General features: G+C 40.0%; 1 protein-coding gene across 1 annotated transcript; it reads right to left on the reverse strand.

Moving 5' to 3' along the window:
• Positions 1-18,058: 18,058 nt before the first annotated feature.
• Positions 18,059-86,466, reverse strand: GAK (cyclin G associated kinase). The gene is made up of 28 exons (XM_059491881.1): positions 86,179-86,466; positions 80,198-80,259; positions 78,719-78,778; positions 76,796-76,910; positions 76,221-76,363; positions 73,814-73,939; positions 72,600-72,689; positions 66,549-66,684; positions 65,827-65,939; positions 65,176-65,287; positions 62,865-62,988; positions 55,153-55,202; positions 54,918-55,066; positions 51,062-51,184; positions 48,153-48,286; positions 46,976-47,170; positions 46,309-46,426; positions 43,832-43,911; positions 43,296-43,489; positions 41,279-41,437; positions 40,061-40,525; positions 37,925-38,095; positions 31,141-31,275; positions 30,699-30,818; positions 27,944-28,156; positions 26,418-26,566; positions 25,193-25,369; positions 18,059-23,614 (listed from the first exon to the last, which is right to left on the reverse strand). The coding sequence occupies exons 1-28, from the start codon at positions 86,318-86,320 to the stop codon at positions 23,513-23,515; spliced, it is 3,957 nt and encodes a 1,318-aa protein (XP_059347864.1). The 5' UTR covers positions 86,321-86,466; the 3' UTR covers positions 18,059-23,512.
• Positions 86,467-121,878: the final 35,412 nt, after the last annotated feature.

Consider the following 121,878-nt stretch of genomic DNA (forward strand, 5'->3'; position numbering starts at 1 on the left):
GCTTGCTTCTGCAATGGCAGAGTGGTGTGTTTTCTCAGGAGGGAAGCTGTCAGCTGTTGCCTGCCCTGTGAAGGAGCAAAGAGGATCAGAGGGAACTTGACCTGCCTGAATGGTCACAGGAGGCCAAGCCTGGTGCAGTGTCACCCAAGGGAAGTAAGATGCTGGGACAGACTATCTGCATTACCATATTGCAATTACCTGTGTTCACACCTGACCACTGCAGCCAGGCCAAGAAAACAGTGCCAGACAGAAAAACTGAACCATCTAGGTTTTCCAGAGTTTCCTTTCTTTATATGGCTGGATCTCTTGCTTCCCCCACCCAACTGAGCCAATTACGATGTCTCATGGATTTCTAAGGTCTAATAAGGTAGAATTTTGCTTTAGTGTTTCTCTTATGCCAACTGTGGTCTCCTTCAGTGTTGCGTAGCACCTACTCACACACCCAGGCGAGGTATTTCTACCTCTTATTCTGGTTTGTGCAAAGGAGGGAGCAGGGTGGTAGCCCACGAAAGACTGGCTCCCCAGTCATCAAAACTTTACACGATTTGTACATTTTAATAAACAAACATCAGCATTCATTGCTTACAGATTACGTGACTTTCATTAATTAGTGCTCAACCCCCTATTTGCCATGCTAATTAGTCTGCCGGTGCAGTTCTTCCCTCTGTCTGACTCCGGGGTCTGGTTGGAGTAGGTGGTCACTGAGTTGGTGGCCACTGCTGGAATTACCTCTCCCCCAGTTACTGCTCAGTCCTGAGCTTACTCCTGGTGGCTCTCATCCAGACAGGCCATTCATCTTGGGACTGCCTTTCCTTCTCCCTAAAACAAGCACTAGCCAAGCATATAATGTACACAATGCAATTGCTTAATCAGAGCTGTCTAGTTATGATCTACATCTACTGACTGACAACAACAACAAAAAATTGTGACATTTGATTCAGCTCTTGAGACGCCCAAATCTTGAGGGGCTCAATATCACTTCCAGCCTTTCATAGGTCCTCTCTACCTTACTCAGCCACCTGTCTGCTCAACTCATGCAACATTGTTGCCTCTCTGCATGCTTCTTTGTACTTGATAAGGGGAATAAAGTGTTAAGATGGACTGACAGTGCCGCACAGAGACATTATAAGCCTGTAAATCCTATTTCTAGAGGAAATAAGTCAAGAACTCCTTACATCTAATTGCAGGCTGTTAACCTTATCTGCACAAGTAAACTGAAAAAGTTTCCTTGTCTGAACTTTTTCATTTCCAAGACAGCTTCTGGCATATCCATCAAATGAGACAAAGCTTAAGCAGGATTTCTTTCTAACTTAGGCTGTTCTCAGTGCCTGTGTTCTCAAAATGTAGATAGAGAATGAGACTTGGGTCTGAGCAACACTGGAACCAGCTGAGCTTTTGGAAGATGTTCAAAGATAACCAGGGCTCCTGACAGTAGAAAAAGAAAAAAACCCAGTAGTTTTGTATTCATTTTAATAAACTTTGAAAGCTTTCAATGATCACAAGAATTACTATAACCAAGAATCAAAAACTGTCAAGAAGATGAGATTTCTTTCTATTCAGCCCTTAGTAAGAAAGGTTTTCCGCTCCTTGAATGCTTGTGTTATTAGGACAGGTGTCTGCGTATCCTCTTTTATTGAAGTAGGAGTCCTCCTTACACACTCTATTTTAAACTGCAGACTCTGCTGTGAGTTTAATTATCAACATAGGCAGAACACCAAAACCACACAGTGTAATAGGTACAATACCAGGTATAGATTTTTTTTTGGTTTTTTTCCCCCTTCTGGTTTGTTTTTGGAGGAGTCTTTTTGTATTATTTTGCTTGTGACAGTGATTAAGCTCAGTCCCAAAAACCCTACAAGAAAGAATGAACAATGAAAAATCACATCTCTTTTTTTCAAGAAAATGGCACAGGGAAATAGATGAAGGGGCCACATATCATTTTTGTATCGTCTTACATGCTGGCTTCCTTAAACCAGTCACAATCCATGTTGTTGTTATTTGGGCTTCTTAGGTTGTCCAAGAGGATGAATTACAATTACTAGGAAGCTGTGAATTTCCACTGTCAGCATATTGAGGATCCCTTGTTCACATACCAGAATGTCATGTCATCCAGCTTATCTCCTCTCACTCTCAGCAGGTTTTTCATCTCCCTGCACTGGTAACTTTGTCGAGAAAGCTGTCACCACACTTTGGCCCGTTTTGGCTGTGCTGCACCCACCTAGGTTATAGTTTCTCACACTGGCCCTCATTTCAATGTTGCAAGTGGCCAGCGCTGCCCGCAATGTTTGGAGAAGGCCTCAGTAGGTCCCAAGTGACCCTGAGAGTCTCTTTCCTCTCTGCTGGCAGTGGCCATGATATATCTGAAGATCTTCTCCCAGCTGTGCCCCACCAGTTCTCTGATCATTTTGTGACTGGCATGCTGTCATGCATTTTGTTCCACCACATGACCTCTGATGTATTTCCAGCTGAACACAAAGATTCTAAGTGCTGGTTCTCAGGACCATAATCTTATCACTTGGGATTACTGAAGCTCTTGTTGTATCATTGCTCTCATCTCCTTAAATGATCCAGTTCTAATTCTTGTGCCAAAAATCACTAGTAAAAATGTAAACAAGTTACTATCCACAGGACAGCACAGATCAGTCCTGTCTCTAAATGGGCTATTGCAGTCAGCACCTACCACCCCTGGCTTCTATTAATCAGCTATTCCTCAGAATCCCAAGAGGAGTACCTATAAATCTGTCTCCCTCATTTTGTTGTGTTAACACGACTTTACTGAATAGACACATTCTTTGCTTCTGACGCTCATCATTTTCCTTACTAAATGAGGAACTTAATTCTTTCCACCCAAGAACAGGTTTCACTGCCACTATGGATGGCATCCTTCCCCAGATATTTCTGTCCATTGTGCTACCCTGTTTTTATCTGGTTCTGGGTCCCCTTCCTGAGCACTGAATGCAACAAGAAAAATTATTCTTTAGCTTTTTGTCAAACCATAGCAGTAACAATCTTAGTAGTTATTAACAGTTTAAAAGTCCCTTACCAGCTTGAAATTCTGTCTGGAAAAAAATGTATCAAAGTCACCTTGGTTTTCCTATAAGTAGTTGAAGTGTGACTTAACAATGGAAGCAGTCATAAAAAAAGACATTAAAAAAAGGAAAAAAACATAAACACCCTTGACAGTATAAGTATGGGAATCTGGAGCTGCAAAGAAGGATGGCAGGCTATGAGTATGATGCTTTAGGATATGCCACCTAGCCAAGTAGAGCAGGGCCTTGCTGTCAGCTTCTGGCTGCCTGCAATACTTGAAGAACTTTCTAAGGCAAGAGAGGAGACCTGTCTAGGAAGAAGGGGCTCCTGGAGAGCAGAGAATTGTGGAACACTGACATTCAAAAAGAATGAAGCCATTTCTGAGGGGGAGACTGTAAAAGCAATAAGAAATAAATAATCCCATCATCAAGCTGTGGTTCCTAGGAAGCAGTCCCTTCCTTGTGTATGGAGAGAATCTGTAGCATTTCTTCAAGACTACATTGCATATGAACTTTATAAAAAGCAGACAAGAAATAATCATATTAAATGGCCAAACAGTGCCATCTGGGGACTACTCTCATAAGAATAGCATGAGTAAAAGGCAGTAAAGTTAATGAAGGACATGCTTTTTCACTCAGAATGAGCAGAACTTTATTCTGTGGGAAGTTCTGATTATTTGCATGGGGCCAGTCTTGGGGTCAGGCACTGAGTGGCACACAATGCTCTGTTAAGTCAGGACTGCTTGAGGAAAGGAACACCAACACATCTCTAAATTCAAGAGCTGTGGTCAAGCAGCAGCTTTCTTGTATGTTCTTGATAGAAAAAAATTCTTAATTTGAAGTTTGTAGGAAACAGGAGACTACGTGGAAATCAAGGAAAGGACAATATGCTGTAGCACCAATGGGGAAATGCTTTCAGAGCTTCTTGTTTTACTATGCTATACAACAGAAGTTTATTTCACAAAGACTCCAGGGCAGTGATCCCCCATTTAAGGCAGTTCTTTTCACATGAGTGCCTGAGATTTTGCTTAAGGATTGAAGTAAAAACACAGAATCATTTCATCAGAATGGTTTGGATTGAAAGAGACCAGAAAGATCATCTGGCTCCAGGACTGCCATGGGATGCAGTAAGCACTACCATATAGCTGTTTTTACAAGCAGTGGGAATATTTATGGCTTTCCAGGCTGGTGCAGATGATACAAATGGAAGCAGAGATCTCTTGTAAGGACAGCTGTGTCATTTCAGAAGTGGCATGAGGGAAAGTAGGCTGCGAGAACAAAGCACCTGCTGCTGCCTTCAGGCAGGCAGATTCAGTCTGGGCTCCTGCAGGAATGCAAGCTTGATGGTTGCCTAGAAAATGAGGATTTTCAGCAGAATATAGAAAACCCAGAGATGGACCAAATCTGCTGATTTGGGTGTTGTGCAAACAAAAACTAAGAGCAGCTGCTTTTAATCCCAAGCTGCATATACAAAAAGGGAAGTAGGAAAGTAGCAAAGGCAATAAATTTTTGCATTTCTTTCAGAGTCTTAGATTTCTTTGAAGGATTATGAGTATTATGTTAAGACCTTCAGTTTAAGCTGGATCAAAGAGGAAAGAGGAACCAGAGAATATGGTCTTCAGTAAGAAGCTATGGAAGTAATGCAGCCTTTTTTTTTGTTGTTGTTATTGCCCTCAAACTGCCTACAATCCAGACTAGCACTTGTAAAACCAAAGTAAAAAAAATTGAGCTGCATCAGAAGTCTCTGCAATGTTTGGCTACCCATCTGTGGTATTTTAACATTTTCAAGATTTCAAAATGTTCAGTACACAAGTATTCCCTTCTGTTATATTTATAGGATTTAAATCACATGCTATTTATTCTATTTATTATTTATAATGCATTCATTTCAGTTCACCTGCTGCAATGCACAGTTCATTTTTAATACATAGTTTCTAAGTTCAGTTTCTTTGCAAAGTCTGCCTTCTCTTGAGCTAACCCCTGGAACTGAGTTCTTATCCAGAGACCAGTGCCTGGGAAATCTGCTAAAACAGCAGCACATGATCTGCATCCTCATGAAACTGCCTGACATATAGGGTCACCACCATGTTGATATTAAGCCTGCTGAGACTGGAGCGGGAGCAGTAGGCACTAACCTCTCTCGTTCTTTCCTATGCAAGGGAAGCAGAGTAAGTCATCCAGCCACTAGGGTGGAGTGACCCGCATTTTTCCACCTTCCTGCTCAGCCTGAACAAACATAAGTGATGTTTTGACCATCTCTCTGTTGTGGCTACCCTCGCTATGGTGTGTGAAGATACCATGAACCTTGCTGGGGACAGATTTTTGTCGGAACAGGCACTGAACAACCTGCTCTGGAGGAAACTCATAATCAGATTAACAGAAATCAAGGCATAGTAAATGAATTCCCTCCAGCTTGTAGCAGTTTCCAGGCAGGATAGTTAGTTCTATGGCACACATGTCATACCAGCACTAACTCCATTCAGCCTCAGCCAGAGTCTCCAAAGGTCCTTAAGAAGGTTTCACTCAGCATCCTTTCTAAGGCACAGCTGTGGGTATGTTCACAGGGGCTCTCAAGCCCATGCTTGAGCCCTCTTGCACTCCCCACTGCTCCTCCTTCTTTCACCAACTCCTTGGACAGTTTGACACCCCTTCCCTCCAGCACAGTGATGCTACCTCCTCCTTTTCACAAAGGAGTGTTGTTTAAAAAGTGTGTTAACCATGGACAAAACAGATGCTATACACCAGTTGACAAAAGATGCTTTTTGCTGGTAGAACTTCTTTGCAGTTATGCCAGGGGAACTAGAATAACAAGAAAGTTTTAGATTGTCCCCAATATACAGTCTCAAAAATCACCCTCTGTTTTATTCAGTTCTTCAGATACAAAAGAAGTATGTATTCAGCTCCTTTAGGAATTGAACTATTGACCTTTCTGAATGCCAGAAAGCCTAGAAGTAGGGTAGAGAGAGAATGATTATCATATTGTTGAGACAGAAGAACTCCCATTCCTACTAACTGTTAGACCTGACACTACCTGAGAAAAAGGAGGAAGACAGGGTGCAGTTGTTAAAGCAGGATCTGTTGGGGGTTGCTTGCACAGATAATACAGGATGGCAAAGGTTTCTCTCATGTTTTGGAGGGCACTTGACTTGTTTCAGGTGGTACACACAAATAAGTCACATCCTTACAATAGTTGTTTGCAAGATGCAGAAAGCAGCATTGACCCAAATCAGGGAGGGTCTCTCCTCAGGGGAACCCTCAGAAATGTGTTTCTGGTAGAGGTGCTCAGGCGCATTTTCCTTCCAGGTGCTGAAAGTCCCTGTGACGGTGGGACAGTGGGAGGGGGACATGTACACTTTGTCTCAGGGGGTTGCCTCATCTCCAGGCCAGAGAGTGCATAGCCTCGCTCCAAAAAACCCCAAGTGTCACAGACATCTTTTCATAAAAATCCTTTCTTTAGGATTTTTCTCCCTTCTGAGAAGCTGTGGCCTCAGCAACAAATGTAAACAATGGTTAACTGCTGCTGTGGAATGCAACAGGTGGATCCGTGATTGGTCTCCCGTGGATGTTTGGATTTACTGACCACTCATGGCAGAGCTGTTCTTGCTTTCTGCCTGGACACAGAACTTTTTTATTCATTCCTTTTCTATTCTTAGCTTAGCTAGCCTTCTGAGAACTTTCCTTCTATTTCTTTTTAGTGTAGTTATAATGTAAAATATATCATAAACTAATAAATCAAGCCTTCTGAACATGAGGTCAACATTCTCGTCTCTCTCTTCACCCTGAAGACCTTTGCAAGCTCTGTAACACCCAAGAACCTGTGTTTATACCCAGTGAGGCAACCCAATTCCTTTAGCAGCAATGGTGGGATGTACATATATTTGAAAGAAACTAGAGTGCCTGAATACATTCTTGGCTGTTTCTGTGCTTCCAGGAAGCAGAATGCAGTGTTTTCACTGTGCTTCCTAGGACTTCTGTGAGCACAACTCCCTGTCCAAGCTGCAGCAGGTAATTTGACAGCAGGTGGATGTTCACAATAGGGAGCTGCATTGTCACACTCAAAGGGGCAGAGCTAAGGTTGAATAAATATTCAGACTCCCCCACGTCTGGTTTAACAACTGACTCTTGCTTTGAAAGGAGTTCTCTGAAATACCAGATCCCCTAGAGGAGTCCCTCCAGGTAACAGCTGCCGAATGCCAGGGTTCAAAATGCCTGAACCCCTGGTGTCCAGATTCATTGTCAAGCAGCTTCTCTCTTTCTGAAAGTTGCTTTGATTAGGATTCAGTGACTCTTGCAGTATCACATACACTAAGTGCTCAAACACCAACATAAAGCAGAGATCTGAGAATAGCTTTTGCACTCCTGGGAGAGTTTCTGTGAATCTACTGAGGAGCCACTGTGTCTCACAGCACTGCAATTTGTCTTTATCTCATCTTCTCATTGCCCTCTATTTCCAAGGGAAAAAAAACAAAACCAAGGTAAGTTTGTGATGCAGTCACAAGGGAGAGGTTATCCAGATAATCAGTAAGGTTGCATTTGGGTTGCCAAAGCTGAGGGAATGATGTTCCCACATCCCAGGGTTCATGCAAAAAGCACTCTGCATTTGAGAGCTGTGGTTCAGGCACTTCTGTACATTAACAGAGCAGCTTAAGGAAGGATTGGTGATTACCCTGAGAAGTCTGTTTCCTAAATGAATATCCCTCATTTCTGAGGTCCAGTGGCAGCAACAGCTGAGGGTAAACATCTACCAAGGCATGCTTCAAGGCAGGTTTATGTCTCTGTGCAGCTATAGTGCCTGAGGATGCCCAGGGAGCCTTTACACCTCCCTCCCTCCCTCCTTCCCTCCCTCCTTCCCTCCTCCCAGCTGCGTTTTGCTGAGCCACTCTGTGCTGCAGCTGCCCAGGGAGAGCGTGGGGCGGGTACTGCCTCCTACACCAAAATCAGGCCAGGAAATTGTGTAATTTTTGTTTCTGCACAACTAACTCCTACCCAGAAACCTGCTGAAAAGGGGGAAAAACAAATGCTCTTTATTCCCATCAGCAGAAAGGAGATTTTGTGAGCTAAGTAACAGGTGTGAGGGGATGGTAAGGGGTTACTACCTGCATACAATTATTCTTTTTACAGATGTGTGCTTGTGGCATTGCATAAAACAATCGAACGTGTATGAGCTCTGCCCACTGGGACTCTCAGTGGTTAATCCACAATACAGGGATCCAGAGCACTGCTAAAGATTTGAAGAATGACTTTAGGCTTTTCTTATATGAAGAACAGAACCTATTAGAAAATTCACCTCAGGGGCTACTATGCTACTGGTACAGCTCTAGACAATTTGAGACATGCAAACAGACCTCCACAGCAAGCATCAGAACACCAATTCTGCACACTGGGGGCTCAGAGGAAATGGGCCAAGCTGAGGAGGAACAAGCCTCAATGTTTGTTGGTACTGCTGTCCAGCTCTCCACTGTCCTCCTTTTAGGAATCCCTTCCCAAGAAGAACTGGGTTGTGTTTGATGGATGCAGCAGCTTCTCTTGCCTCAAGCACCATCTCAGATGCTGTGTTTGTGCAGGTCCTCTGCCATTCTGCAACAGCGTTTGAGGCGCGTGGAGAGAAGCTTGCTGCCTTAAGTTAGTCACAGGGAGCAGTCTCCTGTTTGGCTGTAAAGCAAACCCAGGTCCCTGGGACTAATCTTTCATCATACAAGGAAGAGGAGGAATCATTAGATCTCATTGGAGGTTTTTGCTCTGCAGCCTGAGCAGAAACTAGTTCCTAACAGTGCAGGAGCTGGGTCAGGTGCGCTTGAGAGAGAAACATTGCTCTGTAATGTTAATTAGCATAATACTAAAAAATTATACCCTGCCTTCCTTTCCAGCTGAGCTAGACTGAGATACAGCTGATGGAGAAGGGGTACACAGCTCCTAGTGAACCTCTCTGAATGACAGAGGCCCTAGCCCAAGTCATCCAAGGCCCATCATCTCCTTCTATGTACGTGGTGGGGCTGCAAGTGCCACAGATCCAGTGCAGAGGCTGACAGTGGAGCACTTTGAAGACTAGGCCAGGTGGGAGACCCCCTTTCATCACTCTGAGAGCATTTAGAAGAAGAGATTTGGCTCCCAGACTGGTGAGTTTTCAATTAAAGACTCTCACAGTGATGAACTTGGTTTCCTCACTTTCCCAGCCACCCCCCTGTTGTGTCATTTTTGTATGTTCTGTTTATCTGAGAGGGGATGGAGCTGTGAAAGGGAAGGACAAGGACAGCAAAGCAGAGGATCAAGTAACAGGATACTGAGCTATGCAGTCAGGGCTGTCCAAGGACAGCTTCCACACAGCTGCGCACCTAAGCACCACAGCCAAAACATAAAGCAAACCTGAGCAGAAAAATACACCAAGCTTTCTCTCTCATACCACTGTGACTGACTGCAGCCAAGAGGGTGAGGTGGAGTGCAGGGAGCAAGGGAGCCCTCAGGACAGACAGAACAATCATCACCAGACCCATTCCAGACCTGATGGCTTCAATATCTTCCTAATACCAAATAGAGTCCTAGTTTTATCATCTTAAATTTCCATTTTCTTGTGTGGGCACATCTGCAGAAATGCACACATGCTTTACACCTCCCCACAAACACAGAATCCCTTGGCAGCTTCAAATGCATCTGTAGGGAAGAAGGAAGGCCTTCACAGTGTGAGACACTCTTTAGAGATCTCTGGTTAGGTTGATCATGTCAAATGTTGCATTTAAAACCATTTGTCTCAGGTGTAACTTCAAACTGATACTCTAAAAGCAGGTTCAAAAACAAGCAGCCACTGTTATCAACCTCATCAGGAAAGCTGAAGCACAGAGAGGGGAGATTAGCTTGCATTAACCAGGAACAGAAAGAGCAGATGACCAAAAGGAGAGTCAAAACTAGTTGATGAGAGAGGAGAGTGATTATTAAGTCTTTCTTGGATCAAAATACAAGCTGAAACGTTAGCAGCAGCAAGCGCCTCTTTAAGTCAGTATGAAATGTTCCTATTTTCATACACAATTAGCCTCACTAGAGCAGTAAGAGCTGCCTCAAGTCTCCTTAATGTATTCATTGCTAGTGGAAAATTTCCTCTTGCATCTTTGTTACAGTTTCTCCCACAACATATCTCTCTGAATAGGTGATCATTTCAGTCAGAGTGTGAGGAAACATCTGGGCCCATCTGGCTCAATTAAAGTGCCTTGTTCTAAAAGCATAACCCGTCATTTTCTGCTCATCTTGTTGTATTTTTATTTTTGTCTGAAATTAGGACACACTTGGAAACGCTAATTATTTTATGAATCATCTAACATCAGACTCGATACATCTTTTTTTTGTTGTTGCTGTTATGCAGAGCCCTTACTTTCAGTTCTTTTGTCCACTGATACCAACACAACGCTGTCTGGCTTATCTCATTTCACAGGCTCTAAATAAAGCCTTCCTAGCGCTGAAGCTGGCCATGCGTATGGCAACGTGCTCTGCATCCCCAAGGCTTCCTGCTGCTCTCCGGCAGGCTGGGGCTGTGCCCTCTGGAGGAGGCAGAGCCCCGCGCTGTGCGATGGCAGGACCAGGACAGGCTGCGGCCGCCGCCTCCCCTGGCAGCGGCAGCGACCCGGGCTCGGCACCGCCTGCAGCCCGGCGAGCCTTGCGCACAGACACGCTCCAGGACCCCAAGGACACACGCCAAACCTGTCCCGGGGCCAGTGCGCAACCAGCGCTCACTGCTAGGCACAAACCCTGCGGCCAAAGCCCAGCGCCAGGGCAGCTCCTCAGCAGAGGGTGAGAAGCTGTAAGAGGTGTGGTGCCCGGCAGCTCAGCAAGGCTGTCACAGGCTAGGCAGCAGGAGGGAAGCCTGTGGGAAGTGCCTGTCCCTCTGTGGTACCAAGGAAAAAACAGGGTGAGCAGCAGGGCCTCTTATGCTGTTATTTGACACAGAGGGGGGTCTGTTGCAAAAGGTGTGTAGAAGACTTGAGAAGTGCAACTTTGGACTATAAGGAGAACATTGTGTCCCTTGCCTTGTAGCTGCTGTGACAGAAAGAAGAGCAGGGGCAGGCCTCTCCAAGGCATTTGGACAGGATTTCCTGTCCAGGACTGGAAAGGCAGGTTCCTTTGCCTCCTGGCCAAGCATGAAGTATATCAGGGGGAAACAGCGGGAGAGCATAGAGGGCTGGTTGAAGGCATCCAGTTCCTTTTATTCAGTTCATTGTCCCATGGTACAAAAGGGTTTGTTAGCATGACACCAGTCCCTGCAGAAGGACAGATACCCTCTCTGATGCTGGACTGTTAGACCTCCATTCAGCTGTTCCAATGCTTCAGGCTCCCAACACCACGGACACTGTATGAAGCTTTCCAGAAAATCCAGGATATGATAGCCCTGGAGCCAAAAGAATAACCATTCAAAGACTGACTTCCAGGGGTCTAGACCATATGAGGGAGGGTGGATCTCTTTCAGGATCCCTGAGGAAGCAGTGTGCAGATTCCCAGCTATCGTGTGCCTTGTTTCCAAAAGATTTGCTCTGAAGTCAGAGGTCCAAGACCACAGCAGGGGTATCCAGAACCCCGGAGCTGTCCTTCTTCCCGCAGCAGCCTCTGTTAGCCCTGGATGAAGCTCCTGCACACAGTTCCCCTGCAGCAATGCAGTGCCAGCTCCCTTGTCAGCTCCTGGTGTTGAGGCTGCAGCAGCAGGAGCAGCACCAGTTCTGCCTAGCGAGGTATTTCTGCCAGACGTCAGTCCCTGGCCTGGGTAGCTGCATGCTGCCCATGCAGAGCCTCAGGGCTCAACTGGCCAGCAGGGGCTCCCACTGCTCCTGGTCCTGGTGGCTTTGCAAACTACGATATTACAAGTCGAGGAGCAGGGAATGGCTTGTGCCATCTCATCCTCCATGTCCCCAGGGCTGAAATGTCCATATTAAAAGCAAGAAAGATTCTAACTGCATGTGTTATTTGCTAGAGATCAATTACACATCAGTGTAAACAGCTGATCTCCTACTGAAATCACTTCTTTATTGTACAATTTATTAGAGGATTATTCAGACAGCTCAGCTGGACCTTACTAGCATATCAATATTTATTCTGCCCTTTAGCAGGAAGCAGAAATGGAAAGCATAATTTTCTTACTAAACTCTCCTGCTGGGAAGGCTGCACTTTGCTAATGCCACAGAAATCCTCTGTGTCCTCGGTGAAGGCTTGTGGCCTCATGCAGACCCACTCCTGGGCCTGGCTTGGGAGCAGAGCCCAGGCAGCACCAGCAACATGGTGTCCACATGTCCCCAGAGACACCTCTGCCCAAACCAGGGATGCCACAGCACTGGCCAGTCGCTGCTGTGGAAACCTGAGTTAAAGCTAAAGAGATAAGTGGAGGCATGACTGCAGCAGTACTTAATGCTAGGGGAACACCTTCAGAATTCAAACAATTCCATTGTGAGAAAAATAGATAAATCAGCACTATTTTGGATTACTCTGACCCTGGAGTTGCAGAGATAGGTAAGCAGATAATTCTGCAAAAGCCACATACCTGAAAACAAAGCTCTGCCTCAGCACACATTTGCCTACAGTGCCAGGCTGCTTTCTTGTTCATGCTCACTGCTCCAAAAATAAATTGCTTCAGCATCGATAACTGGATGTGTAAAACAAGGGCAAACATTACTTCAGACACAGTCAAATATCAGGAAATATGAAATACATAGGCCCGTAGCACCTGTACTAAAAGGTACTAAAATCTGAAAACCTTGGATTTTTTAGAAGCTGCCTAAGTTATCAGAAGTACTGACCTCCCATTGCAAAGACCACAGTACCATAGGTTGTTTCAAGGACTTAACTCCTCATAACTCTTGGAAATTCCTTATAGAATGAAGCGTATGTTTGCTCTCCACAAACAAATCACTGAAAACAGAATTTCTGACATTTCATACCTTTCATATCAAAGAGGCCTTGGATTTGTCTTTTCTCACCTAGAAATTGTAACCTTGTAGTTCAGCCACACTAACAGCAGATCTTGAGCTTCAAAACATTGCTTTATTAGACCTCAAGTTGTCAGGCCTTAAATCTATCTTTGCTTGATTTTGGCCATCCGTGCAAAATGCACGTTGAGATGCATCATTTGTAATTTACCTTAGACACTTATTGCCTAGCTTGTCTTAGCTGCAACAGCAAAATTGTCTGATGGTCAGTGCCTGCTCTTGTCCTGTGGCTTAGGGCTTTTTTTTTTTTTGAGATATTGCCTCAAATGCCTTTTAGTGTAAGTTTTGTTTAGCTTGTGCTAATCGTGTTGTTCTTCCTTCCTAAGAAATTGTGCCTTTTACAAAGAAACAGCAGACCTGAATAATCATGGTATAATTAACCCTCTGGACCCAGAGCAGACAAGAACGTATAACCTACGAGTATGTGCAAGGTTGATATATACAAAGCCTCCTTGGAACTCACTCCCACAGGTCCATATCCTTATGCTGAGGGCTACAGAGATGGACTCAGTCCTACAGGTGCCATCCCAGGAGAGCAATATAGGGGGAAAACTCAAAAGGTAAGGAAAACTTGCTTGATTTTCTTTACCTTGAACTTGAGTGACTTCCTGGAAGAAAATGCAGGGTGGGTCTGGAGGACAAAGCTGGCACAGTAGGCAGGTGTGTGCCTTCTCCTGTGCATTGTCCAGTGGCAGACATTAAAACAGATGCAGCCTTTTTCCTGTTAGGGAATACAGAGGTACACCCCCGCTCTGCAGAACTGGAGCTGCATCTCACAATTCTGGATAAGAGCGTGGTCTTCTAACATCTCCTTCTGTGGATGCTTCTGCAGAAACTGCAAACACTGCCAGGAGACATGTCTTTGGGAAATGTATTTGCATTTCTGTCTGTCTTTGGAAAAGGACATGAAGTATTAAATGCCACCATGTTGCTGTTTCAGCAGATCTTTAGCACAGACTGGAATTCCTGTTGCTGTGACCCAGCCACAGGAATTCCAGTCTGTCCTAAAGATCTGCTGAATTTTTCAGCAGATTGTGATCTTCCAGCATCTGGAGTAATCTTCTAATACTATTTGCATAGCACTGAAACTAAAGAACAGCATTTATAATTTTTCATTTGAAGCAGACACATTACACTTCACAGCAATGGAATTAAAAGTTGAAACTCATCTGATATTATTTACCTTACACAAGATGCTTGATCATATTAAAGATGCAGTTTCCAGTCATTCATCCAGGTAAAACTCAAACTTTGTTTTTGAGGTCTTGTTGGTATTAAATCCTATTGAATTGCTGTCATTTGGGCTGAGTTTTATACCATCCTGCACTGGGATTAATAAATGCATGTAAATTTTCCTTTGAAGCTGTGAACATTTTTTTCAGACAGGAAATATTCCAGGCAGAACTTGATTCAGGAGCTGAGTTTGAGTATTCAAGATACTGACCAGATGAATTTTGTGGCATTCATGGTGGGGCACAGGAACACTGGTGAGAGATGGCCTTTCTATGAGAGCACTTGTTAAGGGTGCTAACCCTGGTCTAGTGCTGGGCCCTGCAGGCAGGTATCCTTTGAGTCACCTGGGAACCTCACACCCAGTCACCTCAACAACCTCCCCACGGGGGAAGCAGCCTGGGAGCTGTCAGGGCCTCATTTTACAGCCTCCTTTACTCAGAGCAGGTGTTAGGACAGTACAGCTGTTTGCACTGTCTAGAATCTTTGGGTTCTTCCTCCTCCCACTGCAGCTGTCTGAGTACCTGCACTCTAAAATACTGTGTGTCTGAGGTCACACCTACCCACCAGAGGCTGAGCACATGCAGGGCACAGCCCTGGGATCCACCTGGATGCTTACTGCCCAGCCCCTTGCTCTCCTACGCTGTTTCCAGTCTGTGTGTCCATCCCCACCTGAAGTTCCAAGACTCCTGTGGTGCATGTCTCCTCTTCATCATTCTCCAGCATGGATTACTTGTTTCTGTCCACTTAGTGGAGCATCTACTCTCATGGGTTGCGAGCTCTGCCCCCGGCATTGTCAGCCTGTGAATTCAGACATCCAAAAGCAGCTCTTTATTGCAACATGCACAAACTACACAAACACATTCAAAATGCTCAGTATTAAAAAAACCTCTGTGTGCCATGCGTGTGAAATGGTGATGAACACACCATTCTGCCAGCAGATGGCAATCAAAATAAAGAAACATGATTACTGGTGGTAAATAATTCCACATGAAATCAGGTGCATTTTACTCAGGGGAGCAATGCAGCTGCCACCCACCACAAGGCAGCTGGCAGAGAATTATGTCCCTTCTGCCTCTCCCCCTTGCATTAGTTCCTAGAAAGGTTTTATAAGAAACCCCCAAACATCCTTTTATACATCTGGAGATGGTAAGCAATTGCAGTTCAACCCTCCACAGGAGATGTAGTCTTCATTAAGTCCCACACATGGAAAAAGAAATAGAGATCTGACAGAGGCTCATACTTTGCACACGTAGGGCAGCAGCTGCAGCGTGTGCACAGAAGCAGGTGAGGAATTTCCAGGTCTAATAGGTGTTAGGCTCATGGTGGTAGGAGCAGCAGAAAAGCCTAGTGAGAAGTGAGTGAGGGGAGAAAAAGGGAGGGCAGCTCCCACAGTGAAGATAGCTGAGAAAAAACCCCAAATATTGGTAATAAAATGAAAACTAAAAAAACCTTGCATTCATCCCTGGTTCCATGATGAGTCAGTAAAGGCATGAGAGGCAAATTTAGCCACAGTATATAAAAATATCTCAGTGTGAAATGAGATAGAATATACACTGGGTTCAACAGCCTTAATTCAATCAATTGAAAAAACATGAAGGGGTCCAGTTATTGTGGTTCATACATCCCTAGAGCAGAACCTGGCACCTCATCTGCCTCTACGGTGAGCCACCACTAGGATGTGGATGGAGCAGGTGTGCAGCAAGAAAGGGAGAGCTAACTGCTGCAGGTCTGGTTTCTAGTTATAGAACAGTTTCTGGCTCTGCTTTGCTGGAGACCAGTTTCCACATGAAGTCTAGTGAATCCATTGCTTTAGAAACTCCAGAAAGATGACATTTTGGAGCTGTCAACAAGAGAGAAGTGTTCTTCTTTCTCTAACAGCTTCTAGGAATGCTGTCAGCAGTATTTTGGAACTTCATAATGAGACTGACAGTACTAGGCTAGCAGGGATCAGGAGAGGAGCAGACCCAGCAGGAGTACCAAATTCAACCCTTATGGAACACTCAGTGCTTCACAGCACACACAGCAACATCCCTGCAATGCAAACAAAGGCTTGTAATTTCAATCAGCTTCCTGAGCAAGCTGGATGAGCTTTCTTCACATTTCTTCTGGCACGTTAGAAGCACGCAGGACACATTGCATGTGGTCAGAGCTGCAGTGCACTGACAATCCCATCTCCTGCAGAGCAGTTGTGCTGTCCTGCTCCTCACCAGAGCCATGCACAAAGAAACAAGCATTGCAGTTCACCAGTTAATAATGGCTGGGTCTGCCAGCACCATTTTATCCCAGAAAACTTCACAGCCACTATTTTGTGTGTGTGTCCAGAGCTTTGACTAGGAGCTGAAGCCACTCCAGGAGAACAGCCAGCAGCTTTACCGATTAAGGATGAGGAGTTCCTTGTAAGTTTGTACTAGAAGGGATCCTTCTAGATCAAGTCTTCACCTACCTACAGGCTTCATTTTCCCATTTTCAGTGTTTTTGCCCAAAAATCTACCAGAAGTCTTTCTCTTAAGAGAGGCAGTGCTGAGGCAGGGCAAATCATATCCTCTCCAGCATTATAGTAACCAGGTGAGGTATCTACAATTGCAGACTTGGAAGGCTTTGATTGCTACAGGCTGCTCTGCACACTACAGTTCACAGAGCATTTCTGCTGCCTTCTTTTAATCCTCATTCACTTTCTTTTGTGTGCTTTGCTTGATATTGAATTTATGGCCATGCTAACTCTTTGTAATGCATTCTGCTTACCTAGTGTAATTACTGATGCTTGGTAGGTTGACTCTTCAGGATTTCTATTTGCTGGGTTCTCCCAACTCAAGTCTTTCTAAACTCGCATCAGAGTAGCCAGAAGCCTTGCATACGGCATAGAAAGATGCACTTGACTAAAATTATCCTCCTTTGCTGCAGAGGTGAATGACCAGAAGTAGGTATCAATACATTTTCAGCAACTTGCATGTTTGGAATAAACCGATTAGCAGCAGAAGTTGTAGCATGTTTTGTAAGTGATACAAAGAGAAAGGTCTTTAAGCATCTTGGCACTGAGTAATCTATCATAAAGTCTTGTAAACCCATCAGATTATTCAAAGTAGTAAGCAGAATATGAAAAACATTATCCAGTAGCAATGGCCTCTGCCTAAGAGGCCATTGCTACTGGATAATTTGGTCATGCCTGTCCATTCTCTTATTTCCTCCAGTGTTTACCCTTCTCCTTGGGGAGCACCAATGGTATTCCTATACTTTTATGGTTTTAACTTTTAAAGAAACTTTCTCAATGTCACCAAGTGGCTTGTTCCCACCTATGAAAGATCCTGCTGGCCCATTCTTGTTGCAGAGTATGAAGTCAAGATGCTTCTGGACACCTTGTCAGTATGCTCCCAGCAGAAGCTCACCCTTTGCCATGCCACATTCCCTCAGATTCCTGCCATCTGCAGTTCTTCATTACCAGATGTGTCCCTCCACCATCCCTACAGGCTGCTCATATTCCCCTCTCCTGCCCCAGTCGTGTCCATGTGCTCCTGTTCTTTTCCCTTTTGATCACTGCTACACACTTAGGCCAGCGCTTCCCTTGGGCAATGGAAAAGCACTGCAGCAGCTCCTGTGCAAGAACCCCCTCAACCCAACACTGCAACTGGAAAATGCAGCTGCCAAACCCCAGGGCACAGTGCAGCAACCCTCTCCAGCAGAAGAGACACTTCTCAAGAGCCACTCAGCTCCTAACACGTTCAGTCAACCTGAATACAACGAGAACCACTTCTCTAACATTTGCATACTGTTCTGGAAGACACAGTGGAAATACTTCAGGTGTTCAGGCCATTTCTCTCTCGGTAAAGAAGGAAATAGACAAAGTTATTTTGTTTGTTTTAATTGATCATTGGTTAAATTGTAATACATTTCAAAGCAAAATATTCTGTTCAAGGACACTGTACTAAACATTAAATCTACTTTTAAACAAGGCTTAATTTGACTATTTTACCTTATATACATACAGGTATAAGTTTCATTTCACTAGTAGCAAAATTACACATTACATTGCATTTCCTGAAAGATGGCAAAACCAGGAATTGAGTGTCTATTCTGTCCTTCCACACACTCCAAATCAGAAAAAAACACAGATATTGAAAGTACAATCACAACGACAGGTAGATACAATAAGGACCTCAGAGCAAGCCAAGACCTTATGAGAGATGACAATCACTTCTAGAAATCTACATTGCAAATATACAGTACATTCGACTAGAGTTTTGGGAGCTCCCACAATGCCTCTTAATCCCCTTTTGGTAATAAAAGCTTCTATGACAACACGAATCCTTCATAAAAAGTACTGAATTCGTATTTTTGGAGCATATGTTGGAAGCTTAATGCAGTCTAAGCTGCAGTCCACAATAAGCTCACCCAAAGAGAGAGTAAGCAAGCATTGCAAGATTCATCAAGTTCAGAACCAGAGCTCAGCTCCTCATCATCGAGCTTCTGGGTGCAAGAGCTGCTCTGCACCAGGGATAGGCTCAAAGGGTGGGAAATTATACACTCCTTTTACAGCTTTCGCAGGTCAATCATCTGCAAGTTCTTGACAGAAAATGTCAACTGAGTCATACAAGATTAATTTGAACTTATTTACAAAGCAGCTGTTACATTGCAATTGTTAGACAATTAAGGACACAGCTAAGGAGCAAAAAGGTTTCCACATTTATGTTATTCCTGAAAACACTTCTGTGAGCAGCAGTGAGTGCAGAGGCCAGCGAGTATGCAAACACACTGCCACTGCTGGGAAAACCACAGTCTGGCCTCGGGAAGTGGAATGGCGCACAGAACTCAGCAGCCCCAAAGGCCTGATGTGGTTTCTGTAATGCTCAAACTCCTTTGCTTTGGTTTGTGCAAAAAATTGACCTTGTGCATGTAGCTTTCACAAACCAACTGCTGCTCTGTGCTTGGCAAGATAAAATGGGAGGAATTGTCCAGAACTACCAATGAAGGTAAACGAGGCATTTTTCATGAGCACTAATTACCCTCACAAGTACAACACCAAAGACTCTGCCACCGTTCCAAGAAAATGTACTTCCTCAGCACTTCTGGAGGTTTTCTGTTCTGTACTTGATGGAGAAGCTACCACTAATTAGCAAAATAGCTGAACTTGACCCAACTAACAATGCTGAGGAAGTTTTCCTTCCAGGCTTTATGTCTAATTAACCACAAACACTCTTTGCTGCTCCTAAGGAACTCTGACAGCACTAGGAAACACCAAAAAGGCAAGCCTGAGGTTGAAGACACCAACTGACTTCGTTCCAGTTAAAATACATCACTTGCTTCTATTAGGCAGACTCCAGCCACACACTCTTAACACCAATTCTCCTTCACAGATCTCTGTTTTAAAAGTTATTTTGCTGGACTCCAGATCCAACAGCAATGTAACACAAGTAATTTGTAATTAAAAAAAAACTAGTGGAAACCTGCCCAAACATTTTAAAAACCTGCTTTATATGAACTTTGGGGGGGGGGTGGGGGGGTGTGGGGAAGCTAAGGACTTGGTACTCCAACTTGTTACAGTCAGTCAGCAGTGTTCTAAAAGGGATGGAAAGGAGGCTGCAAACCAGATTCTCTCTGCTAGTCTACACCTGTTTTTAGCAGAGGTAGGTAGCAATAGGTCAGTGGAGAGAGAATTAGAAAACAATATTTCAGAATTTCAGATGTACTTTAGAGCCCAGGTGTTTTTCTCTACTCTTCCTTTAATCTATCTTGTGCTGTTTTCTTTTTCTTGCACTAACCATCTCAGCCTACTTAGTTTTGTAAAGTGAGCCCTGGTAGGCTGCAAACAAGATATGACATTAGTCAGATGTTGCTACGAGACAGAAGAACAACCAACACAGGCCAGCAGGTGCCATCACTTGCTGCAAGAGTCAAGGAGGTGCTTCATAAGAGAACCTCAAGTGCCTCATGCATATCCTTGGAGCACATGCATGCATGCAGAGTATCAACCTGCAGGTAACACCTGGTGACCTCATCTTCAAGCTTCACAGCCAGCAGAAGCAGATATAAAATTCAGCTTTCAGATTGGGGTGTGGCTTCAACATTTCAAAACTTAACTGTGCAATGAACAATTAACATGAATGGAAAATAAACATTTTCAGCAAAGAGAGAATCCAGCTAAGTCTCTGATTAATCATTTTTTTCTGAAGCCTGCTCTATAAAAGCTTTTCAATTTGTGGACACTAAGAATACAACTACAGTGAAATATGTGTGTTCTCATTTCAGTGCACTCCTAGTTCATACAGCAGACAGACAATTAACAACCAAGTACAAATAAAAGGTTGAAAAGCCCTAATTCCCAGATTGTCTACCATTCTTTATTACTGTTTTAAGATGAATTCATAAAAGTGGTGGACTTTTTTCTTCCAAATTACCATCTCGTATAAAAGCAACATTAATACTCAATAACATTTATATGAAATATACTTTAACTTCTCTCTTCCCAGGTTCTTGTACTTAATATATACACCTTACACTAAGAAACACCTTTGGTGGTCATCATGCTGCTTTGTGTTGCACAGAAAACAAAACTTCCATTTATTATGTTCATATTCACCACTTGAATTTCTTTTAATTTCCAAATAACAGTTTGCTTACAGAATCTTAATGAAATCCCCATTGTTTGCACATTCTTGTACGTAACACAGAGAAATGACACAATTACAAAAAACAAAACCAAAATTGAAACATCCCACCCAAAATAGTTTCATTGTCAAGATTTATCAGTTTCCCAAACCAAGCTTCTCCCAGATTCTTAGCAGCAAAATTGAATTACATAGAAAGGAGCAGGGCAGATAAATCAGCCAGTTCCCCCACAGAACGAGAGCTGACTAAGCCATAAAATAAGCTGAGCAGCTCTGTCAACCCAACTGAAGTTTCAGTAATTATGTAATGGCTCTTGGAAGAATCCACAGCCAAACTTCTTGAATTTCCATAATTTTTAAAAGAGAGAGCTAATTTCAAGAGATCTTCAGTTCCAGGTAAAATACTTGCACTCATGTTTTCCCTGCTAACTTAAAATCACATCTAAGGTTCTTCTCTGGTGTTCCAAGAAAATTTTGCAAGCAAGAGTAGAGAAATTTTAAAAAGCTTAATGTAGACATCATCCAGAAAATGCTACCAGATACACAAAGCAGAGGAAGATATTTTCCTCCCAACTTTCGTGTTTTAATTTTTAAACATATATTTCGAGAAAAGAGCAATTAAAAATGTATGCTTTAAAATAAGTTGCCTATACATGCTGAATGAACATGGGTTTTTAAAGCAGTCCTTCCTTATTCTAAGCAGCCCCCTTAGAAATGCTTTATCTCTCAATTGTATATCGCACTACAGTCAAAGTCATATATATCTGTGTTTGTCTTTTGAAACCTATTCCTAGATAACATTTGCCCTAGAACTGTAAAAAGGTCTCCCACAAACCTATCCTACCAGCACAAGCCTTTAATTTCCATGGTTGCAGAACACATACACAAGGAATTAATGAAGTATCCAAAGGAAAAAAGATTAACTCTTACTTTAAATCAGACAGCAAGTTACATACATTTATGAAGAAATCTACTGAGATTTAAGACTGCTTCAAAGCAGTAACTGAAATACAACAGCAGCTATGAATAATATATAACCTTCCTGATTCATAACTGATCCCAGCTTCACCTTAACAAAAAAAAAAAAAAAAAGAAAAATCACAGCAGCTAAATATATATGCAAATATACACAAACAAAACCTTTGATCAGAGGTTAATAAGTAACTGTGTTATATCAGAGCTAGAGACTAGACATTGCAAGTGTTCAGCAGTCTCTAACCCACCAGCTCTTGGGCTGGTGCAGCAGTGGAAAATCTCATCCAATGCACCTTTCAGGTGGCATTAGAATCTCATGTTTCCTGTTCAGATGTTGCTCAGCTGAACAGTTACCTCTGCTAATAATACGGCTTCCCTCTCAGTTAAGCATGCAAAATGTATAAAAAGGCAAGTGGTCAAAATATCCCCTTGAATGCCCAACTGTCCGGTTTCAGGAGACTGCTGCTGAAGATTTAATAGCTAATTTTCAACATTTTCAAACTTGATATGAAAATTGCATTTTGTTATTTCACAGAGTATAACAGTCATTAGTTGTTTGCATCATCCACCCCAGCACTACTGAAAAAGTGCCTTCTGAACAGGGAATGAGAAAACATGGTAAGTTTTGTTACCAAGCTGTGTCTCTACTCATCTTGCACTAAGCAGCGCATGGAAATAGGTGAGCGGAAAATCAGCAGTATACCAAGACACACCATGTTTTCACATGCACTGATGCCACGCATATCTCAAAAATACACAAGTTCAAACATGCAACAAAATGTTTGTTAAAGCACTTTAAATGCTCACCAGATGAAAATGAGTGATTTAATACTCAGACAAATCAAAGTACAGTTAAAAGGTTTGTGTTTATGCTTCAAGTTTCAGAGTAAAATTGTTTCTATCAGAGTATTTGAAGTGCAATGAAAGGAACGTTCCACTGAACTCAGAAACAAAAGACACCATTTAAAGAACTAGGAAAATAAGCACAGGTCAGACTACTGCAATAAATAAACAAAACAGCAGGAACATGCAGACCTCAGAGTCAAAATTTCTTTTTAGATTCATGATATGTTAAAAAAAAAAGTGAAAAGAAAAAAAAATCAAGAACAACCCTGTCTGACTTTCTCACATGTGCTGTCTTTTTGGCTAAACAACTGTTACTCTATTGTAAAGATATTACCAGAAAACATTATTTACAGAATGATTATCAGATTGATTATATAAAATAAAGAAGAAAATATACACCCTTAGGTTTGAGATAAGCCAAGCAAACTCACTGCTGCTAACTAAAGCACTTTGAAGAAGGCGACAGGCACCAAATATCAAAATTGAATCACAAAACTACTCAAAGTAACAGACAAATTTGGGACGGTAGAGGTACAGCAAAGATCATTTAAGTTGGAATGATTTATAACTAATACTAGCCTATCACTTATTACTTAGCTTCATTCAAATTCTATTTTTCTTATACAAAACTGAAGAGAAATCTTTACTCCCTGTGATTTCTTCAATAGATTGTGATTTCTTCAGCAGCTTTTTTCTTAATGCATCTATGTAATGCTTTGTACTCTACATCTTACAAAATACATCCCCACATTTAAGTGCATAACTAGAAACTGTGCTGAAATTGTGGAAAAGCGCTTCATAAATCTCAGGCGCAATAAAGTCATAACAATGATCAGCTCCAGTTCCTGGAAGCAGTTCTGTGAAAGGTGAAGTTTCAGAAAAGGGACTTCGATCCCTGGTTTTCAAACTCTGACCATGCATCATTCAATTCCATGAAGATCATTTTGGCATATTGCTCGTAGGGCTGTCCTGTGGCCTGGAAACAAAGAGAATGCATCATAAGCATAAAAGCATTAGAAATTGGGTCTTTAGAAAAGATCCCATCCCTTTTATATTTGCTGTCTTATTCAACAGCTACAGACTGCTCTGTGAATATAATTTTACAGAGAACTCTCTCTAACCTTATCCATGAGTATTTTTTAAATAAATCCAAATCCTTGGTTTCCTTGTGTTACTTTCAAGCTTTCAGTTCAATTCATAAGTAATTAAAATTTAGCTAAAAACAATTTTCAAAGCTGTTCTTTTCATAAAAAGTTTCACGTACTATTATTTACTGATAAAATTAAGTCATTTTTGGAATTGCTTCCTGAAAGATCTTGCAGTAGTCTACAGGAATAAAATCTGAGTCCTCTTTAAGACAACTTCTTTTGAATGAAATTCCCTGGAAAAAAATCTGTTGCTGGTTGTGAATGGCACTAAGACTCAGCATGACTGGCATAGCTCTTCCTGTGTGTTTGCTTCCATACTCAAGGATACTCCTGATTCCCTGCCTGTTTCACAGCTGCCCTGACTCTGGGCCAACACAATCCAACCCTTGTGGTTAATAAAGTCCAAAAATCCAGTCCCAAAAGATGGTTGTCTCCAATAAAAAAGAGAAGCCCCAGAGCCCCCTCCAGGATTCTTCCCCTTCTCCTGCTGCTTAGCTTTGGCACCTGCAGTACTTTATCAACGCATAACAGGTAAGTGGCAAAATAAAAGAACAAGGAAGACAAATATGCCCTAAACAGAGCTGTGTTCTGACACTGATGCATTAAGGGCCTTACAGATAACACCTAAAATACCACCACAAAGGTGGAAGAAGTCACATACCCAAGAACCCTGAAGGAGAGGGGAAACTAAAAAACCAAAAATTGTCATGTTTGTTATGGACACAAGACAACATAGGATTTAGACTTGCTCCCTAAACCACCAGACAATGCAAACCTGAAAATTCAAACCAGGTATATCCAGTGCTTCTCTTTCTATCTAATACAAGAGCTCAGAACAAGAAGTTATCTTGATACATTGGGATGCATTAAGCATTTTAAAAAAGACAAATGCAATGTAATACTCATTACATATTTTTCATCTGATAACTTGTTTATTCTACTAAGTTTTCTTTTTTTAGTAAAAATGGTTTAGTAAATGGTTTAGTAAATGGTTCAGCAGGTTTTTCCTACCAGTTTTGCTGTGGCAGCCTCTGAGTCTCCACACTAGTTCTAAAAGACTTGAAGTACCAGATCACAGAAATGAAACAGATTCCACTAATCAGCATTAAATCTGCCATCTGTCAGTCAGAACCCAGCATGACTGACTCTGGTGCTCAGTACAGCCCTCACTGGATCTTTCATTTGTTAACCCTTCTCTGTTGAATTTTCTGCTGTGTCAGGACAACAAGAATAACCCTGTACTACCTGAATGCAGTAGGACACCATATCCAGAAGACAATGGAAGCACAGTGAAGAACATCTAGGGTGCTGATTGTGAAGCAAGGCATTTGACAGTAACCTGTATGGTATGGTAAAAGCAGTTTGCATTCCTCTTATAATAAAGAAGATCAGAGGAAAACACTCACCTTATCAGGATGAACCACAAGCACTGCTTTCCTGTAGTACTTCTTTACTTGTTCAGGAGTTACTAAATCTGCCATGCTGACTGGTTTCCACTTATTTTCCCCTTCCCAAAGCACTGTATGTAGAGTGGATATTAATGCTCTGATATTTCTCTCCTTTCCTTCAATCCATTCAAGAATCTGGGAAAATCAGAATACATAGAACTGAATGCAGCACTGTAAGCATTCTCAGCCTCCAGAGACACAATCTTCACTCCCTGCAAGACCATATAATCATGACTCAAGTGCAGCTGTCCTATTGCACTCAGTCTCCAAATTCAACTGCCTTAGCCACTCAAAAAGGGATACTTTGCATCTATCACTGGAGACTAGCTCATTGTTACTAGTTTACTGCAGAAATTCAGTCATTGCAAGAGAAATGGTTAAAAACATATGTTATATTAATCTTATCCCTGTCAGGGCCCACGGACAAATTATTATTTGATTTGTACAAAAGCGTAAATATATTTTAAAACTTCCATTACAAGCTTTGTACAACAGATAGTGTCTAATAGTAATTCACGTTTACTTAAGCAACCTGCAGAAGTGCATAGACAAAAGTGCTCTTTGAGATGTCCCCAAAGTCAATTGGGGGATGTTGCTCAGACTTTAACAGAAATATTCAAGCCATAACATAGGGATACAGTGTTTCCCTTGAACCCTTACTATCACCAGTGAGAATGGTAACTAAATATCTGTACTTGTTTCCATTTGTGGTAATTTCTGTTAAAATGTGCCGGGGCACTCTCTCTTCAGCAAGGGCACTTTGTGAAAACAAATTTCAGCATTCCTTCAAAGCTCATTTACTAACTTTTCTGAAGCACCATGAAGACTAAAGATCTGGAAGTGTATTAATATGTGAAGTTATCATTGACTAACGGGTCAAAAGAATCTGAACAACAAGGAACATATCCCAGACTAGTTATACATCCTGTCTCTGGAACTGCACCTTCTAGTAATTTCTTAGGACAGCAGCAGCACTTGTTAATCAGAAAATGAAAGTACATGATCACCCTGAAGACAGCTATTAATATTTAAGGTGTATTTTTGTATTATCAGCTACATCCATATTTTCTAAACCATGAGCCTTTAGTTTCTCTGTTGGTCATTGTATCCTTCTGCTCTGTTATCAGCAGTTCTAAGCATAAGATCAGATCTTCACTTGAATTAAAATCACTGTTAAACAAACCTTGAGTTTCAAGGGGTCCATATCTTTAGACATCTCTTGTTTTCTCATCTCAGCAATTGTCTTTGGTCCCTTTTTATCAGATTTTGCTGAAAATCCTTGATTAGATAAGAGATCCTCAAAGTCATTTTCTGAAACTTTTGGCTTTTGACCTATGAAAAGAGAAAAAACATTAAATGAGAAGTCTCACTGGAGAATACATTAACAGGGGAAATATACTGCCCTTAGATACACCTGGATGGCATTTATCACTGCCATGATAAATATCCTTCAGTGACACCAAAAGCCACAAAACTAAAAAGGATAAAAATAAAAGGGATCTCTAACAAACTTTCAGTCCAGCAGAGCAGAAAACCTAACATGCTAACCTCTGCCTAATACTTGCATGTCATCCTTTTTAGAAAAATGGAGTAGATTTGAGGGAACGCACATCTATCTACAATTTTGGAAATTACTCCATTTTTCCATTGTAAGTTAGTTTCAAATGCCACGCAGCAGTTTTTCAAATAACCATATACTCAACAGTATCACTGAAAGCACGTAGTCAACACCTAAGCATGTTGAAACTTATCCAGAATAATGACCTGATAAAATAGCAACATGAATATTCATTACATAACCAACAAATTTCAGAGAACTCTGAAGAGGCCTCTGGATGTTGTCTAGACCAATCCTCACTCAAAGCAGGGACAACCAGGTACATTTGTTAGGCCTCTGTCAGGCTGAAGTCCATCTGTTTTTAAGAGAGAGGAATTACATTTCATCATGCCAATTGATTTTTTTGCCTTGTTCTACAGATTTTCCTGTGCTGCAACCTACACTCATTGCCTCTGCATCCTGACACCTTTTTCCAGATATGGACCAACAGAATAATTCCAACTTTAAAAAGTACCTGCTGTTCACTTATATGTCAATTTAAGGGAAGAACAATCCTAATATCAACACACCAGAAAATAAAATTTTACAATAAAGTTCATACAAAAGAGACCAAGCCTAACCCTATAACTCCAGGTTTGCCTACTCAGTTGGAATACATTAAAGAACTGTATGATTCCACCTGGTCTGGTCCCCATGTCTCTTTCAAGCACAAGAATTTTCAGTAATTTTACCTTGTCTTTCTCAAGACAAGCTACTCTTCTTCAGTTAGGAAAAACAGTGTATCCCTTTATCTTTGTATCACAAACAGACTAACATGAAGCAACATTATCAACCATCTCTCCTCAGATGGATCAAATTTACCTTTCTAAACTCACTGATACTAAACCAGTTCCCATGTGGGTGAGTAATCACAGCCTTGAGACCTTATGCCCAAACTCATGTACACCTTTGCTATCATCAGCTTGTCTGTTATGTACTGGGATAGGTTTGGAAAGGCAGGATACCAGATTTGGCAAGTGTTTTTCTGTTTTCTATTAGACACAACTTAAATGTGAAGAAAAATATGAAGGTAGAAGAGCTTCTGCAGGTAACAGCACACCCAACTAATTTCACATGGGACATTATAAATAATACACATTCAAAAAACTTACCAAAGCTTGGGGCTCTGACTCCTCTTTCTTCTCGTCCCCCAATAACACTGAAGTTTACTGTGTAGTTGGGCTTAGCTGCTGTGCTGGACTTAGTCTGGGACTGCCATGAAGTAGTTTGTGGTTTGGAGGATTTCTGCCACTGATTTCCTAGCTTCTGAGATGGAGCAGTCTTCTGACTAAATCCACTACCCAAGAGTCCACCAGCAGATGAACCTAACAAAAAAAAATACTCACTTAGTTGCTCAGTTAAGTACCTGTCACCTGTTTAATACAAGTAAGACAGTTTGGTCCTGACATATAACCACACAGCTCACAGTGTAACAGGAAAGCGTGGGTAAAATGGAGTTAAGAGTCTCATTAAGAAGTAACTTGGATAGCAGGAGCTGGAGGCTTTACTGAAAGTCTTTTCTTACAACTCAAGATTTCAAATGTCAGTTTTAGCAAAAACATGCACCCTTATCTGAAGGGTCAGGCACATGTCAGGCTAGGAGATAATATGGCTGAGACAGTAGTTCTGCTTCCCACTTCCGCTAATATGCAGTGCATAATAAACAACTAATTACAAAAAATGGTAACAGACTGAGATGGTTTTCCAATGAATGCTTTCAAAGTCTCTAGTGGTTCCTTGCACTACTGTTTAAGGAAGATGAGGAGACCATTGTTCTATAGAAGCATTACCAGGGAATATACTGCACATGAGTAAGAAAAGCACTGCAGCCTGCAGGAGATCCTGTAACCAGCCTCCTGTGGCATAGGCCAAGCCTGTCTGGGTAAACATAGCAATGCAAACTTGATTTGCTCTTTCAAAAATGGCTCCTCACACTTCAGCTCTCCTGATGCCTCCCTTTGGAAGTGGCTGCTCAGACCTCTAACTCGCACAAGAGAATGTCTCCCCAGGGCTGTGACAGGATACCATACTATATCTTGAAATATCACACCTGATAAAACCCAGTAATGCAATATAACACCCAGTAAAATCTAGGAATGCACTGCTTTTTCATTAAATCACTCAACTGCAGTCAACTCAGTTTTCAGTCATTGACAACTTGTGAAATTTACAGAAAAAAAATTGTTACTAGTCAGAGCAAATCTGCATATTGAAAAATTATCTCTTTCACCTATTCTTTCAAAGCATTCCACGTTTACTATTGCAGTTTTCAAGGCCAACAAATTCTTCCTGTAGGACAAGTCAATGCCTCACTGCTCACAAAAACTTTTCAACACCACACTCCTACTTTCTGACAGAGGACCACTCCTAAAGAAGAGTGTGATAACACCAACCAGCACAGAAAACTATTGGTATCCTACCAGTATGCTAATACACTAGTATTCATTACTTTAGCTGCTATTTTGGGGGGTTTATATAGCATTCATATTTAAGCAGCTTGCACTCTCATAAATTGTCTTTCAGAACAGCATCTTGTATGTGAAAGCCAAAAAACTCCTATTAAAAATACAACAGAATGTGGTATTCCAGTTGTATTCCAGAACTGAATTCCAGTTCTTGTGATGCCTTGAAAATTCATTTCAAGCCTGGGAACATTAACTAGGACAGTGACATCTGGCTACTTCTTAATGCAGTCATTTTTCCTATTGAAAGAGTAATGAATTGACCCAAGTACTGCTAAAATTAGTTTGATTTCTTTAATCTGATTCAGTGTGGGCTATACCTACATCTTCAAGTCAAGAATAAAGTGACTTTTTTTACTGTCACATTATCTGTGCATTTAATAATCCGTGTTAACCTGAATTATTAAACTAGAAAATTTTTAACACTTTTTTTACATCAAAGCAGCCTCATTGGTACTGCTTCAACACCAGAATTTTGCAGTGCTTATGCCCAAGCAACATCAAGAAGTCAAACATTGCATGCTATCTGGTACTTCTACAAGAATTCCACTCAATTCAATACACAGTGCTAACTGCCAAGGCAACAGGGTAAAACCTCCATCAGCTCCAAGCTAAGGGAAAAGCAGGTTTGCTCAATTCAGTGACACTAGACTGTTCTGAATCATTCTGTGTACTCTGGGCAGCTGGTCACATTTGTTATGGCAGTGTGGGTTCTGAAATGCGAGGACTGCAGCTCTCTTGTGAGTGCTACAGGACTGAATTCCTGAGTTTCAGGCCAATAAAACACCTGGGAACAAAAGTTATTCTGCAATGTTTCTTATCTTCCAGAACTCCTTGTGCCCTTCACTGCAAACTGAATGCAAGCATTTATAGTGTTTTTGGTACTGGTTTGCAAAGTATGGCCCTTGATTTGTGCTTATCTTACAAACGGGGTAGATGTGAGTAGCAGAGCTATGAAAGTCTATTGAATTCAAAGGAAAGTACTGAATTAACTGTTACTTTGGAAATAAAAATAATTAACTAATTCAATCCTCCTTTCATTTTAAATCCTTCAAGAACAGTATTAATCAATGCTAGGTAAGAAACCTCATGCTCGGTTACTAAATCAGAGACTCCTGGTTTCTCTTACCATCTTGACTCTATTCTCAAGCATTAATTACTTTTACTGTTTTTATATCACAGCTGTAGTTATCTTCTGAAATACTACTCTGGATGTTTAAAAATATCTGGAAGATTCAATCTTTTCTTGTTACTCACCAGCTCTCAGCAAATATCTCAAGCTCGATGTTGACAATTAAAAAGAAACACTTCCTTTGATAGGCTGTCAAAACCATTTATAGGTACAAGAAGCAAATCAAACACTAGAGGCCCTAAAAAACATAGCCTATCAAAAGTAAGGTCTTACCTGGAAGACCAGATCCCAGATTGGCAAGATCAGCAAAAGGATCAAAGTTCTGAGCTTTCGCCTGGCTAAAAGACAGACCTGAAGACACACTGGACTGGCTTCCGGTGGTAAAAGCTTGGCCTGTATAATAAGAAGACACATCACATACCTAGTCTGTTTGGAAATTGAGTCAAAGAATAAAAATAGTATCGACACAACACCTCATGCAAACTTCCCCAAAACTCTACTTCACAACACCTTTTCCCATTACAAGAATCACCATTACTGTAGAGAACTGAAACAATTTAATTCCTGTGTCTTGAACTTTAATTACAAGTGTCTTACTAAAGGAGCATTTAAGCAGCAAAGCAAAAATGCACGAAGACACGTTCAGCAGTTTCAGGTGATTAAACTGACCCAGTCTGGAGTATTCCTCTAATGGAAAAAGTTAATATCATAATACCTTCACAAACAGGCTTCAGCTGTGGTGATGCTACACTGCTGGTTGTTGAGGAATCTGCCCAAGAATCCCACCCACTTAAGAGATCTGGGTGGCTTGTAGATGATGATATTTTAGGTGGTTCTGGTGTCAAATTGCCTACAGAAGAAAAAAGAAATGTTTTCATGTTTAAGAAAACCATAATAATAGTATATATATTTGCCAATACCAACAGAATGTGCATCACATTGTCAGCTACACAGCTTGCTTAAATCTCTTGGTAACAATCTCAAACAGGACTCAGAAGGGTTGTATCACTGGAATTCTTCCATTTCTATTTTAAAACATCCCACGCACTGCATAGATAAGATATTTTCATGCACAGGCAATGCTATGAATTCAACAGCTTAGGTCCCCTGACCGAAAGGACTAGCTCAGGTACAGATCTAAGGCATACTGCTGTTCCTGACAACACAGCTGGTAAGCAGAAAGCAGCAGTGCTCCATGAATGGTGCTCTTTATCACTCAGCAGTCTGGGTGCTACACAGGTGAAGCCAGGTCACTTCAAAATGCAGGTTTACCTAACTCAGCCTGCTTGTGACAAAGGGGCCTCTTGGCCAACTAATACACTCTTTGAGGTGTAACACACAAATGAATGCACACAATCGAAGAGCAGGATACAGGAAGAGTGATTTTTTTCTGGGAAGAGGTTAAGAATCTCTAGCTGCATGGATAAAAACCACTTTTCTATACACCATGACATCTAAATGAAATTGTCGTATTTAAAAGCATCCAAGAGTGCTGCCACCAACTCCTGGAAAATGTCATATCCCATTTAAAGGTATTATAACTGACATCCCTGACACTTGCGAATTATTCCCCACTTACACAATCACACAAACTATGAGGTGAGCTATCCTCAGAATGAGAAATGCTATGCATGGAACACTCAAAACTGCATGCCAGCTCGGAGCATTCTCCTTAGCAGAGCTTGTGGATACTCATAGTGAAGCAGGACAGCTTTTGAATGTAACTACTTTAATGCTATAACAACTGTCAGTGCAACAGGGAGAGGGGATATTTCAGTAAAGCACATTTAGTGGTGTTCTAAGACATTTCACAGACATAGGGTCGACCCAGCCATCCTTACAAAAGCAGTAACATTCTGAGGTTTTGAAAATCTCAGCTACTACAGGACAGCCTTTCACTTGTCTCAGCACCTCAGCTTTACATTCTAAATATTAGCATCAAATCCTCTTAATTAAGGAAATAATTAGAAGGAAATTAAACACCCCTATAGTACCTCAAGCTACTAATAAAATTTATAATTAGATCTTACAGCTGCAAAGTGAGCACATCAAATACTGTGCAACAAATATCTGCTGAAAGCCTGTATTACAGCACTACTCTCTGCTGCATGTGAGGGAAAACATCAGAATACAACACAAGAAGTACCCACCATTTCCAGCCCTTTCTCCACACCCAAGCTTCATCTCCCTGCCTCTGAAACCATGGAAGAAACAATACATATTGGTGGCAATACTCGGGACCCCAGCTATCCACTAAACCACAGTGTCGCTGGCTACAAATCAACACCTGTTCATCGGCTTAGAACTTTGTTGTATCATATTCCACTCCCAAAAGTTAAGCGGGCCTTCAATTACTACCAATATTGATTTTTAGGCCAGAAATTATTTTGTTCTACAGTCTCTGCTATTAAAGGTCTTTTTACAGGAGCATAATAAAATTAACACTATCATATGAAATTAACTACTATGAAAACAAATTGAGAGAAACAAGAACAAATTAAATTACAGATGAATGCATTTGAAGGATTGAGAACATACTATGGGAATGAGCTGTTTTATAACAGTTGGCTTAAGAGAAGTCAAGTTCATTGCCTCCCCCACGCTGAACTAAGCAGGAAGTAGCCTACTGCTACATACACCGGTAAATTCACTATTAATAGTAAAAGCTCATATACAACCACTACACTTAACAGAAAAATCTGAAACAATGCAATGTACAACATACTGAACAGATAACCCATTCCTCCTGAAACTTATGCTATCTTCTTTTTAATTCTACAATGTGGGCATTTTGTTGGATTTTAACATCAAGAAAAAGCATTATCAACTTTCTGACTTTGATATTTTGACTTCTACATATTCTGAAAAGGTATGATAAAACCATGCTGAATCTCTATTTTTGTAGCTGACACACTGCAATTCATACAAGCACACTAAGAGAAAGGAGCAGAACTCCTAAAGAAATGGTAAAACATGAACTATAGCTCAATATTCCAAAAATGGAAGCAATTAAGATGATGAACATGCAGACCCAAACCTGGTTGTCTCATATTAAAAATCCCTAGCCATACAGCAATGAACCACTGGAGGTCTCGGCAAAGAACGCTGTCCTTTACTAGCACTGCTCAAACCAAGCCAGGATGCAAGAATAAGTTCGTGGTAATCAGATCATACTTTCCAGCTTCCCAAAATAAGAGACCTGCATTTTACTACACACAGCTTCACATAAGGTTTTCTTTATTTAACTTGTCATGTCTACAGGAAATCTTTTAATCACAGACAACAGGATTTTCTGTGAACCAAGAGGCTGGTTTAGTATGACGCAAGGTTTTTTTAACCTTATCTAAAGTCTGTCTGAGAACTCAAGTTCACAGAAACTAACTTCTCCTCAGGAGAAAACTACACTGATCACTCAGGTTTCTTTTGACCACCTTCCAAATCTCCTGCTATCTTTGAGGGAAGTATATCTTGACTCAGCCTGTATTAAAGATGATCTGCTACTTAAAAATACAGAAGAAAATTAAGTTACATCGTTAAAACACAGCTGTATAGCAGCAACAGTACAACATTTTCCTATTACAGGATAGAATGACTTAAAAGACCAGATACTGTGTAAGAACTATCTTTCATTTTAAAACTGCTATGATTTTAAATTTTAAGCCAACATCTGAGAAATACAAGGTTAAAGTTCCACGTCTTGAATTTCTGTTCACTGAAACATCTTTTCTCCTGGTACCTATAGTAGTTTAGTAATCATTTACTGACAAATAAACTTATCCATCACTAAAATTTCATTCTAGACACTTACAAGTGCTCCAACAGTAGAGTCATCAAATTTCATTACTGCAGCTTATTTTGAATGGTCACTGCCATTACTACTAATTTATTTTTAGTTTAAGAATTTTCTCCCTTTTAATGATCTTATGTTTTCACATAAGATCACTTCTGCTCACTTAACACAGTTCTTCTGAATATGTCAGTTGAGAACATGTTCTTATTTTTCCTTTTTTCTCCAGTTACTAGTGATCCTGTCCTTTCAGTAGTCAAAAAATCACATTAAGTGCAACATAATCATTAATATGCCTTACTTACTTGATAAAATTGATACCTGTAACTGGATAGAATGCTAAAGGCTCAAATACATACATCCTTCAGCTAAACACACATAGCAGCTCTCATTTGAAAGATAAACATAAAGGAGTATGAAATATTACCCCAGTTCCTCCACTTCCATACAGTTTTTAAAGACTGCATTTCAATAGAGAAATATAGGGAAATCAACGTAAAAGAGCAGGCTGAAGAGAAAATGGGTACATTTTAAGTATCTTTTCCTATGTTGACAGAAAGCTTCGGAAATTACATTAAAATAGCAGGTATCCTAATAAAGTTACCAGGCTGCAAGTTATCAAATAAAATTAGGAGTAAGAACAAAACAATAAGCATTGAAGTCAGATGTAAAAATATTCCTTTTTTTCCTCTACTTGCTCAAATGTTGTTAACAGCTGACTATTGATGGTGATCTCCTTAAGGCTGCAGATAAACATTTAGTGAACAGAAATCCATATTTTATTTTTCCCACTTTAATTTAATACATAAGAGGTTTTTCTGTGTCCTCTCTGATAATAGGGTGTGGTACTATTCAACTTGGAGAAAAGAACCAGGAACATTCTTATAAATATGTAAAAATATTTCATGTGAAGAAACAAAAAAAGACTGAGACACACTCTTCTCTGTGCTGCCCACTGGAAGGACAAGAGGCAATAGGGCACAAACTTAAACACAGGGAACTCCATTAAAAAATACTTTCTTTCCTCTAAGATCTCCCCAAACCTGGCATAGGTTGCCCAGCTGTGGAGTCTATAGTGTTGGAAATGCTAAAAACCAGAAAGGACATGACACAGTCCTGAACAGCCCACTCTACATGACATGCTTTGAGCACATCAGCTAGAGAATCTCCTCTTGAGAGGTCTCGCCCCTCCAGTGAGGCAGATTTTGGCTAAGGTCATAAAATATGCTGAGCTACCAGGGAACCACAAGGATCACAGTGTCTAGCTTCTGGCTCTGCAAAGGACAGCCCCAAGAATCACACCATGTGCCTGAGTGTGTTTTTCAAACATTTCTGGAACTCTTGTCAGGCTGGTGCTGTGAACACTTCCCACTGTTCCAGTGCTCAGCCAGCCTCTGGGTCCTTTTCCTAATATCCAACCTAAATGTTCCCTAACACAACTACCGGCCATTCCCTTGGGTCCTGTCACTGGTCACCACAGAGATCAGATCATTGCAGACCCCTCCTCTTTCCCTCACAAGGAAGTTGATGACTGCAATGAGGTTTGCCCACAGTTTCTTCTTCTCCAGGAAAAACAGACCAAGTGACCTCAGCTGCTCCTCATTAGCCTTCCCCTTAAGGCTCTTCACCATACTCATGGCCCTTCTTTGGACAGTCTCTAATGGCTTAGTGTCTATTTTTATATTGGGGCACCCAAAACTGCCCCCAGCACTCGAGGTGAGGCAGCCCCAGCACAGAGCAGAGTGGGACAATCCCCTCTCTAGCCTAGCTGCTGATGCTGTGCCTGATGCACCTAAGGACATGCTTGGCCCTCCTGGCTGCCGGGGAACTGCTGATTCATTCAAGCTGCCATCAACCAGAACCCCCAGGTTCCTTTCCATGGTGCTCCTCCCCAGCATTTCATTCCCCAGTCTGCCTGCATCCAGGTTTCCCCATCCCAGGTGCAGAATCTGGTGGAAATAATGCTCCACAGATCAGTATTGATCAAATCTACTTTTAAGCAAAATATTTATCTTTGGTAACCTTACACAGGGACAGCAATAGTGGCATAAAGCTGACATTATACAAGTACACAACTGAAACACATGGCTCTTTCTATCTACAGGAAAGAACAAAAACATTGCAAAGGAGGCAGCAAGTGAAATCTCAGCAGAATCAATCACAGCTGGAATATAATGATTAATAATATGATAGAGAGGGCAAGCAGCTGAGTAGCCTTTTATTTCAAAGAGGAAGCCCTTCTCTCAGTCAGACAAATGATGCATTTTTTTCTGTATAGTTTATCTGTATCTAACACTCAGACCGCATCACTCAGATGCAGGGTCAACTAGAGCAACTGCTAAACAAAGAGGGGCAAGTCAAAGCTGCACGCAATAAGCCCTGGGAAGAAATCACTAGATTCAGGAAAAGGTGTGTGATACCACCATTCCTAGCTACTTGCACATTGTAAGTAGGTGTCTGCATGAGAAGAGACCTGGGCTTTTCTGTGGGACACAGCTAGCTCCAACAGACTGACCACAAGCCACAGCTGAGCTTCCCAAACTAGATGTCTTTGGGAAAACATGTTTTCCCAAAAAATACAGCCCAGTAGCTGTAAGAGAAGGGACAGATATGACAGAAACAGCTCTGCAGACGTTAAGGTAGGTGGAGAAGGAGGGGGAAGAGGTGCTCCAGATGCCAGAGCAGAGATCGCCCTGCAACACATATAAAAAACCATAGAAGAACAAATATTCACACTGCAGCCTGTGGAGTACCCTACACAGGTGGATATGTCCTCAATGAAGCCACAACCATGGAGAGCAGCCCACACAGCAGCAGGTTCCTGGCAGGACCTGCAGTGCCTGGGAGAACCATATCCCTATAGCAATCTCTTCCTAAAGGACTGCATCCTACACAGAGCTGTGCTCTTAAAAGACTGTATCCTATGGGAAGCACCTATACAGAAAGTGGGACTGAGAGTACAGCAGAGAAGAGCCCTCAGACTGATCACAACCCATACCCCTATGGAGAGAACCCACACTTTTCTTTGAAAGTCATATTTTTAAAAACTTAAACACTAGTAGCTCTACCACTCCACCATTTCTGCAAATGTCTGTTTCTCCTTAAAGAATGATGGGAACACTGAATATATCACAAAGATTTTTGTTTAAAGATTAACAGATTTTAAAATAAATGCATGAGGAAAAGGCTTCGCCAAGAATATATCAGAGAAATGAAACAAATAAGATTAGAGTATTACATAATGTACTTTGTAAGTATATTAGCAGAATACATTCAGGTCAGGAAGGTGCACATTAGCCTCAGCCTGCACTTTAGAACTGGCTATATTATAACTTGACTTGCTCATTTGTCTTCCAAGGTTTCCAGAAAATCTTTAAAACCTAAATACAGTCAACACAGCACACTATCCTCTACAAATTAAGTTTCCAGATATTTGGGTATCCTCAGTTATTAGATCATTGAGAGGACACTCCAACTCCTAACATATGGTTAGCAATTCTAGAAATCCTGTCACATCATAAATAATAGCATGACATTATACAGCAAACACCTGCTTCTTGGTGCATTTACATCTGTACTTCCAGAGTACAAAGCTAATTAAAACAGCAATCACAACAAGTGGATCTATCAAGACACTAATCCACTAAGCTGAAAGACAAATGCACAGAAGAGAAGAAACTGTTGAGAAACAGAACACCAGAAGCACACTTACCTAAATTTAAGAAATCTGAGCTGGAAGAAGGTGGAAGTGAACTTTGTGTGGAAGGAACTGTATTAGCTGTAGATGTTGAGGTTGGATGAAGGAAGTCCCCAAAGAGGTCTGGACCAGACAGGGCTTGATTCTCTGAGCTTGATGACATTGTGAATGGATCAAATGGATCGGCTAAAAAATAAGCAGAAAACAAAATTATCTCATGACAAACTGTAGAATAAATGAAGTTGAAAAAGCCTTACTCCTCAGATGGCACAGACAAGAAGCAAAGCTCATGCTAGTACCTGCAGCAGCCTTCAGTCAATTTTGTGTGGCAAAGACTAACCACCCATTCCTTTCTCTAGACAAATGAACTTTCACGTGGTACAAAAAGGGTCCCTCAGCCATACATAATATGAACAGCTACGTCTTCTAAAGCATCAAGACTCCATACAATTCAACAACATTGTTAATTTCATCCATTTAAGACACATCTTAAGTTTGTGTGACCAGTTGACACGCAGAAGAATTACATTCATTAAATACTCAGTTTGAAGAATACTAGGTTTGAAGAAAACGGACTATTACACTATTAAAAAGAATATGAAGTAAAATGTTCATACTACCATTCAGACTTGAAGGCATTGGCGATTCTGGGGCAGAAAACACGTCAACCCAAGAATGAAAACCAACAGAAGTAAGACTTCTGCAGGTCTCTAGTGACCCCAGTGAAGAAAAAACTAACTGGAAGAGTATTTATAGTCAGCATGGAGTAACATGTGACAGTCAGCTGGAATCAGGGCTTTAGATATTCCTGTTTCTGCTGCCCTCTAGGGTCAAAACCCCTGAAGAGCCCAGGGAGTCCTGCCAGATTCACTCAGAAGCTGAAGAGAAGGAATAATCCTGCTGTAATACCCCAACACATCCTCAGCTAATGACCACATTGTACAGGACTCAACAACATTTCAAGCAAATATACTACAGCATCATACATAAACAAAACCTCAAGTTTGTTGTGCAAGCCAAAATACAACAGTGGCCAAATATTCTCACTTCTGCAAGTATCTCTCTTAATACAATTCAATGAAATACACTGAATGAGAATGACTACAAGAATGCAATATACACATGACTACTGATAAAATGTTTCACACAACACCTGTGGCTAAAGAAAGATAACGTAATCAAGGTTTTGTTTGATAGAATTCTACCTATGTAAAAACGGTAAATTACAATTATTCTTCCCTGACCACAGTAACAAAGTTCAATAGTGAAGTGCCTCAAAATAAAAAAACATCTTGAACCATCTAAATGCTCTGTGGAAAATACTTCTAGTTGTCTATAGATTAAAGCTTTTAGTACCTATGAATTATCTTTGTGCAAACAAACAAAACCTTGTAATGGTTTCCTAGATTATGTGAGTAATATTCCCAGAAATCTCACCATTAACTTTAGGCAGAGAATTGTTATTCCCAAAAAGTGACAAAGAGATGAGCATCCACTGGTGAGAGGAACAGAATCTCTGAACTAAAGCACCCTGCTTAAATACCAAATAGACAGCACTACATAGCATTCTCTTTAAGGATACAGACTTGCCAACAACATCATTAAAACCAGCAAGAAAATGTCTTTTAGCAGTATCATTATCCTACTGATTTGAACAATAATCTACAGGATTTACAGTTGCTCAGCAGTCTCATGTGATTAACGCTTAAAAATCCCACGCAGACATTTGACCTAAGCAGCATAGTTCTGTACATCTAATGCCATTGCTTTACATAAAGTTCAAGTTATGAGAAGTCTATGCCTTAATAAGGAAAGTTATGGATTTAGAAAAGGATCGAGCATGCAACATTCATATGGGAAAGCTAAGAATTCCTTAAGATACTGAGTTCCTTTGAAATGGAAAATTCGTTAGTTTTCCATTTACAAAAGTTTAAAGTTAACAGGATACTGGCAACATAACAGAATATCTGGGTAACGTACAGGAACTTCTTCATGCAGAAGTAACACCTGTTCTATTCATAGTCTTGCTACAGACTGACATGTCTTCACCATTCACCATCTTGAAACACAGTACTTATTTTCTAAGCACAATGCAAGCAGCAGTTTTCATGTGTTGCCCATGTGACAAGTGCTGTTATTAAACTCACATACCTGAAGACACAGCTGCTGCTGAAGATGAACCCTGAGTAGCAGCTGGACGCTGACTGCTGAAAAAGAAATCTGTTCCTTGTCCAAGAAGATCTCCAGTGGGCTCATTTGAAACCTGTGACACACTGCTCACAAACAGATTGTTCAACAAGTCAGCATTACTTGATGAAGAGTTTATTTCTGAGATAGGTTGTTTCTGTTCTGCTGAAATGTCAGAATCTAGTCCCAGCAAGTCTACATTCTCTTCAGGAAGAGATTTTTGTAATGGTGCAGATGGAGATTCAAAACTGGCTTCAAAAAGCAACTCTCCTTCTGGAGTAGAGTCTTTCTCATCAACTGCACTTCCTTCATCTGGAAATGTTGGGAACTCCTCATCTGAAGGATCACTCTCTTCCCTGTCATCAGACAGCTGAACACAATCATTTTTAGATGAGCTGTCTTCTATTCCACTTTCTGGAGTTTTTCCTTCTTGAATAGGAAAAAAAAAAAAAAAAGAGTAACATCTTTAAATAACCAGCATTATTCTTTTGACTCAGGTAAGAGAAACTTTCATGGTGACAGCATACGAAGTTAATTCCTAACTAACCACAACTCATATAAGAACTGATGAAAAAGGAACTACATGCTCCTGCTACCTCTTTGTACAGGACAGACAAAGGAGCAGCTGACTACCATATCTGACACTCCACAGATAGGTATTACAAATTTTTTCAAAAAAAGACTGACTTGGACATTCACTTCAGATCACTATGTCTCTTAGAGCTGACAAGATTTCTCAGTAACTGATGAACTCAATAAAAGCATAAGGAGCTGCTGACATTTTTAACAACAAAGCAGCAACCAGAAAAGAGAGTTACACGTGTGCGATAAAATTACATTTTCTTAGTCCTACTTACTGATATGGACCCCACTGGCTAATCTACTTTGTTTCCTCTGTTCCTCAGCCAAAGTGGAGCTGTGTGAGTGAAAAGCTTCCTTGCAGATCTTTAAGGTTAAGATTTTTACAGAAAAAGAAAAATTTAGCTCACCAAACCCCTTTACTTGGTGTTTATCCAAATGAAGGAGAATAACCGCTTGTTACTCTATAGAGCTCACTCTTTAAATAGCTCTCCTTGTGGTTAGTGAATTAGAGACTTTTACTGCCTAAGAAGGCTTAAGCATTCACTGGAAGGCATACAAGACAAACATAAACCACACAGTACTTCAGAGGAAAACCTGTACCTTTCCAGTCCAGAGAGTGAAAGAAGTTGTTTGCATCAGTACTACCGCTGTGAGGGGATTCTGTATCAGTAGGTGCACTTTCTGAAGACTGCTCCAACTGGGATGCCTCTGCTTCATACTGTGCAGTTGAACCTGGCTGTCTAGGCAACTCTGGTTTCCCTATAAAACAGAATTTAAGGCAGAGCCCATAGAGAGAAACTTCTCAATCCTCCACATGGCAGCTGATACTTGTCTTTCAAGCTGACTGCTGTAGGAAGACAATTATTATCTCCAATCTATTGCTCGGCAATTGCAAATTCCTGCCCCCACCATCTCTGAAATTAGCATTAACTTCTTTTCAGCTGCAAAAACTGGTAAAACCCAGTTTTGAACTAGGACATTAAATCAGAATCATAAAATAAATCTCAAGCATTCTATTTACATTTGTAGGAAAATGTAATTAACACCTCACTTGTACCAAGCATCCCCTAGAACATTCAAGAGCTATGAACAGTATCTGCAATAAGAGACAGAAAAACACAAATGCAGCTATGGAAAAACCCAGAATATGCAAAGCCAGTGAAGAACATGGACTAAAGACAACTAAAGAAGAATATGGATAAAAAAGGGGCGGTACACTGTATGATGCTATTAACTGCTTCTTATATTTCTTATTTTACTGAAATCAGGTATCAAGTGATTCTTGTGTAATATTCAGTTGTGCTGTTACCTACTGCTGTATGACCTCTAAAAACCCCAAGTTTCTTCAAGACAAATGAAGAAGACTTCCTAAATTAGTTAATATTCATCCACTGTTTGAAAAAAATGGATGGACAGCTGGGATAAACCTATTTGTCTAAATTTAAATACACAACTGGGAGAGCACTTTTTCACTCTCCTTCCACATTCTCAGCAGTAGCTTAGAGATACTGAAAACATATATGAAAGATCATAATTAATGGAAGAGTAAATTCAATTTTAATGGCAAGTATATTTAAAATCAGTTCACAGCACTTACTTTTGTCCTATTCCCTTTCCACCAATCTTAAGAAATACTTTCAGTGTAATTTGAAATCCTTACATTTCCTGTATCAATCAGAAAATGGAAGCGACTTAAGAAAATAAGAGTAACTTTACAGAACCCCATCATCAATGATGATGTAAAGTTAAACACCTTAGCTTTAGAGATCTGATAATTGTGTTCACAGTAGGATTAAGCTAAGTTAAATAGAAAATTGCCTAAATCATAATACAAACAACACATATCCTGCTTGAAAGAAATAAAGGCCAGCAGCAACTATCTTGTATGAAAAAAATGTACTTGAGATGTACCATATTAACAGCACAGGGTGAGATCTCGTATCACTAAAATCACCACAGTAATCTTTGTCATGCTTCTTTATCCTCAAAACACAGAGAAGGCTTAAGAGCCTGAATGAAAATGTCAAAGCTAATCACTGATACCAGGAGAAGAAGAAAGATACTGAACAGCATTAACTGCAACTAATGCAGGCGTCTACAGATAAAGACAAATACAGATAATAAAATAGTGTCTGCTGGAACATATTAGGAAAAGTGCAGGAAACTAATTACAACATTACATGGCTATGCATAAGAATGTTGATAAAAACATTCTTACCTAAAACCATTTGTGAGGAATGCTCACATAATTTTAAGTGAAATGATACTGGTGCCAGTTTAGCCAAATAAACCCTCTTCAAGACATTGTGCCTACAAATACTGACTGTTACAATCCCATTTGCTAAAAGTCCCTCCTGCAAATGGCCTATAGCTCTGTAAGCTATGAAACCAAGCACATGTAAGCACAGTAGAATTAAGACAAGCATAATTACAATCCTCATTACTGGAGGATAACTTAAGCTCCTCCATACAATGCATATTTTTAACTGATATTTACAAAAAAAACCCTTTCTGATTTCTTTCAATTAATGGATCATCAAAAATTAAACAAAAGCTTCAAACACTAAGTACATTGAAAACCTTCTCACATTCTCTAGTTTTTCAATGGATTCATTACCAAATTTTGATAAAATCTCTTGCTGTTCCTCTCGGGTGGAGAAGAGGATCTTGGGATTCAGTCCTTTTATATTCATGTTATCCCAAGGTGGCTGTTCACAGCTGGGCCTATCTCTGGGCTCCACCTCTACTTCCAGATTGACTTGAAACAAATCAGGGTATTTCTCTTGTATGTCACAGGCATCCAGATCATATCTGTAAAGACACAGACAAGAAGTTTCTTGACACTGAAGGCTAACTGGATTAGATCTACTACAGTCCAAAACAAAACTCCAAAGCAATTAATATAAGACATTAAAAATGCTGTGTTTGTTTACTTTTCCCATCTTAAACAGGTGGTATTTTTGTACATTGTTTGTATAATGAACAATACATCTCGTTTCCTTAAGGTGAGTAAAAAAAGACTCTTATTGCAATCAAAGTCATCTACTTCCTCAACTGACTATATTTCCTCTCCCAGTATATGTTGATGTTTGGCAGGTTAAGCAGTTTCAAAGACAATTTCTTCCAGTCTCCTACAAAAAGATGTCAACATACTTGGCAAATTTCACTGTAGTGGCATTTCGGGGCACAAAGCCTGTATGGAACTGAATCTGAAACATCTTCATTGAAGCCATCTGTTGAAAACAAGAAACAGGAAACTGTATAAATCCACACGAACAGTATGTACAGTGTTCTGCCTTTAACATAATGCAAAGTATTATCAGTATTAAAATATTTTGAAGTACTTGCTTTGCTACAAAAAATTCCATTTAATTACAAGTATACTTTATCTTGAAAGATTTAAATGCATTTGAGATAGAACATAAATAGATCTATTACCAGCATTAACAAACCAAAAGACCTTCAGTCAGGTATGTCTCATCACTAACCTCAAAACAGACTATCAAAGTCTAAAGTATTTACAGATCCTGTTGTGGAGGCTAAAACTGTATAATCCTTGTTCCTTTTCTGAACAGCATATGCTCAGGAAAATCCATTGTGCAATATGCCAGCCAAGAAATACATGTACATCACATACAAAGGAATAGATTTAAAACAGTTTTAAATGTACCACATTTAAAAGGACACTTCAGAAAGCATTCAAGGAGGTTTTTTTGTACAACTTCAAGTCAGCCATTCATTCCAGACAGAATTGTAGGGCTTTTGTCAACTGACTCATTTTAATCACTCAACTGTTTACAGATAAACCACTTTCCCATGCCTGATGGGAATATGAGTGTCCAGAAATATGCTACTATAGAATATTCAGGTAGCTCCTGATCTTGCACAAATCCAAATTACAGCTCACTGATCAATGCAGCCTGTATTTGTTTCCTAGCCTTAGTCGCGACATCTGTGATATAGCATTGCCAGTCCTTACAAAGAAGTCACGCAGTAGTAGTCCAGAAAATGTTATAACAATACTGAATTATGAAAGCTTTCCTCATAAATGAGTATTTCCTGAACATCATAACCAGAAACGAAATAATAGAAAAAGCATTGCCACAGATTAAGGACGATGATTCTTCCCCTCTATTCAGAACCAGTGAAGCCTCAGCTGTAATTGCAATGCCCAGTTCTGGGCTCCTTAGTACAGGAGAGACATGGACATACTGGAGAGAGCTCCTCTGATTCATCCATCCCTACCATCACTTTCCTAGAAGTTAAACTGAACTCTCTCTCTCTCTCTAATTAGCTGTGAGAAAGTAGAAGACATTCATAACACCCAACTCTAAATATAGTAGAAATCTTGAAATGTGGTGGTTAATCTCTGAAAGAGATCGGCAGAGAACTTTAGGGGGCGACTTACGGCACATAAAACTAAGGACACATTGAATATTGTTCCATCAAACCTCCAAACCCAGATCATCACACACACTGTTGATGCATCATTTGTTACAGCTGACAGCTGAGAAAATTCTAGTCTTTTCTATCAGCGAATAAATGCCAGAGAAACCACATCAAAGAAACTCTATCATGAATAAAAGTGAGATGGTACAAGAAGTATAACCTAGCCTTGGCTAAATTTGGTCAGTTTTATGCCTTTCTCCTGATGACCTTGAACAATACAGTAGTTATTTTTGCGCATTAAGGAATCATTTCACTGATTTTAAGTCAGTGAAAGTCATTAATAATAATTTCATTTTAGTTTTAAGGTATTTTGGAAGATCTTGTTGAACATGACAAGATTCGATACCTTCCTACTCACAAAGCAGACAGAAAAAACCAGGAGGAAACCAATTTCAGTGAACACTAACTATGTATGAATACACATGTATGTCCCACATGTACCAAAACTGGCTGAAAAATTGTCTTGTCAATTTCCAGAAACCTCCAAGCTCTAAACTTTGTGCTATCTGTCCTTATCTTTTACATGGATTTCTAAGTTTAATTGGTTACTTATCTGGAAAAAAAAGAACATGGTTGTCTTTTAAAAAATTTGAAGACAGGCTTCATTAACAAGATTTTTGTGATCTTGCAATACAGTTGCATCCATAGTTGAATTAAAAAAGGAAATATGCATTCTCCCTAGTAGAACAAAGACAAGTAATAAAATCAGCTACAAAAATGGAACCTGACTTTAGAAATAGCCTATAAAACCACATGGATTTTTCTGCCTGTTCTGTACCGGCAGTCTCTGGAATCCCACTTTTCTGCTGAGTGGTATATTTCCTTTGTTTGCAGTTTGTGTGCACAGAATTAAAAAGTTCTGGCTTGTTGTGCAACTTAACAGATAATAATTCCTGCCTCAAAAAAAACTGGCTGGGGAGTTTCCCTAGAAATATAACAATTACCAGTATTGAAGTACTTTCTGGAAATGCTTATAAAAGCATCTACATGTACAACATTGGGAGTGGACAGTCTCAGAAGGCTTGAAAAGGTTGAATTCACAAGTGAATGAAAACCTCAAACATTTTTCTGAACAAAGAATAGTAAATAAAGCAAAGTACTCAGTAGATAACTAGTAGGTTACAAAACTGCAACCAAAAAAACCCCACATCTTCCATTCAGGCTCTTAAATTCATCATTACCTTGGCTTGTAGTCGTCCTCCTAGAGTTGACCTGGCGTGATAGATCACAATGAGAACATCTCCTTGGACTGTTATACCCAATGGGATTACCGCTTTCCCATCTTCAATTTTAAACTCCCTAAAGGAGAAAAAAACCATAATCATAGCCAATTTAGTTTAAAAAGAGATTAAATAGTGTATTGCTTTAGCCTGCTTTCTCTAAGGCCTTCAGTAGGTGGAAAGCTACAAGGACTTCAGTATTCTCTCATTTTTCTTGTCTATGATTACCCACATCCAGCAGTGTTAGTACGATTTACAACTGTGCAGACACCAGAGCTGTACAGGGGCTTATAAGCAGTCACCTTGCAGCTGACATGCCTGGGGGATCCTTAAAGTTTCCATGACTGAGACATGATGTTATGCTCAGCACAAGTACATTACGGATCAATGTTCCCAGTCTTGCATCACATGGAGTGAGAAGAGAGTCTGGCTCAGTGCCTTGCAGTGCCCAGTGTGCCACCCCAGCATCAGCCCCACTGTTCTGCAGGACCAGCTGCTCTAACAAGCACATTCATGATTCACTTTCGAGACCAGCTAAAAGGGTACACGGGAATCTAGAAACACGTAAATGCTAGAATCCAGAAAAACATAACTTGCTGTTTCAGAGCAAGTCATAGTCTGTACTTACTTCATTTTGTCATATTCCTGGGAGGTAGTGGCTACTCTCTCATCTCCCACATAAACCTCACAAAAAGGCCTGCAGCCATTACGCTGCTTACTGAAAAGCGGAACGGGAGTCATGACAATTGATCTGACAAGGATGGGCTTGCTGTGAGGAATAATGGGTTCTTCAGCCATCATGTCACACATGTACTCAATGTATCTGCCAAAACCAGAGGATACTCATTTAGTCAGAGCACAAAATTCTAAGAAATGGGTGAACACATAAGCAAGTTACATCTTACTCAGTCACTAAGCATTGTTAACAGTGAAACAGTGGGAACATTCACCACCACCTCCAGCAAACAGATTTTCAAATCTGAAAAAGGTTCTGTAGCTTTACATATAATGACTTGTAAAATAAACTAGTCACTATTTCAAAAGGTCTTAAAATGCTAATCTAGGAGAACTATTTATTTTGTATCTTATACATAATAGATCACTTAAATCTCCCGAAAGGGTTTAAATTTGTCCTGATTATTATATCTTATTTTGTGGAGAACCCCTTAAGTATACATTAAGTAAATGTGTACAAAAACATAAGCTGTCCTTTATACTGAATTAATACTTTATTTCCCATCCTTCAAAATCTAATTGTTTTTTTTAGGAAACAACCTTACTACCACTGTCACTTGTTATTCATACTTTACAGTTATAAGATCTATCAAATTAAGTAAAATAAACAGTTTAAAACATTTGCCAAAGTATGTGCAAGTTGCCTCTGCATGCACTCCCAAAAAAAAGGCACACTAGGCATTTTTACTGCATTGACAAAAATAATTTCTGGTATTCCCTCAGAGCTTGCAGTGCTGTGACATAATAAAACCTATTGTAATAAACTAGGAAACATGAAATAAGTCTTACACATGTGGAAGAGGATTTTATAATTAAGAAAGCATTCAAAAGCTCTGCACACCCATGTTTTCACTCTTAACATTTCTTCTCCACAGGGTATATTTGACCTATTTCTGATGGGTACTTACAGGCTAAGAAAATTCAGAACTCCCTTTAATTCATGATACAGCAAAGTACTTGGAAACACATGTTTGAACACAGACATTATTGAAATAATTTATCTTTCTAAAGACATCCTATACCATATTCAGAATTGAATAACTACTTGCTTCATGAGTCTCTTACAGTACCTTTTATGAGAAGGCCAAATGCCAGGTGGACAGCGTTTCATACTGAACATATAAACAGCAGCTTCAGCAGTAGTGAAGAGACGACAAAAACACAGAAAAGAACAGACTACAACAGCAGATGCTGCTCTTCCATCCTAGTAAAAAAAAAAAAAGTAGCTTTGTTAGTAAATCTAGTGGAAAAAGCATTATCCAAGTTACTGAAGAACATCCCACTATGTATCCCATATCCTATCATTATTCAATGTCATGATGTCCTAAGTCTAGTGCTGTTATTTGATTTGAAGTTTGTAGCTGAGTGTGAAAGGTTTTCATTTAACTTCCACACCATACAAAAGATGTTATGTAATACTTTCTTGTTCAAATGTGAATAACTACTTTAGCTTAACACTATTTGAAATTTTCAGTTTATATTCTTTACCCTACTGTCACTAATACCCATTTTTTAGGTTTGTTTCCTGGCTGCTATCTGAAATCCCAGAACACTGCTATTTTTGACTGATAGACATGGACTACTGCTACAAGAAAAGTACAAAGGCTCAGAAGAACTAAACCACACTAAACTCTTTAGACTGCTGTCTAAAATTGTTAAGAAACAAAGAGAAAGAGATTAAAACTAGCTTCTTTCTGCAGGAATCCCCGCTACACACATATCCCAGATACATCCCTGTATTATAAAAGGCAGAAGATTTTTGGAAGAGATAATGGTTGACAGAAGAGGCCTTCTCCAGGTTCGTTGGCTAGCATCATGGAACAGAATTTTTATCATTCATTTCTTAAAGTTCTGGTGTACACTTTACATCACATCTGGCACAAAGCCATGTATATATATAAAAGTTTGCCTCACATGTGAGGAAAAGAAATGAGTTAAGTACCTTGAACAAAACAACTCAAGGGAAAGATGTTACAGAAACTGGTGCTAGATCATCACACTTCTTCTTATCTACTCGACCAGCAATCGTGTGACACCGAGGTATCACATTACTACAGAATTAGATGCCTAACCTCACAGCAGCACTGAAAATTATACTGACTTTCAGGAGCTGACATCAACTGGCTTTTTACTTTCAGAACACTAGAAAACTCACAAATATGGTTTGTCAGATTAACAAATCCTGGGTTTGACTCTGATAGTGATATTCCCTATTGATGGCTATACAGAATCACAGAATTTCTAGGTTGGAAGAGACCTTCAAGATCATTGAGTCCAACCCATGTTCTAACACCTCAACTAGATCATGGCACCAAGTGCCACATCCAGTCTTTTTTTAAACACATCGAGGGATGGTGACTCCACCACCTCCCTGGGTAGATGATTCCAGCATTTGGCCACTCTTTCTGTAAAATACTTCCTCCTTAATTCTAGCCTGTATCTCCCTTGGTGCAGCTTGAGACTGTGTCCTCTTGTTCTGTCTGTTGTTGCCCGGAGAAAGAGACCGACCCCCAGCTCACCACAGCCACCCTTCAGGAAGTTCAAGAGGGTGATAAGGTCACCTCTGAGTCTCCTTTTCTCCAGGCTGAACAACCCTACCTCCCTCAGTCGTTGCTCATATGGCTTGTGCTCCAAGCCCCTCACCAGCCTCGTTGCCTCCTCTGGACACGCTCAAGCATCTCAGCATCCCTCCTAAACTGAGGGCCCAGAGCTGGACACAGCACTCAGGGTGTGGCCTCACCAGTGCTGAGTACAGGGGCAGAATGACCTCCCTGCTCCTGCTGGCCACACCGTTCCTGACACAGGCCAGGATGCCATTGGCCTTCTTGGCCCCCAGGGCACACTGCTGGCTCATGTCCAGCCGGCTGTGGACCAGCACCCCCAGGTCCCTTTCCACCTGAGCACTGTCCAGCCACACCGTTCCTAGCTTATATCGTTGCAGGGGGTTATTGTGGCCAAAGTGCAGGACTCGGCACTTGGACTTATTGAACTTCATCCCATTAGATTCTGCCCATCCATCCAACGATTCCAAGTCCCTCTGCAAAGCCCTCTGTCCCTCTAACAGATCAACACACACTCCCAACTTAGTGTCATCTGCAAATTTGCTAATAAAGGACTCTAAACCCTCATCCATGTCATCAATAAAAATATTAAACAGAACTGGCCCCAGCACAGACCCCTGAGGGATACCACTGGTGACTGGCTGCCAGCTGGATGCAGCACCATTCCCCAGCACTCTCTGGGCCCGGCCATGCAGCCAGAGAGGTTTTGAATGCTTTTCAGCAGCATTGCAAGTATTGCCACATAGCCACATTTTGTTTTTTACTTTGCAGCAAAAGAAGAAGGTCAAAATTTCACCTGCAATTCTCTTAAACAAATGCAAGAGTGACCTAATTTTCAAATTCTGAGCAAAGCATTCTTTAAATTTATTCCTCCCCCTACCATGTTTAACATGAGAAGGCTCTATAGACAGTTTTATTGCTTTTTTTAGTTATATCAAAATTAATAATATTTTGGAGAATAGTGAAATCTACAGAGCAATCTGCTGCCAGCAAAAGCAGGTAGACCAGAAGTCTTACAGTCAGTTTCTGAAATTCTGTAGGTACAGATTACATTCTAAATGGACAATAATGGGATATGCAGTGTACACCCATCTATCACACAGAAAACAAAAAATGGAGCAAATACTGAAACACATAGAGTGGATTTTTTTTTTCTTCCAAAGGATACTTTCCCTTAATACTGCCTGTATACTGCCTTCCACTCTAAATGCAAGTAAGCAATGGCTACATTAACATACCAATTTCCCTAAGGAGAAAATTGACGCAACTTCCCTACGAACACAGCAGGAAGGAGTTGACCCTGGGGCATCCAGTAAAGAAAGCCAGTAGCAATCACAAACTGAATGAATACCAGGATCCTTCTTCACAATTTAAAGCTCTATTGAATAAAGCACTTCAGACATAAACCAATTTCTTACAAGGCAATGCACAATGCAAACATTTTTCTGGTCTTGTTTCAGCCATAAATGCATGTTCTTGCATATGCTATAGAGATTCTGAAGATTTGGTGCTCGTCTTGCTGGCCAGCCACATTCAGAAACCTGCAGTGAGAGAGACAAGAGATGTGAGAAACAGTATAATATTGACACATATACAGAACCTGGGTTATGCAAATGTCTACAAGGCAATTTTACACTTGAATGCCACCTTCATGATGAAATTAAGAAAGACACTCGAGAAAAGCAGTGTTACAAAGTGTAAACATCACAAAGAAGTGCAATAAAACTTCAGTTCTGTCTACAAATCTGCTGCACAAGAAGTATAAAGAACTCAGATCACTACCTGAAATATTCTCAGAGCAAGGAGTAAAATAAAACAGCTTTCAACTTAATTTGTGCACATACACTTAAGCAAATAAAAAGCAAAAAAAACCAACCAGCCAACCAAAACAAAAACAACAAAAAAAAAAAACCAAAACCAAAAATCCCACCAAACCAACAACGAAAAAAACCACCAAAAACCAAAAAAAAAACCCAACAACAGAAAGATTAGGCTTCTTTTAATATTTGTCCTTTGTTCAAAGAGCTTGAGTGGTTCATTAATATTCCATTTACAATTACTGCTTCAAAACACTAATAAAAAATCAGCTTCACTGCTAAGAATCTATATCCTTAAAACCAACTGTCCAGTAAGGATATAGGATATGAAACTTGATTCTTGGGGCACTTGAAACACCTAAAGAGTTAGATATATTAAGAATTGAAAAGCAAGTTACAAATGAAGCCTTTTGTATTTGTTTTTAGTCTCAACCGCAATTGTCAGATATTGAAGACCAAGTTTTCCTATCAGCAGTATGTCTTCCTATCTAAAGAGTTCAAGGGTTATTCTGATATAAATTACCTGAACTGATTATCACAAAAAACTGTGTTTGTGCCAAGCACAGGAAAAAGGACTGAAATAAACAGTGTAAGTGTCTTCATTGTACCCTTGTATTTAAATTTAAAAATAAGGCCATTTCAGAAAGAATCCCTTTGCAACTGATTTAAATTGCACATTCCTTTTTTAGTGCAAGTTTATGCAAAGTCACCAGTAAACAAAGAAAAGCTAAGGCAAAAAGTCCTTTATATCCCTGTTCACCACAGGATTCAATGTGGGCTTCAGTACATCTCAAATATTACAACAGTAGTGTGTGCAGGTTTCAGCTGGAGTAATTTTGTCCATAGCAACTAAATGAGGCTGTGTTTTGCGAGGGAACCAATTTGTATTTGTGACGGAACCTAGTGTTGATAACACAGGGATTTTTTTTTATTGGTAAGCACAGCTTAGATAGAGCTAATGTCGTGTCTGCCTCTCACATCAGCTCACCAACAAGCAGGCTTGGCATGCACAAGAGGGAGGGGACACAGCCAGGACAAGTGACCCCAGCTAACCAAAGGAATATTCCATAACACAGGACATCATGCTCAACCCATAAATCTGTGGGAAAAAGAATGGAAGGGGAAACATTCAGAGTGACGGCATTTGTCTTCTGAAGGAATTATAATGCATGATGGAGCCCTGTGTTCCTGTACACCTGCCTGCCCATGGAAAAAGGTGGATAAATTCCTTGTTTTGCTTTGCTTGTACCTGAGGGTTTTGCTTTACTTTTAAACTGCTTTTATTTCAACCCATGAGTTCTTACTTTCACCTTGTGATTCCCTCCCCATTTCTACCAGGGAGGAATAAGCAAGCAGCTTGGTTGCTGGCTCAAGTTAAATCACAACACTCCAAAAGAATCAAATTGAAGTGTTGCAGCTTCAGACCAGAACACAGCCTAAAATAAGTGTATTCAAAAATGCAAAAAGTACTGACTTTTTTCCTTTTAATCTACCATTTACTTTCCACTCAAACACTAGGTTTCCTACAAGATGTAACAAAAACAACATTACCTTCTGTTTTTTAGCTGTGTTTACAGCTCTAAATGTCCTGACAATTAGCAGAATTATGGATAGTGCCCAAACTCTCAGAGCAATCCATTCCAAAAAGGACTCAAAACTATCAGAGAAGCTAGTTTCAAAAGTACCATTAATTTTAACTAAGATTAAAGAAAATTGTAGAAGATCCATACAGATAGAAAACAGCAAGGAACTAGTAATATGTAATTTCATAAATACCTTCTAAGCAAAGTGTCATAATTAAGAATTTTAGAAGCTGCTCTCCTCTGATCACGTTTAAAGGCTTGCCATAATCATCTTTTGCCAGCATTAAAGTAAACCTAAGCTTCTTTAGGTTCCTACATGGCTGCTATCATCCAGCATTGAAAAATTAAGTTAGTCAGCGTTGCTAAACATCTCGATTTCAATAGGCAGGTAATAGTTCCAAATACAATTAGAGTTTGTTTCCAAGTAAAATAACTGCCTTCCTAAATACTCCTAGACAATAAAGTGATCATGAACCTGTAATCTTTCAACTAATTATGACCTACTATGACTTCTGAACAAAACCAAGATCATATTACCATTCTTAGTATCAACACATCAGAAATACCAGGTGTACAGACACCTCAGACTTGCATAACTAAAAAAATCCATTGGTAAGCAAATTCCCAGTCACAGAATTTATCATTCCATAAGCAGAGACTGATCACTTTGCAGGATGTGGAATAAATCAGTTCACCACACCAGTTCTCTGACTTTCCAGCAATCTAGTGCTAAAAAGAATTGCTGAACATTTTGCTTTGAGGTACCTGCTACAAAAAATCATGCAGTAGATTTCCTGTGTAATCAAGTTTTTTTGCCTTCCATCTTGAATAGCCTCTACCTGAACTTCATATTGAACCAGATACACATAAAGAAAATGATTGCATTCATCCAAAGAGGCAGTAATGGTTTCTTTCAGGTGTGACAATACTTTATCTTGTTTACAAGGAAACAAAAGAAAGTGATAGCACTAGGAAGAATACTTTAAATATACCTCACCCCAACATTTTAAGTCAGCTCTGGTAATTGAAACAATGCTAAGGATGGCTCTGTATAATAAGGCCCAAAAAGCTTTATTACTCTGTAACTAATAATGGTTCTAGACTCTCTTCTTGGCAGACAGTATTGTGTGGAAGGGGCATGATCACTACAGACAGTTAAGGCACTGGACAACTCCCTACACAGTAACAGTCCCAACTGTTGAGCCAGGACAGTCAAGTTTTACTTAGGGGCAAACACTGAAGCCCAGAATCTTGGCACCAGACAAGATGTTCTCAATACCTTGTTGCTGAATGAGGCAAATGCCTTCATATTAGTATCAGAGAAATTGCCAGGAAGGATAATGGAGGCTCAGCTAAATTACAATACTGAAGATGGTGGGAATAATCAGTCAGCTATGTCTGAGTCATATGGGAGTCAAATAGTATGTAATGGGGCAAAGAGAAACTCCAGTGAACAGGTTATGCAAATCACTATGTCCTTGACAGAGGAAAATGGTAGAATATAGGAGAGATTGAAATTTTAGTAAGACTTTCATTACTTTAAGTATTCTCTACTTAAAGTACTTAAATGTGAAACACATAATGTACATGAGGCATGTTTTCAAAGATAATACTATCCTAGAAAAAACAGACTTTAGTCTGTTTAAGATTAGTAAGATTTTTTAAGATTAAAGATTAGTCTGCTATCAGTTAAGTTTGGTTTTAAAGCAAGGACAAGGAAAACACAGGTAACTCTTTGACCTTGTGTTTGTACTTACTCTTTTGTCATCTTTTTGATTAACCTACTTTAACCTATTTTACAATAAAAATCTAAAGGTATAATGAAAACATTATGTTTCAAGGCCTTTTAGAGAAATACACAAAACTATACAAACCCTGTTATGGAATCTTGAAGGTCTGTATGTTCTTGGAGAGAGATTGTACACAGCATAATGGCCAGGATGTTTAGAGTCCAGACACAACCGCACATCTTCTATATTATTTTTGATGGCAGATTCCACACCTTCAGCTGGAAAGGACATCACTGAAGACAGAACAAACAGCGAGTGAATTTTTTCATGTACTAAGAGCAAAGAAAAATTATGTTTAACAAAGATATAGATATCATACCAGCAATTCTGGAAGTGATATATGATATATCCAAGTCTCCTTTTGCATAACTGAAAGAAAACACATTGGTTTTAATACCGGGACATATAACCATTCAAGCCGAAAGTTAAAAGTCAGAGCTCTCCAGTGGCACCCACCACTATGAACAATGTTTCAATTCTTCCATCTGAGGCTCCTTACATTCACATTTCTAGAGTTTCATAACAGAGCTTTCAGAACAGATACTGTGTTTAAGCAGTTGCTCATTTAAATTAGTTGCACCAAAACCATCTGTGGGTTTTCGTACAGATACCCTTAATCTTTAACTCACTCCTCTAGCCCCTGCTCTCACTGATAAAAATGCACTGAAGGGTGTCAGTTTGAAAACCTAATGATACATTCATGTCTTTAATGAAGAATATCTCAACACCTAAAAGAAAGACTACTAGCTGAACATCTAAGTTTAAATTACATAATGCTGGCATGTTACTATCTATCACAGATGGCCATGCTGCCCAATATCCAAATTCCATATGGGCAGTGTTAAGAACACTTCCCTGTCTAGCCATTCAGGAAGGACTCTGGCAGTCACACTTGAGCCACCACCAGACCTGTCACTGCCAGGACTGAAGCCCCTTTGCAGCTGGAGAGCCAATGGGTGTCCCGCTGGACTCCCTGCACACCCCGCACTCACACAGGCAGACCAGGTCTCCTTACCAGTCGGACCCCAGGCTTCCCATAGCAGAGTCCCAGATCTATGGCTGCCTAAAGTCATTTAATGCTCCTGCAGCAACAGAGTAAGAGCTGGAGCTGCTGCCTCCCAGGAGGAACTCCCAAGAAAGGAAATACTGAGCGTTTACACTCTCACAGTTTATGGGTGCCAAAGTCTGGGCTCTTCCTGCTGAGTCCTTGGCTCCTGCAGTGCCTCAGTGTCCGGTCACCCGTCTGGGTCACAGGCCCCTGTGTCCTTTGCCTTTCCAAACATTGGCAATTCCTGACCTCTTGCCTCAGACTCCCAGCCAGAGCTCAACCTGCAGCTCCCACTGCAGCTGCATCCCGAGCTACCTGCACTCAACACAAAGAGTACAGAATCTCTTTCCTTGTTTAAATAATTCTTACAAAAATTCACTTCCAGAGCTCCCATAAGTGAGCAAGGCATTAGTCATTACTCATCTCTCTCTCATACAACTGTGCACCATTTAAAAGTGCAGGCTTTTCAAAAAAAACCTCCCAGTATACTTAGGTCAATTCCCTGCACCTTTACTTAATCATCCACACTATATCAACAATTAACTAATTTAAGACCACTATTACATTTGTTTCCATGGTATCTGCTATGTAGCAGAATGAAATAGCAAGAGAAAAAAACTGAAGAGAGTCAGTGTAGGCCAACAACCTCGAGTATAACTACACAAGTCTGCACTCCTGGACTGGAAAAAAAAAGAACAAAACTCATCAACAGAATTTGATTTAGACTAATGGATGAATTTGATTTACATTACCTTAAATATCTCAGTAGCCTATTAACTCCAGAATATTAAAATGTCATTAAAACACTGTGATGCATATTTAATTAATTCAGAGGCACTAACAAAACTTCTGTATCACAACAAAATTTCAAGACACTGCTTAGAAGAGCAAACCTAGGATACTACACCCAAATTTTGAAATATCAAGAAAGAACACGAAGTTTTGATTCTTTACTGCTTGTTAGCAATGGTGGAGGTTAGAGGTACTGATTAAAAATACATATTGTATATATAAATATATATTTAATATTCAAGGATTGTAAGGAAGATTTTGAGATTGGAGAAGAAAAATCTTCTGTATGCAATGCCATTTAACAGTATTTATGCAGAATGGCATAATCAGTGTCCTAGCAATGATAACAACTCACTGTCTCAAACTAAAACCACAAGGGAGTTTGAGTCTCACTAGACATAGCACTAAAAAAAAAAATCAACAAAACCCTCAGCCTTGAGAAACCTTGCATAAGGACGTAGACAAATGGGCACAATTTCAAAATTTTTTGCACCTTTGGAAGGACATATTTCATCATGTAAGCTCAGGTGGTAATCCTGCTGCAGCCAAACCAATTAAGGCAGAAATTTACATTCAGAGCTAATAACGATTGCTTACTAAAATTTGTGATGGCTGTAGCCCTTTACAGAGATGAGAAGAGTCAAATGCTATTTCTGGATTACATCCAACAGTTTCAAGTAAGAAAACATGTAATCATTCTAATATCAATTTTTTTTGGCATCAAGGTAAAGGGCCAACTAATACTGCAGCTGTAGAACACAGAACAATTATCCCTTCAACACTGTAACACCAAGGTTAAGCAGCAACTTGTAACATGGGCACAAAATTATTCAGAGCAAAAAACCAACAGTACTGACACCCATTCCCTTGGGAAGACTTTCAGATAATGACTTCTTACTAACAACACCACTCAACTGAGCTTTGGTTTTCACATTTGTCTAAATTAAAAAGCAACATTAGGAGCATAGATCTCATCATACACACATAGATGTAAGAGTGCAATTTAGTATGTCAACAACAGAGCACAGTATAGTCAACTTAAGCTCTATATTTAGCAGGAGTATTCCAAGTATGTGACTATTACACTGAAAAAGCTTCAGAATTTCTGCATAATTTTAATTAAAATGAAGCTTCTTAGCTGTAAAATTAACACAAGTCTCAAAAAAATCACTATATCCTTGAATTCACTGAACTTTATTCTGAAGATTTCACAGCTATTTCCGTAGTAAGACCTGAACACAAGGTACTCCGTTTTCAGCAGAGTGTTGTATGTCATAATGGTAACTGAGATTTCTTTAAACAGTAAGAAGGTGAAAAAAGCATGTATTCTTCACATTGTTTAAACATTCCTATGCATTTCAAGATAAAATTCTCTGACTAAAAATCACAAATAAGGTCTTTCCTTTCATATCCTTAACAGCAAAAATTTCATTTAGATAGCAGTTTTGCTGGCAGGTTATAACAGAAGAAAAGCATGCAAACATAGACATACATGAAGTGTTTTCAGCCTGTGGTTCAATATGGGAAAACTCTCTGTGTTTTTAAGGGTCTAATTAAACTCAAAAAAAAAAAGTATGATATGACTCCAACATTTAGTACTTATTTGATGATACAGACTTCTTCAAAACTGGGTGTACTTCACTGTGGGACAGGACTAGACTAGTCTAGTCTCTGTAGGGAGGCAGGGGGTTATTTCCTTACCAATAAATGATAGAGGCCTCCAAGAAAGCTGGAGAGGGACTTTTTGCAAGGGCATGTAATGACAGCAGGATATGAAGGAATGGCATTAAACTGAAAGAGAGCAGATGGATACTAGTCTGGTCTAGTTGAAGGTGTGCTTCCCCACTGCTCAGGGGTTAGAATCAGATGCTGCTTTCACTCAAAACTACTGTTTGATTCTATGAAATGAAGCAAGTAAGACATGAATTCTGATTTTGCAGAATAAATATCAAAGCAAAAATAACAAGTTCTAACCACATGTTAAAAACTTCTCACTGTGTAAATGGTTGGCATTATCATTCTTGCCAGAGACCAGATGCACCTAAAGACCATAAGTAATAAACAAAAGACCATATTCCAACAAATTAAAAACAATGGAAATAAATTAGCAACTAAATTTACAAAATAAACAAGATAACATACAGAACAAAATTCTACAATAGTACCATCTCTTTACTAACAACTGAAGATGATACTGAATTAATCATGCAACTACCTAGTGCAATGCAAATATCCATGAAATAAAATACTAAACAAGAAACAAAATCACCTTAAAAGCCAAGAAAGCAAGCATAAAAGGCAGCTAATTGTTCCTAGATTGCTACATTATAATCTTTCCAGCAAAAGAGATTGTTCTGACAAAGGAAATGAATACTGATCACAAGTTTTGCCTGCTGTTTTCAATACCAGTGAAGATTTGATCCTTAAAACATTTAGCTATATTTTTGTAACCTGTATGGATGCAGACCTCAATAAGCATAAAAACTGGTACCCAAAAAAAGAGCACAGAAGCTCCACAAGTGAGGAAAAAAAGTTCTCTGAACTTAACAGAGAAATGCTGTGGCTGCCCAGCTGCAGGCTGAGCTTTCAGGCACATATGGGCACATCAGCTGGATCGAGGCTCCTGTCTGTGCAGATGCTGCCACTTCACAAAGCAATGCATATCTTCTCCATCTCCACCCTGGTGCTTGCTTTTAAGGCAGTTTGTAACAAGAGGGCTGAACCTCCATTGCTCTTTGTCCTCTCGCCTGTATCTATAAGCTGCTGCATCTGCCTGACCTGAACCTGCAACAGAGGTTGTGACACTTGCAACTGAGGTGGACTATGGGACAGTGAAGATAGTCCTTATTTACTCTCCTGTTCCAAGCACCCTGTAATGTGTTTCAGTTCTCAGATTTTATCATTTATTAGGACTAATAAGAGACCAAAATCAGAATCAAGCTAAAGACAGCTACAGAAAAGAAAAAAATAAGTTTTTTTCTCACACCAACAAAATACTTAAATCTTACACTGTAGTTTGGATTCAGCAAGATAGAAGTCTGTCTGCAGACAAAGGAAGTAACCCTGTAATTCAAAAAAGCAATGATAAGTAGGAAGGAGAGAGCCTACCTAATGAATGATAGAATCCAAAAGTGAGTAAGTGGGATGAGGAAAATGCATGACAAAGAAGAGACATTTTAATTTTTCCAGAATGTCTGCTTCTTATGTTGGTTGAAGAGTTTTGGAAAGGCAGTCAAAGATGCAACAGCAGAAGAAGTATTCTCACATCGCCGATTGTATCAGCTATATCCGCAACACAAGTTTGTGAAGGCAGAGAATGAATATGACAGAAACAGACATGCCCTATAGCAGATGCAAACAAAGAATTAACAATTCAGCTTGATTAACACACAGTTTAAAAATGCACAAGCCCAGTGGTGGGACTCTCAGTAGAACAGTGAATGTCAAATGCTAGCAATGTTAAAATACTAAAGGACTTAAGTCTACCTTAGGCTCTACAGAACAGTAAGTATTGGTCATGTTAGTTCATATTTTACCATTTCACTGTTAAATACAGCAAGGATTCAAAATAAAAGGCAATACAAAGAAGGAAAACTACACAACTCAAGGCTGTTAAATAATATTGGTAAATTACAAGTGGAGAGAGTTTGTCTTTCAGTCACTGGAAAAATAAGTATTAAAGTAACTGATTCTCACTAGCAGAACTACATGCTTGGAGCATTTCCTCTTTTCTTCCCATTCCTCAGCCCAATGACTAAATCCACTCAGATAACACAGGAAAAGAACCGAGTTGTATGGAGACAGAGGGTGCTCCACAAAACCAAGATTTGCTTATGATAGTACAGAACTTAAACAAAAATTTGACCGTTTCACATATTGTGTCAAAGGTGATGGTCAATAGTCACCTAAACAAAACCCTAATTCAACCGAGTCCAAAACATCTGAGAGGGACTGACCTCCTCATGATCAATCTTGGGACATAGCTTACACTGTCTGACAGCCCTCTGTCAACCCACCATAGTCCACGCAAATGTGTATTCCTCAGTAGCTTGAAAAGGTCTCTGGCTAATTGATCTTATTTGGATATGACAAAAGGCTATGTACCCTCCCATTAAAAGCTACAAACTAGTATGAGATCAAACAATTACATTTTCAAGATATTCAGTTCTAGTAAACGTCCATATGTGACTTACTGTAATTTCAACAAATGAGGTAAAAGTAGTGAGTTCTCCTTTCACTAATATTTAGTAAGTTCCACAAGCCATGCAGTAAGCTGTTGTGTTCAGCCACAGAACACTAACTAGCAACTGAGAAGAGGCATACTAAGTCTCAACAATAAGACAGATGCAAGACTTATTTTGGGCAGTCACCATAATCTAAACAAACAGTTGTAGAGAAGAGTATGAAAACTGAACAGAATGTTTTCAGACAGCAAGTACTCACTGTCCAGTACTTCAGAAGTTGCTAGATGAGCTCTGCAGATGTGGCTGGATGTACAGTTACTGTTTTATTCCTTGCCCACTACACTTACTATGGAAGCAAAGGAAATCACACAAAGCAAAAAGCTACACACATCTGTAAGGTAAGAGAAATAAAAATAAGGTGTAGGCACAGCATAAGCCACTCCACATTAAAAAGACAATTTTAGACAGTCCTAATCCATTGCTAGAAAAGGGAAAAACTGCACAGGATGAAATTCAAAAAAGTGACTAAACTTACAGCCTTTAAGGAAGAAACCACTTGCAAGAGCAGGAAGAGAAAACTGCTTCAAACATAACTAAGTGATGAAGGTGCACCCAGAAAGTCATGTGGAGGCAAGAGAATAAGAAAGTGAAGTGTAGTAGTACTTCAGATGGATGTAGTGTACAATAAAAATACAGTAAGATCTAACAGACAGCCATGGGAAAGTAAGGCTTGTAACTTTGTCAAAACTGCTTTTCATCATGCAACAGCTTGTTCTCCTTGTACACCTCCCTGCCCTGTGTCTGTCCATGTGGTTTTTCCAGGGAGAAAAGTTTAATGCCACTGTCCCAGTTACTTCTATAGAATGCTTAAGGACAAACCAAAGCAGTGCAGCTTTTGCAACTTTTACAAAATAGAGGACCTGGCCTTCCTAAGCCATATTTAGAAGTTTTAACAGACTAAGCATAAGAGCCAACAGCTAAAAACACACTTGAAGTGGATACAGAGGTGCAGTATCTACAAATCTAACTTACCTGACCATTATAAATACTTTAGTGCAGTATTATGCACAAGTAACACTTGAATTCTGAAAAAAAACCTACATATGTAATCATATGAATAATGAATAATATATGAAGAAACATATTTCACAAGCTGTAACACAATATCTAAAGGAATACAAAGCCTACAGTGAGACTTAGCGTTCAGTATTCTTTTGGAGGGTCTAATTCAAAGTATTCAGTAGTGACTTACCTGCTCTTACTTAGAATTCTTAGTTTCTTAAAACTAAGAAAATTTAGCTCTTAATTTCTTAGAACTAAGAAAACTCTTTAACACTGCATAGAATTTTATTATGAGCTAAAATGTATAAATTGTACAGACTGGTTAATATTGGTCATAAGGAGGTAATAGAATTACTTGAAATGGGACTGATAACCTGATCAGAAAAAAAAAAAATCACACAATACGAATCTGAAAACATATACCTCTAAACATGAGAGTATTCATACATGCAATACAGGGCACAGGAGACAAAGAGTGCCTCTCACACTGTCTTGAAGACATAGAATTCCACCTGGAAACCAAACTGATGAGCTTATTTCCCTGCAGGTATTTTCCCCTTCTCACATCTATTCTCTTAATTTGTACATTTCACCATTCCATCTTTTTAATTCCTCTTTTATTCATGAAGGCCCTATCTAATAATTCAATTCTCCATGCTGCTTCAGCCCCCACCTGCTAATGTCTCAAAAGTTTTCAGTATTTACAGTAGGGCAAGTAGTACTTACAGACAGGCTCTTTACTGCAACATTCTCAATTCTAGTACATGACTGTTGAAGTAACTTTTGTATTAATATCATACATAAAATCTCAGGGGGTAGCTATCAGTTATAACAGCTCAAACTTGGACAAATATGCTGAATATACCATTTCTGGAGTAAACTCCGTGCCTTCATTTAGAACTCTTATCAGCACAATTTTTTATTTTTTGTATTTTTTTTACTCACTTGGCCACAGACTGGATAACTTTAGAAGATGTATCCTTAATATTAGTGAAAAATCGCTCTGTTCCACCCCTCAGAATATCAAAGAACCCTCCATAAGTCTGGTCACATTCCGCAACGGTCAGGCCTAGAGTAGTTGAATAAAAATAATTGTACTTTATTATGGAGCCCATTTCAGGATATGACTTAAACTATGTTGCCTATAAAGCTGGAAGGAAGTGAATGCACATACAGGCTACACCTTGCTGTAAGGCTCGCAGTTCTAAAGTTCTCCTTAACTATGACCTATGCAAAAAAACAGTACTTCCAGCAGTCAGGAAGTACCAGTGATATACCTAACACATTGCTTAATTTGCTGTCTGTAGTTATGAGAAAACATGGTAGAAAATTCTGGAAGTAAGGCATATGTTCCATAGCGTCAATGCAAACATTGCCTTTCTTTAGTACCAGTTTCTAAAGTGCAGCTTATCATAAGCAGATCTACTTAATCTTCTCCAGTAGACACATTTTAATACAGGGCTGCAGAAGCAGCTGGCATAGTTAAGCTTAAGTTTTAAGCACAACATCCCAGATAGCACAACATCACAGCACAATATACCTATTAATATGATTGTATACAACAAACAGTAGGCATTCTTGCACAAAACAGATGACCAGACAGACTTCTGATTTTAATTGCATTAGGATGTTGGATTCTATCCCAGAAATTGATATACATGTAACTAGTGCAACAAAGGCTACCCAATTTTAACATTTCCCCTGGAAAATTAATATCCCTTGTCTCATTGACAGTTCATCATAATTAATATCAAGTAAGAAATATGAAGCTAGAAGGAAAACTGAATACAATATAGTTCCTTGATATCTTCTACACTAATTGAAGTGCTCCATATTCAGATATAATAGTTAATACGGGTGCAGAAAGAATAGTACAAAACCAGATCTAAATAAGACTATTAAGCTTATTTTCTTTACTGTATTAAGTATTTTCAACTGAACATACTCTAGATTACCTATTTCTACAGACTAAGTATGACAGCTTTGAATTGTATCATTTTGGAGACCTTTTTTTGATTCCATTTAGTTATGCTAATCCAACAACTGTTTTTCTCAGATGGAACCCCATCTCTTCCTCTTCACCACTGACATCCTACAGTGCAACCCTCTCCTGAAGTCTGGCCTGGATAATATTTCCATAATCAGCTGGATTCACGGCAGCACCAGCTACAGCTGTTCCTGAAAGTACTGACTGGATACCCATTAGACTAAATGCTGCCTTTTTCCTTTGAGGCTGTCATACATGGTTCTTCTGGAAGTGAAAAACTAAATAGCTTTAGACTACTGTCACTGTCAGATGCACTTCAAAATATCATGGGGGCTTCAAGGTCTTTTTGGGCAGGAGAGAAAACAAGACAGGTAGACCCAGGTACTTATGGAAGTATTTCTTCCTCATACAGGCTTTTTGCAGCCTAAAATAAAGACATACGAGGTCAGCAAGTTCCAAGCATTACTGAACTACTATGGTCCATAGCCAGAATATCCCTACAATTTCTTCTGCATTTCCTTATTAAGCTCTCTGTATTCAGCCACACATTAAGCCCATTTTAACATAAAGTGATAAGAACACACCGCAAATAGCTGCTATCTTTTTATGTTATAACACGTCTGATGTTAAATAGTTCCTCTTGAAAAGCAGAGGCAACTGTCGCTTTTTTTACCTCAGAAATTCAGTGTAAAACACAAACTCAGGCTATGTCCTGATTTCAGTACCTTCTGCCACAAGGTAACAACATTTCAATTACAATACAGAACCAAAGGATTTTTAACAGTTTAAATTCAAACTCCTATTAAACGCGGCTCTTTAGAGAATGCACTTTCAAATATCTTTACCTCATTTAATAAAAAAATTTCAGGGTATAAAATAAGCTATTTTCGCCTGTTTGTCATAACCTGAAGACTCTTCCTCTACAGCTCTTATTTGTTAGATCATTACTGCTTCTCCTAACCACACTTTCATCAAGTTTTAGTTCGCTTATGTCAACATTCCTGCCTCTACGGGTCAATAGTGCACTTTAAATTGTTTTCCATAGGAAACATAATTTTTATATTGCACAGCAATGAACTTGAGAAATTCATACTTGCATATCAACATAAAACAAACCTTGAAAAAAAAATACAAGGCTAGAAGCAATGATATAAATACCAAATAGCTAGAACTAGAGCAAAATATCTAAAATCCCCAAATTACTTTTTTTCCCCCATGGAAGATATGCAATTGTCTTTATACTAAAATGACATCTCTTTTTGAACATACCTGCATTGTACATATTGTTGAGCTGCCCTGCAGGCTTGGAGCTCTGCGAAACAGATGTCACGGATGTCCGAGGCTGAGCATTGTTTCCATAGCCTCCATTCTGCTCCAGGAGCTGAGGAGAATAACACTCCAGATGAGAATTTTCTTGCTAATTTAGCCATCTTGCTATGCTTGGCAAATTACTGCTCCTTGGCGAGAACAAGCAAACTAAACCTCAGGACAAAGCCAAAGAAAGTTAAGATACACTAATTAATGCAAATTAAACATTAAACAGGAAAGGCCTAAGTGGTTTCAAGTTAGTGTAAGAGGAGTCCTCATATACAAAACTTTTCTGTGCAAGTTAATTATGATAGAACACAGCATGTCAAACAGAATGCTAGCGTACTAAAGATTAAACCAAGAGGATGAAAAGATTTTCAAAAAGCAGTAAGAAATACTAAATTTCTTTTAAGGTCTCTGTGCTTTAAAGGGCATATTTTCAAAGATCCTACGAGTGATACTGACCAATTCAAGTGAACTTCAAAATAAATCAGTGCAAAATTTTCAAAATATGAACAAACAGGGAACCTGCTTGAAATCTTTTACTAAATGCACATACACTGCAGAGGACAAAAAGGAGGCCTAATCAATTATACTCCTTAGACATTTTACCTCTGTGATGGGGGATTTAGGATTGACATTCCTAGCTGCTGCAATCTCCTGCAGTTGGTTCACAAGTTCAGTGATTGACAATCTCTCCTCTGGATTCACTTTCAGAGTAGAGCCTAAAAAAAGGAGATCCAGACAATGTATCAGACCATGAAAAGCTTTTCTCTCAGCTAATAATAATTTTCAATACATTCCAGTGCAATAAGCAAACACCTGAACAGAGTGGAGAAACTACCAAATCAATATCCAAATGTATTTCTCATAATAGTATTCATGAGAAAAAAACAACACTACATAGAATCAATAATATTTCAAAGAATACACTTTGGGATCAGTTAATAAAGAACATCAGAGGTAACTTAGTGTCTAATACTATTGCAGTCAGATACATTTCTGAAACAATAATTAATATTTCCAGTAACCTATCTGAAACCTGAAGCAAACAATTTTCTAATCAAGTTCAAAGAAACCAAATCAAAACACCAGTTGTTTCAATAGACTAATTCAGATATCAGGCAAGACACTTAAAGGAAACTAAAAAATAACTTTCATATAAAATTTCATAATTTTTCTATAATCAATTAGGATTATTAGTAAAATAAGAAGTTGATGCAGTTTACCTTTTTCATCTTCACATATCAATAACATTTAACTATCAGTAAAACAACTGTTAATAACAACATGTATCCACAAAGACAATGAATAAAGTAACACTGTAAACTTACGAATGAGATCATGAAACACAGAGTAGCGGGTGTCATTTTGTGGGATGACATATTTCCCATTGACTATGCGAAGTTTAGCTCCATCTTCAAATGGATGTTGCCTAAAGCATAGCAAGTACAGGATACAGCCCAGAGCCTACAGAGGTAAATAGAAATACTGCATAGGATCATGGGGACCTTTAGGCTGGAGAATATCTTTACAATCCTCAATTGCAGAGGTTAACTCAGCACTGCCAAATCCACCACTGAACCATGTCTCTCAGTACCTTATCTACACATCTTTTAAATGCCTCCATGGATGGCAACTCAACCACTCAACCACTGCACTGGACAGCCTCTTCCAGTGCACAATAACCCTTACAGTAAAGAAATCTTTTCTAACATCCGACCTCAACATCCCCTTTGCAACTTGAGGCCATTTCCTCTTGTCCTATCACTTGTCATTTGGGAAAACTATTCTTGTCAATTTTTAAAAAATCATTTAGAAATCATTACAAGAAATTCATTTTATGAATTTCAAAGCATACAAAAATGAGTAGTCTTGCCATACTGAACATGTTCAAGAGCAGGATTATTCTTTCAAAAAAAGTTTCACCAGTTTTATTTCCTATCTCCATCCTGTGCTGCAAGGAGACACATTTTATTTGTCAAGACAGAATTTATTCTAACTTAGATATGTTGTTATGCAATACAGCCAGATGTAAAAAAGCTAGATGATTATGTAAGTGTTAAGCAAATTGCTTAAATAACTCTAGGGAGACACACAACACTCTCTCTAAAACGCATCTTCTGATAAAGGTCTGAGGAAAATAAGCCAAAATGACAGTCCCTTTATTCCCTACAGTCAGATGGCTATTCAACTCTTGGAACAAATAAAATTTAAGATCATTTTATGACAAGTTTATTTAAGCCTCAAAAATCACAAAACCTGGACTACTACATCCTGGGGACTTCCAAGTTCCTTCCTGTGTCCAACTTGAGATTTTTTTGTAACCTGAGAAGACAACAACTAACAAAGACAGAAGTCAGCTCTGAATTTTAATCTCTGAAAAATCCAGGTGTTAAGAATTGGCTAGCGTAACTGAAACTGTTACTGAAGTAAGTGTAAATTGATACATGTGTTTTCAGATCAATTAGAATCAAATCAATTAGATATTTAAGATATTAAATATGCTGGCAGAATTGTAATATCATAACAGAAACATGTTCCATTTGACCTATAAAAGTTTGATTATAAAGCACCCAATGCCTCCACGTAACTGTTGGCACAATGAGTTGAAAAATTCCTCCTCTAAGTTTCTTCTGAACCTCAGTATGAATAGTTACTTAAGCATTTGAGCCTTTATAGCCCTCACAAATGAAGCAATCCATTGAAGATGTTCCCTAAGAAAACTGCCCAGTGCCTCTAGCCCTCTGTGTGCACCATCTCCAACTGCCTTTGGTTCTCAATTTATCCCAAGAGCTTCTAAGGTCTGAAAGTTATTGAAGTCTCTGAGGTGTAGGGATTTAGTTAATCCAAAATACTTTGAGGACCAGGACCAGAAATAAAGTACATATGTTAATTCTGTATATTCTTGCACATTTCTGTCAGGCTGTGGAAAAAAACTCTGTAATGTGTAGCATCATACAGTCCACACTAACTAATCAAGCAGGGCAGTACAGAACATACCATCTACTCTTCCACAAAACACTTGCTCACAAAGTAGATCATCATTCAGGTATAGGAATGAAAGTACTCCCTGTACAGTCAAAGACACTCTGCACATCAGGAGAGAGCACCCACAGCCACACAGGAGAGAAAAGCTCCAAGGCAACCAGCTGAACACACAGGAAACAGGCCACTCAGATTTGATTTTTGCTTCAATTGCTGGAGAATGTTTTTCATTTCCTCTGTTCTACCTGTAACTTAGGATTGTAACTGTGATAAATTTTGGCTGTTTTAAACACTGTCATTCAATTTGGATAGAAGGTAATCTCAGTTACAGCATTACAAGTCCTCAAAGCCAACATCATCCACACAGCCTCAGCACTGCTACACTTGACATAAGAGCCCATCCCCTTGGAACGTTGTCCCAAAGCTGCATAGTCCTTCTACAGAAGTTACCCAGATCCATCTGAACACTCATATGCCAGAAGGTAAAAAAGCAGAACAAGAAAGCAATCAAAAATAGCTAGGAGTAATTTTTTGACCTGCTACTGGTCCTTTACCAGCAACTAATTTCAATCTTCCTTAAGGTGAGAGTGGGGTTTTTAAAAATTTCAGATAGTGTTTGGGGATTGAGGGGACAAGGAAGGGGTGGGATTGTTTGGAACAAATGAAAATATTGTTATTTTTCCCCTGACTAGCTTCAGGCAACAAGCAGCACACTAAAGTTCTACAGTACAGCTGCAGGATGACACAGATATTAGACCAAAGTAAAATTAAGTCAAATTAAACTAAATGAAACCTGAAGAGATTGTTCAGCTCACATTGAATTAAAAGCTGCAGGATGCCTCGCATGGACCATTAAAATTTTTTAATTAGATATTGGTTAGGAGAACCCAGCTTTGAAATTTTGCTCCTTAACAAACATTTCCAAAGTCCACTCCTTTGCTTTTTCAGAAATCTTTGAGAGTGAGAGGGTATGAAGGGCCTTCTAGCATGGAGAAAAATCACTTGACAAGAAACAGCCTGTCACTTAGTTGAATTTGAGTTTAGGAATTCACATTAATTTTGAAAACAAGTAGCTAAAACATTTGGATTTAGTGTTTATTTTCTGATCTTTAGACTTGGGTGGGAAATGTACAGAAACCAGTCAGCCAAGTCTAAGAAAGTCTGGACTTATAATGACACCTCATCACATTCCCATTGTGGAGTCAGTGTTGTTGATAATAACTTTTCATCAGTGCTGCTGTTTTAAGACAGCATTACTTCCTTTGTTTTTAAGCTCACGCAGTGATAAACACACAGACTCAAGAGTGTTAATCACTCTACTTGCTTTCTTTGAAAATTTGGTTTTTTTATCCTAAGCACAAAATACAAATCATTTATGCTTCCACAGACAGGACCATATTCTACTGCCAAATACTTTTATATTTTTATTGAATCCAAAGCATAAAGGAAAAAATACAGAACAGTACGTTCCAACTCAGGTATGGTAAATGAAACAGGTCTTGCCAAAACAGGAGACCACCATGTTAACACTAACATATACAGAGTTATTTTAAACAAAAAATAAACTGCAATTACCCTTTTGAGTGAGGCTTTTATTAAACACATTTCTAGTTTTGTTTTTGACTGGACATTAGTAAGACAAACCTGAATGGACAACAAGGTTTGGAAGGAACTTATGAATGAAAAGAGGATGTATCATCTTTGGAAGGAGGGTCAGGTGTCTCAGCAAGTATTTTAGGGTGTTGCTAGAGCATGTAGAAAAAAAGTTAGGGAGGGAAAAGTTCAGTTCGAAATTAGTTTGGCAACCACTACAAAGGATAATAAAAAATGTTTTTATAAATATATTAATGGCAAAAGGAAGGGTAAGATCAATCTTTGTTATCTACTGGATGTGGGAGGGAACTCAGTAACTGCAGATGAGGAGAAGGTGGAAGTGCTTAACACCCTCCTTGCTTCCATCTTTACAGGGAATATGGCTTGTCCTCAGGACAACTGTCCCCCTGGGTTGGCAGATGGTGTCAGGGAGCAGAATGGTCCCCCTGTTGTCCATGAGAGAACTGCTGAGCCACTGATGTTCATAAATCTATGGGCCCAAATGGGCCATCCCAGGGTGAGGAGGGAGCTGGCAGATGGGTTTGCAAAGCCAGTCTCCATCATTTACCATCAGTCCTGGCTCACTGGGGAGGTTCCAGATGGCTGGAAGCTGGCCAGTGTGACGCCCAATCACAAAAAAGGGTGGGAAGGAGGATCCTGGTAATTATAGGCCAGTTAGCCTGACCTCAGTACCTGGCAAGGTAATGGAACAGTTTATACTGAGTGTCATCATGCAGCATCTACAGGATGGCCAGGATATCAGACCCAGCCACATGGAGGGGTCATGTTTGACCAGCCTGGTCTCCTTTTATGACCAGGTGACCTGCCTGGTGGATGCAGGGAAAGCTGTGGATGTTGTCTGTTTGAACTTCAGCAAGGCCTTTGACACTGTGTCCCAGAGCACACTCCTGGGACAGCTGGCAGCCCAGGGCTTGGACAGGAGCACTCCTTGCTGGATTGGGAACTGGCTGGATGGCCGGGCCCAGAGAGTGCTGGGGAATGGTGCTGCATCCAGCTGGGGCCAGTCACCAGGGGTGTCCCTCAGGGGTCTGTGCTGAGGCCAGTTCTGTTCAATACTTTTATTGACAACATGGATGAGGGTATTGAGTCTTTCATTAGCAAATTTGCAGATGACACTAAGCTGGGAGTGTGTGTGTATCCACTGGAAGGTGGGAGGGCTCTGCAGAGAGACCTGGAACGGTTGGATGGATGGGCAGAGTCCAATAACACGAAGTTCAATAAGTCCAAGTGCCGAGTCCTGCACTTTGGCCACAATAACCCCCTGCAGCATTACAGGCTGGGGATGGTGTGGCTGGACAGGGCCCAGGCAGAAAGGGATCTGGGGGTGCTGGTCCACAGCCAGCTGGACATGAGCCAGCAGTGTGCCCTGGGGACCAAGAAGGCCAACGGCTCCTGGCCTGTGACAGGAATGGTGTGGCCAGCAGGAACAGGGAAGTCATTCTGCCCCTGTACTGGCACTGGTGAGGCCACACCTCGAGTGCTGTGTCCAGTTCTGGCCCCTCAGTTTGGGAAGGACCTTGAGACACTTGAGCGTGTCCAGAGGAGGCAACAAGGCTGGTGTGGGGCCTGGAACAGGCCTATGAAGAATGGCTGAGGGAGCTGGGGTTATTTCATCTGGAGAAAAGGAGATTCAGAGATGACCTTACAACTTCTCTACAACTCCCTGAAAGGTGGCTGTACGCAGGTGGGGGTTGGTCTCTTTCTCCTGGCAGGAGCTGACAGAATCAGAGGACACAGTCTCAAGCTGCACCAAGCGCAGAAATGGTCTGCCCAGGGAGGTGGTGGAGTCACAATCCCTGGATGTGTTTAAAAAAAACTGGATGTGGCACTCAGTGCCATGGTTTAGTTGAGGTGTTAGGGCATGGGTTAGTTTTGATGATCTTGAAGGTCTCTTCCAGCCTAGTGATTCTGTAATCCTGGCTCAGGCTGACAGTATTTAATGCACATTAAGAGACCAAACAGTCAGAAAAATGTGTTTTATTTTTGTTTCTTCACATACCACAAGGACATCACCAACAGCTGTAGAAACTGAACAAGAGTTTCCACAACATCTTGCAACCAATTTAATATACTGAATGAAGTTCCAAGATTCCATAAATTTTTTTTTAAAGCACAAGAATTACATTTTCTCAATTTGTCTTTTGATACATTGCTGATACAGGTAAGAACTGAACAGCTTGACATCTGCCTCTGCAAACTGAGTTGTTAAGCACAGCAGTACTGGGGAGTACTTCAGTACTGCAACATTATGCAGCTGAGGATTTAACATTTACCTCTAATTCTCACAACAGATTTTTTAGTGAATGTGAACAGCTTATCATCCATTCTGCAGAAAGCATGAATGATGCTTTCTGCAGAATGGATGATTGTTCTCATTCTTGATATCTGTCAGTATTTTAGCTACCTTCCATACCTGGACATAACCATTTTGAACTCAGCCATAGGCTGTCCCAGGATTATATGCATGGCAGGGCACAAAAGGCAATTTGAATCTAAGGACCCTAAGTATTCTGGATTTATGGCGGCAAGCTCCACCTAGGCAACAGTTCTACCAAATGGGAGAGAGTTCAGCATTGTCTCTCAAATAGAAGTCAAGTTTGATCCGGGAAAAATCCTTGCACAGTACATCTCATTCGTTTAACATTTAAATACAGAATCCATACTAAAGTTTATTTTGATCTAAGACATCTAATCAACAAACTAACAAACTAACAGAATGCCTGCAAAATCAGTTTCACTGTGACATGAGCAACTATGATGAAGCAAGAAAAAAGACTTCTTACCCAAATGTCCTGCTTTTCACCAATTGGGAAATTTGAATACAAGTCTATCATTTCTGGTGTCCTGTACATTGGTGTTGTATTCCTTGTGATCTGGAGAAGACAGAATTTATTGAAACAATATTGAACAATGAGCTTTAACAGCATTCAACCAAGGAAACACCCCTCCATGTAGAATGGACAGTACATTTTTAAAAATTATGTAAATGGACATCATTTTTAAAACTCATTTCAGAAACACTTGTCATGGAAAAAACCATCAATTGAATCCCGCAATAGCCGCAACAGCTTTGACATAAGGTCACATGAAGAGTAGGACTCAAATAACATTGCAATCATCAAGAGTCTTTCCAAACAGCAAAGCACATAAAGTGACTGTTCTACATGAGGCAAAAATGGACAGGAACATTAATGCCAAAAATAACAATAAGTCAATAAGTGAATTCACACTCCAGCGCATCTTTCTCACTTTCTCTGCACACTTAATCACAGTGCAGACACATCCAAAGAGAAACTCTGGTCATAAGAATATCTGGGAAGACCTTTTCTACCATCTTTTTGCACAGACTATACAAGACAGTGGTACGACATCATCATTTCATCAGTGCAATGCTTTCCAAGAATACCAAATTGCAAAACAGGGGCTTGTGATGTCAGAAGCTGTACATATGAACTTAAGTGCATTTCTCCCGCTGACGTACTACACCAGATTTACTAGCATTACTCTCAAGTCTAAACTAACAACAAGTGCACTTTGCAAAAGCACATTGCAAGCTAGATTTGGTTACTGTAGTCCAAGGCACTGTAATACTGCCCATTGCTATTCTGCAGAGCAGACTTGCCTCTCATTTACAGATCATTCAACTGAGGAAAACAGATCAGAAGATGGACATCAGTGTGGCACAACCAATTTCTTGTCCAGTGCCATTAGAAGAAGCCCTAGCAACCATTTTAACTTTCACAGCAGATTGCAGAATGGGCACTGACTGTGCTGAAGTGTTTCCACATGTAGCTACTGAACACAAGCTATGACTGTAACTGCAGAGGGCTTTTGAACTCTTGCAAAACAAATACAAAACCAAAACTTAATAAAAACACTCTAACTGAAAAAATCTTCAGTTGTCTTAGATGTCTCATGAATTGATACTAGATTAATAGTAACAGTTAAATTATTCCACTGTTGATATTAGAATTAAATCACATTAAAATAGTCTCACCTCTTCTTCAACCACTGCTCTCTTCTGTGCAGACCAGTTGTAGTCAGGATAGTAAGCTATAGTTGTAGCACTACCAAAGTCACAAAGTTTAATTGTCCCCTGATTACTAATAAGCAAATTTTCCACCTTCAAAAAGATGTAGAGAAATAGATTAAAATACATGTCTTTTTTGCCCTAACACACATGCTTTTATACATATCATCTTACTTGTGCGTACATATAAAAACTAATGACCTCAGCCCAAAAAATCAGTTACAGGAAAACAAAGATTTCAGACATTACTGTAGTTTTATATGGTAGCAATATAGTCAAGTTTTGAAATGAAGCACCAAGCACACCATGAACAAGAAACATTCCAGAGATCAAAAAATAAACCCCAGGGGAAAAAAAAACAAGTAATTTCATTAGAGTCTAAGAAAAGGCCAGTTTTTCAGATGAAAACTTGTAGAAATGGTGTCTTAGAATCCAAACGTTTTCAGGCATAAAACCAAGTACTGTTAGCTCAGCTGCAGTGGGATGAAGGCTAGGACTCCTACAGGCAAAAACAAGGAGGTTCTAGTAGAGAAGGAGGCTGCCAGGAGACACCCATAAAGAAGCAGCTGTGACCCTGTGCAGAGACAGAAAACAGCTACTTGAGAAACATGTGCTCCCTGGATAGCTCATCATCCATTATCCCTGCCTTTTTCTTCTTCATAAATTCCAACTGTCCTATATTGTTAACTGAAATGTGGAAGAAACTTGAGGAAAGAGTAGAAGTATTGGGAAGGTGTACTTGGAGTCTTAATCACAAAAGGACCAAAAATAAAATTGGTACGTCTGTATAAAGTTACGAAAAGGTGTCAAAGTTAATTGGCCCAAAACTCTGACTTACAGTTTTCTATGCTGCTGACCTTAGCTTAGACTGCTAAAAAGGGTAGCACAGTTAAATGATCCCTACTTGGCTCCTGGCTGTAGTAAGGCCACTGCCCCCTGCAGCACAACAATCATTTAATCTTGTTCTTCAGCCTCTGCAACATGAGACCAGCATAAACCAAATTCCTGTCTTTTCCCATGTTTTAGCTCTGTCAGGAAGATACATTCCTCGAGAATAAAAAAAGTGGTTCTGAACTACAGCATCAGCTCAATGTCTATGCAGCTGGCTATGAAAGAAATGGTGTATTTATTTGTAAATAGGTTTTTTACTTTTTTTTTTTCAGAAGAGAGATGCACCTTTTCTACAAAAGCTAGGGGCTGGCATATAGAAATTTCAGTGAAGAATGGTTAACATGTCTTTGACAGAACCTAAAAGCCTGTTCAATGGTACCAAGTGAAAAAAACAGAAAGGGAGTGCTGTCACCAACGCCAGGTTTATATTTATGAGCTATACTAATAGCTAACATCAAAGCGTTCATCAAGAATGTTGAAAATAATTAACACACTTACTTCTAGAAGCGGTCTTATTTTCCTTTCCCCAAAGTAATTGAGTACATGAAAAAATTTTCCTATTTTTATATCAAATGAAATCACATCAGGCTGGATAGACATGTGTGAAATTTAGACACTATTCCAAGAATAAGAATCTCCTCTGTCTTATTTTTTTATGCTAAGGAAAATTCAAATATATTCATAGCACAGCAGAATCTCACTGATGATGAGGGCTTCTTCATCTAAGGCATATTGGGCAGGTAAAGGTGAACCCCTGTCTTGAAAATACAAAATTCAAACCCAGGTAACCTTTCAAATCTCCAAAGCTCCTAAAGGTAGAACACTTTCTACAGCATAAGCCTATAGATTCCAGGTAAAGGCTAATTAATTAAAAAAAAAACCCAACAAAAAACAAAACAAAACAAAAAAAAAAACACCAAAAAAAAAAAAAAAAACCCACAACACCCAACCAAACAATCCCCTAATAAACAAAATCTAACCTGAATTATGCCTACCAAATTTTACAATTCAAATTAAAAACAAGCACTAAAGTACAATGCAAGTTACCAATTCTAAAACTAACAGGTTACTACACATTCTCAAAGGCAATGTAATCCCTCACAAATAATTCAAAATTCTTCTCCTTCAAGCTTTACCTATTCTATTAAGGCACCTACTTAACCAGAACTGCACTTCATTAGTTGTAACTGAAGATTTTATCAAAAACAAAATACTTAGGCTAACTCAATAAGCAAAACATGATACACTTCTTTTCTGCCAGCTTGTTTCAGATAGACTACAAGCAGTTTCTAAACAGCAAGCACAAGTAGAAGAAGTTGTTTGAAGAGGTGTAAGTATTTCAGTGATGACCTTCGCACTCAACACTTATGGCAAGGCAATAGATCTAAGCACTATGCTCAAGAATCGTTTTTAACATTGATCCATCCCAACAGGCTCCTCTGCTGTTCAGAAGTTCGGCCTTTATTTAAATATTGTAACATACCTTTAAGTCTCTATGAATAATAGGAGGCTTCTGCTTATGCATATGCTGCACTGCTCTGCAGGTCTGATAAAAGATCTTCAAAACTGTGTCACAAGAGATAGGTCCTTTGGATTCTACTTTCTTTAAGAATTCCACCAGCTGTCCTGCAGGAAGTGAGAGAAATTCGCATAAGCACACAGAGAACACTGCAAATTCTGAAAGCTTGACACAAATAGACCCTTCTCAAAAAAGGCTTACAATCTTGAGTTGTATTAAATAGATTTTCTGAAAATGGCAAGTCCACACTGACTGCAATGACAAAAGAAAGAGTGCTCTAAGGAACTACTCCTACACTCTTTCCTTCTCTGATTAGTCTCAAACACAAAAAACTTAATCATTACCTCGTATTTAAGACAAGGTTAAACTGTAGTCTAAAAAAACCATGATCTTTATCCTAGAAAAGATAAGTTTGAACTCTAGCTCCACTGAACCATGCTATCTACTACAATCATTTCAAGCTTTTAAGTTAACGAGCAACCTGCACAAAACAGCTGCCAGAAGGAGTGTGCACTAGTTGGAAAAGAAATAAAGTTTACCTTTACACAGCTCTGTAAGCAGAAGAAACTCTCCCTGCCCTGTGTCTGATTCTTCTTTTCCTATAGATGCTGCAGAGCAAAACTGAACAATGTTGGGATGACCTGAAAGTTTTTTCTGGAGACAACACATTCAAGGAAGATGACTCCCAAGTTCATTGATACTATTGCCTCCAGTAGTTCATTTGAAATATTAGATTAAAACCACAGAAAGCATAGTAGCTGCAATCAATACCCTAAGTAACACAGGGAAATACATGCCTCAGTTGTAAGAAATCCGAGAAAAGAATCTAAGGTAATGTAATAAAAAGAAAAAAATACTTAGAAATCTTTATGATTATGGTTCAGAAGAAACTGGACTCAGTAACAAGGCTAGTTCTTTTTGTCTTTTGACAATGGCTGCCTAGCAGGAGTAGCAGCGACATCTTCTAATTATCAGCTGCTTCTCTAGATGGGTGATCAAGAAAGGGCTGTTGTATCCTCACATATCATTCCCAAAGAAGTATTAAGTATGCCATGCTTCAATTTTAAGTAATTAAGTTCAAAACAATTAGAGGTCTAAAAGGGCAAGGAACTCCCACCATTAGTAAAAATTTTTCATGCTAAAACCTTTATCATGTTTCACTCTCAGTTCAAAAAGTTGAGGCATCATTTTTGAGCTATGTAAAGGGGAGTGCAGTGTAAGTGATCCCAGCTCCTGCCAACGGAAGTTATGCTGCATTATGTCTGTCTGTGCATACACTGAGACTTGTGCCTGTGAGACAATCTATTTACAGGATTCATTCACCAAGTCTGAAGAGAGAAAAGCAAAGACTTTGTAAGTAGAACAAAGCTATTAAAAAGGGGAATTAGACCCACCCAATTCACATTAATCTGATCTTATGCATCTCTCCACAACCCTCTATTCAAAGCTGCAGGAATTAATTGCATTTCACAGTCTTATCTCAGAACGTTAGCAACAAGCAACCCTTCATCATGTTGTACACCTGTTGTACACTACAAACCGTGTTAGTGACCCTAAGCTGTGAAAAACATCCAAAAAACACTGAGCTCTTTATCTTGCCAAGAGTAGATAGAAAATGTATGGTGCTATGGTACTCTGTCTTGGAAGTGTACTTCTCATAAGTGGTGTTTAAGCTAAGATTTTGCCAAACATATCAGCAATCATAAAAAGAAATGTTTGGGTAGCTTAAATTAGGTTCAGTGGGTTTGCCTGCTAATTCAAAATGAGGCTGAACACTTAGAAGGGAACACATCAGCGTACCACAGCTGAATAGCTGACTCTTGAAACAAACTGAGGGTTCAAGACAAGCCAGGCCAGGGAGAAAATATTGAATTTACTAAAATCAAGGATTTAAAGAGATTACAGTATACCCTACTATCTGACATCACTGAAAATAAAGAGGATGGCAAGGACACTGAGAAACATCTGCTTGTTTCTGATGCACATAGTCTACTGAAATGTCTTCCTTAAAAGCTAACACTACTTCTTAGAGCCAGATGCATCCAAAGCAGAAATTATTAAACACTGAGAGTAAAAGCAAAGAGCAAACAATCCAGTGCATGTGGAATTCCATTTAAAATCTAAGTATCATGTGAAATCAAAAGGTCTCTTGACGACATTCACAGACTGCAAGAAAGCCCAAGTAACAATCTCACTTCTTGTTAGAAGTACGTGGCAAATTCTACACTAGCTACAAAAATTATTTGCACACACTGTATTACTGTAATTTTTGAAGAACTGAACTTTCTGCGTGATTCATGATACCAATTCATGACAAACCACGAACCCAGACCTGCAGAATGTCAGTCCTCCTAGGTAGCGTATGGCAGTGTATGAAGAAAAACAGAATCCGTTTTTCAGATTCAGCAATCTTTTGTGACTCAGAAATCTCAGGCAGTTAAACATGTTACAGAAAAGGATACCATAAAACAAACTTCCTGAATGATGGCTTTGTTCTTCTCCTCTTCATTAGACAACAATCGCTGTTAGAAGAACCAAAACAATTGAGAAGATATAGTTACTGAGACTTACAGAATAACAATGCATAGATTTTTTTTCCACAGAATATGAAGGATAAACTACAGTCAAAAACCTAAGGAACTGTAATGAGGCACTAAACAAAATTGGCTTATTGTACGTTTTGACATTCTGTCATAATACCCAGTTTTCCAGTTACCTGGACTATTCAGGTTTAGCGCTAATTGAGCAGCTGTAACTTTTGACACACTTTAAAGTAACTGTTCCGATAGTTCTGATATATAAAGCACTAAAGTCTCCTGGCTGCAGCATTGTGGCCTAACAAGGAAAGATTCACCTTCTGTCTGAAATATTCAGCAACAACCTTCAACTTATTCCAGACTAACTCCTCCAGATTATGTAGCCAGGCCTTTTAAATGGTACTTGTATAATCAGTAACAAAATTAAGCATTACTGTTTCCAGTATTACCTGTAGTCAACATTTGACTACAAGTAGCCTGAGCCTTCTCTACAAAAGTACCAGTTTTACAGAACAGAAGAAGTATAGTAATGGTTCACCTTTCACCTGTTATTTTTTCATGGGGCTACTTCTAGAGGACCTTTTGAACACATACAGTATACGGCTTTAGTCACATATTTTGTTACTGTAGGATGTGGAATTAAATGGAAAAAGCCAAAGTTATTACTGGTGGTATAATGCCAACTTACCTCTCCCACCCCTCCTACAAATACCCTGCTTACAGCTGATTACTAGAAGCCTCTAGAAACCAAGAATACAGAGAAGTGTCTCTAAGAAGTACCAGGCCAAATTTTTAAACAATGAGTCAAAGTGTGGAACATTGTTGTATTCATATTGTTGCTATCATATTTCTAGAGCCCCATACCTTCTGAGTGGTTTTCTCACACGCAGCTCTTCGCAGCAGTGTTGTTCCTGCTTCTACGTCAGGGCTCCTCCAAGGCTCTCCCTGACTGCCCAACCCACCCTCTTTTATCCCAGTTATCATCATTAGCCACAGCTGCCACCCAATTAAGGACATCACAGCTGCAGCCCATTTAAAACAACTAGGATCAGGGCAAGGCCACTTATACAACACATGTATTTTACTAGGACTCCTACTATAGAACATTGTTTTTAATACTAAGGAAATTTACTCTTAAAGTAAGAAGATAGGCTAAATCTGCTTCTGATGAGTGAAAAAGATTCCTGTACTCCACTTCAGGTAACTATGAAATATTCTTTTTACCCATGCATCAAAATATTTTGGACTGGATCATGATTCTCTACACCAAATAAAAAAAACAAAGACCAGCAGCACCTAAAAGACCAATTCCCCTGTTTGTCACCTAAGTATGAAGTGTAGGGTTCTAACTGGAATAACCATTCTATATAGTGGGCTACAAACACCACTAATAATTTATATTACCTTCAAAGCATAATCTTTGCCACTTCCAAGATCTTGAGCTTCATAGACAAAAGCAAAACCCCCTACAAGAAGAAGGCACAATAAATCAGTTTTAATTTCAATATTCAGGTACACCATTCTTTTTAGTCTAAGATAATCAATACATGAATTTACATACCTTTCTAAATGTACCAAGCACACATTTTTCAGCATCTGGTCAAGACTGCTGATATTCAGCAAGAGGTCAGATATTCTATTCCTTTCTTGTACATTAGCAAAGAGCACACTGATTTTGTTACTTTCCTGTATTTTGTTAAGTCTGCCTATGCAGATTTCTCATGAAGCCATTTTTTTAAAAGGTTCTTATAAAACCAAAATGCAGTACAGCAAATATTACCTGATAAATTCAATAAAATGTTTTGGTATTACACTGCTAACACTTTGTGTAAAAAACAACAATAACTAAGGAAGATAACTGCTAAACATACACCTCCTGTTTTTAAGATAACTGCTATATTAGAAAGCATTTTCAAGCACTGAAGCACACATAAAAATAATGATAATATTGTTACCAAATTGCAACATGTTATTTCATAAAATATTTCTCTTCCAACTCCTTTTGTCAAGCTATTTTCTCAAGAGCACTGTGCAGACCTCACTGAGATAGCAGAAGTTTGAGAGTAAATAACTAGCTTAAAATATGCATTTCTACTTCAGTGATTGCACCTTATTATCAAGTACTGAAATGCTAAACAGAACAGAGTTCATTAAACTTTCCAGATCTTCAGAGAAAAGCCAGTGGTATCATGCCTGGTTAATTCCTACTTCATTGCATCTGCCTCATAGAGAATCAAACTACTGTGGCCTACAAGCTCACCTTTTATAACTATGTCCCTCTCAAAACATCAGCTTCCAGTAAGTTTCCCATTCTGTCATTTTCACTCTTTCACCTGAACACATTTCAGCTCCATACAACTCAGATCATTACATGTAGTGTTTGGTTTACTACTATTGCAGCTCCATAGCAGAAACCATGTTTAATTCCATGGGTTGTCTGGGATACCAAAGGAGTTAGAGCATGTTGTAAAGGTACTTCTAATTTTTTTTAAAGCCATCTGCTGTTATTGAAAACAATTCTTAAACAAAAAGTAAAACTAGTCCTACTGTGTCATTCTTAAAAGTAGTTTCATTTACAGTTTGATGCTGGCTCCCTTGAAAAAGTTTTAATAAAAGTATTAAAGCAGTTTTAATATACCCTCAGCAGGGTCAAGTTTACTGGCAAAACTTTTCCTCTGCTATAACAGTTTACTCCAAGCCACCCAAACAAAATATTCTGCAAACATTCAGAAAAAATAATTTCAAAAGCACTTTCAACAAACACCCATACAGCAGATTCAACCAAGGCAAATGGTAAAATGGAAGTTAAGTGAAGAACAACTTCTAGGGGTGTCTAAAGAATGTTTGGGGTGTTTTCACTCATTTTTTTAAACTCATGTAAATGCTTGTACATGTTTTTAAGACAGTTTTTTGAAGATTTCTGTATCAGTGAAATCATCTTAGTATTCCCCCATACTGATCACTAGTGTAGAGATATGTACACACCCACCCCAGTTATTGCCCAGTGAGACAGGTTTTGCATTGCAGAGGCATTCCAGAGCCCCATTCTCAGAAGACAGCCCAAGCCCTCCAAGGTCATCTCAGGTAGTATTTTCAAGTTCAGAAATTACAGCAGAAGAAAACTGGGTTTACTTCTTTTCCACAGACAAGAAGCTCTCACACATCAAGGTTCACTACAGAGCACTACACCATCTCATGAAAATCAGGAACTAATTCTACCTCATTTGCTTTATTTATTAGCAAGCACTCTAAACTTATCCTTGCACCACCACAGGCCTCAGGCAGTGCTCCTGTCAGTACTTCATCACTCTCTTGCAGAGATTTGAAGACACTTGCTTTTCCAACCAAGAGATCTGGATTCTCCCTCGAGTCAAACCTAGGGATCACATAATACTGAAGAACTTCACTGTATTTACACAAAAAGTTGGATTTTAAACTGCTTTATCATATCCCTGTTTTACACATCTTCACAAATTATTTTTTCAGATAAGCAGCTTCAGTAAAATGACAGCTAGAGAAGTATCAAAATAAGAGACATCAAGCACATCATAACAGTGCTTGCTACTGTAATTCACTCACTATTAACTAGTCATGAGAAAGTGAGGGCGTGAGTAGCTTCCTGTTTGTAACTATTTGATAAGACTTGCCTACTCCCCTCCCAAATACTGACCAAATTCGTTTCCACAGCAACTTTCAGTGGTTTATGTTTCAACCATAGTTTGATTGAAACAGTATAATTCTAGCCTGGAATGTAAGTTACAATGCATTTTAACTGAAAGCTTTTCTATCAGAGTATCAAAACAGAAAAGATGCTCTGTTAATTATTGCCAAGCATTGATTCACAAGGTTGTTTTGTTTTTTTTTTGAAGTCCAGTCATGTATTTCTGTCCACTGCAAGTCCTAGTAACATGCTGAAATTGCCTCAAGAATGAAGGATGGCCCAAACTTAAAGATCTGTACATTTTCCCACACCCTTGAGAGGCAGACACCCTTGAGAGGCAGAGAGGTATAATGACTTCAAACTTTGAGAGCTCCCCTGCAAGCAGGAATTGCTACAGCCAAGAAACAACAGCTTTACAAAACAGAACTGTTCTGCACCATGTTGAAAACATTGTCTATGTTTACAGTAAAGAGAATGGAAGCTGGACAGCCGCTAGGTCAGGTGGTTTAGTTGTTCTTTAGGAATCATCTTTTTTCCCCTATCTGTCAGCAAATAAAACTAACAATGTTCACAGAAACTTGGCATTAAGCATTCAGAAGGCCTCTGTAACAAGTCACTGACCTATGCAGCTTCAAGTTATGACATCTATTTTTAAACTCAAAAAAAATACTAATGTCTGCACCCATTTAAGTCTGTAGCCTACTGCTATCTTTCTGACTAAGGAATTATTTTTTCATTATTTTAAAAGCTTTAGATTTAGATCAAACAGATTGAATAATGAATTCTTTTTGTCATCATGTTCCTCCTCTTGTGCGCTTTTTTGTCAATGTTTGTTACTCAAAGGAAGCATAAGATTTCAGTACATGTGAAGAATGGCTGTTAAACGTGTGCTACAGAACTTGCTTGTTCCCGGTTTTTCCACACAGTCTGGTTTATTGTAAATTGTTCGGTCTCATATACAAAGAAGCAACAGTATTAGGAAGGAAATCTGTGACTATTTTATTGAAGTAAAATTGTGTGGGGGTCTGTGCACTTAAGAGGAGGATCCAAGAGAGCCATGACACCTGAAGCCACCCTCATAACAATAGCAAGTACAGATTATATGCAAAGGCCCCCACCAAAGTCCTCTAAAATCTTATCTGCAGTGAGCTACTAAAATGTCCAAGCAGGGAAAAAAACAGGATACCATATTCCAGAAGTGCTCAGTCCAGTGACACTGTGACACACTTGGTCTGTTCTTGCATTTAGAGGTAGTATCAGCCAAAGAGATCATCACCAGCTCATGCCCCACTGGTTGCTGTCAGCCTCCTGCAGCAGCACACTATATTATCAATCAGACCAGTGCTACCCCAGCACGACACCTCTGTGAAACAACCAGGAAATTGCATCCAAGCAACCTGTGCAACAAGTCTCAGCCTAGAGCACAGCCTAACATAGCACCAGCACTGGCGCACACTACAGAGATGGAAGGAGCTGTGGGCTGGGGAACAACTGAACCTGCGGTACCACATGACAGCGTGCAATGTTAACCCACAGGCACTGTTCACTCCAGCTACAAAGCCGAGCGCACGAGCCCACAGAAAAGACTGCACTGGCCGATGACACACAGCTCACTATGGATTTGAAATCCAGACTCAGAAAGCAGCACTTGACTTTCCAGAAGGGAATCTGGCATGAAAGAACTGATAAAACAGATCCCATATTTGTAACCACGGAAGGGAATACATGTAAGCCACAGTTGTGGATCTATGTATCAGAAGGTATCACAACATGTCCAGAGTTGAAATATAAATGCAATTTGAGCAGCAAAATAAACTATACACTACAGACAAATTCAAGTCTGAAGACTGCAGGAGAGGCTGGGATTTCTGTATTTCACATCTATTTTACCTTTGTATTCAATACACTGCAAGGGCTCTTTTAGATGGGCTACATTGGCTAGAAAATTATATTTTCCAGAAAAAGCAAGCATCTAGCCCAACTTCAGTAAGCAAAATAAGGAAAGAAAACACCATAAAATAAAACCATAACACTGAGATCAACATGGAACACAAAGCAATGATTACAGAGAAATTGTAAAGAACTGTAGAGTTAAAGCATGTCTCCATTTGCTTTAAGTCATCTAACTTGGCATCTTTCCCCTGACATTTTACAATGCCTGTCTCATATTCTGGAAAACAGCAGGCTGGTGTCAAAGTAAAGCATTAAAATACCTGCTCCAGAACCAAGAATCAAATAGTACATATGCCTCAAAAATAGCTTCCTGCCCTAACTTTGCTTTGTCCTTCAGTAACTGCTGTGGTCACTGCTGGCAAGAATTTTACAGTATCAGCAGCCCAGACAGGTCTTTTAGCATTGACATCCTACTCAGTGCTTACATTTCAGTCACAACACTGACCGTAAAGAAGCTGTAAGTCAAGGCTGAAAGCAGAACAGGAGGACATGACATCTAGTACTGTTTAAAATGTAACTTACTACATAAGAAACTGCCAGGTTTTCTCTAAGATCATACGCTGAAAGTGCTTGAGCTTTCAAGTAACAAATGATTACCCTTAAGAAGATAAACCAGTGAAGACCTAGTTGTTGTTGTTTTACAGCTCAAAAATTTTGTAAGTAGATTGCAAGTGTTTTGAATTAGCTAATTTTACCAAATTTTTCTTCTATGCTGATCAGCAAGATCTCAACAGAAAACTACTTAGTATCAGATAATTACAACAAGAAACTACAGAAAGAAACTCCAACAATCAAAAGGAGCTCTAAATAGAGTTTTGAAGTATTTAAAATAAATAACATCAACCATCTCTACAAAGCTATCAGAACATTTAACTGCAATAGTATATAGAAAAGTCCACATTTTAGTCTTCTGAGAGTAGCCTTCAATGGTTCCTCTACTGGAGGAATAAAGTATTTTCTCTGATCACAAGCATTAAGACAATCCAAATTTCTTCTAATATCTAAGTAATTTGCATCTATCAAACATGTATTTTCTAAAACAGATTAACAAGCCGTGTGCCAGGCTACCTACCCAAAGTTTTACTGAAACTAGAAACTGCACAGATATTTAACTCCCTGTACTCTACCAAAGTTTATGCGCACAGCAACACCAGCCTCCTGACACACGTGTTTGATGCAAACACATTTCCTGCATTCCTTAGTCTTCCAATCAACCCCAAACAACAGAGACAACCTTGCATGTTTGGCATAATATTATACATTGTCACTTAAAGAAAGAAAAAAACCCCAACAAACAAACAAAAAAAAAAAAAAAAAAAAACGCAAACCAGCATTTTCATTAGGTCCTTGGTAGGTTATAAAGACCGTGACAGACAACAAACTCCTCTGAGTTCTGTTATGTGGTGAAGGCATTTTAAACCACGAAGCAAGCGAAGAAACGGCCACACAGCACAGCGGCACTCCCCGGCTATTCCTGAGGCGGGACAGTAACACCAAGCACAGCTGCGACCCCCGGGCCTGGGGACACGGTCTCGGCTCGTCGCGGAGCGGGCGGCACGGGCATCGCCAGCCCTTCTCCAGAGGCCGGAACCGCCGCCCCGGCCGCCGCCCGCCCGCCCCCACCCGGGCGCGGCCTGCCAAGGAGGAAACCCTCCCGGTGCAGGAATAGGAGACGGGGAAAACGGGAGCGGGAGGCCCGTGGGGAAGCCGATCCCAGCCCCGCAGCGCCGGGGTCCTTCCCGCACGGCCCGGCCCTGTCGCCCGCTCTTACCCTCGGCGATGACCCGCTTGATGCGCAGCTTCATGTCGCCCATCTCCACCGTCTGCCCCACGAAATCGTTCTGATCACGGCTGGCGGCTCCCAGCGAGCCGGGGCCCGCCAGGAAGTCCAGGGCGGACTGGAAGAGCGACATAGCTCCCAACAAGCAATGCAATTGACTGGGACGGGAAGGGATGCAAGCAGAGTGGGATGGAGCTGGTGGGCTCCGCCGAGCCTCCGACAGCCGCGGCGAGAGCCCGCCTGCCTCCCCTACCGTCTGCTCAGCCGCTCTTCCCTCAGCTCCGGGTAGCTTCCGGGAACGCTGCGTCACTTACGCGCTCCCGGCGCGGCCCGCCCGCCGCAGCCCTGCCGGCCGCGGCCCCGCCCCGCGGGAGGAGCTCCGGCTCCCGTCCGGCTCCGTTCCTGAAACGTCCCCTCACCGACCGACTCCTGCTCCCGGCTCCCGCCCGGCTCCGCTCCTGCAGCGTCCCTTCACCGACTCCTGCTCCGGGCTCCCGCCCGGCTCCGCTCCTGCAGCGTCCCTTCACCGACTCCTGCTCCCGGCTCCCGCCCGGCTTCGCTCTTGCAGCGTCCCTTCACCGACTCCTGCTCCCGGCTCCCGCCCGGCTTCGCTCTTGCAGCGTCCCTTCACCGACTTTGCTCTCGCCCGTGCTCCCGCTCCTGCTGGCCGCGGGGCACGCGCGGCGCTTTCCCCATTGAAGGGTCGCCATTCCCCAAGCAGCGGTGTGTTTCCACAGTTTAACACTTTGGTTGGCAGCCGGCGAGAGATAAATGTTCTCCTGTCCGCCGGCACCGCTGGCGCTTGGGCAGCACCTGCGCTTTTCTCGCAGAGCATTGCTCCCATCCTTTCCCTGTTCCGTCTGCCCTCGGGATCTCCCCACGCCCGTCGCTTTTCCCCGCAACCCCCGTGACGGGCCCTCCGCCGCCCTCCCTGCACCCCCACTGCCAGCCCCGGTGGGGGAGCGGTGGGGAGCGCTCTCCATGTGTCGCACTGTCGTGGTTCAACACCGTGGGTGCCAAGTGCCAGGCGCTCACCAGAGCCGCTCACTCACCCTCCTCTGCTACGGCTGGGCAGAGGAGAGAAAAATTTAACGTAGGGTTCATGATCTGAGATAAGAACCAAGAGAAAATACTCCAAGGGCAAAACAGGCTCAACTTAGAGATACAAAGTGAGTTTATTACTAACAAAATCAGAGGAGGATAACGAGAAGTAAAATAAGCCCTTAAAAATAAGCCCCTTCCTTCCCCCAACCCCTCCCTCCTCTCTACTGACAGCAGGGAGACAGGGCACGGGGGCTTTGGTCAGTTCATCACCCGAGGTTTTCTTCTGCTGCACAGGGAAAGGAATCCTTCCCCTGTGAGACCATGGGGTCCCTTCCCACGGGAGACAGTTCTCCGTGAACTTCTCCAGCATGGCTCCGAATCTCAAGAGCAGCAGTCCTCCCAAAACTGCAACGTGACTCCCTCCCAGAGCTGCTGTGCATGGGTCACTCTTCCAGGGGGTGCAGTTCTCCAAGGACAGGCTGCTCCAGCCTGGAATCAGGGACCCCTCTCTCCACTGGGTCTCCCTCAGCCTCCTCCAGGGATCCAATCACTCTGGTATCGGCATCTCCCGTGGGCTGTGGGTGGATCTGTGCATCCCCCGTGGATCCTCATGGGCTGCAGGGGCACAGCTGCTTCACCGTGGTCTCCCCACAGCCTGCAGGGGAATCTCGGCTCCAGTGCCTGGAGCAGCTCCTGCCCCTCCTTCTCCATGTTCTCACCTCTTTTTCCCTGGCTAGAATTAAAACTGCACCCCTACTTTTAATGTCTTCTTAAATATGTTATCACAGAGGCATTACCATCATCTCTAGTTGGCTCAGCCTTGTCCAGCAGCATGTCCATCTTCAGAGCCATCAGGGATTGGCTCTGCCAGATATGGTGGAAGGTTCTAGAAGCTTCTCACAGAAGTCATCTCCATGCCCCCTGCTGCTACCAAAGACCAGGCCATGCAAAACCAGCACACACACAAATGTTGGGAATAGCCCTATCCACAGATAGTGTCAGCATGTGTTTTTACAGGCCAGGGTGACTCCTCCTTGTGTGTTTGGCAGATCCCAAACTAGTCAGTCCATTTCCAGAATACTACCTATGACCTGAGACAGCAGAGCACTAGAAAAAAGGTTTGCCTCCAAACCTTATGCTTCAGAAATAACACCAATCGTCAAGATTCTCTTTCAGAAGTTTAGTCTGTACTGACTCCACCTTGCCAGCAGCCATCCTTTTGAGACAATCCCAGACATCTCCAAATTCTGTAAGATTACAGGTGGCCATGGCTACTTTCTCCTGCACAGATGACTGGTTCAGTTTTTTGAAGTTATATTTGTCAGTCAGCTTCCATAAACTAAGAACTTGCTCTTCTTCATGCAGTGTGTAGATTACAGGGGCGTGGCCTCTTGTGATTCCCGCACTGTTTTGTAATGCTTGATCAGTCAAGAAGTGTGGTCTTAAAGGCAAGTAGATTTATATGAAGATCCCACATTTTCATACCTTTAATTTTAAAAAAATTATCAAATATTATAATAGAGAAACTTCTATCTGCAGCAGAGGCCAGCTGCTATTTTTCTTTCAATTCTCCCTGTGAGAAAACTTCTTTTGTTACAGTGATTCACACCAGGATAACTTCCTTGCAAGAGCATCTTACCTTCAGTCCTGCTTTGGTTTCTGACTTTCCTGATTATTTTTGTTCAGGCAAATGCTGTAATTATATTTTTACAATCACACACTGCTAGTTAGGCTTGCTACACCATATTGTTCTACTCACTATCCCTTGTATCATTCACCTGCACCTTCCCTTTCAAAGACCCATTAATAAAAGGCCACTGGAAAAAGGACAGGAATTTCTGTAAGGAACCACAGAAGCAATCTTTCTGGTTTTGAAGGTCTAGGTTTTATTTCAGTAGCTTTCTTGTTCCCAAATGGAAGACTCTGATGTAGAAGGAATATGAGGCAACTGCTTCATATTTGTTCAGCAGAAATGAAGACTAAGGTTTCTGATGTAACTTCAGTAACACACTGAGTGACCTGGGCTAAAATAACCTCTTTTGGATGTTTAGGTTTTTGTGGTTTTTTTTGCAAACCAGCTTAAATGCCATGCTAAAATTCCCTGACTATTCCACTGCTAAGCCTCACATTTATCTCAGCTCAGAAGAGATGTCCCAAAGTCAGAAGAAACAGATAAGGATGACATGGCAGCAGGACTACGTTTCAGCAGCAGCATGCCTGATTGAAATGCCATAAAATGTGTTTCTGAGAATCTTGTTTCTCTATCAATGTGTACCTTTTTAATGTATAGAAATTAATAAATAAAATTCCATCCATGAAAACTGATTATATTTAAAACTTTATGGTTTTCCTGCTTATGCAAGAGATGAACTGTTGGGAAAGATTCTTTACAGAAATAATCAAAATTCCAGTTCAAAAATTATATGCAGGTAGGCACCAAGTCTGAGGTTTGATAATAAAATCTCAACCAATTGTTGCTTGAAATTGCTCAGATAGATCAGTCATAGCTTACAGTGGGAGCTTGTTCTCAGAAAGATTGCATGAGGAGTAACTATGTTAAACATGAAGGAGGTATAAGAAAAAATGTAGGATAGTCAGCAGGAATGTTACACTTGAAAAAATCAGGATGAATTTGTCACTGCAACTTACTGCAAGTAAGATAGAAAAGCCTTAATATGATTGCAGCTTTTCTGGATTAAAAAAGTTTACAAGAATACTTGGGTAATATTTTACTGACCTGTGGTTTTAAATACCCAACATAATACTGGAGAGGTCAAGCAGATCATTCAGTGAGTCCAGAAGGCTCTGCAGTGGTGGGAGCTGACCCCATTTTCATTTATTGCTGAGGCAAAAGTGGGATAAAATGCTACCAAGTTTTTAAGAATACTTGGTCAGAAAAAAGTATTCTTTTTATTTATGCAGCTTGAGAGGCCTATGGGGTTTTTTTTAATTGCTAAAGGTGGTAAGGCTTATCCATTTATATGTTGGCACAGTTCCTGTTGAAAAGCAGAGGAAAACAAGGTTGTGCCATCTGTTACTAGTCTGCATCCCAGTTCTGACAACCACACTGTACTTCCAGTGGGATGCTTGAGCTTCTGATTAAAATGCTCTCCTCAAGACTTCCCCTTACAGCTCTCACATAGTCTTCTTTCTTCTACAGGATCACCCAGAAAGTACCACAAATCATTCTGGCCAAAAATCTTGGGTGGGGGAGGTGGTAAGGAAGAATTTCCTCTTGTGTCATAAGGTCAAAGCAGGGTAGAACCATAAATTCAGGAATTCTTAAATGAAAAGTTCCTTTTTTCTTTTATCATGTAGTAAAGATAGCACTTTAATTTTCATTCCAGTAATTGCTTTCAGCTTCTTAGGGATTAAATTAATTAAACAGCAATGAATTAGCATTCTACTTTGCATTTCTCTATATAACCCTTAATCAAATATAACTAGAAAATAGCACACCTAATAATGTCTCTGTAGATCTAGATAGGGTTCATTAGGTTCAGCACAGCTGAAAATCTATTTTAGAAGAACATCTCAGAAGAAAGATTAAATACTTCTCAATGTTTGTACTTTTTATTGCAATTGCTCTTGTGATGTAGTCCAAAAGAATGAGTCATAAAACTAATCCTCACACAAAGCAAACACAAGGAGCTTGACCCTTCTTAATTTAATATCTTTGATTTGCATGCAGAGAACCTCCGTTTCTTCTCAGATCACAAATATACCAAAGGCCCACTTAAAGCCAAGCTGGCCCTTCTGACCAGTCATTTTCTTTCCTAATTGGCTAGCCTAGGTTTGAGTGAAACTGCACCCTTTTGAAAGATTTAGGCTTAGTTCTGCCTCACACAATCCAGCAAAAATCAGCAGATTTGGGAAGTGAACAGCCAGTAGTACCTCTGTGTTACACCCAGGTAATTTTGTGCAGCACACATTTTTTGTTCATGTTACTTTTTGTATTTGTTGCAATACAAGTGAAGTGTTGTGTTCTTCTGATGTACTTTTTTTTCTTATGCAGATTATCACCTGCTATATGTTGGGAGATTTTTATAATGTGCTCTAGCCGCATATTTCAAATAAGAGTCTGTTCATTTGATATTAAAGTAATGAAGTTAATAAAGCAGTATTTGAAACATTTGGAAATAGAGATATTTCAATTTATCTCTATGTATGAATGCTACATTCTAATTTCACTAAATAACTGCTGTTACTGATTTGGGAACCCTTCCTTTATAGCTGAATTTCCAGTTTAAGTTATTCTTTTCTGATAACAGGAAAATATGCCAATGATTAAAAAAAAATTTCTTCACTGGTTTTATGGAGCAATAGTTTTGTCTCTAGCTTTGGAACAGACAAATTAAGCAGATGTATCTTTTCTCTGTTTGCTGGCTTCAAACAAGGCATCTTTATCTTTTTGCTCTTCTTTAGAAAAATTTTATATAGGGCAAATTAGCTACCCTGTATACGTAAAATTAATTTACTGGTTATTAGAAAACTTGCTGAAATTTATGGATATGGTCTTTGGAGATTGAATGTACACTATACCTGTTCCAGTCTATAGTTAGGGATTTCTTCTACAGTTGGTGCTTCTGACTTCCTTAAAACACCAAGTAATGACAAGGGAAAGAAAGATTTGGAGTATATCCAATTCCTTGAAGAAAAGGTCTTTAACTTTGAAGCCAGAAAGGAAAGTGAAAGAAGTATTTCAGGCATGTGTTCTTACTGCCTGAAATACACTGTTGGTTTTTTGGGTGGTGTTGCTTTACTTGTTTGTTTGTTTGATGATAAGCCATGATTAACAGATATCTCAATTGAACAAATAATTTCTTTATGAAATTTAACATAAGACTTTTAATCAAAATGGTCTTCTTGTATGAGAACCAAAGCATCACTGTTTCACTTTGGAAGGGTGAAGTATTATGACAGTAAAATTGATACTAGCTGTAATTGAGACAGCTGTAAAATTGAGACTATAAGCCCATTTACTGAACTCTCTTTCAAAAGGTCATTATAGTCATTTTACTGTGCGGTCATTTCTGCAATCCCGTGCCATTTAAACATTGTACCCCTACATTACTAAAAGTAGAAGTTACTCTGACATTTCAGAATTACCTAGCTACATTACCATTTCTTAGGCAATACCATTTTGAACAAATTTTAATTAAGGTTAATTATAGATTTTTATGCCAATGTGGTCATATGCAAAATAAACTAGATTATTTTCAGACAATTATAGGGTCCAGGGTCCTGTGATGAAAAGCAAAACTTGTAATTAAATTTTTAAAAATGCAAAATTGCCCGCAAAAGAATTACAGAAATTAGTTTTGTGAAACTAAAGAAAAATGTGCCTCATGTATAGGTCACAAGGACTGACTGCAGCACTCCTGTGCTAGATCAAGTTAACTGTACCAGGACAGGAAAGGTGCAAGTACAGATGTATGGTGACCTCACTTGAGCTCTGGTCTGTCAAGGGAGCAGGAGATTGATCAGTTTTTGCAAAGGAAGAAGCTTTTAAAAACTTGCTTGAGACTAAGAATATAATCAGCTACTTGCATTTGATTAGACTTACCACTGGATCCTGTGATACATCGTGTAGTTAGCTTTAATCAGCTGGTGGGATATCACTGGGGCCAAGTACGAAAAATCACACCCGATAATCTTAACAAAATTACAAATACAGAAATTAGAATGATTTCTACTAGACAGAATAAAACCATTGCTATCAATTTTTACAGCAGCGCAGGAGCACAGGCAGCTCTCAGACATATCCTAATGCCAGTAGAGATTACTATAAAGGCTGCTTCAATTTTGTTAGGCTACCTGCTGCAGTGCCAGTTTATTCATCAGTATTTCTGAATCAATTCCATTTAAAACTCCTAATCTTGTCCCTAACATGCCAGTTAGATGTTTGTTATGGGGAACAGGAACTGCTTTCTGTCCATGACCATCCCTCCCTGCCAGAGGGATGTGCTGGGCTCACACTGCAAATTCAGACACACTTCACAAGCGTATCTGACAGAGGTTTACGTCATACTCGAGGCAGATGTTTGTTCTGAAATGTAGAGACCTCAGGGAATCTAACCTCTCCTTCCCCCTCCAGAGCACCTGATTTCCCAGATGTGTGGCAAGCAGGAATGTCTCTCCTGGTCTACAAAACCTCACCCACCTTGCCCCTAGCTAAGATCAAGCTGTGGACTGTGTTCGGGGCAGAAGATAACAGTATTTGTCAAACAGATGAGAATAAAACTGGCTGGAACATATGGGATTTGGGTAGAAAGATTTCAGGTCCAAGCCTCAAGTAAATAATGAAGGGGAAATCTGAGAGAAGAGCCTAAATTCATTGCAGTGCCTCAGAAGAAACTGGGATCAGGTTTCTGCTACTTGAAACACTCCGCATAAAAGTGATGCTCAAAATCCTGCAGCCTGCTGCTGAGCTCCGAGGGGGGGTCTCTCTCTACCTCTTTTAAGCAGAATCCAACTGCCTCAGACTGGGACAATCACTGATCCAGATCTCAGTAGGAAAAGGGATAGCTATAAATAAAGAAAATCACCTTCCTTGCTTGGGTTAATTCACCACCTGCAGTTCAGCACCCTTTACCAGCCATTGCCGGGGTGTTCAGCCAACCGGCTTGGAAAATGACCTAAGGAAACTGATTAGGTTATCACAGACTTCCTGGTGTTCATATACACCGGGGAGGTTCAGACACTAATTACATCTGGTCTCTCATAAGCTACCCTATTGATGACCTGGTACCCTACTTTGATTTCTTCTCCTCTGATTCCTTGAAGTGTCTGCAGTTCCTGTTCCTGCCATTCCTGCTCCTCACATACCTGATTCTCGTGAATTACTACAGTAGATATGTTTAAATCTTTTATCTCAGAAGGTTTTCCCATGGATCCAGTATACTGATTAAATGCCTGGGACCAAGGCCATTCAGCATTGCTTTGGGTAGAGGTACTCTCTAGTTCTAAAACTTCAGTTATAATTCCATACAAAACAATCCTGTAAACTAAAGTATGAACTACTCCCGACTGCAATGTACTCATTTTGCCCGAGTAAGTTTTAGTCTCAGTTCATTGTCTCCTGGTGTCACTCCTGAAGGGGCCTCTGGGCCTTCTTCACCCGAGAGTGATGGATCCAGGCATTCTGCTCCTTGATTTTGATTGCAGTGAAGGTGGTGAGAAGTACTTGCAGTGGTCTCTCCCACTGTGGTTCCGAAGTCTTCTCTGTAAGAGACTTAACATATACATCATCCCCAGGCTATCTAACTCCCTGCTCCAGATGGCTACTAATCTGTTGTACTATTTTGGAAATGAAATGTGATTCTTTATCTGAGGATATTGTGGCTGGAACTCTGAAGCGTGGTATTATTTCTTGTGAAAATAATCTGGTCACCTCTTGAGCTTTGACAGTTCTGGTGGGAAATGTTTCTGGCCACCCTGAAAATGTATCTATCAATACCAGTAAATACTGATACCCCCCTTTCCTTGGGAGTTCTGAAAAGTTGATTTGCCACTGCTGTACAGGCCCATGGCCTCTCCCAGTCTGACCGAGTTTTGGCCGGGGGGTATTTTGGGGTTAGTCTGGAGGCAAGGATCACATTATCAGCTCACCTGAGTGATAGTGGCATATAAATTCCTGACAACGATACAACAATTGTTTCAATCAGATGTGTGTTCTAGAAAGCCTGTGGAAATTACTACTTCAAAGTCAACACTTCATTTCAATGCACTCTGTATCACTCGCAGCCTTGGTCATTTCGAGAAAGGAGCCACACTCTATAAAAGGCTTTTAAGTAGTTAGGCCCTAGTGTGTTTTCTAGTGCCCTTCCTTCACTAGTAACCATGAAAATGGGAAGGGATTACTAGCTCTCTTTCAATGGTAGCCCACCCCTTGCAGTTGTACGTCTCTTTTGATTAGTATTATTGTATTATGGCTTACCTTTGAGGAAAATCTGTACCTCACCCTTTACTGCTTTCTTTGCCTCTCCATCTGCCAGCTCATTTCTTTCCTCCAATTTTAAGCTCACTCTCTGGTGTGCCTTAATATGCTTTTCCAGGTAGCTGAACTGTTTCCAACAGCTGGATTGTCTCTTCTTTCCCTGTGAGGTCAGCAGTCCCCTCTCCTTCCAGATGGCTCCATGTGCATGTATGACTCCAAATGCGTACCTCGAGTCTGTGCAGATGGTTATTCTCCTCCCTTTTGCCCTTTCCAGGGTCAGGGCAATTATCTCAGCCTTCTGCGCAGAGGTACCTGTTGGTAAGGGTCCAGACTCGATTACCTCTCTGTAGGTGGTCACTGCATACCCAGCATGTCGCTTCCCATTGGCAACGTAGCTGCTCCCGTCAGTGAACCAGGTCTCTGCATCGTCTAGAGGAGTGTCCTTTAAGTCTGGGCAGCTGGAGTAGGTAGCTTCAATCGTCTCTAGGCAATCATGGTGTACTGCTTCTCCTTGATTTCTGCTGAGAAAGGAAGCTGGGTTGACAATATTAGTCACCACTATCTCTACATCATCTTGCTCTACCATGATGGCCTGGTATTTCAGAAATCTCTGCGGTGAGAGCCAGTGGCCACCCTTTACTTCCAGTACTGTGGACACTGTGTGGGACACTAGCACAGTCATTTTTGTCCCAGGGTAAACTTGCGTGCCTCTTGAATATTCAGCACAACTGCTGCTACAGCTCTGAGGCAACCTGGCCAGCCCTTCGCTGTTGCACCTAGTTGCTTAGAGAAGTAAGCAACTACCCTTTCAGTATGGATCCAAGTCCTGAGCCAATATTCCCAGGGCAATTCCTTGCATGGAAAAATAGAAAGAATGGTTCACTTACATCTGGAAGTTTCAGAGCTGGAGCCAAAATGAGGGCACTCTCTCTAGCTGGCGAAAGGCCCGTGTGGCGTCTTTTGTCCACTGGAGATCTCTGTTTCCATTGGCAATAAGAGCATAGAGGGGTATGGCGAACAGTCCATAATTATAAACCCACAGCTGGCACCACCCTGCCACGCCTAAGAAGGTTCTGAGTTCCTTCGTTGTCTGGGGTTTCAGGGTTTGGCATATGGCTTCCCTGCCTTAAAGTCTGCTGCTCAGCACTCACTTCTTACCCCAGGTAGATTACCTTCTGTTTCACTACCTGTGCCTTTTCTTTGAGACTCTGCATCCTTGGAGTCCTAGGAAATTCAAAAGGCTTACCGTCCAGACTTCTCTCGCTTCCCTTGTCCAAGTGGCTACTAGAAGATCGTCAACGTACTACAACAGCCTCCTTTCCTCTTGTGGAGCTTCCCGGGACTCTGGGTCTTTGCAGGCTGTTCTCCAATCGGAGTGGGGAATTTTGAAGCCTTCAGGCACACGGACTATGTGAGCTGTGTTTGAATGCAAAAATTTTCTGGCTGGCTTCATGGATAGGGAGGCAAAAGAAGGCATCTCTTAGGCCTAAAACAGTGAACCAGGTTAGCTCAGGTGTTAAACAAGTTAGTAAAGTATATGGATTTGCTACCACAGTGTATAAATTCTGTGTTATCTTATTGACAGCCCTTAATCCAGTACTATCAGTTATTGGGCTGATTCCTTCCTTATCTTCCTTTTGAGGGTACTACTCAGTTCTCACTAGTTGTGTTCTTTCCTTAAGCTTGATGCTCATGGGGGAGCATCTTTCACTCTCCCTGGTACAGCAGAGGCCCATACCCTTGAAAACAATTATTTACTTATTCTAATATCTCCTTACTAATGTCTTTCTTAATTTCAGTGTCTGTTAATGTTAAACCTAACATCTTTATATTATTTGCCTCCAGAGTAACCTTTCTCATTTGAGAATGTTTAGCAAATTGAGCGAATTGTACAAAAGCTTTTAGGTACACATAGTACACATGTTACTTTAAAGGTTTGCACAAGTATGCCTTCTCAGACTGGCCAGTTGTTCATTCCCCACACTACAACATAAACATTCTCCACAGGTACTAAAGCTTTATTTAAAACTGAATATATGACCCTTGTGTCGACAAAAATTCTTCCCTTTTGGGGAGGTCATCTTTACCCTTCCTCCCTTACCTTGGGAGGAGCCTCCTTCAAATCATATGTACTCATTTTGCAAACTGTGATTGCTTTGCATTTCAGCATGATAATCTTTGCTTGATTTCATACGTTGCTATCTTATGCTGCATGCTGAACAACATGTTTGATTTGCTTTCTCTTTGCCTTGTTTTCCTTTTCAAGGGCCAAGACCAGAGGGCGGTCTGATCTTACAGTCTCTTTGCCATTCTGGGTGATTTCTTAAAACAAAAAGACATTTCAGCATACAAAAACCCCATCCCATTTATCTTCCTATTTTAAAACAGTACTAACTGCAATGAAGTATTATAAATCTTTTTATTTTCTGAGCTGCTCCTACTGGCAGCCTTCTCCCAGTGAGCCCCTCCCAAAAGGGGCTAATTTAGGAACCTGTTTGCTCTGGTCAGTTCTCATTACCTCTTTCTCCCTGCCCTATCTCGCTTCCACTCAAACCTCTTTTCACAGACCTTCACAGTAATTTCTCAGTTTTCCTCCTACACACACGGCTCCAGGTGGCAGGTATCAGATGTGATTCCCACACACAAGCTCTAAAACCTTAGGTTCTGAATCCGCTTGATCAGAAACCTCTAATTTGCACTCGGGGCATGTGCCCTGACGCTTATTAGAACTAGCGTTTCTCACAAACACCGCGCTGCAATAATACCTGCACATCCAGCTTTTGCCCACAGGTCATTCCCGTGTTCCCTGGGGAGACAGGGCAGCCAGAGCTGTCACTGTGCCCAGTGCGGGGGACGGGACAGGTATAAGTCCAATGGTGTCAGGAACCCACGCCTTAAAAAAGGAACCCACTAGGCCACGGCAAAATATCCAAATATGGATAACATTGTAACCAGACCAGTGAAGAGATTTTTGCTTTTATTTCCAGCACATCAGTCTCAAAATACAAAATGGAGACATGACAGCTCACTGATCCACACCAAAAAAATGTCTCCCCCAACAGCGCTGGTACAGCAATACATAAAATCATCTCAGACTAGAATTCAGCCAATCAGACACAGAAAACACATATTGACAAGCATTCTATCCAATCTTATAAAACATACGTAATCGTAGCTAAAACAAAGACTAGTTCATAAGAGACAAAGAACAGAGTTCTATTCATGCTAACCTTCTAAAGATATACATTAAATAACCTTGTTGCCATCCTAAAGCCAATTCCACAAAGACCTATTGTGGTTTGTCACGTCTACTGCTTGGGAAACTTTTCTGCTTGCATGGGAAACTTTTCTGCTGTATTTGCAATGCTAACAAAACTTCAGTCTGAGGCCTATACTTTTTTAACCATTTCCTAAAAACCCTCTAACCTTAAGGATTCCAACACCCAGGGGACAGCCACTGTCACCTCATGCAGCGTGCCAGCCTCTTGATGCACCAAAGGCTCCCCGAAATTGCCCGCAAAGGCAGGCTCTTCTGTTTGTTACAGAGAACTTTAAATCCCTACAGCAGATTGTTTCCAGTCCAGACTTACTGCAGTACCAACTGAAGTCTCATAAATCTCATAAGTCTCATTAACTAATTCATCTCATTCATCTCTTCTATATAAACTCTGTTTTACAAAATATCATTCTTTTCTAGTTCTCTTCTTGCACAATCTAATTAAGCACTGTGTCTACTTACACTTGTTTTACTGCTTTGCAAAAAGGCTGTGCTAGTCACAGCCGAAACTCTGATATGCCCACAGACACACGCATACCCCCCCCCCCCCTTTATCTCAAATTCACTAGAGCCAAGGCTTGAATTGCTGTTTCCTTTAACTCGCTTTATCGTAGTTAAGCATAAATCACTGTACTATAGTTCTCCTGTGTAAAATGCTACTCTTGTTGCAACAAAATCTTAAAATCTCCACAAACACCACTATACAATCTGAGAATCAAATTACCACAATGCAGCGGAAGAAAATCACCACACAAAATCACTGGGAAAGGGCATATTTCTCAAAGTGCTCACTTTTCTCAACACAACAAAGCATACCATAATTCGGCATTTACTCACATCAATTTTTCCTGGACACAATCAAAGTAACAGCACACAGTCTAGAGATGAAGTCCAAACATCCAAGGCAAAGGAACTCTCTGAGCTCATACTCACTGTTAAAATGTACCAAATCTACACAAATCACTACATTTAAACACAATAAATACCATCACTGACATTCCTCCACTCGCTTCTCCGCAGGGCACTTCTCTCCCTGCCCCCGCAGCCTGCTGCAGCCTCAGGCCTCACTCGGCTGCTTCAAACACGGGCAGTACTGACCCACGCCGCACTGTAGGGCACTGTAGATCTACTCTCTTTTATACACCATACACTTATACACTTGCACGATTAGAAACACAGTGCACCGACCACACAATGCATTGACCATACAGCGACACAGTGTCCGGACATCACCCACACACACAAACAAAACACACACAGGCTCAGCAGTTCCGCTCTATCAGAACGATGAACCCCCAATACACACATACACGGGTTCACCCGACTCACACCCAGAGCCACTAGCGGTTCTGCTCTATCAGAACGATGAACCCCGTCTCTAATACAGCTGCTCCATCAGCTGAACCCAGACGTCTCTGGGTGGTTTACTCCCTTGCACTCCTTTCCCTCCCCCGGGGGCCCCTCAGTACATACTGTATCTTCCTCCGCAGGCCAGCAGGTCGTTGTTTGTCTCCACAGGTGGCAAGCGAGATGAGCGGAGCCCCACCAGGAAAAAAAATCCTAGGGCGCACCTTGGAGGTCCATCTATCTCCCCTGCCCCTGCGGGGACAGAGAACCCCTGGCTGGCTCGCCATAATGTTTTGCGGAGAAAAGAAGAAACCTCACAACTTCATAAAAGTTGTAAAGCCCGATATGTTTATTTATGGCGCCGGACGCATACGGAGAAAATTCTCCTCAAAAGGCATGCGTGTCCCTGAAGACCTCAGGTCTCCTTTTATCCCCCCTTCCAAATGCATATGCATACAGTTTCACAATAGGTTCATACATATTCATTCCGCGTGACATTTATCGCCAGTTCTCCTTTATCAAAGGAATTCTTAGGTCGGGGGCAAATGACCTTGTGGTCATTTCTGTTTTTCTTTCTCTGTCGTCTTGCTGTCTCCAGCATCTGACTTTTCCTTCAGCTTTGGCCTCACAGACTTTTCACCTCTCTTAGACACTTCACCTAATTCAGAATGGATCTCTACTCTGTCTCACCCAATCAAAGCTGATTTAATTGTGAATATCTCCTAGATAGAGCTGCATGCATTAAAACTGTAAGGAGACAGTAAGGAAAGTTAAAAATCAAATACAAGTACTTTTCACAATGTGGTTGCTCCCTTAAAAGTGGAAAGAGATAGTGTTTCTCTTCGTTACTCAAGTATTTCAAAAAATGTCTAAGAGGTCCAGGTCTATCGGGTTTCGTGAAAATCAGCAAAGAGATTAGGAAGTTACTCAGGACGGAGAAGATGAACCTGTACCCTTAGGTCTCAGGAAGCCATGCTACAAAAAGACAAGAAGTTCTGTTGCCTTGAAGTTTACATTAAAAATCATACGTTAGTTACAAATGAGAGAAAAATAGTGAAAAATTCTAGGGTCAAATTACAGCTCACTGGATTGTAAGTTGGTAGCTGCTGATAAGGACAGGTACTGATCTGCTCTTTGCCTCCAGTCCTTTCTTCTCTCAAAGAAAAGAGTAATTCCCATGCTATTTGAAATGTAAGGGTTGTATTTGTCTAAAAGACCTGCTATTTCAGGCCCAGAAGTATTCCAGAAATGGTGGGCTGCAAAAGGCAGTGTTAATAAGTTTGGGATCGCATGTTCTGTCTTGTTGCATGGTAGCCTCAGTGAAACTTCTGATCACAAGTGAATTTTGACTTCAAGAACATTCATTTCATGGCTGACCTTGTTCTGGTTTTTAAATTTATACAGTAGCTCAATTACAATAGTTTCATTACAGTGGTCTAGACCTTAAGAGAGCATTTAAGAAACATGGATTCCTTTTTAGTTAAGTTTTGTTGACTCCAAACTGTGACACGAAGCACCAAAGCCTTTCAGCTCTCTCACAAGTTGTTTCCACCTGAATTTCAAAGGTGCAGAGCCCAACATTTCTTTCATCAAGAGCCAATGTTTCTGTTGCACTTCACATAAGGCAGAGATTTGGAGCCTTACACACCCTGTAAACAGACTGGAAAGCCTAACTATGTTTAATGTTAAATTTGAATTCTTCTTCACCAGGCTCACTACCACCTGGCTAATGAAATGCAACAGCTCACTACTAGGGTTACTGGTAGATATACATGGTGTAATTTAGGCTGGTCCTAACTTACTTAAGTTACTTAGAGCACTTTGTGACCCAATTTATCAATTGGTTCTTGTATATTGTACTGGGTGCATGAATGAGGGAAGAGCAAAAATTATATCAATTAGAGATTTATGATGAAGGTGACTTTCTTGAGGTTATAAGCCAGATAACTAAACTGTAACAGAGAGCATTAAAAATTATTCCATACAGCAAATAACATTACACAAACCTTATCATAGCTCCAAGGTATAGATCAATGTTTTTATGGACAATTTCAAGCAGTTCTTTTTCAGATTTACCTGCTGATTATGTTTTCCACACAGCCTGGTCAAATATCAGACATAGGTGATACTCCTTTAAAACAAAACAGAGACTTTCTGTCATCCTCAGTTACTGCTACTCTTCATCCCTCAGTTTCATCTAGACACAAGGATTTAATGCCTTAAAGATTGGAGACTCTGAATTCTACAAATATTTATGGCTTGGTTTTTTGGTTTTTTCCTTTTGTTTTGGTTTACAGAAACTGTTCTAATTGTGATTATCTTCCCCTTAGCTGATTGTGAGATTACGACATCCATTTGCCATTAACAAATAAGCTGACAATTCTTTGCAACACTAAATAATATTGTGTTAATATACATCTAATTAGACAACAGTTAGCTCAGTTATCAATTTTTTTCTTTTGTTGTGAGAGATGCTTAACATGGAAATAACATCCATAGGACAGCCAGCTTAGTTGTCAGCCTCAGTGAAGGCTGGCAAGGTTTCAGTGTAGCACACAAATAGTAATGGGCTGAAGTAAATTTTACATTTCCATTTCACACATTATTCCTTCTGTTAATCTTTTATCTGGCCTTTGAAGACTTCAAGGGACATTGGCTTTTTTGGTCTCCTGTCTTCCCATTTATCTTCTTTGCTAGTATCTGAGATCTCCATAATTTGCTGTTAAAAATATCACTCGTTTCTTATCTAGAGACGGGTTCAGATATTTAAAGAGAGACTTTGAGAATTACTGGAATAACAACATTCCCACCTAACTCAAAAATAAGTGATGTAGGTGTTAAAAAATTACTCTCAAAATGTGCATACAAAGAGATCAGAAGCTTGTATTCTTTCCCTTGGAAAAAAAAATTGTCAAAAATTTGATAACCAAAACTCATTTGTGCTTGATTTATTCCCAATCTACCCTTTTATTGACTAACTGCAAACTATCAGGTGTCAAACACATGCACAACATCTGAAGCAAGAAGGCTTGTTGCTAATTGAAATATCTGGATACTACATTGTGGATCATAATCACATGCAGTGGTTATGAGAAAGCAAAAAGATTTAAACACACCACTGCAGCAAAACATTGGCTAGATTGCTGCTACATTTTACTAACTTAGGATATAGCAGCTACTCAGAACAAGTATTTATAGAAACTAGTATTACAAACTGCCTAGACAAATGTCGCTTTAATAGTCACATTCTGTTCATGTGAAAGTGTCAAAGTGTCAGTAAAATATCTCTTTCTACTTCTTTGACTTAGTTATCAAAAATTTCATGCACAAGGAAGTGCACTGGTTTTTGTCTGAGCATATAGGACTAATGGAAGTTGTTCTTGTCTTAAACTCTAAAACAGTTGAATTTTGCTCCTAGTCACACCCTGTACCAGAGGAGAATACTAGGAACAAATTAAGGTAATTGCAAGTGCACCTTAAAACAGATTAGTTACATCCAATATTACCATACTGCAAGTTGCAAGTTGAACAGCTACATCTAGGAAGTTCTCCCATGACTGCAATGTGCTGTGCAGCCAGGCTGGGGTGCTGGGCATGCAGGTGTGTGCAGAACAGCTAAAATGCAAGGATGATGCAAAGAAGTACCTGGACCTGGGATGACAAAGGAGTTGGAGAAAGAACATTACTGAGAACACAGTCTTTGTTTCAGGACCATCCTGACCCACGTCTTTGGCTTCCCTCATAAGGCTCCTAAAAAATTCCAGGAGCCTCATTCTATTACGAGAAAAGATTTCTGAAACTGGAGAGAGGCTGTGATGGTAACATATACTCTGAGACAGAATGTGTGTTTCAGAAATTTGGTGTATTGCTTTTACAGTTGCTCTTATCTGGGTTAATACTCTTCGACAGAGACCAGCTTTGTCCAGAGATTTTGCAATCCAGCAGGCTGCATATGCTGCCGAACTATCAACTTGGAAGGGATCTTTTCCAGAGAATGCGCCTCCACCATGGACTCCCAGCATCCATACCTATCAAGAATGAGCTTCTGGTCAGTCAGTCCAGCATCAGCCTGATGGACAAATAACTAAATTTATTCACAAGACAAACAGCTCATCCAATCCCATACTAGGTTATTGAGATTTATGATAAAGATGACTTCATCTCAATCTCAATAACAGCTTTCTTTTCTATTTGTCATGTATATGAGTCTGTTCACAATGTTCACATTCCCATGCAACTGCTTAATGAAAGAGTTCACTAGGTGGCTGGAGTACTCTTCAGAAATATACTGAGTCATCTGTGCTGCAGTCACTTTTGAAAACTTTTAACAAGCTGCACAACTGTAAAAAATGACAAAAAGAATGTTCCCTTCAAATCAGCAATGATGAAATGCTCTCTCTGGGTTATTGGTCAATGTCTTCACTCAGCAACATTTTGATGAAGGCCAAGAGCTTAGAGAGACAAAAACAGATCACATACAATCTAGAAGGTGAACAAACTTCACCTAGATACACATACTAAATGGGAAGCAGGGGCTTAATGAAACTGCAGCTCAATGTTTTCAGCCCAAGAGTACTGAGAAATTCTAGCTTAGTTCACATCAATGGATCCGTGGTGACACAAGTGATACTAGACTTCTTTCTTCTTTCTTCCTTCCTGTGCTCCTGATAATGGTCCCAAATTCTTATATAGGTTTCGTCTGCCTCCTACAACTTTATGGGTTGATCCAACTTACTCAACCAAGAGAAATATACTGCCTCTCTGTCAGATTAGTAAAGCTGACAACTGCATGCTGATAAATGAACTCTAGAGTGCTGAGATATTCCATCCTGAAAGAGGATAAATGTCATTAATCCATTATTTTAAAATCTCCAAGTAAGCAACATGGGAGCAAAGCCAACATTTATTTCTCATTTAATGTGGTATCCCTTCATTATTTCAGTGTGATTAAAAGCACACCTCATAGTTTTAATCCTTTTTAACTCTTTACACAAACAGTTTTGTGTAACATAACTTTTTACAATTTCATAGCAGTGGCTTTCTTATCTAATGCCAACACCTGGAAAGCAGAACATATGTTAAATTCTAGTGACTATTGATACTTATTATGTTAAGTATCCCTTGAAATTCATTCAGCTTTGTGAGTAATTTCAGTATAGATATCAGATTGATTGTTATTTCTGGTTTTGATTTTTATTGTGGAAGTGAAGAGACGCTGCCAGACAGCCACTTTAGCACAAAACTTAACAATTGGGTTTTCCTTATTTAAAATACTTTCTGGAAGCAAGACAAAGATCCAGGAATGTGTACATGTGGCTCTCCAAGCAGGTATAGCTTCAGTTTAGGTGACAACTGTCCAGTAGGAAAGCTCCAGTAGAAATAACTGAAGCTTCCTTAAAAATGCAAAGACTTTTTGGTTAAACATCATACATTTCAAGAGAACATTTACAAGCATGTGGTGGAGTCCAAGTCTGCATAGGCTGTTGTTTATCAAAGTACCATATCTTAGGACCACCTTCTACAAATTTTCACTTGGAAGGGCCTAGTGAGGAAAAAAAAAAGGACAATGAACACTCAGGGCCAAAAGCACCTTTCTGCAAGGTGAACCTCATAGTTATTTTCTGCAGCTAAATGTAAATAGATGAAAGGACATGGGCTGAAAAATGATGGATTGTTGTCAATGCTTAAACTCACTGTGGGAAAGTAAAAACACTTCCAAAGGGTTAACAACAGGTTATTGCATGCATTGCCACAGAGAAGTAAAATAACAACATGAAAGCTACAAAATCCTTTGATTTTAGCAGCTGATGCTAATCAATCTGTTTTGCTATGTTAACATAACTTCAAAGTGTGAATTAGCAATAAATTTTGGAGAGCCCTGCTAAAATGAACAACTGTAGATCATATGATAGGCTGTACCCTTTGCTACATGGTTTTTATGCACATGCAAGTATAAACTGGCATTGCTCCATCCTTAGTACCCGTTTTCTTACAAACTAAAGTGGTCTCTCTATTTTCCTATTTTTCAAACATGCTTGAATAGATATATCCTATATCTAACAATTGAACATTTACAATCTAACAATTAAACTATTAAACATCACCAGACCCAATACCAACCTCTGACGAACACCACTTGTCACCAGGCTGTTGACCACAACTATTTGAGTGCAACCATCCAACCAGCTCTTTAAACGCTTACTGATTAATCCATCTGTTAAACCCATGTCTTCAGCTTAGAGACAAAGATGTCTTGAGGGAGAGTGTCAAATTTTTTGTACAAGTTTAAGTAGATGACCTCAACTGCTTTTCCCTTGTCCACCATTGCTGTAATCCCATTGTGGAAGGACACCACATTTAGTACAAGTTTAAGTAGATGCCTGTTGGCTTGTTCTGTGGAATCCTAACAAGAGGCAGGGTCACAATCCATGTGGTATTGCAACAACAGCAGCAATACATTAAGTGCACTTGTTGAACTTAATCCACACTAAATTACAGAAATTAGGAGTAGAACACTTTGCTGTTCTGGAAACAGCACATGTATGCTTTGCCTTTCCAGTCCTGCAGGTTTCACAGCCCAGAAAACAGAGAACTTACTGTCTTTGAAACAGCTGAGGTGCATCACTCTTACAGTAGGCTCGGTGACTAATCCACTGAGTGCAGCAACACAGCTGTCAGCAGCTGGTAATTATTCAGAAAAAAACCCAAACCTGATTATTGGTAATTTGTTAATGTTCCTTATCTCCAGGGGAAGACAAGGCAAATAGAAGTATTGTTTTGAAGAGACCTGCTCAGACAGTGATAGAGTAAACAAACATATCTGCTATATACAAACATACCTTATGAAACTCACATCACCTTGGAACACAAGAATGATCCCACCATTTTTGACAAACATAAATTCTAATATAGTAGTAGACAGGGTAAATTACTTCCGCTGCTTCTCACCTTTACAACATGAGTTGTAATATGCATACGGTACAAACCTGTGTTTTCCCATCTGGTCTGGCCCATGTTCCATTCCATTCCAGAGCCCTTATGCTTGCAATCCGTTTGTGTGCCCGGAGACTGCTAAAGACATACATTACCTCAGTTTCATCAGTGGCATAGCCTAACATCAAACCCTGCATTAAAAATTGGGGAACTGCATGGAAAAATGGGGAAATAAGCCACCTATTTCCATGTTCTCTTTCCATTCTGCACCTGTCTTTGTCTCATAGTACTTCAGAATCACCCAAGCCTAGCAAGAGACAGCAGTAATATCCAGAGTTAATATCTTTCACATTCAACCAGCTCAAAATTACATTTATGTGCAAAAATTACAGCCAAAACAGGGGCTGGTTCCCCAGAATGGCTGTGCCTTACACATCTGTAAGATCCCACTGCAAAGGCTTCATTAATATAAAGCTCATCAAGGCTGCTCTGTCTTATGCCCACAAATGACATAGAAATTTTTGCCAGGCTTAAGGACCTGAAAGATCAGAAACTTACTGTCTGACCTTAATTGTAGCTCTGTCCTGTTAAGGCCACTGAATATGGGAAAGCCACTTGCCTTGACACTGGTGAAAGATGTGTTCACACTTCTGATGATTAAGAGAGTGCACAGTGCTCAACTGCTGATCCTTGCAATTTGCACAGTAGTTTTTAAAGAAAGGCTCCAGTCCATTGCAATTTTAACTCCTTGTGCTTAAACTAGATGTAAGTACCTGGAATTACCGGGTGCCCTGCTCCAAATGTCATCATTAGTCTTGCCATGGGAGACAGCTTTCTTGATTTCTTTACACTGTTGTTCTAGGGTCACTAAAACTGTGCAAGACTTACAGCCCAGTAAAGTTAGCTCATATATTCCTGAGAGTTCCCAAATTGCTAGAGAAGTTTTTAAGTAATATCTTGCTGTCTTGGCTAAAACTTTTAAAATTCTATGCATGTAAGTTTCCTATACTACATTTTTATTGCTAACAGAAGCAATCAGCACATTTATTTAACAGTTTTAGGGTGTGGGTAGGTTAGTGCTATTAAGCCAAACTTGAATTTTTAAAACTGATAGGATACATGTAATTCTACAGGATACCTGCCAAAGCTTGTTATGCTTATTAGGCTATTGTTAGTTATGACATTGCTTATTTTGACTAGGGTTCAAACCCTTTGGTTACTAAACCTGGGAGAGGAGTTTGGAAAATATTACCAGAAACTGGTATTCGGTTTTTCTTGTACTATGTTGTAGAATTCAATTGAATTAGAGGAAAAAGTACACATCATACATGAAAAGGGAAGACTGAAGGGGAGTAGTGATGTAAGTAGTTCTGCTGCTAGAGGGAAACTCCTTCAGGATGTATATAAATAATAGATGAAGAATTCCTTTGGTGTGAACTTCCAATGTCACAGGCTTGTGCACCTCAAGCACAAGGAACGTCAGTGTTAAAGTTTTCATTGTACAAAGCTACAGATGTAACCACCTTCTGACGTTTGGCCAAATACTAGCTCTTCTGCATCACAAAAGCAAGAGATACCTGACGCTTTCAAGAATAAGTCTTCTACAAACATGCCACCTTAAAATAGCTCCATCGATATCATCAGTGAGAAATACATATCAACAACAGTTGTGAGTCTTCTCCCAGGCCTGAATACACATATCATTTTGTTCTTCAGAAGACCATAAAAACAATACTTTGGCCACATACAGAACAGACCCATGGATGAGCACATGCAGAATCCCATTGGGGAATCACAGAGAATCACAGAATATTCTGAGTTCGAAGTGACCCGTAAGGATCATTAAGTCCAATTCTTAAGTGAATGGTCCATTAAAATACTAATTTTAATCCACAGTTAGTATTATCAGCACCATGCTTCTCACTCACCTTTGGAAGAGTCATGATATGCTATCCTCTTAAGGGTCCTTCTTACAATTTGTTGATAATCTACTATAGCCTGGGATGTGATCCCTCCACAGAGCAAAATCATTCCAGTTTTTGCCACACACTCTGGAGAAAATATGTCAGTAAAATCTCAGAATTTAATGTATGCTATTTTACAGAGAGATCCTGAAGATTATGCTGGGAACAAAGGATTAATCACAGGGGAAACTCAAAGTAAAGCCTTAGCACACTTATGGGTCTTTGTGCAATGACTCCTCTCTTTAGGTGATATGAACATTTAAAAGCTGCATGCATTCAGGGTCTGTCATAGCCAATTATCCTATCTTCACATTGGCCAGAAGCAGATGTCTATAAGAGCAGATCAAGTATGTAGGGCTTTTTCTCCAAATACAAGAATTTCAGCTCAGTGTTTTCCTGAAGCCAAAGGAACATAATTTATTATCAGATGGTGTTACCAGTCTTTGATATATTTTTATTGCAGTAATTCACCCAGTTGTCCTTGGCAACCACAAAAACTTTTAGCTTTGTCAAGATCCTGGAGGAAGAAGCTATGCAACTTCATTAGAGATTTGTGCAGAATCATTTAATATTTTATTTTGTTGTTTGTTTCAGGAGTCCATCTGGTGCGCAAACCTTTCTGTTTTATGTAAAAACATATAGCAGACAATAACAAACAAAGCTGGTACAACAATATGATCTACTAGGTCTATGTCATCATGTCACACCTGTTTCTCACATCTCTTACACAATTTTTTCCTTGACGTTTTTGCAGCATTCCTCTGTTACCATCTTCAACTTTTCAGCAGTTTTAGAAGCATAACTGCCTGAAGTAGTGAAATAAAAACTTCATCAAGTCTAACACATGATAAACCCTCTCCTCACATCTCACTTCTCACACCTGTGCACCAACATGAGATGTTTCAGATGAAAAATATTAGATCATTGTGCTCATGAAATGCAGCTAGTCCTCTGTGCTGTAACTATGGCCTTGGTGACTTGTTCTAGAAATAAAATCACTGCATTTGGAAAGCTCTTTAGGTACATTCCCTTTCTATGTTTATTTTCTCTGGCAATCAGCTCATTCCAATTTGGCAACATGTTCATAGCTTCTATTGCAAGTGACAACACCCGTGCATAGTCCTCATGGAAAGTCGCACAAAATAGCAAGCCACCTTGATCAGAATCCCATTCAAATGATCTTATCCTTCTGTAAACAAAGGGCTGTGCCCCAGCTACTCGTTGAAGACATGTGCTTTGGCATACATCCTTCCACACTTCACTTTTCCCCTGATTTTCTTAGATTCCTGAGTAACATCCACCCTGACAAATCTACTTGTCCGTGATATCACCTAGTGTACTTCTTACATTTCATAATTTTTAGTTTGCACTGGAGTACTATGTCTTTCCTTTACTCTGTTTATTTTTTGCAGTTTTGTCCTCCTTTTCCTTCTCTTCTGAATCAGAGTGCCACAGCTGAGTTCTTTACTGGCTGTGAAAGTCTTGACTGGCAGTCAGCTATTGGAGGAATTCTGGAACAAAAAACATTATATCAACATTTATTACATGTTGTACTTCATTAATCTGTTTTTCTGTCTGTATTGTACTTACCACAGGCAACCTTGTCATCTGGATCAATTCTGAGATGAGCATCTAGAACAGCATCATTTATCTGATAAAATAGCTCATCTAGAAGATAAGAATAAGACAGATATCACATTTCTTTCTTGTGATCAAAAAAAAAAAAAAAAGTTCTTAATAAAATGTAATTTCCTATGATTTAGAGACTTCTGGTTTTTGGACATCAGCCAAGAAGCAATTTTATCAACTTACATTTTGAAAGGTAAGTCTTACCCTGTTGTCATTTCTCGCCTTAAGTCAGTTCTGACATTTTACTATCACCTGCACAGGCCAGCAGCCTCCTTGGTGAGGGGACAATGAAAAATACCTGCAAAGGCATCTGAAATAATCAGGATAATTTCAAGAGAATGAAATACTCTTGCAGTAATTTTGCAAGAAGTATTTAAGATAAGACCTTTCTTTTGCAGTTTTGCATTCTTCTCCTCTTTTATTTTAAACTTTGTGTTGCATTTTTGGTGTGCATTACCTGTTTTCATCTGCATCTTATAACTGTCAGATGTCTGCACTTCTGCAGGTGTTTATCCCTTCTGTACCTACAGTGTGGACCTCTGAAATACCATGTGTCAGTTTTTGTGGATGACAAGAGGAATTGCTACCCCTACAAAAGGGTACATTATATTGAAGTCTGCTCCTGCAATTATGCAATGCTATCTGGCTCATTCAGGTTCAGAAAAGCTTCTGCAAACATTTTCTCAGGGTCAAGCATTGCCCCCTCATCATGTTTTAGTTACATTTCTGAAGTGCTGGTCTTTCTGTTTTGGGAAAAAAAAACACGGGAGAAAAAAGGTTTTACCCATACATCTTTAGCACCTATGACCTATTTTCCACATGAGACCTGAGTATATCAAATGCTTTTGGTTTGTTAAAAGTTAATTAACAATTTCGGGGACCAATTTGGATTGTCTCATCAGGATGACTGAACCAGTACAAGCAATCCATGTTATTACTTCAAAATTACAAGTTGAGAGAGGCAGCATATCTGCAAAACCCACATGAGGTATACGAATTAATTTTCACTCACGATTATTACAAAAAAAGCCATCCAAAATATGTTCAGCCACACAGGCACACAGCTGGATCTGCAGCTGGATCTCTGTATTAGTGAGCCAGATGCCCACATAGTTGGTAACAGTCATATTATTACACATGTAATTGCCAGTTGAAAATAGCATGTCTTGAGGGCCTACAGAGAACATTATTGAAGAGGCATAACTGAATATCCACTTTAAACTACTTATTTACTTTTACAGATAATCTGGCCCAGGAAGCACACAAACATCAGGATGAAATTATAAATCAAGAGTAGAGTTATTCTGCATTCCAAAAGATCTGTAATTCAATGCAGGGTTTAAGTATAAATAGAAGTTTAGTATGAGAATGGTAATTATCATTCATCACAATCTAAAAGCAAGGAAATGCTAGCAGGTAGTTTTGATGAACCATTTTGCCATACATACCACCACACACACTCAAGTACAAAGTATAACCAGAAGCAAAGCCTGAGTGCTAAAAATAAATGAGGTCCTTTCATTCACATAGGCTACAGTGGTCTCAATGTCTTCACGAGATTTCCTTATGGAAATGCACAGGTTGCTTCTTCACTGACATAATTTTCACAACATGAATCAGCAATTTCTGTAATTTTTACATTTTATTTCTAGCATTTTTCCCAAGAAAGTTAATGGTAAGCATGCAACTGCATTTCTTAAACATTTGCAAAGTTAGTCCAACCATTTAGATGCTTGGAAATGAGCAAAACAAAAACCCCACCATCTTGATAGCTGTAAATCCTGTATTCAGCTCTTTGTGCTGCATTATTTCCCACCTAGAGCATTATCTTCCTGGAATTTATTGCTACTCAAAGGTTAAGAATTGTGATCAGTTCCATAAGTTATATTTCACCTTCACTGATAAAAATGCTTCCCTGCTTGAAGAAACAAGGACATAAGATGAAAGGCAGAAACAACATGTAGTCATAATTTCAGACCCAGAAGTCATTTGAGCAAGCAAGCATAAAATCAGGAATGCCACGTCATCTGGCCAGGTTGATACCCTGAGGTAAGCTGAGTTCTGAAGACTGAGAAGCTCATTCCCACCAAAGGGTGCAAGGCTCAAGCAGGAACGGCATAACCTTTAACCACAGGTAAGTTTTATTGCCCATGTGCACCATTACAACATGCAGTGCGCTGTTTTACAGCAAACGAGGGCTAGCTCAAGATATAGACATGGTGCCATGTGCTGCAGAAGTCTCAGAGCTAGGAGGCTGTTCATCAGGGGCAGGGCAGACCAGCTAATATAGCTGGTCTCACATTGTACCATTCCCCTCTAATGAGTAAGAATATGGATACACAAGAAGAAGTCACCACAAACCTTCAGTGTTTGATACCTTGATACCACTCTCTGTTTATCACTAATTATCTTTTTTTTTTTTTTTTTTTTTTTTTGCATTTCTTCTATTATGGAAAAAGTAAGATGTTATGTTAGCTTTACTTTTAACATTAAAATGCTCAATTTGAAAGCACTACCTTTGCTATAAATTTGAGTCATTACCATGTGTTTTGGAGGCCCAAACTTCCTCCAGTGACTCAGTTACCACAGCTTCTAGATAAATATTATTGCAAACAAAGCTGTATGACAGATAGCTGAATTTAGTGAGCAACAAGAGTTCAAGACCTGGAAAATACAATGGTTTTATACATCCTAAACTTGTTGTAAACTTGTGTTACCAAAAACATGACAAATAGACATACGCAGTATTATAACAATATCTGGAATGCAGTTCTGATGTGAATTAATGCTTAATATTCCAAACATTCCAGAGAATCAAAAATCACGTATAATATACTTGAGTATAAAATACTTTTTTTTTTCATTAAGTGATTATTTTATTACAGAATAAATAAAATGAAATTGCAACACTAGTACACATGGCAGTTCCTTTTCTACCTGTAGACTGATCCATGCTTTTCTTGAGCAAAAGTTTACATTTACCTATGTCAGATTACATTGCCTGCTAAACAAATAAGACGAATTCTAGTCAAGCAAACAAAGACACTAATCCAAAGTCTATTCAAAATAAATAATTTGTCTTTTCTTTTCTCCATTGGAGGAGATACCACTGAACTGTCATCAGACAGCATTCTTCTCTGTGAGCATCAATAAAAGCAAAGATGCAATCAGCATTTTTACTTACCAGAGTGTCCTTCAGCAACAGATTCTTAAGTAAAAAGAAATAGTTTTTCTTTTTTTTTGACATGTTTCAATATCTTTACCAGGCCTGCAAATGAGAAAGAATCAAAGCAACTGGACTACAGAAGAAACACAGGCAGAAGGTGAAGTGGAAAGGTTAATGTCTTAATGCAAACAGCTGATGTCATGGCTCCTCCTGTTTGTTCCCCCAAGGTTCAATAGGTAATACTGTTTGGTGGCTTTTTGTAAGGTGGCTTATTGTAAGGTGGCTTTTATATGCACTGCTACAGAGATTTCTTTCCTAAGACTTTGGTGTGGGTAACCTCCGAAACTGTGCAGAAATGTATCATTATGAAAGAAATGTGAACATAGGTAATCCAAAGATCAGTGCTCTTGAAGACTTCCCTGAGCCTCCATGCTTACTGCTTATTCTAAGTGCTAACAAAAGAGCATTTTAAGATATTAACACAGAACACAAATTTTATTTGAATTTGTAGGAATAAATGATGTTTTCAACTAGGCATAATATCCATACTTTTTACTCAGCTGCAGCAGTGAGCTGTGTGGAAATGTATCTCTCTTTATGTGAGAACAAATGTTCAATACAGCTCCAGGTGTAAGAACTGGTCTCTTCTTCCACAATACTGTGGCTAAGTCAGGAGCTGTAGAGCAACAAAATAGCACTCTCTGCAGAAACAGGGATGAAGACAGTGGGTTCATTACAAGTTCATTACCTTGAATTCTGAAATTGAAAGCTATACCCTAGCTCAATAAATTTTTGCTTTGTTAATGGTCAGGCTCTCACAATTAATTTTAAAGACTCATACTTTTTGTCTTGATGGACACACACTAGTAGGAAGCAGATAGACTCAAGTATCCAAACTAAGCAAAGAAGTGCAGTCTATTTGGAAGCACTTTTTCCCTTTGGCTCGTTTCAGAACATAGGGCAACAACACACTGGAACACCTGAACCCAGCAGTGTCAGAAAGCTGCCTAGGAATAACAACAGTTGTATCTGGTCTTAAAAAACCTTGTCCTTCTGAGCAGCCCTACACTGCTGCTGTACATCATGGTGAGCTCAGCTTCTCTAAATCACTTATCGCTTCTGAAAATGATGCTCCAAAAACTAAGCGTGTTAAACAGCAGCAAGAGTGGTAGTGAAACGCAGGTGCAACTTCACTGACAACAGAAGAATTTACAACTGTCCATCATGAATAAACTACATTCCTTACCAGGCCACCAGCAAACATCTCACAAGAGATGTGTGCTCATTCTGAAGTCTTCAATGCTAGGAAGAGGCATGACTTTACCTTAGGAGACTTCCCAGTAGTGAGGTACATGAGGTAATAAAATCAGTAATGAAGGCAGAGCACTTAAATAAATGAGACAAAGCCAACCCTCAAAAAATAAAGCAAAATAATATCTCAGATGCAATGACTGGAGAAGGTACAGCCTGCGGCAATGCAAGTGATAGCTAGTGTGCTGCAACAGGCCAGTCACTAACAGGGAAAACCACCCCTCTGGAAAGTGATATGTGTAGAGGACTTAGTTGAAGGAAAAAGATCATCTTCACCTTTTTTGATTTTGTCTTGCCTTTTTTTTCCTTTAAATCCTAGAAACAAAAGTTTTCAGCACATAACACCAAAAAACACCAGTTTTCCAGAAAACGACAGTTGCTTAAGTGTTTGTGGAGAAGTGCAATATAGAGGAAGACTTTAAACTGTGTTGATAACTATCACAAATGCCCTGTGAAATCTACTAGCTATTTCATTACCTTTCTTTAGTTTCAGAATTCATTATAATACAGTAGAAAATTATACTAGCTATACAGAGATTTGTGTGCCTGGAAATATTTCAATTCTGTGTAATAAATACATGGCGAGCTCAAGCTACATCTTGACATAAAATACTTCATACAAAGCATGGGAAAACATTTGAATGAATGATTTCAGTCTCCTCCATCAGGAATTCGTGTTATGCTGCATTCTAAAATACTTGTGCTTTACATTGTTCCATGTGAAGAGGTGATGGAATGGCTCATCCTGAAGGATACCTCTATCCAAATGGATGACAAGAAGATGATCAGGACAATTTAGCAAGGATTCACTAAAGGAAAATCATGCTTGACCAACCTGATTGCCTCCTACAATGGGACAACTACCTGGACAGAAGAGAGTAGCGGATATTTCCTACCATGACTTCAGCAAGGATTTCAATAATCTCTGATGCGCTCATCGGTAAGCTCAGGAAATGGAAGATGGATGGATGGATGGATGGATGGATGGATGGATGGATGGATCTTGAATTTCAATCTTGAATGTAAAAGGAAAAAAATACATACAAAGAAAAGTAAATTTTTCTGAGTGCTGCATCAAGATTATAGAAATATAGAAAAAAACCCCCCCTCTGGCATTCTAGCTGGTCCTGGGAGATCCGAGGGGCTGAGTGCATCTGAGCTTCATTTCTGGTTGTAAACAACCAGGCACTGTAAGTCTGGTCATGCTCAGTGAGATCCCAGGTGCAGAGATAGCGAGGGTTACACCAGAAACCCGGCCACACTAGCAGTGCCAGATTCACGAACAGTGTGGTTCATGAATTCACTGCTGGAAGTTTGGTCAAGCTCAAAAAGAACTTCCACAAACACAGATGAACCAATAGTGTGGTTCATAGAAACAATGGTGTTCTGGTTCCAGCCCAAATCAGCAGGAGGGGGCATCTGTTTTTGGAGGAAAAAAAAGTATGGTGGTGTGGGGAACCTGTCATGCATTGTTCATTCTCCCAGTTCATGGTGAGCATTTTTGCATGCAAATTATTCTCTTTTCTTTATACTTTTTTTTTTTTACTATTGTTGCTGTGAGTGTTCATTATCATACCTTATCTCATTGCTGTTTCCAGCAAATTAGTCTTGTCTCAATGCAATTTTCACCTTTTGTGCCTTCAATTCTCAACTCCATTCCCAGAGGGGTAAAAGGGAGGGGAAGCCAAGCAAACTACATGTGGTTTGGAAGAGTCTGTAGGGGGAAACTGAGTTAGGGAGTACCATTGCTAGACCACAACAAACAGGGTGTAGATTCCTGTTAGATTGCTGGGGATAAAGGCAGTAGACCTGGAAAATACAAGTGCATAGGCTACATACAAGTGTTCCAGGTGCTCCTGGATGCATGCTCTGATACAGCGAGGCAGGTATCTCACTAAAGAGGTGTTCTTCTTGGGAAGAAGAGCCAGTTCATAGACTGGTCTGCATGGCAGAGGATTTCAAATGCCCATTTCCACTTTTGGGAGAACTGGGGGTGAGACTGTAGTCAAGTATCCTGTTGCTTTTGTCTAAATGGTGGGGGAGGGCAAACACTTAATATATAAATCAAGGGACATTAACAATTACAAAGAGAAAAACTGTGGGGTTTAAGCAAAATGGAACAGAACCAGTAGCATCACTCCGTCTTCCACTGCTGATTCCAGTGATAATGGTCATCCAGCAATAAAAGTCATCCAGCCTAGTGACATATCACTCCCATCAGGTGGCTATCACACCCACATAATCCCTTCACTGAATATCTCCCATCATATCTCATGGTTTTAGGTCTCATTCCTACATTATTTGTGCCATGGCTGCAGTCACACCTTCAGCTCAGGGCCTCCATCACACCTGTACACAATCAATTTTTTGGGGTTTCCCTATAGGGCAATTCCTTATCCCTCTCCTGAACACCTTCCATTTCCATCCACCTAGATGTTATGTGTAGCTGATGGATCATTACACGGGATTTTACATAACTGCCTGTTATTAAAGCAAAGCAGTCAATATTTAAAGAACCACAGGGTGAAACAGTCTACTAAAAATTTCCACAGCAATGAGTGACCATTTGAAAAGGGTATCCCATCACTGATGCTCTCCATCCTTCTTCCAAGACACCTTGTATTTCATCTGTATTATGATGGACAGTGATCAGAGCCTTTTATCCATTTTCATGAGTCTGTTTTAATGGTTGTTGTAAATCATCATGTCATAACAACTGTAACATGTGACAGGACCTGGATAATTAAGGACACAATTCTAACAAAAATACAAGCATGAATATTCAAGTGATTAATTTTATTTCTGGCAATATTATCTACAAATACATGATCACAAAGGGTTCACACAGAAATACATTCTTTTCCAATATGTCCAAATATAGTATCAGAAGTTATCATGGATATCCATCAGGACTTTGAGCCATTGACCATGCAGAAGGTAGTGGTCAATGTCTCAGAGTCCTGAGGGACATTAGAGACAAGTGGTGGTCTTGTGGACCATACTGAGACCAGTGTTATCCATTATCTTCATTAGTGATACAGATGAAGGGATTGTGTGCACTCTCACCAAATTTTCAGATCATACCCAGGTGAGTGATGTGGTTGACACACCTGGAAGTCTTCCAGAGGGACCTGGACACACTGGAGAATTGGGCCCATGGGAATCTTGTGAGGTTTAACAATCCCAAGTGCAAGGTTCTCCACCTGGATCAGGACAATTATGGTGAATGAGAGGCTGGACATGAGCCAGCCATGGGCACTCCCAGCCCAGAGAGCCAAACGTGTCCTGGGCTGCATCCAGAGCAGCGTGGGCAGCAGGGGAGGGAGGGGATTCTGCCCCTCTGCTCTGCTCTGGGGAGAGCCCACCTGGAACCTGCATCCAGCTCTGGGCTCCCAGCACAGGGAGGACATGGAACTGCTGGAGTGAGTCCAGAGAAGGGCCACTAAGATGATGAGAGAGATGGGGCACCTCTCCTATGGGGAAAGGCTGAGAAAATTGGGATGGCTCAGCCTGGAAAAGAGAAAGTGGGCTTCCAGCACCTAAAGAGAGACTACAAGAAAGATGGAGATTTGGGCAAGACCATGTAGTGACAGGTCAAGAGCGAATGGCTCTAAGCCAAAGGAGGGGTAGGTTCAGGTTAGGTATTAGGAAGAAGTTCTTTACTATAAAGGTGGTAAGGTGTTGGAATCCTTAAGGTTAGAGGGTTTTTAGGAAATGGTTAAAAAAGTATAGGCCTCAGACTGAAGTTTTGTTAGCATTGCAAATACAGCAGAAAAGTTTCCCATGCAAGCAGAAAAGTTTCCCAAGCAGTAGACGTGACAAACCACAATAGGTCTTTGTGGAATTGGCTTTAGGATGGCAACAAGGTTATTTAATGTATATCTTTAGAAGGTTGGCATGAATAGAACTCTGTTCTTTGTCTCTTATGAACTAGTCTTTGTTTTAGCTACGATTACGTATGTTTTATAAGATTGGATAGAATGCTTGTCAATATGTGTTTTCTGTGTCTGATTGGCTGAATTCTAGTCTGAGATGATTTTATGTATTGCTGTACCAGCGCTCTTGGAGGAGACATTTTTTTGGTGTGGATCAGTGAGCTGTCATGTCTCCATTTTGTATTTTGAGACTGATGTGCTGGAAATAAAAGCAAAAATCTCTTCACTGGTCTGGTTACAATGTTATCCATATTTGGATATATTGCCGCAGCCTAGTGGGTTCCTTTTTTAAGGCGTGGGTTCCTGACACCATTGGACTTATACCTGTCCCATCCCCTGAATATTGGTGCCCCGCCCAAGGACGTAGAATAGAAGAAAAAAAAAAAAAAAAAAGAAAAATCGTGGAAGTACCAGCCGCGGAGACCCAAGTGTTAACAAGGAGGACACTGTATCATCTCTCCCACCAAAGTCAAGAAAATTGTAAGTAACTTTTCTCGGGAGAGCGCTTGGGTGACGTTGGGAAGAAAAATAGAGAAAAAGAAAATTATTAAAAGAATACAAAAATGGGAACGAATTTAACAAAAGTAGAATGGGATGTTTTTCATCAATTAGAGACAATGTTACAAGAAAAAGGTCACTCTGAAATTTCAAAAACTGAGCTTAAAAACTTACTTATCTGGGTTAAAGCAAATACGCAAGATTTAAATTTGCAGTCTGCTTTTACTTTTCATTTTTGGGATCAGATAAACTGGAGAATCTATAATCTAGTCTCTCTCAAAAAAGATGAAAGCTTAAGAGAACTTATGCCGGTTTGTAGAGCACTGTTGGAGTGTTTTAAACAAACTGATAATAATAAGATCAACTTGGACTCAGAAAACAAAGCTTCTGCTTCTGTCTCATTAAATTCCAGTAAACCGGAGACTGTGTGTGTATCGGAGAATGTTACAAGTGTTGTTGCAAATGCTGAAAGTTTTGCTTTGAACTCTGTCGAACAAAATCTTTCTTCTTTCTCTTTGGGAAAAAATGAGACTCTTTCGGACTTTTCTTCATGTTGTTCTGTTAATGTAAAAATATGTGTCTCTTGTAAGGGGGATGGGACAAAATGTGTAAAAGATGGGAATGAAAAAGTGACTGTACTTCCTAAAATTGTTTGTGCGGGGACACTGAAACCTGAATTGGATTCTGTTGGGCCTGGGGTGGAGGCTGAGGTGGCTGCTTCCACTCGGGAAATTGTGGTTCCGGGGAACTCTTTTTCAGTTAAGCAAAAACATGGTTGTTCTGGTGTTTGTCAATCCATAGATACAGAGAAAGAAGAATTGGCTTTAAGGGTGGAGTCCTTTGAAAGGATGGATAACTCTCAAAAACCTGAAAAAACACGGGTTGAGTTTTTAAAATGTCATGATCCTAATTCTTGTATTTTAAAACAAAACCATGTAAGTTTAAAACCTGGATTTGGGGACTCCCAAGCTGAGTTTTTCTTGGCAGGGAGACAATGTGAAACTTGTAGTAAAGTATCGAACTCAAGGTTAAATGGCACTGTTCCCAGAAGAGAGGAACACGCCTCTGTCCCGGCCCCTTTGGGTTGTTTGCGGGAGTCCACCCCTGCCTTTTATGGCCCAGTTCCCGGAGCTGGTCGAGTTCCCAGAACTGGCAGAGTTCCCAGAGTTGGCAGAACTCCTGGACAAGAGTACAGTGTCCCTGTCAGGAATTTGGATTTGGGCAGAGGGCCTGGAAGGTTTGGATTTAGTGATTTTTCAGAATCAGAAAATATATTGGTTAGAAGTAAAGGTCAATCTGTCATTGATCGAAGTGACAATTTTGATTTTCCATTAAATTTACCTGATTGGTCATACATTAATCAGAAACTGGAAAAAGATTCGGATTTAAAAGAACAATATCTTGCTTTACCAGTAAAATATGGAAGAAATTACAGAAATCCAAAATATGAAAGACTTGATCATCATGATATAAAGGAGTTGCGACAGGCTTTGAAAGAAAGTGGATTTTCTTCTCCCTATTTTAATAGTGTGTTGAAAAATACTTTTAACTCTTATGACTTAGTTCCTGCTGATTGCAGGAATGTGGCTTCTCTGATTTTAACCAATTCACAGTACCTACTATGGGAGTTACAATGGAAAAAACTACTTAACAAGTTGGTTGAAGGATATGCAAATACTGATTATGCTAATCTAGATGTTGCTCAACTAGCTGGTGATTCACCTTACAATAAGCCTGAAAATCAAGCAGCTGAACTGCCTCAGCCTGTGTTAACAGACATTAAGGATGCTGCTAGAAAGGCCTTGCTTTCACTTGAGCCTCCTGGCTCACATTTAAGCTCTTATCCACTGATCAAACAAGGTGAAACTGAATCTTATGGTTCTTTTTTGGATAGATTAACTCAAGCAGTTGAAAGGCAATGTCCAGATGAACAAGCCCGTTCTTATATAATTCAAAATCTTGCTTCTGTAAATGCTAATAATGAATGTAGAAAAATTATTTTAGCTTTGCCTGATCAGCCTCCAACAATTACACAGATGCTAACAGCTTGCAGTAGACTTATGGGTTCACAAAATGCTGCAAATTCACAGGTCAATGCTTTGGAAAAAACACTGGAACACAATTTGACACAACGAGTGGATAAAATTGAAAAGCTTTTAGAAAAACAAGAAAAACGTTGGGAAAGTTCAGTTAATGCTGTACAAGTGGACTCTAATAAAAAGCCTGTCTGCTTTGGTTGTGGTAAACTAGGGCACCTTAAAAAGGATTGTCGTGGGACATCAAATCAAATTTCTATTTGCCCTCGATGCCGAAAAGGAAGGCATCTTGCTAAATTCTGTCATTCACTATTTGACATTAATGGCAACCCACTGTCTTTAAACTTCAGAAACAGCGCGTTCCACCGCGTTCAGACACAAATCGTGGTACCCACTGGCAATCAGATTTCAGACCAAGTGATGATGGCACGTCAGCCATTTGTATCTCAACCAGCACAACCTCGAATGATCCCAGCTCAGCAGTTCCAAATACAAGGGTGGAATTGAGTTCCTCAAAACTAATTCATCTTTTAAATAATTTTTGCTGGGTGAATATTCCCACTGGGCTGATCAATTCTTGTCAACAAGGACAAGATTTCTTAATTTTGGGCA

The sequence above is a fragment of the Ammospiza nelsoni genome, chromosome Z, assembly GCF_027579445.1.
Source record: "Ammospiza nelsoni isolate bAmmNel1 chromosome Z, bAmmNel1.pri, whole genome shotgun sequence".
Classification (NCBI taxonomy): Eukaryota; Metazoa; Chordata; class Aves; order Passeriformes; family Passerellidae; genus Ammospiza; species Ammospiza nelsoni.

Bases quoted from the DNA above. Each gene is read 5' to 3' on its own strand.
- GAK (XM_059491881.1), bottom strand. From the start codon at position 86,320: ATGTCGCTCTTCCAGTCCGCCCTGGACTTCCTGGCGGGCCCCGGCTCG. The intron at 78,779-80,197 runs GTAATATAAATT...TTCTTCTAACAG, and splicing joins GCAAAGATTATGCTTTGAAG to CGATTGTTGTCTAATGAAGA. The intron at 48,287-51,061 runs GTAAGAAATTGG...TTTTTTTACTAG, and splicing joins TTTGCATTGTGCATTGCCTT to GATGGAAGAGCAGCATCTGC.